We start from the raw sequence: 144,179 nt of genomic DNA, 5'->3' as shown, positions 1-144,179 counted from the left end.
AAAAAAAAATTAAGTAAAAGTAATATTATGTAAACTGAAGAGCCAAAAAACTGGTACAGGCATGCGTATGCAAATAAAGAGATATGGAACCAATCAGATTACGGCGCTGCGGTCGGCAACGCCTATATAACACAACAAGTGTCTGGCATTATTGTTAGATCGGTTACTGCTGCTACAATGGCAGGTTATCGAGATTTAAGTGAGTTTGAACGTGGTGTTATAGTCGGCGCACGAGAGATGGGACATAGCAACCCCGAGGTAGCGATGAAATTTGGATTTTCACTTACGACCATTTCATGAGTGAACCGTGAATATCGGGAATCCGGTAAAAAATTAAATCTACGACATCGCTGTGGCCGGAAAAAGATCATGCAAGAACGGGACCAACGAAGACTGACGAGAATCATTAAACGTGACAGACGTGCAACCCTTCCGCAAATTGCTGCAGATTTCAATGCTGGGCCATCAACAAGTGTCAGCGTGCGAACCATTCAACGGAACATCATCGATATGGGCTTTCGGAACCAAAGGCCCACTCGTGTACCCTTGATGACTGCACGACACAAAGCTTTACGCCTCGCCTGGGCACCGACATTGGACTGTTGAGGACTGGAAACACGTTGCCTGGTCTGACGAGTCTCAGTTCCAATTGCTTCGATCCGATGGACGTGTACGGGTATGGAGACAACCTCATGAATCCATGGACCCTACATGTCAACAGGGGACTGTTCAAGCTGGTGGAGGCTCTGTGATGGTATGGGGCGTGTGCAGTTGGCGTGATATGGGACCCCTGATACGTCTAGATACGACTCTGACAGGTACGTAAGTATCCTGTCTGATCACCTGCACCCATTCATGTCCATTGTGCATTCCGACGGACTTGGACAATTTCAGCAGGACAATGCGACACCCCACACGTCCAGAATTGCTTAAAAGTGGCTCCATGAACACTCTTCTGACTTTAGACACTTCCGCTGGCCACCTAAATCCCCAGACATGAACATTATTGAACATATCTGGAATGCCTTGCAACGTGCTGTTCAGAAGAGATCTCCACCCCCTCTTACTCCTACGGATTTATTGACAGCCCTGCAGGATTCATGGTGTCAATTACCTCCAGCACTACTTCGGACATTAGTCGAGTCCATGCCACGTCGTGTTGTGGCACTTCTGCATGCTCGCGGGGGCCCTACACGATATTAGGCAGGTTTATCAGTTTTTTTGGTTCTTCAGTGTATAATGTTTTTCACAATCTCAGAATCTATTTCTTTGGCTGATCTGAACCTTGGTTTTTTTCCCCCTAGATTTTAAGATCCTTTCTATTTCACCAAATACAATTGGTAAGTGTATATTATATTGTGTATTACGTATACTATAGACAAGTTTCACATAAAAAATTCCTCGAAAGACTGGTTATAATTGAAGATGATTACTTTAGGATGGAAATTCGATTCTGCCTCCACGAGGAATCGAACCCCGGTCTCGTGTTTGGCGGATGAGTGCTCTATCCCTAAGCTGTGGATACAAATGGGATAGTGCTCTATATTAAATGGCTCCGTACATGAACGGCGGCAGCAATTAATAGCTCGTGATTGGTGACAATGACAACCAGATGGCGATCATATAGAGAAATATGTCCTCTCCACTTGTAAATACAAATACAGGGTGGGAAAAAAGTTCGTAGAAACTTTAAAAAATCATAAAAACCGGAAAAATAACCGAATTACAACACGGTTTGCGGGGATAGCATCGATAGATCACGGGGAATTTTTTTAAGACAGGAAAGAAAAATAACTCAAAATCAGCCGATAGGCGGCGCTGACGTACACAAGTCAAAGGAAAGATACGCAAATGAACAGAATGCCTCCAAATCGCTTATTACAGCAGCATGTGTTTCACATGACCACCACAGGGGATAGCAGATTTCAGGCGAGTCACAAATCCAGCAACGGCAAAGTGCAGAAAGTCCACATACACGGTTCACAACAGTGAAGTGGTTGTGGATTAGGAGCGCAAATTCTTATAACCGTCTCATTTGCATATTTCCACCGAAGTCGCTCGTACCAGTGTCATCTATCGGCTGTTTCTTGAGGGGTTTTTTATTCCTGTCAAAAATATTCCCGTGACCTAGCGATGCTAACTTTTCAAACTGCTTTTTATTTCGGTTATTTCTCCGGTGTTTATTCATTTTTAAAGTTTCTACGGACTTTTTGCCCACCCCGTACAACCAGTCTTCTGAGGAATCTTATGTTAACAAGCGAAGAGGACATATTTCTCTGCATTGTCGCCATCTGGTGGCATATGTCAATTTGATTTTTTTCACGTAGATTAGAGGAGTTGAATGGAAACATTTGGGGACGGGAATATATAAGCATCGCAAAAATTAAAGAATTGCACACGGAAACATATGTTTTAATAGAAAAAGTGGCATTATATTTCTCCTATCTCTGAACATGCAGGAAAACGTACAAGATGGCATCCATATTTTCTATTAGGTTGCCGATAATTCTATGGTGTTTGGTCAGAACATGATAACTCCAAAATCCCATTTTTGAGTTATAAGCATTTTCATTGTCATTGAAAAATGAAAAATGGAGCATATACACAAACGGAAATATCAGCATGTTGTTTAGCCGTACGCAAGTATTTGTGCATTTATCTCGCTCATAATTTGTTAAAATTAGCAAGACTTACTTTTAGATCAATAAGCCATTTTTTAGAGATATCATGTTCTGACCAAACACCACAGAATTAATTAGAGCAAAAAACAAATGTCCAATTTTTACTATAGGTATCAAATTCCTGAACCAAACGCGTTTGCTTCGATGAATACTTATTATTTTGATAACATTTTATTCTCATTCGTTTATTTGTTCAGTTTGAGGCTTGTTGCAAACTGAGATACAAGCGAGTAACAAAAAAAACAGCATGAGCTATCATAAAACATTTTAGCAACCTTTAAATTTTGATATTGCAAATTCACAAAAAATAGTCCGTCTCTGAACGTCATAATCCTTTCAGATCGGTCCGCAACGAGTTCTTAATATAAATTAATATTGGCCTTTCGAATTTATCCTGTGTGCCTCGTAGAACCTCGCTTTTCCCGGCATGCCGAAAATGAGCCGTGACTCCAACATTCAAAAAAGTGGCATCCCCCCCTAATTTTTGCGGCATGCCGTTTAATGGGAATACGGTACTTTGATACATTTAAAGATGGGACCACGAGAGAACATTATCTTACAAATCCTGTAAAAGTCAGAAGAAAAATTGCGTTATCATAAAAGAAAAATCGTGTTCAAATATTTAAATATCAAACCGGAAACATATAAATTATTCAACGTAGTTAAGTAAAAAATAAGTTTGGAAAATATATTTTAAGGCTTGTAATTTATCATCTTTTCGGAGGGAGAGAAACCTCGTTCCCATTACCAAACACAGTCGAAACCAAAAACCAATATTAGTTTAATAATATTTTCACGCCATTTTTCTCTTATCTATCTTTTCCATAATCCTTGGGAAAAATATTTAAAATATTCCAAGAATATCTCCCGAATATACCTTTATCCGTGGAATAATCAAATAGCAATCAATCAAGCGGGTGATAACATTCGGCTCCGATAATATGGCGTATAGCAACACTCCCCCTCCCCACACACACATGAATATTTAATGAATATCTCTTCGTTCACCTTTTTAATATTCACGACATGAATAGCAAATAACTAACAACTTTTCACGAAAAACCAAAAAAAAAGGCACAATTTTTTTCCTCTAAGGCTTATAATATAATATAATATATCTGGTATAATTGGGAATGTACACGTATATGAGATGCATAATATATATTGTTTATATGCTGTTAAAATAATTAATTTATTATTTTTCTGTTTTACGACTACTAAAATTGTTGTGGGTTATTATTACTGCCATTAATTAGTGCTTGTTTACTACATTATTTCGAACAATTTTCTTTTGTTATTTCCACACAAATAGTAATATTTTTTCTAGTAATAATTAATCGTGTTTGTTAAGACTATTTTGACTCGTTATGATTTTATTATGCATCGCTATTCAATTATTTGCTGTGTTTTCTAACAAACTGTGAGAAAATCCGTTTATTATTTATGTTTTTATGTTCATATAAGATTATATGAAGAATTATAACGTGATTTTTTTTCTATTGTTACTCCGAAAATATTTTATAATGAAATATATTTTGCATACTTTGAAGATTTTGTTAACTTTTTCATATTTTTGTGAAAATGTTTGAAATTTTCTATAAAATCTAGAGCTTTTGGATGCTATGTGTAAAAAGGGCAGAAATAGAGATGGGTAATTAACATGAAATAAACCTTCATATTTTTTAGGTTTTTTTCCAAAATGCATTGTTTGACAACGTGAGATGCACGTGAACACTCTGAATGCTATTGTTGAAGTAAGAAGAAAGAAACGCTTGAAGTAAGAGTAAGGTTTTATTGTCGGGCCAATAAAAAGTACTTGTTGAAGTGGGGTAAGTAACTAGCGTTCTGGTTAGACGAACGGTATTATATATGATCAGCTCTGTTGAAGCAGGAATCAGCTACTGCTGAAGCAAGAATCAGCTACTGTTGAAGCGAATATCATCTACTGTTGAAGCGAAAATCATCTACTGGTGAAGTGAGAAGCATCTACTGTTGGAACACGAGAAGTGCCACTGTGTTCACGATATTGGCCTGTTTAAGCTAGAGATTAGCCTGTTGAACAAGAGAATAACCTGTTGAACAAGAGAATAACCTGTTGAACAAGAGAATAACCTGTTGAACAAAAGAATAACCTATTGAACAAGAGAATAACCTCTTGAAACAAGATACTACTGTTTAAGCGAGATATCAGCTTGTTGAAGCAAGAGATTATCTACTAGTGAAACAAGTTATTAACTACCGTTGAAGCAAGAGATTAGCTACTGTTGAAGCTGAAGAATAGTCCCCTGCAGCTTCCATAAGTCTGGAGCTTATGAAAGTACTTTTGCTTCAACAGTACCTAATCTAATGCTTCAATAGATTAGGTAATTAGGTACTGTTGAAGCAAGTGAAGGATCACTGTTGAAGCAAAAGATTATACAAATACTTGGCCACAACACTCCAAATGCCCAACAAGGTGGCTAAGAAAAATATGCCCATAACAAATATGGATGTCATATATTTCTATAAAATACAACAACCGAATTTAAAAATGCAATTACAAACAATACATGATGAAATATTATACAATGTCCATAAAGAATACTTATGGTTGTTTAATTCTAAGTATGGATAGCTTTTCGATTTACCCCAACATTCTTATCGTATTTCTTTTTAAACGTGTGAATTGTGTTAGAATTTACCACCCTCGTTTTTAAATTGAGAAGATAATTTCTGTAAAAAAAAAGGAAAAATAATTATTATACATAATAATTCTTCCCGACTTATACAATTCGCTTGAAAACGCTTGTTGAAATAAGATAAAAGCTACTTCAAACGCAAGAAACTAGCGCTGTTGAAGTAGGAAGAAAGCCACCGTAGAATCGGGAGTAATATCATATCTGAAGTAAGAGAATATATTTCTGAAACAGAATGTGATTTCTTTTGTTGACAGACCGTTTCCTCTGAAATCTCTGAAGAAGTTTATTAATTATTTCATTAGGACACAACTAATAAATTCTGAAAAATAATGAAAAGCGTGTTTTTTTTTTAAGTGAATAGCTTTTAATTGTTTTGAAGTTTCTACAAGAAAAGAAGTAGTAATGTCTATGCACGTGACGTTTTCAGTAGTGATCGGACGGAAAGCGTACCAGAACCTCTTTGAGAAAACACGGACGCCCACTCTGCAATGAAGAGCGCGCTGGACATCATGGCTCCTAGGGATACAAACACGAACGGTCTGGTGAAACGATAAACCTTAAACGCGCTGAAAGAAATGTCCTGGATTTCAATCTTCGACTTTAAAGCGTTTGATACTTTAGACGATTCGCCCTCGACTTCAAACCTGATGGACAAAGAAGCGGCGGTCGATTTCAATGACCTGCCTTCTTCATACACCATCGCCGATTTCCACGCAACTATCGCGTAGCCCAGTGCGTAAATCCCGAAATCGACTGCGTACATCGTGCATATATTACGAAATAAAGAGCAGTTGTAGAGCATGCCTATAAATCCCTGGATGGACAGTACCTGGTACACGAATGAATAAACGAGGTATGTGGCCGCGGGCACATTCATCGCACTTTCCAGGTCATCGATCAAACCGAATATACATTCGCATTCGTAGAAAAATGACCTTTCGTCATACATATGAACGGCATCGAGCATCTTCGAACGTAATGAGGATAATACCCTTCTTGTTTGGACGCACGTGGCCACGTAGCAAACAGCAAAAGCACTCGTCAAGAACATCCTCTTGATGGATTCCGCGAACGAAATTGTGATCGCGAGCCAGCAAATTGTCGAGCACTTTCTCAGAAGTACTGTACTTTTATCGGTGACAAAAAATGTCAGCATAATTCTCGTAATTATTTCCGCTAATGGCAATGCGACCAATAATAACAGCCAGAACACTTCCTTCACGTTTTCCACACGAGTGCTCGACTGACAGCAGTTGTCGAACTTTTCAAGGGACCTACGGATCTTGACGCTGTTCTTGATGACGCTGCACCAAAGAAGGAAATGTAAAATAGCTGGTAGTAAGTTTCCGAAACATTCTACCACTTTAAGTCCTTTGGGTTCTCGAAAGAATGTCTTCAATATCAATAGTGATGCATATTCGAAATTGTAAAGCAAGAAACTAAGGATTGCCAGAACTGTTTTCAACAACATTCTGTTATTAGGGATTCTGGAGATGCCGCAGTCAATCAGCATTAGACACCTGGATGGCAGGTTCCGTATGAATTCTCCAGTTAGTTCATCATTGTGTGATTTATCCGCCATGTCCAGCACCTCATCTGAAATTCTCGAAATCCTCATAATGACCAAATTAAAAAATCGAAACACAATACAACTTCTATTGCCTGAGTCACCTACGATGATTGTTCCTTTTGATTACTTCTACACACTTCAAACTATCAGTATCGAGTTCCCAGATGGCAGTTTGGACAACGGCAGGCAATTGGAACCGATTACCGTCGATCAGAAAAATTTATGACAACATAAATACTTCCGCTAGGACTCGTCGTCGATACTTAAAGTGTCAAGTTTTTAGAGTAACGCCGTTGGGTGGCAACAATTTCTATGGGCAGGAGCGTCAACAGATACCATTAAATTGCAAGTGAATCATTCCAGAAAATTCATTAAAGACTTTTTACGCCATCGCGTATACTCAACCCGTATTAAAGAAGAAAAAAAATTATTTTATGGATTGTTAATAATATTCATTTCATACATTCATTAGGTAGATTACAACCGCACGAAATTATTCCGATCATTATTTGTAGCACAAACCTTAACGCGTATCACGTGATGCAATTATAGCGTTGTACAATTGTACTGGTTATAGGGTGGTAATAAGTTTTTGCTATTGAATATACCCTTAATAGTAAAGAAAAATAAAAAGACAACAAAGCAATGTTTATTGACACGCACTTTAGTGCAAATCGGGACGGCAAATTTCTCAAACAATACAATAGTAATATGTAGCAAAAAGTATTCATTGGAGAAAAAGAAAGCGAACAAACAAAAAAGTTAATTGCAATACAAATCAATAAACGTGACATACATTCTGGGAATGTGACGTTTTTGAAGGGAGGGGGAATGGTTTGTCTTTCAGAGTAACAAGGTGAATAAAAATGAGTGCGTTCTCTCCACGAATCTTGAAATATAGGGGTGGATCAAAATGGAAATGAAACAGTTTTTACATAATTTGGTTTATTTTTGTTTGAGTGCGGCGAAACTTTGTGTAGAGGTAGAGCAGGATATATAAAAAAGGCAACCGCTACTGTGGAATGGACTTCCGTAGATAATCGTGCGGAATCATGTGATATGTGCTGGCGGTCGGCGCCGACAGTATACCGAATCCCGGTTCGGGCATGAATGTTTACTAATTCTTAACAAATTCCCTGAATGGATCGTGCCGATCCCTTAGGAATACGTGGGGATCACGACTTTTTGGGCTGATATTTATCTGGTCGACTTCTTCCACCAAAGCGTCCATGATAACGAGACGAGTTAAACCAGGACGCGTATCCTCATTCACAGATTCCCGTTTCCCGTCCCTCGCGGAAACGCTTGTGCCAGTCCTGCGCACGAGTGGACAGTACATCATCGTGCTCGACAATGCATGTCCTCCGTACAATGCCTTCGTTCGCCGATGCATTTCTCGAACTCAAACTCCTTGTGTCACTGAAAATCGAATGACACCACGTTGCTCTTCATTGTTCGCTCGCAAACATTCTGCAATTGCCTGTTGGAATACTATCAGCCGATCGCCAACAAATATCACGTGATTCCGCGCATCTACCTACGGCAAATCCATTCCGCAGTAGCGGTTGCCTTCCTTATATACAGCTCTAGCTCTACACAAAGTTTCGCCACACTAATACAAAAAGTGAACCAAATTATAAAAATTGTCCCGTTTTCATTTGATCCACCCGTATACAATAAAATTTTTCAGATGCAAGCACATTAAAAAAATATTTATAAGTAGTAGAGGACAAGTTGTCGCTGATATATACTTAGAAATATGAGCTGATCTGAGAGAGGTGTCAAAAACAGGTGATATAAATGAGTTCAAAATGTCATTTCAAGAAGTGCAGGGATTTTCTGGATTGAATTTATATACGATATGCCACTTCGAGAGACAATTTTAAATAGGTATAAGCGCAGTCTGGTGATCATTCTACTATGATACCCTAAAAGACTGCGCGCGCACATCGGTCACTACTAGACAAGACAACTTTAGACGGACATATTCATTTTTTTGTTCACATTGATTTGTGTCACGCAACGTTTCAATTTGTCTGATGTGCGTTGCGCCATGCAAATCGACGTGAACAACATTGACTATTTTATTTATTTATTTATTTATTTATCACGCAACCCAGTAGGCAGATTGCACTTACACTGGTAAGATTGAAATCTGGAAACATAAAAGAACATAAATCAAATAGAAAAACACTTCATAAAAGGACTATGCTGGTCTTTAGCTGTCTTTCCTAATCGTGTCTAACCGGTGTGCGCCCATCCTTATAAAGTGAAACAAAAACCTTCCCAAGTGACGTAAAACAATATACGTCGTGGAGGTCTTAATGTCTTGAATGAATATGTTCCCAACTGGGGACACTTTAGGACAGGCATCTTCAACCCGTTACAGGCGCAATATGATCGCAGCAGATGTACTCGGTATTTTTCCTCGCTCACCGTGTTTTATGGCATATTTAATGGTACAATTGTTGACACTCATACAAAAAAACGTGGTGTTTTATTGAAACCTTATTTAAAAAATAGTCATAAAATTTCCCAACAGATGACACTAAACAAATTTCTCATCTATTTTTACTTAATATACAGTAGAACCTCATTATAACGAACTAATAGAGACAAAAGGTTGACAGCTTTTCGGATATAGTTATCAATCGGTTACTGTTGTCAAACAACTAGTCTCGATATGATCACATAAGGCGGCGTCGACTGTAATGGAAAACATTTACTTTCGCTACTATACTGCGGTTTTCCATTATTTTATTAGACTGGCTTTACACTATAAAAGTTTTACATATAAGTTCCTTTATAAAACTTGAAAAATGCAACCAATATCGGCTACATTGGCTGCATTTTCAAGTTTATTATATTTTATTATTGTTTATTACATATCAAATAATAAAAGCAGCTTTCAACATAGGTTGAATTGAAAAGATGTGTACGGAACACTGCATTTATCTCAATTTTTCTGGTTGGCGAGTGGTATGTGTCATGCAGCGCATTCATGTTTAAGCAAAACAACACAACAATCGATGTTTCATCACTTGCTTGGAAATGTGTAAAACTCGTCAGATAAAAAATGAGTGCCCTTTGCTATTATTGCTATTTTTTAAACTGTCCATTGTAAGCGAAGTCCGTTTTAATAAGTTCCGTTATAATGAGGTTCTACTGTATTCAATAATCACCGCTGTGCGGTCATCGTGCTGGACTCTCATCCTGAGGAATCTGGGTTCGAACCCCGTTGATGGTGCAGTCGTGGTCGGATTTCCTTGAAGTCCAACTACAAGGCGCGAATGAGGACCCCTCTCCCACTTAAAAATTTTCTCCGCAGAGATCAGACCTACAACAAGATGTTACACAAGAAAATTCCAGCATTTACCATCTTTGTTTCAAAATATAGAATGCTGATGACAGCACCGGCAGAACTCCGGGTTCGAACCCCACCGTTGCCGCAGTGGTGGTCGGCTGAAGTTGGTTTCTTGTGGTTCCCAACTCCGAGGTGCAAATGCGAGCCGATCTTCCCATTGAAAAGTCTCACCACAGAAAGCAACACGCCTACAATGATTCAATCATTCAATCATTACACTTCACTCATAGTTAGCAAAGCTGGTGGCAGATGGCAAAACTATACATAACAAGCATTACACAGAAACAAACTTCACATCAGGGTTCGCTACACGTACACGCACATTCCAACATGTACCAGTTCGTTAGAGGTTCCGCAGAGGAATATGGACGAAGTAAATGTATGGTTTAGTAGTAGTAGTAGTAGTAGTAGCACCAGCAGAACGTGAAACAAGCACAATTCTGGCAACATAAATACGGTACGGCGCTCATACACTCAAATCGCAGATTCCGGCACGTACTAATTTGTTACAAGTTCAGCAGAGGAATGTGTAACGAAGTCACAAGCAGTAGTATATTAACTGTTCTTTGCTAACAGACGTATTTTAATGCTAATTCTTGCTTTTGTTATCAGATGAAACGCCGTTTGTTTGCCATTTTTGTAATTATTTTTTTAAGGTTTCAATAAAATACCCACGTCTTTTCCGGCTGTGTGTCAATTTTATCCCTCTACATACATTATTTCGTAAGTTATTGAGCTTGGAAATGTTAACTGACTTTTCAATCACCTTATATTTCGAAGCTTCACGTAATACACTATATCTGTGGTTCCCAAACGTTTTGTAGCGCGATCATCCCCATTGACAAAAAATTCATTGGTTACCCCACCCCCTACATCGATGAATATATGTCTAGGTTTTCCGGAACACCCTTGATTTCTTTGTTAATAAATGTGTCTTGGTTCAATGACGAATGAAATGGAATTATTTTTCAGTATTTAGTTGCAGAACTTTTTTTTTACGAAATTTTAAACTGCCCAACATGTTGTTTTTTTTAGATTAAAATCCTGCGGATGGTGTCATCAACGCAGCCGTGAGTTTGCATGCGTATCTCGGTGCAGAGTGAACAGTGGCGAATTTACGGGGGTGGTGGCTTAGCTGGCTAAGAGCGGCTAGTTCAGAGGGGTGGCAAATTTGAAGAATGAGAGGCCAAAAAAATTAGTAGAATGGAAAAAAAAGGGCGGAAAAATTTATATGTAACCCTCAATAAATCCGCCTCTGCCCAGACAGGTAGGAGCTAGGTCAGTGAGTGTTTTTTTTTTTTTTTTTTTTTTTTTTTGAAGACCACGGCTTGAACCCCACCGTCAACACAGTGATGGTCGGCAGAAGTTAGTTTTCTGTGGTTCCCAACTTCGAGGCGCGAATGCGAGCTGATCCCCACATTGAAAAGTCTCACCACAGAGAGCAACAGACCTACAAACGCTAAAAATATTCAATAATTACACTTCACTCACTTCTGAAATATAGATGACAGCATTGACAAATCAGACACAACACTAGATACGCACTCAGACTGTTAGGTACAGCGCTTACACTTCTGACACAACTCACTAGGTAGTAAATCGCCCATAGCGATAGACCATAGTTGTGCTCGGATGTGTAAAAGAAAGAAAGGTCAGTGAGTGAGCAAAAGAGTGACCTACAGAGTGAGGTACCGGATCAGTGAGTGAGCAAAAGAAGGACTTAGAGCTTGAACAAAAGAGTGACCTACAGAGTGAGGTACCAGGTCAGTGAGTGAAGTAGAACGTGTGCAAGCACGTGAATGACCAAAAGAGTGGCGTATAGCGCTTGCAAGCATGTGAATGACCAGAAGAAAAAAAGACGTAGATCATATGCAAACGTGTAAATGATCAAAACAGTGGCCTAAAACGCAAGGAACCATGTCAGTGATTGAGCAAAAGAGGGACCTATATCATTCGCAAGTATGTGAGTGACCCTGTGCACGCATGTGAATGACTAAAAAAGTGACTTAGGGAGTGACCAAAAGAGTGACTTGGAGACGCAGAGTACAAGTGTACTTACAGGAGTAGGGGAGGGAGGATAAGCGGGTTACAGCACAGGGTGACAAATTCGAGGAAATAGTGCTCAAGAACATTGGGCTAGTATGGGAGAGAAGGGTGGAAAAATTCATGCAGCCCACAGGCGGCAAAAATATAAATGAGCCTCTGAGAGTGGATAACTGGGTACCCAATTCAGGGTCACCATAACCAAAATCAAGGCTCAGTGCTAACATATTTTCGGGCTCCTTCGAATAAAAAGTACATTTTAGTTTATATTCGTTATATTATTTTTAAATATTCGTAAATTTCCATGCTTGTGGCACAGCCAATCCTTGCTTTATTATGCAAAATAGTTTTTCAATCACAGTAGTATTTTCTATTATAGCGAGTACTCAGTGTACTCTCCACAATATTTGAGTATTATCTACGTTTTTAAACTCTTTTTTTTTTTTTTTGAAAAATAGAATTGATTAATTAATCTTTGTTTTTCTTCAACGTAAAAATAATAATAATAATTCGAGATTCCATTGAAATTTGAGAAACCATTGTTTAAGAAAATATGAATAATAATAATAATAATAACATGCCATAAAGTATTATAATGCATTTGAATTGAGCTCAGGTTTCTCTCAATGTTTAACGAGAAAAAAAAATTTAAATAATGCTTTTCTCAGACTTCTAATTAAGGTCTAGGAGGAGGAAAAACTAATTAAGTTTCTTTGTGGAGACTAATTTAATACGGAATCACAGTGTTTTCTCTCTCTATCTCTATCTATCTATCTCTCTATTGGAATACATTGAGAGAGATGTTGCGAAACAAGCACACGCGCCACACCGATCGTCGCCGTGTGAACATTTAATAATTTTTCGGAATAGACATTAGTATTTAAAAGTTAGTTAGAGACGTTTCATTCAGTCCTGACTCGGGTTTGCGATTTTATCAATTCTGTAAAATGCTTATTGGCAACTCTCACATGTAAATCATATTTGTTTTACTGTTAGAACTGTATATAGTTAATAATTAGATGTTCTTCTCTCGCGAGTGTCTTTAATGTGTATACGCAGTAAAACCTCGATAAGTCGCCACTCATGTTATCTAGACATTTTCACGCTTTAAGCCGAGTGGCAACTTTGAGGAAGTGCCGTCAGTTTCAATATTTATAAATTTAAAATATTATTATAAACAAGCTATAATACCTGGCGCTGCCAGGGTTTTCTTCAATTACTGAGAGGATTGAAAAACTGATAAACCATTATGAAGGAATGAGCTATTATAATACATAAATACTTTGCAGCGGCAAACCATTGTAAAGGCACATGTACGTCGGAAACGCATTGCTGTGGAACCACGGTAACCAAAGTAAATATTCCGAAAGTGATTGTTGAGGCCCAGGAGCCATTGTTGCCTGGCAGTCAGTTTTTCACCCGTTTCGGGAATTTGCCCTGCTCTGCTAGTTTTAAAGTAGCCTATCGTTCAAATCGGGACCCATTTAGTATATATGCAAAATTTAGCGACGATTGATCTAAAATTGTAAATTGGTATATAGAACATATATATATATATACACACACACAGACAGACAAAATCAATTATGTATATATATATATATATATATGTAGATAATACTACACTGACCAAATTTCTTATTTATAGCTTCAGTGGTTTGTGCTCGTCGATGATTACCCCATATAGCCTTAGAACCATCTTATGACCCCCCTCCTTAGAGGTTGAAATTCGAAAAGTCCCTCCTTAATGAGTCTTTAGGTCATAAAATGCTGACTAAATTTCATATTTGTAGCTTCAGTGGTCTCGGCTCGGCGATGATGAATCAGTCAGTCAGTCAGTGAGGACATGTTATCGCTAATATGTATAGACATCTAATAATGTTAGCACTGACATTAATCCCATCTTCAATCAATAGAAAAATACAACTCGTAAACAAATTTGCGACCGTAAAACCCTTGCGATTCGCCTGTAAGAATGTAAAAAAAAAAAAAGAAGCAAAAGTAGGGGGGGGGGGTAAAGTGCTGAACCATGCCTAATTATGAATTGCCACATGTTTGTGCATTTCCACGTCCATGCGCACAGGTGAAAGCACCTTCACAGCATAACCAGGAGAAGACGAAATAATTAAAAGGCTTTTAAAACACCATCCATCTTCTTGCTTTAAGATGTTGTTGTTGTTCTTCAAAGAAGGTCTAGAAGGTCTCCTGAGGGTGGAAAAGCATCAGTTTCGACGCGATTAAAAACGCATTTACTCGCGGGGTCGAGAGAAAACACCAAATTAGAGACTGAAAGTGCTAATGAAAATTGACGCATGAGGAGAAGGTAAAGGGGAGAATAGCCTTATCCTTTCGAGCTTTTAATCAAATTTAAAGGCATGGATATCCCTGGTCTTGTTACTGAAGGATTGGCCTGGTGTGTGTGTGGTGGAGTTTGCACACAGCACGTGTTAAAATGCATCCCAGAGTTAATTTCGTTACTTGACACTTAACAAAGCCGGGTGTTAATTGAATCAATTATTTATAAATTAATCAGCTTGAAGCATTTTCGAAGAAAACACCAAATATGTTTTGTTTGTTTCTTCTCGTGTCAATAATGTCGCAGATGGCTTTCAACATGCGAGTGATTATTTTGAAATCTTTGGAAAATTCCGTCCAGATCGATTACTGAAACGTTATATTTAACGTTTGTTCTTTATAACGGAAAATTTTAAAAAGTTACCACCGTAATGCTCCCGCATTAGATGGCATGCAGGAAAACTCGACGAACACCAGCTTTTAGATTTTTTTTTGGGGGGGGGCAGTCCGTTAACTGGCATGCCGGGAAAAACGAGGTTTAATGAGGATGCATTCAACCAATTCAATGGATTTTTTATGAAAAAAGATCAAATTATTTCACAAAGATCTGCAACGAGGAAACTACAACAATTCTTGAGCTATCTGATAAATACATAATAAAGAAACTGTTTTGATAATAACTGGAAGCAGTGAACGAACTATTAGTGATTCGGAAGTAGAATCTGAAACAGATGCAGATTCAATATAGAGGGGCACACTTATATAGGCTCCTAAACCACAAAATTTAAGTAATACACACTGTATAAATTATGAATGTTTATATATATACACTGCTGGCCACCCAAATTGCAACACCAAGAAAGACAAGAGATATCGCAACAATATTTATTTTGTAGATAACATGTTGGCCAAGCATCAAATGATTAAATTTATAGACTTCTGTGAAGTGTGGTTCCTGCCAAAATCAGTAGCCAGAGTAGCCGCCATTGTTGGAGATCACCGTTGCCACACGCCTCGGCATTGATTCAAAGAGACTTTGGATGTGTTCTTGGGGGTACAGCAGACCAAGCAGCTTCCACGCGTTGCCAAAGTTGATCTGGTGTGGCAGCTGGGGATGTAATCTGTGTCAATCGTTGAGCAACCATGGACCACGTGTTTTCTATCGGCGAAAGATCCGGAGAGCGAGCTGGCCAGGGAAGCAATTCAATCTGGCGATTGACGAAGAACCTTTGGACAATGCGTGCCACGTGTGGTCGCGCATTATCCTGTTGAAATATGGCTGTGGCAAGCCCTGAAGGTAAGGAAGGACAACTGGCTCCAACACCTCGGAGATGTAGCGCTGGTTTTTTAAAGTACCGGCAATGCGTACTAGAGGAGTGCGAGAGTGATATCCAATACCGCCCCATACCATAATACCCGGTGCAGGACCAGTGTGGCGGTGCATAACGCAGCTGTTCAGCATCCTCTCTCCACGGTGTCTCCAGACTCGAATCCGACCATCGTGGTGTTGCAGACAGAAGCGTGACTCGTCAGTAAAGACAATTTCATTCCATTGTGCCGTCCACATCCTTCTTTCATCGCACCATTGGCGGCGGAGACGTCTGTGGTTCTGCGTCAAGGGTAGACGAAGCAATGGACGTCTTGCGGACAGACCACTCTGCTGTAAACGGCGTCGAATGGTACGCGCAGACACTGGATGATGCGGTACAGACTGAATGTGCTGTGCTATGGTTCGTGATGTGGCTGAGCGATCCGTCACTGCCATACGCACAATACGCTTGTCATCACGTGAAGTGGTGCACTGAGGTGGATGCGATCGAACACGTCGGTCCGTCGTACCCTCCTGCATCCAACGATCACATATCCGCATTACAGTTGTTTGGTTTCGTCCAACACGACTACAGATTTCCCTGAAAGATAATCCACAATCTCGGTAGGCCACTATCCTTCCTCTGTCGAACTCGGATACTTGATCAAAAGATGATCGCTGTTTTCTACGAGGCATAATTGATCGTTTTTTTGAAAAAACCACAAGAAAAACACAATTGCCGTACTTCAAATCGTCGAAATCTCCAAGCCTTAAATAGCGCTTTGAAGTGGCGCCACAGGCGTGCGTGATGTGCGTCTGCGCTGAAATTCTAATCATTTGCATATCTCACCTCCGCTAATGCATGTTGTAAATTTCATATTATTTGCATGCTTCCTTCAGGGTGTTGCATTTACGGTGGCCAGCAGTGTGTATATATATATATATATAAATATATTATGTAAATATGTGTGATCGCTGTCACCCAGCACTGTGAACGGGGGCTGTGTTTGATTATTCCCGCCGCACTTCTATAGTCTGATATTAATTTTGTAACCTTGAATATTGTATGAGCTCATGGTGATATTTGTTCCCCAATATGTATTATCTTCTTAGTAAGATTTATGTGCATTCTCAATAGTATAAAAAAGGGAAAATTTTTGTAATGTAAAATAATGTATGCGTGTAATTCAAATGTCCAGCACTGTCAACGGAGGCTCTGTTTGATTATTCCCGTCGCAGTGGAGGAGGCTCTGTGTGTTTTTTATGTGTGTAAGTTGCATATTCTGTAAAAGGAGCACATGAAGTGGCGTCGATTGCCGAAGTCTTTTTCAAAGAAAATGATCCAAAATATGATTGTTATGCAGATAAAGCAGAAACACTGGATTTGGTTTATGCGATTTTCCAAATTTGAGGGGCGAATGTGAGCACTGGTCTCCCATTCAAAAAAGTCTCTGCACAGAGAGCAGGCAGTCCTACAACGCGGCCGTGTTGGACTCTCATCGTGAGGATATAGTTTCGAACCCCGTTGACGCACAGTGGTGGTCGGCTGAAGTTGGTTTTCCATCGAATGCACGCGCGAGAGCCGGTCTCCCATTTGAAAAAGTCTCTCCGCAAAGAGCAGGCAGACCTACAATACGATACTGCCATAACATGAAAAATTCAAGCATTTCTTTACTTCAGAAAATGGAAGGCAGATGGCAGCATTAACATGAAACAACCATAACTCGACAACATAAATACGTTAGAGCCACACATACACTCAAAACACACATTGCGGCATGCACCGATTCGTTAGAAATTCCGTAGAGGAATGTGTACGAGGTGCATGCTCGGTTAAGCAGTAGTATTAGTCCTACAGACGATACTGACATAACATGAAAATTCAAGCATTTTACCATCTCTACTTCAAAATACGGAACACAGGTGGCAACACGTCCAACGACACCAAACATACAAAAGTCGGACAACATACATATGGGTTAGGGGCCATGTTGAATCCCGTTTTAACGAATTCCGTTATAGCGAAAATCTCGTTTTAACGAACACTTTTCTAATCCCCCAGATAAGTTTACATAGGAAAATACAAAAAACCTGGAATTCCTTTATAACGAAATTTCGTTATAACGAAGTGATTTCTCCGGTTTCTTGGAGTTCGTTGTAACGGGATTCGACTGTACATACGCTCACACAACACGTTCCGACATGTACCGATTCGCTAGAAATTTCGTAGAGGTGTATGTACGAGGCAGGATATTTTCAAAAATTTACAACTCAGCACACCAAAAAAAAAAATTTAATTCGTTCATAACGAGAAGTCCGTTATTTTCCGAAAATTTACTCCGTGATTGGAAGCTCTCGTTACAGCGGATTTCAACAGCATTTTCTTTCTTACACTACAGCGCAATCTGTTAACGAACTCTTAGAAACTAATTTTGAAATTTTTTCCGCAATTGCCAACTAAGATGTATGCATGAGTTTCTATGAATTTTATTTCTGAGACTACATCATTGTTATTGCTACCAATGTGGATATCCGTCCTGTAAATACACATCGTTATTCAGCTTCTTTTTTTAGGCTGCAGTGCTATCTGTAGCAGAAATTTGTAACTAATTTTGAAATGCTGTTTTTGACCCAAATTAATATTTTCTAAGCACAATGCATCAAAATGTACATTTTTAGGATGTTTTTAATTTTTTTTAAAAATCCAGTCAATTTAAACACACCCTGTAACTTTTACTACTATTTTGAAGAGTAGCAATATATAATTTGCAAACAAATTAAAATGTAATCAACCAAAAAACGGTAATACTGTTCAGACCAACCTCAATGGTCTAATGGGGTTTTTGCATGTGAAGAAATTCAAGTTTATAGTTACGAAGATCGCTAATGGTTTTATAATATTGGTATAAAATAATGATATTGATGAATGTTGTCTATTCGGGTTCGCAGACCGTCAGCTAGCTCACGGTTTTAAAAAATCTCGCATCTAGTTGTAGGGGCTCTGGTTGACAGGGTACCACAGGAAAACAAAATGAAAACGACCATAGACAAGACACACGCACCTCAAAGGCTATAACACACTGAGAAATTCTGCATCAACGCACTTAATTCGAGGAGTAAAACAATAGCAAAATTAATGACATTTTTTGCTAAAATATCTGTATTTTCCTCATAAAAAATTACTTAAAAAAAACTTCTAATCTCTTCCAATAAATACTAGTTATAAATACCACAAAAAAATTAGAGAAAATTCGCGGGTTTTTTTGTGATTATTTGACGCATAAAAACTCGAATTTATTGCTATTGTTCTCATGTAATATGCCTCTGAGGGGGAAATGATACACATTATAGAAATTTTTTTGTTTTTTCCTATAATAAAGAGAAATAACAGATGTACTTGAAGATAATTTTCTCTCATCTTCAGCAAGATTAAAGTCTTAAGACCCAAAAAAAATAAATAAGTAAATATTTAGGGAGGGAAGAAAAACCAGTAGAAAATTTGCAAATTCAGCTATAAATTAACACCAAGAAGCTTTAATGGGCTTCGTGATTGTAATTACGAGTCCGAGAAATCTTCCAAGACAAATTATTCTTGAAGTTTTTATGACTAATATCACAGGAAAAAGAAGAAAAGAATACGATTCGTTAAGTCTGCATGTAATTAATCAAATGCTATTTATTTTATAATTCAAGTGAAAAAAAAAAGTTAATGTTTTATATTCTAAAGCCCAATTGTGAATAATTTCTAAATGTAAATTTATATTCGTGGAGTTATCAATCAGAAATTTATTTTAAAAAATTTCGAAGTATTTCTTAAAGCGGTTTTAGACTAAAATTTATAATGTATCACACTTTAATATATGAAGAAATATTTATGAACTATATAAATAATTTTTAAACATTTAAGAATGCATTTCACTTGAAAATTCATGATTTACGAAATTAGGTATACGTGTGCGTTGCTCGCTGTTTTTCTGGACTTTAGATAAGGGTTTTTTTCGAGTAAGTAACTATTTTTTCATGAGAATTGTTGCCGTGAAGATTGTTTCAAAATGCACTGTATCATATGATTGTTTGAAAATGTAATATATGGGTGTTTGAAAATGTAATGTATGATAGTGTGAAAATGTAATATATGATTGTGTGAAAATATAATGTATGATTGTGTGAAAATATAATATATGATTGTTTCAAAATGCACTGTAGCATATGATTGTTTCAAAATGCACTGTAGCATACTGTTTCAAAATGCTCTGTAGCATACTGTTTCAAAATGCACTGTAGCATACTGTTTCAAAATGCACTGTAGCATACTGTTTCAAAATGCATTGTAACATAATAGTTTGAGAATGCACTGTAATGTATGATCATCCAAAAAAATTAGACTTCGATGAATCATGTTTTCATATGAAAGAGTTTTTTCCTTTGAAAAGTTAGGAGTTTTGACTGAAAAAATGTAGAAAACTATTATGTGAAATACTTGCTTTGGGAAACGTAGGACTAAGAAATACACATTGTTAAGTTCAGCATGCTTTGTTGGAAGAGTCGTGTTTGTTTTCGACATGCTCCCGTTTGAGAAATCATGTTTGCTTTCAGCGTACTTTACTTTAAGAATCGTGTTTACTGCTAGCATGTATTATTTGTAGGAACGTTATTAGGTTTGGAAGTCTTTCTTTGAAGAGTTATTGTTTGTTTCAGTATGATCTGGTAGCACAATCATGTTTGTTTTCAGCATACACTGCTTGAAGTACCTTGTTTTCAACATGCTCTATTTAAAAGATCGTGTTTGTTTTTTCAGCATATGTTTCTAGAAGAATCATATTTGTTTTTAGCATACATGGAGGAATATATGCTAAAAACAAATGTTTGTCTTTAGCATGCTTCTTCTAAAAAATTGTGTTTGTTTTCAGTATACATTGCTTGAAGAACTGTTTGTTTTGAAAGTACCTTGTGTGCTTGGAGAATGGTGTTTTGTTTTTAGTCAACCTTCTTAAGGAATCTTGTTTGTTTGCAGCATATCTTGTTGAATAAATCGTATTCACTTCCATCTTACTTTGCTTGACGAATCGTGTTTCTTTCCAGTATGAGTTAATTGAAACGTTTTTTGGTTTAGCGAGCTTTCTTTGAAGAGCCATCTCGTTGAGTGCAACATACTTTTTTTTTTGAAAACTTTTTCTTGTTTTCAGCATACATTGCTTGAAGAATCATGATTCTTTTCAGCATGCTCTGTTTAAGAAATGGTGTTTGTTTTCAGCCTATATTTTCATGAGGAATCGTGTTTGTTTGCAGCATACCTTGCTTAACGAAACCTTACTTTACGTTTACTTCCAGCAAGCGTTGTTTGTAGGAACGTTGTAGAGTTCAGCAAGTCTGTTTGAAGAATCCTGTTTGTTTCAAGCATGCATTGATTGAAGAATTGTGTTCGGTTTCTCCGGCTTACATTGCTTTGAGTATCGTATTTGTTTCCGGTATACAGTCGAATCCCGTTATAACGAACGCCGAGAGACCGGTGGAATCACTTCGTTAAAACAAAATTTCGTTATAAAAGAAAATTCCAGGTTACCTAGCATTATTCCTATGTAAACTTATTTGGGGGGATTAGAAAAGTGTTCGCTAAAACGAGATTTTCACTATAACGGTATTCGTTAAAACGAGATTCGACTGTATATTGCTTGAAGAATTGTGCATATTTTCAGTATGCCTCGTTCGAAACAATTGTTAAAATCAGCATGTATTGTTTGAAAAGCAATTTTTTTCATTTCATCTTGAGCATGTTTTGGTCAAAGAAAAACTTGTTCGCAAGTTATCTTCTAAATATATATTAATAGCTTCCTTGATTTTCTTCTTTGCTAAGAAAAGTTCATCAAAGGAAAACTATTTATATCAATTTAAATCAGAAAAAAAAAATAGGAATCATATTGGAATTTCAAAAAAAACTTCGATAATGCAATGCATATGCTTGAAAACACATACTGTGTTTTGGTGAATATCTTCGACTGGGAACTAGAAATATTTCCGTATCATTGGCTGTGAAGTGATAATACGAATCACAATCGGAAAAATGATCCATCATTGATTTGTGTGAGTTCATTTTCCAAAAGAGAGAGCGAAAACGGATGAAAGAAACCACACAATGGAGAGGTCCCCCCCCCCTCCATTTGAGATCAAGATACCGCAGAGGAGGATTCCAGCGGATATTCCGCATCATAAATCATCGAATAAATGAACGGGAATCGGGTTTAATCCATCTTTCGGATTGAGTTTGACAATCTTCGGAAGAATAACCACTGCTGCATTAGATATATAGAGGAAAGAAATTACCTATACTGTATATTTTGTTAGGTTTCGGGTTCAACTATGGATATTTTGGTTTTATGGGTTTGTTCAAAACTCCACGAGAAAACTTCAAACGGTGTTCAAAGCACACCAAAACCACTGTTCGCAGTGATGTTTGCACTGGTGAAACATTACTTGGATAAATTTCCTTCAGCGATTTTTAGGAGATTTCGAAAACCCCTATAACGATATTTTTAATCTCGCTCAAAATCGTCTATAGGCATTTTTCTGAGGTGACATTGGTTTTTCTAGGGCCTGACTTTAAAGGGGCCCCAGGCCAGAGCAGGCATTAAAGCCCCCCCCCCCCGAGCTGGTGCCAATGATACTTGGTTTGTTAGAAAATTTGTATTGTTTAACTTCTCGGAGCAATGAGCAAATGTCGAAAATCAGACTTGAATTTTTCATGGCCTCTACTCTCCGAAAGTGTTGCAATGAAGTTGCCGTGGTTGCCCTTTTCTAAGACATTTCTTGCCCTTTGAAGACATGAAAATGTGGTGCAATAAACGTCTTTAAGCCGCTGTGGTGGTCGAGTGGTTATAGTGCCGGACTCGTGATGCGAGGATCCGGGTTCGAACCCCACAGTGGTGGTCGGCTGAAGTTGGTTTTCTGTGGTTCCCAACTTCAAGGCGCAAATGCGAGCCGATCTCCCCGTTAAAAAGTCTCGCCACAGAGAGCAACAGTCCTACAACGGTAAATCATTCAACCATAACACTTCACTCATAGTTAGTAAAACTGGGGGCAGATGGCAGCACTACACATAACAAGCATTACACAGAAACAAACTATACGTCAGGTTGCACTACACGTACACGCACATTCCCGCATTTACCGATTCGTTGGGGGGGTTCCGCGGGGGGGTGGTGGTGGTGGTGTAGCAGTAGTAGGTAGGTAGGGGCTCGGGGATCCATGATGTTCTTAAGTCAGCCACCTCGTTGGGCGGTTTGCCTGTTGTGGCGTTGTATTTGTATTTGTATTTGGAGAGTGAAACACATGACTAAATTGCATAAATTAACAAATTAACCCAAGTCCCTATTTAGCCGGACGAGTGCCCTCACCGCTAAGCTACGGTGAGGAGATAGAAAAATGTTTCTTTGGGGCGTATATATGCTTAACGGGACCATGCAATGGACAGTCTGACCCAACCAGCTAATAATTACAATACCAGCTGTGACAGACTGTCCATTGCACGGTCCCATTCAGCATATATACGGACAAAGCAAAAACCTCTGTGGCTTCGTGGTGAGAACACTCGTCCGGCGAACTAGGGGCCCGGGTTCAGCAGAGGCGAATTTTTGTTTCCTAAAAAAATTGGGGCATCTTCTCAAAAAATAAGTATCTTCACACAACATCCAGTTTTCTGCTTATCTTGCGAATTTACTATGATTTTTTATATTGAATAAATTTTCATAACTAAATTTTCTGGTGGAACAATACTAAAACAACGTCAATATAGAAGAGATGTCAACAGGAGCATAAATTTGGGAGCACGTGTTGATGGTGCTTCCTCCCGATTACAACGATAATCCCTCTATTACCATACAGAATGATCCAAATTATTTGTCTATAAGACTATCTCTGCAACCGTTGACTTTGCTAATATACTTTGCCAAAAAGTTTTCGAATGGCATAGGGTTTCGTATTGTTAATTGTAATTTTAATTGGGTTGCTGTATTTTTGAAATATGACATCCATATTTTTATGGGCATCTTTTTCTCAGCCACCTCATTGGGCATTTTGCCTGTTGTGGCGTTGTATTTGTATTTATTTGAGGAACCGTATTCTTGAAAAATGAAGACAGTCCCCGTGTGCTAAAAACCCAATAATTGCTCTGTCCTTCCTCCTGCTAACCAGATCATGCCCCCCCCCCCGTCTGTCTCAATGAAGATATTTTAGCAGGTGGTCGAAGAAGGACCATGCTGGAAACTGTGCATGTATGTGTTGTGAACCTAACGTGAAGTCCGCTCTCATGTATTGCTTGTTATATGTAGTGCTGCCATCTGCCGTCAATGTTTCTAACTAGGAGTGGAATGTAATGATTTAATAATTGTATTATTGTAGAAGCCCTTTGTTATCTTTGATGAAACTTTTCATCGAGCTGTCTTTCCTGAAGCCACCAAACAAAAATTCCACGTTCGTAAATGGAATATTCGCTGAGATATTTGAATTCAAAATCGTGGAAATAGAAGGAAAGAGCGGCACAAACTAACCAACACTTCTTTTTCTTCATTTATGCGCAGTTCCTGTTCTTTCTAAACTTTTATCCGATTTTTGAATCCAAACATCTCAGCAAATATTGCACTTAAAAACGTGGAACTTTTTCGGTTGGAAATCGCGGAAAACGCATGCAGGTTTCGACGTTACGCTGTACACAAAAAGTACAATAATAGTAACTACAAAAAGATTTATTTGATTAATTATTACAAGAGTTGTTGGAAGTGGCTGCCACTGACGTCATTGCACAGTATACAACGATGTAAAAACAATTCCCGGACGCGCTAGAAACAGACAACTAACTGCTACACGTGCTTTTACTACCGCTATAGCGCTAATTCACGTCGTCCGCAGCGCATGATCCTACCCCAGCGCATGCGTTTCGAGACGCTTCTTACGTCAGATATGGTGAGCGAACCCACGAACGCATTCATCGATCAACTAATATCCATCTTTCGTCTCCTCTGGACTCAGCTTGCATGCGTTTTTCGCGTGGTTTGCGACACCATATTCCATTGCAATTTTTGTTCCTCTTGATGCCTACTAACAACCATCTGAGTTTGTCGGTCCACTAACAGAACACCCTACATAAAAATTTTACGATAAATAGGGGACGACCGAGGTGCGGCGAAAGCCCGAAATTTGGACATTGTCCGCGTCAACTGGGCCGGTTGGCCAGTTCGCGAACTGACCAATTTCGGACTTTGGCAGCAACATACGTGCAGAGTGTGCACTCTTACCGTTGTCCAATGACTATTTCCTGAACTGTTAGTTTAAGAGACAATTTTCAATTAGAAAAAAATGTTTCAAATGATATCGCCCATTATCTTAAATGCCGCTGAAATCAAAAAATATTAATAAAAAAGTTACAAAATTTAAATTTTTATATGGTACCCCCTGTCCTTTAAATTTCAATCCGAAAGCTGTTGCCCTGTCTCTAATGAAGCCAACAAAAAAAATCTATGTTTTTGAGCGTGTTATTCGCTGACATATTTAAATTCAAATAATCAGAGAAAAAAGAAGAAAGAACAGCATATGTAAATGAGGGAATGGACCGTTATTCGTTAGTTTAAGTTGTTCTTTCTCCTTTTTTTCTCTTATTATTTGAATTCGAATGTCAGCGAATAACACGCTTAAAAACATAGAAAGTTTTTTTGGCCTCAGACAGGGAAACAACTTTCGAATTAAAGGGTAAAGGACGGGGGATCTCATAAAAATTTAAATTTTGTAACTTTTTTATTAATTTTCTTTTGCATTTGAACGGCATTTAAGATTATGGGTGACATCTTTTGAAACATTTTTCCTAATTGAAAGTTGTCTCTTAAACCAACGGTAGAAGAAACCGCCATTGAACTACAATGATAAAAGTGGACAACCCCTGTATACATAATTGTTTATTAAAGTTTTCTCTAGTCCGCACTTTTAACAGGAGCATTGGCTAAAATTTACTAAAGTCGGTATATATAGAGTCTGGGCCGTGTCTGTTTGTAAGAACATAAAGTCCCAGACATTTTTTTCGCATAAGCATCTTAGCTTTTTTTTAAAAAAAAGCCCACACAGAAAGAGCCTCGAGTTTCAATGAACAACACCTCCTATTTTATTATGTTGGTGTTCCCAAGTCACGCTTTTTGACGTGAATGTTGTTCATTTTCAAACGGATGATTGTGCCCATAACTTGATACTTGGATCCAATTCAAAGCGTTATCTTCCACATTCATCCACCCCTCTAGCGGTCATTCCGTCCAAAAACAAAGAATGAACGCTAACTCGTAACTAAATGTCAGCATAAAATAAATAATCATATTTTATGGAACCGATTCAACCTTTTAAACGTGCATATTAAGATGGAAATAAAATTTTATTTCTCCCAAAAATACAATAAGTTAACACTGAAAAAAAAATCATGTAAAGGAAATAGAAGACGTTTCTTCAAGGAAAAAAGGAGGAGATAGGGATTTCTCTTCCTTTTTTTTTCAACTAAAATAGGGAAAATGGGTGGAAAAGTTATGGAACAACCACTACTACGTCATCAAATATTTCTTGCTTTCGGCATCGAATTCTTTCGCGCTTGATTACACCATTACCTGGAGAACGTCTTCCGGAGGGAACGGGGGTGGTGAGAGCAAAGGGAAAAGAAAGGCTCCCGAGATCTTAGGAATGCAAGAAAAGGAGGAATGAGAACAATAGTATGTATGGAAAGTCTTTTCTTTTACCATCTCCCCTCTCTCTCCCAAAAAAAAAAAAGAACGAACGGAGATAACAGTTGGAAACTGTGATAAATGAGATGGAAAAGGAAAAATCTGGAGAAAGGATACGGAGAAAGAGTACAGAGAGAGAGAGAGAAAGAGACAGAGTATAAGATGCTGTACCTCCCACCTCGGAAGGAATTCAATTTCACTTTGAATTGCCAAAGCTGAGATACGTCCCAGTATCGTTTTGGGAATGTTTTGTCTTTTACTTACTTGTTTAGATGTATGTGCAAAAATATAAATTATGCATGTACATGAAAAATTTTTGGTTGGTCATTTTGGTTCTAATTAAAGCCTAAAATCAAAAAAAAATTATATTTTTTTTAATTATTTAGTACACAACTAATTAATTAATCTGGTTCTTAAAAGTTTCGCCAGCATTATCAGGGCTGTTTTATGACGCACCGGAATGGTACCAGCTGACGTCATGCGTGACGTCATTGCCATGACAGCGCCGTGAGGGCATGCTTTACTACCTTGTTAATTTGGCTCCCAACTTCGAGGCGAGAATGCAACCTCTTATCTACGTTAAAAAGTATTGTCACAGAGAGCGACAGACCTGCAACACGGTGCAAATCTTCAATCACTACACATCTTTCATAGTTTAAAAAATATGTGGTAGATGGCAGCACTATAGCAAGCACTACACTGTAACAAACTTCACACTAGATTCATAGCAGGTACACGCACATTCCAACATGTACCAATTCGTTAGAAGTTCCGCAGAAGAATATGGACGAGGTGCGTGATACCTTTTCAATTACGATGGTTTGGAATCGCTATACCATCGTAATAACATGGTCGGTAGTTCATTTCACTAAATTATATCTAAAATTATCTTTTCGATTATTGTTATTAGTATTGTATATTTATTGGCTTGCTTAGTTCAACCATTTAAACGTTTAAAATAAGTAATTTCGCCTTGCTTATGAGGTAACTCCCACTAAGGATATTTTTCTCGGATCCATTTCAGTTTAATCATGAACGTTAGTTAATTTTTATTGGGTTAATTGAAAAGTCAATGCGAGAAAGATAATTTCAGTTATCTTTTGGACTTTTCTTTTTTTTTTGTAAACCTAGAATACTATTATCTAGGCCATCTTCATAATCGCTAGGTTTAAAATAATCGCTGTAAATATAAGCGTACTTACAGTTTACTCGATCGAGCCTCCTCTCATATTTGGACACCCATATTTTGCCAGTCTCTGAGTCTTTTGGAAATGTTTGATAAGTAACTTGAATCCCAATTTCTTTGTCTTCCGAAAATTGTTCTCGGTCGTTGCAATCGCATAACACCTCATATTTGTTTATCACTGATTCCCGCAGAGATCATAAAAAATGTTATAAAATACCACGCGCGAATTGTGCTGATGTCATCTGCTGACAAATAAATATCAGGAAATTTTTTACTGCACAAATTAAGGATAGAAGAGTTGATCAACTTTGCCCAAGAATATTAAGAAGACACCAACGAATAAGGCAAATACACGAAAATAAAAAACCTTACTAAATACACTTGTCAACGATAATAAATCTACACCCCCGATCGCAACACCATGGCTTAAATTCATTTCGATCGGGAATTATAAGAAAATTCGAATAGACCAATCGGATAGCACTATTCCGCAAGGTCCAATCAGGACGCTGCATTAGTATCTCACGCAGGCTCACAGCTTCATTCGAGCCACGACGTTTGAAGTGAACAGACGTATTTCTTCCGCTGAGCAACCGAGCGTTAAGGTTTGGTATTCAACCCAAGTGGGAAACTCGGTCAGCGTGACTAGTGGTTACATTTTCCTCTGAAGACGGCACCCATTGGTGTTGAAATGCATTAGGACTTTTTATTTTCGTGTATTTGCCTTATTCGTTGGTGTCTTCTTAATACAAATTAAGGAGCTTTAGATTATTTTTTTTGTTCAGACTATGACAATTCAAAGTCACAGAAATGGTAATTATGCCTCAAAATCCATTGCTGCAATTGGTGATAATGAAGAGATTAATGATTCAGTTACATGAAAAAGAAAGCAGAAAGTATTTGATTATTTACTTTCCGGTAAAATTGCAGGAACAACTGAAATCCTGAATGAAAATGATGAAAAAAAAACCACCAAGATGGGTAAAACCCAAACGAACACTGAAGTCTACATGTCCTGAAGCAATACAAAATATAATTGGATTCTATCCCTGAAAAATCTGCAATTGAACTTTCCGAAAAATTTGGAAATGTTTGAGCTGTCAGTGAAAGAATCAAACAAGTATGCCCAGCAAAATAATAATTATTCCTTTAATATTCCAAAATAACTAGTTTGATTACTTCAAACTGTTGGGGATATATGTTTCATAAACCTCGCATGTAGAAAACTAGGAGTAATGCAACGAAATGCTCTAACTTTATAAAACTTAAAAATGAGCTTAAGTACTATCACAAAAAAATCCTAATGGGCGTTAATAAAGATGCCAATTGACATGGGCGAAAAATTATTGGAAATATTGAAAAAACTCAATAACAGTTGGGGGAACTGCTCAAACACCCAATCTTTCTATAGGTATTACAGAAAATATGATAAATATTGGATAGGGCTCAGGCCCATGTGCCAGATACAAGTTTATGCCTATGCCAATTGGTGATTATTTTCAATGCAAAACCTACAACAATTTGCAAAAAATGCAACGTCGGCTTCTACTTACAATGTTTTTTCTACCCTTCCATCTAGGTGAGGGCACACCAGTAAGGTATTTTATCATCGTCTCCTATATTTAGGACAGCCTGTAAATAATTAGCTATTGAAGTTTTGTGAAGCTTTTTGATTTTGTTTGTTCTTAGACCTAAATATACATAAATGGAAAATTTCATGAAAATTTTTTTATTTACTATAGATTAATTTGCTAACTGTTCGGCTGCAATCATTAATTTATAAATCTTCCATAGTTCATAAAAGTATCAAAAGATGGCAATAACTTAGGAATCGTTTCTGTTTTAATACAGTAGACGCCACTTATTAGAATCACGGATAATGTCATTGTTAATGTCACACACCATATTATCCGGGTATCGTTATCACTTTTGCAAAGTATGGAACGGACCAATGTGATAAAATAGGAAAAAATTCGTTTATAGTCATCAGGACTTCTCGGTTTATGCTATCTATTTTTTTTTTCGTCGAATGTTTTTTCTTTTGACATATTTTGAAGCTAAGGTTGAACCAGTCTCATATTATACCCACCCTATATGTTATCTTTATCGATCTGCAAGATTGTGTAGGAGCTCAAAAGTTTCTTTGGTGACAAAAACTTCTGTACTCAGTTAATAATGCTCTCAATTAATGATAAATGTACTCATATTGCTGGTTTTGCAATGACTTCCCCATAATGAAATCATGTGCTAGGTCAAAAAACAAAATAAATTCTTTCTTCAGTTCATAGTCAGTTTCTTTCAACTGACCGCATTCACAGTTTCTCGGCCGGAAGACTTTCTTTCACAATACAAGGAAAATCTATGGTGTTTACGGAAACTTTGTTCTTGACGTTTCGCACGTTTCGTTCCAGGTACGTTTGGTCCTCGGAAATTTCACCCCTGGCATTTATTTCGCCTGCACTGACCGTATCAGTGACCAAGTGAGTGACCCTAAGAGGGATCAAGTAATCTGGACAATTACACCATGACATTTCGTCTGTCCTGACCATATGAGTGACCAAGTAAGTGACTTTATAAGTGACCAAGTAAGTGACTTTATAAGTGACCAAGTAAGTGACCCTATGAGTAATCAAGTGAGTTGGACATTTACACCCCGACTCATATGGTCACTCATGCGGGCGGTCACTCATACGGTCACTCATGCAGTCACTCACTTGGTCATTTATAGGGTCACTCACTCAAACAGTCCATCGCTCACACACGTGGTAGCTCAATCAGTCACTCACCCTCTTATATGGTCGCTCACTGAATCATTTGGTCACTCACATACTCAGTCACTCATATGGTCAGAACAGGAAAAATATCAAGTGTGAAATTCCTATAGACGTAACGTATCAGGGGCGAAATTTCCGGATCCCATCAATGTGAAACGTATGTACATTATAAAAAGTAACTCAGTTCATGATACACATTAGACAGTTCCCTTGTAACTCCTCACAATTTTGAATTTGAAAAAGATGATTTTAACACGGGGGGGGGGGGATATATCTGTTTTTGAGCAACTGAAGAAAAAATGCACGATTTAACATTTTGAAACCGTTATGTAAGAGAGAAAAGGAGCGGTACCTTTTTCTTCCATACGTACGTCACATTCGAACAAAGGGGCAAGTGGTCATCGTGCCTTACAACTGGGACTTTTTTCTGATACAGTTATCAATCGGTTATTTTCATCAGAAACTGCGAGTCTAGGTGTGATCGCAGCGTGTACTGTATATGTTTCAAGGCCGAGGGTGCACAGCCTTTTTCGTACACGTGCCAGATATGAGGCATTTCTGTCTCCCACGGACCAGAAACTAATATATAAGGTTACCATATGACCCGTATTTCACGGGAGGTTCCCGTAATTTCTCAACCGTTGTGACTTTCTTTTATAAAATGCACCGATTTTCAACAGATTTTAGCTGAGTTTTTATTTTTTTACTGTAATCAAAGATTGAAATTATAAGTTAATATGATTGTAATTACGGCTGTGATAATCATAATTATAGTCACATAAATACAGTATATTCGTTTCACATGTTCTGTCAAACGTATACTTTTTTTTTTTGGTTAACTGAATTTTAATCAATCGTGAGTTGCAATAGCCCTCTATTTTCCACCATTGACGATTTTTCAGAGATTTTAGCAATAGTTGGCAACTTTAACCTCCTCACGATCAGGAACGTAATATTGCGTCCAAACGCCTCAAGCTCTCTCTGTTTTCTTTCATCTCTCCTCATCATCGCGAGGCTTTGTTGTAACCCTAAGAAGTTGTTCTTTTAACCTCCCTTTCATTTCTATACAATTATTAGTGATTTTTTATCCCACACATGGGGTGTATCCTTCTACTATATTCATATAAGAGCAAAAGAGAGCAAGCAGAGTGTGAGGTGAAAAGCGAAATCTACTTCGTATACCTACTCTCATACGGTTTTCCTTTCATTTGTTTTTCTCCCCTCACTTCCTTCTACTTCTTTTTCCATTCAACTTCTCTCCCTTTTTCTAACGAGCGGTTAGGTTAGAACAAGGTTACCGTATTTATTGCCCATTCATGAAATAGAGATCATCCAAATTCCTCTTCAGTACCTTGTAAGCGAAAGGGTTAATTCAGCACCTCCTAGATATTAGAAGGCCTCCTCACGCTGCTTGTGACGTCAACACAAGTAGTCTATCCTCTCTCAAAATATTCAGAGAAAAAAATTCCGCTTTACGTGCCAGTATCATCGTTGTGCGGAAAAGAAACGATCGAGCTCAGAATTGGCAATTTCTATACCCTACATCTAACCACCATGCGGTATTTGTGAGCCCACGAGGAAGATTCTACGCCAAACTAAGAAGATAAGATTCTGTGGTTCAAAAAAGTGACAAACTTGCTAGGTAGTCTTAACGACGTTACAGATGAACTTGGCAACCCGTGCGGAGGCCTTCTATCTCTAGGAGGTGTTGGTTAATTCCCTTTCACAATATTTTTTTTTTTTGGCTATAATTTGTAACTTCACTTGATTTTGGCGAAGATTGATGATAGAGCGTACAGTACTCGATTTCCCATACTTTTCTACCGGGACATCTTCCGCGGTTCAGATGCATCAGATGCAACCCCTTGGCGTTCCGCATTTGACCCGCAGGCCTTAAGTTGTGCCCCCCCCGGTTTCAAGGATACATATACCTTGAAAATCACGTCACATAAGAAATTTATGCTTTTGTTAATTTCAAGTAAACTGGTCATCATTCATATATGTCCAAGTAATCTAAATTGAGAATTTTTTCTTCCAAAGGGGTCTTCAACCTTTCAGACACGGTGAGCCAAACTGAAACTTTCCACAAATCCCACGGGCCACAACTCATGTAATTTCGCGCTATTTTAATAGAAGGCACCAACGGGGCCCCCGAGTTAAACAGGGACAAAGAGCAATTGAAGAATTTTGTTTATTCTGTGATGGTATTTTTTTTATTAAATGTCAATTTTGTGTTTAGTTCTGAAAATATTTTTATCACTGATTCTGAAAAAGTTTTAAATTAATTACTGATTAAGTTAATTAATTCTAGGATCAATTTTAATCTGAAATTACCTGAAATAGTTCTTTGATTATTTATTTTAGGTAATTCTGAAATTATTTTACTTCCCGATATATTGTTTCTTGAAATAATTTTCAATGATTATGCAGTTATTCTTTTATTGATTTAATTAAATTTATATCAAAAATACGAAATTATTTCTCTCATTGATTTTTAAGTTATTTTTTTCACTAATTTTAAAATTAATAGTTCGAAAAATTCTAAAATTATTTCTTTCAAAAATTCTGAAATAATTTTTTTCACACACACAGATTTTTTAAGTTTCATCAATTCTAGAATTATTTTCATTCATTAATTCCGAAATTATTTATTTCATTACTTCCGAAATTATTTATTTCATTACTTCCGAAATTATTTATTTCATTACTTCCGAAATTATTTATTTCATTACTTCCGAAATTATTTATTTCATTACTTCCGAAATTATTTATTTCATTACTTCCGAAATTATTTATTTCATTAAATCTGGAATTCTTTCTTTAGTTCCAAAATTATTTCTTTCATTAAATATAGAATTCTTCAATTCCGAAATTATCTCTTCACTTTGTCACTTTGTTCTAGAACTATTGATTTAATTTGTTATAGAGTGAATTATTTCCTTTTTTTATTATTTAATTCTAATCAATTATTTCCTTTTTTATTATTTAATTATTATCAGTTATTTCCTTTTTTTATTATTTAATTATTATCAGTTATTTCCTTTTTTTATTATTTAATTATTATCAGTTATTTCCTTTTTTTATTATTATTTATTGTTAATTCATTCCTTCATTTGTTCTAGAACTATTGGTTTAAGTTGTTCTAGAGAGAGAATTATTTTCATTTATTCTTGAATTATTTTCATTTATTCTTGAATTATTTCCTTCATTTATTCTTGAATTATTTCCTTCATTTATTCTTGAATTATTTCCTTCATTTATTCTAGAATTATTTCCTTCATTTATTCTAGAATTATTTCTTCCATTAATGGTGAAATTATTTCTTTCATTAATGGTGCAATTATTTCTTTCATTAATTCCGAAATCATTTCTTTCATTAATTTTATAATTGATCGTTTGCAATGCTTTCAACCATTTTCCGAAAATGATCGACGGGGCATGACAAAAAGCTCCGAGGGCCATGATTTGAAGAACCCCGTCCTAAGACATATTAGACACACATTCAAGAAAAGACGCATTTTTCATAGTTATACTTGAATTGACAATCCGTAAATGGATTTTGAGTGATGACGAATCTTTGAATCGCTTTTTTTTTCTCTTGAGACAATCCACGTATCAGATTATGGTACAGTATACATAAGAGAGTAGTATATATCTCTCGACAGATATGTTTGTATAAGTACACCCAAAAGTGTATCGCTTTGTTGATGAAACGTCTTAGAAAGAAACGTTACGAATTCTCCCGGTAGAATCTAAGTTTTTGTTTCGTCTCGCTGAACACTTTTCTTGATTTTTTTCCCCTTCCATAAGGAAAGAAAAACTTTCCTGGAAGTCACTTTTTTTTTCTTTTCCCAGGCCGTAAATGACGTCCATCAATCACTGAACCAATGGCCCCTGAAATCGAAGGAAAGGATGTTAAAATATAAAACTTCATTTCTATCGCTTATTTCTATTCCTTCCTTTTTTTTTTCTTTTATATCTTTTCGTATAGAGAAATGTCTAGAGTTTTAGATAGAATAAGTTTGATATCGGAATGTATCGTGAATTATGTACTATATTTTACGTATATATGGAATAAGATATCGTAATATATCGCATGAGAGACGTAAGGTTCTAGTTTTTCTTGCATATCAATATAAATAAAATTGTTATATAAGACTATGATCTTACAATATATTGATTATCTATAGGCCCGCTATCTTAATATCTATAATTGACCAGATATAGACCTACTATTTTACTATCAACACTTGACTATCTATATATATAAGCCTATTCTCTTACGATATCTTGACCATCTATATATAGGCCTACGACCTTATTATATCTTGACTATCTATACATAGGCCTACGACCTTATTATATCTCTTGACTATCTAGACTTAACTATCGTACTATCTATACTTTTTTGACTATCTTACTATACATACTTGACTCTCTCACTACCTATACTTGACTATCTTACCAATCTATACTTGGCTATCTTACCAATCTATACTTGGCTATCTTACTATACATACTTGACTCTCTTACTATACATACTTGACTCTCTTACTATACATACTTGACTCTCTTACTATACATACTTGACTCTCTTACTACCTATACTTGACTCTCTTACCAATCTATACTTGGCTGACTTGACTATCTACACAATGTGATTTTTTTTGTCTTTTATATTCTTTTCGAGGAGAGAAATGTCTAGAGTTTAAATACAGAGTTTTATTACAGAACAAACACTTGCAATGCTATGATCTTATTTATAGATTCTCAGAATTATTATAGTTAATATAATTGTCGAAGAGGGCTCCTCTGGGTATCTCTCTCTCTCTCTCTCTCTCTCTCACACACACACACTCTCTCTCTCTCTCACACACACACTCTCTCTCTCACACACTCTCTCTCTCACACACTCTCTCTTTCACACACTCTTTTGGAGAGTTTCAGTAATCATCTATTCAAACTCTTAGATTCTTGGGTTTTTGCTTTTAATTTCATATTTTCTTGCATTATATTACCAATTTTTATTCGTTATTTATCAATTTTCAGTATTTTTTATATTCATTTGAAGTTTTGTCAATTTTTATTCGTTCATTTTATTCACTTTTAATATTTTTGTATTCATTTGAAGTAATCTATTTCTATTCGATTATTTTATTCATTCCATCGGATAAATTGCCATTTTTTATTCGTTTATTTAATTCATTTTTAATATTTTATATTCATCTGATGTGTGTGTGTATATCATCTAATTTTTTTTCGTTTATTTCATTCATTTCTAATATTTTCGCATTCATCTGACATTATGTCAGTTTTTAATCGTTTATTTTATTCTATTTCTACTCATTAATTTCATTCACTTTTGTACTATTTTTTACTCGTTTGTATGCAGTGTTTTTTTTTAAATTTCCTTTTTAGTTTTCCTTCTAAGGGCAACTGGAATATTTCTGCAGTTGATAACGAAATTCAACGATTAACCCTCAGGGTGCCTTCATCATCCAAGGGTGATCAACGTAGTAGCATACTCAATCATTCAGGGAAGATTACAGTGTTTAAGACGAAGTTCTTTAAATGAGGTATAGATAGCGTACGCACATATATACAGGGTGTTCTATTAATGGACCGAAAAACTCAGAAGGTTGTTAGTAGGCATCAAGAGGAATAAAAATTGCAATGGAACACGGTGTCGCAAACCACGTTGAGAGGGTGAAAATCGCGAAAAACGCATGCAGGCTCTGAGTCCAGAGGAGACGAAAGGTGGATGTTAGTTCAGATCGCTGACATATCTGATCTGACATAGCTGATCATATCTGACAAAAGCAGCGTCACCAAACGCATGCGCTGGGGCAGGATCACAAGCTGCTGACGACGTAAATTAGCACTATTGCGGTGTTAAGCACGTGTAGCAGTTAGTTGTCTGTTTCAATGAGTATCGTAATGGTTGACTACACGAACGAGGAATACGCGGATATGCATCTTATTTACGGTCGAGCAGATGGCAATGGGCGCTTAGCACAGCGAATGTACCAACAGGAATATCCGATGAGGTGTTGTCCGCACCATACTACCTTTGCCACGATCGATCGACTACTTCGCGAGACGGAGACCTTCCATCCAGCACGGCGTGACGCGGGGAGGCCGCGCAATTTGCGAACTCCTCAAATGGAAGAAACCGTGCTGCAACGGTTTGCCGATTCCCCGTCGACAAGTACGCGAGCGGTTGCAGCTGAACTCAATGTTCTGCACACGGCGGTCTGTAATCGCGTCCGAGGATCGTTTTTACGTCATTGTAGACTGTGCAATGACGTCAGCAGCCGTCATCTCCAATATCTCTTGTAATAATTAATCAAATAAATCTTTTTGTAGTTACTGTATTACTGTACTTTTTATCGTTCCAGCGTGACGTCGAAACCTGCATGCGTTTTTCGCGATTTTCACCCTCTCACCGTGGTTTGCGACACCATGTTCCATTGCAATTTTTGTTCCTCTTGATGTCTACCAACAACCCTTTGAGTTTGTCGATCCATTAACAGAACACCCTGTATATGTAATATATATACATACTAGGAAAAGAGTTAAACTCTAACATACAAAAACTATCGCATGTTAATTTCATAATACACCACGTGCTACTCGTTCTACAGAAAAGAAAAATCATCAAAATACACAGCAACAGAGAGAGAGAGATAAAAATGTTTTTATAGATCAACTCGGGACTTATAAAGTGACACACAGTTGCACAGTATAAATATAGTAGTTCTCGTTGTTAGGCCACCGTGCATGTCCATTCCCGATTTAGAATGGCTGACTATAGATATGATAACCAAATGAAAGGATGAGGAGAAAGAACAAGAAAGAAAAGTGTGAATGACAGTTTATGGCTGCGAAAGTTGCTAATGTCCTAATGTCCCGCAGTGCCCGATAAAGCAAGGATATTTACCTCCATAAAAATAATTCATTTTAGCCATGTTTGTTTTGTGTGTGTGTGTGTGTGTGTGTGTGTGTGTGTGTGTGTGTAAAAGAACAGGAAATGGTGGAAGGCCAAGTGTTGGACACCACGATCATATCTCTTAGTGCTTTTTTTCCACCTCATTACGCACTTCATACAACGTCCCAGATACGAAAAAAAAAGGATTTATTGCATGTTTTTAATATAAAATAACGGTCAGGGGAAGAATGAGGGTCTCATCGAAGACCACCAACAGGAAGAACATGAAAAGACAGGGATGAATGCCTGGGTCGTAACGGTCCATGAAATTTTTTTGGCCTTTTGTACCAAAAAGAAAATGCTTTTCGCTTCTTACTCTTATTTCTTTTCTTTTACTATTCTTTCCCCTTCCCCATACACAAACCGGCTCCGATCGCAGCGCCACACAGCTTTCAATATTTAAAATCAAAGAGATACAACACAGGTTGTTTTTATGAACCCATCGTCGGTGGATTCTCCCAAGTTTGGCGTTTGTCTAGTGCGCGTTGCTTAGCTTGCAATGAAATATTTCGTGACAGCCATACGCTCAGACGGGAAATTTCAGAGAACCACTCAAAGACAACGTATAGCGCACATGTAGACGTGCCTTTAAGCTACAACACATTCAAAAGACTCTCACACGTTTATTTCACACCATGTGCTACTCGTTCTATAAGAAAAAGTCATTAAAATACACGAGTGGAGAGAGCTAATTTAAAAAAAAAAGCATCACGTGACTTATAAAGCACAGCGTAAATGGTTCTTATTGTTACGCCACTGCACATGTCCGTTTCCGACTCGAAATGGCTGGCTATAGATATAATAGCCGAAGTGGAGGTCGAAGAGAAAGAACAAGAAAGAAAAGTGTGAATGACAGTATATTGCTACGAAAGTTGCTAATGTCCCGCCGTGCCTGATAAAGCAAGGACATTTGTCTCCATAAAAATAATTCATGGCAGCCATGTTTGTTTTGTATGTGTGTTAATGACTAAGAGTAGGGGGTCCAACGAAAAGAATAGAAATGGTGGACGAGTAAGGGCGGATACCATGGTCATGTCTCTCAGTGCTGTTTTTCCACCTCATTACTCTCCATATAACGTCCCGGATACGGAAAAAAACGGGATTTATTATACTTTTTTTTCATATAAAATAACGGTCCGGGAGAAGGAAGGTCTCATCGAAGACCATTAAGAGGGAAAACATAAAAAGACTGTAGATAAAATGTCTGGATCGGAACGGTCTTTACCGTTTTTTGTCCTTTTATACCGAAAAAAAAATTTTTTTTACTTCAAAAAGTCCTATAATGAAGTCCCGTTTTTTTCCAAAGATCAAAATCTACCTAATATTGTAGCAGTACAAAGCGCCATCTATCGATTGAAAACGTGTTATTATTTTTTTAGGAGAGGTATTTCCTAGTATCGATCACGTTTTCAGAAATCAGGAACGCCGGAAACAATTCCTAGTTGGGTTTTTTTTTCTATTCTTCCAAAAAATTATCATAATTTTTCTCATGTTATACATGAGAAAATAATCAAAATTCGTTAATAATCAAAAAAAAGAAGTATTAGGAAAAAAACATTTTTTCGTGGATAAAATTAATTCATGATTCGATGAATTCGGTTTGATAAAAAAAATTACATTAATTACACTAATTGCTTGTTAAATTACGTTACAAAAGCAATTTTTCTGTATAAATAAGTTAATTAGTTTTCAATTAGTAGCTTTTAAGCGGGGAAATAAACAATTTCATGTTATTATTAGCATCTATTATGAGCTAATTTTTGTCTTTCAAAATGAAGATTATCCGAACTTACAGAGCAATGGATTGAAATTTTTTTTGAATAATTATTAATGAATAAATCTATTCCGTTCAAATGATTTGAAGTGGTAATATGAAATAGCACAGTATTAGTTATTCTTTCCATTATGGAACTTTTGTTTTGAGTAATTCCTGGCAATTCGTTTTTCATTAATTCCGAGATTATTCCTTTCAATAATTCCGAAAATATTTTTTTTCATTAATTATGTGGAAAGGATTTTTCCCATAAATTCTGGAATTATTCATATTTTTATGAATATTTTATTCACTGCAACTGCTAAACATTTTTGGAATATTCTCTCATCAAACGAATAATTCCTTTTTATAATTCTGAAAAAACTTTTTTCATTGATTCTATATGGAAATTATTCACTCAATGGTTCTGAAATTATTGCTTTCGGTATAGTTCTGGAAATACATTTTCATTGTGTCTGGCATCTTCGTTCAATAATTCTGGAGAAATATGTTTTGCTCTAATTCTGAAATTATCTCTTTCAACAATTTTCGGAATAATTTTTCTATCAATTTTGGAAATAATTTTTACTTAATGCTTGAAACATGATTTTATCAATTTTTAAATTATTTCCTTCAATAATTCTGGATATTCTCGTTTTTCCTATATTCTGAAACTAATTCTTCCAACGATTCTGGTAATTTTTCATTAATTCTAAAATAATTTATGTCAATAATTAACTAATCATTTCTTTCTTAATATGATGCTTTCTCCATCAATTCTGAAATTAGTTCTTTCAATAATTCTGATGATAGTTTTTCAAATTATTCTGATGATAGTTTTTCAATAATTCTGATGATAGTTTTTCAAATTATTCTGAAATCATGGTTATTGATGAAAAAACCATGATTTCAGAATAATTTGAAAGTAAGTAATAATCTTGCAGTAATTCTGAAAATCATTTTTTCATTAATTCTGAAAAAAAAGCATCCATTGTGGAAATAATTTTTATATTAATTCTTAAAACACACGTTTGTATTCAATTCTTAAATTATTTTGTCCAATAATTCTGGAAATATCCGTTTTTCCTTTATTCTAGAAACTACTTTTTTAATTTAGAAATGTATCTAGAAATTTAATTTTTTATTCTTCGGGCCTATTTATAGGAATTATTTCTTCTAATCATTCTGCAAAAAAAAATTCTCTTCTGAAATAATTTTTCTCAATAATTCTGGAAATACCCTTTTCTATCAATTCTGAAATTAATTTTTCTAATAAGTCTAGAAATATATTTTTCGGTAATTCTAAAAATACTTCTTCCGTCAGTTCTGAAATTATTTCTCTTTCATTAAAATTCTGAAAAAACTTTTCCTCATTGATTCTGGAAAATGTAATTTTTATTTGCACTAAAACTATTTCTCTCAATGATTCTAAAATTATTTCTTTCAGTAATTCTGGAAAGGTTTTTTTCCAGTAATTCTAAAAACACGTTTTTCCATAATTCTGAAAAATTATTTCTTTCAATAACTCCGAAATTTTCTTTCAATAATTCTGGAGAAATACGTTTTTCAATAATTCTAAAAATAATTCTTGCATTAATTCTAAAAACACTTTTTTTTTTAATCTATTCTAAAGCAATTCTCTTTCTTCTCAGTAATTTTGAAAACACTTTTTTTCCCCTATTCTGGAACTATGTTTTTGTGTTTATTTTAAAAATATTTTTTTGCCATTTTTTTTTTTTTGAAAATATTTCTTTCAATAATTCTGAAAATGCCTTTTTTCATTTGTTATTATTTTTTTGTCAGGAGAAGGATTTTCTAGTATCGATCACGTTTTGAGAAATCCGGGACGCCGGAAACAATTCCCAGTTGAGTTTTTCGAATTCTTCCAAAAAAATTATTATCATAATAATTTTCCCATTATATTTTATAAAAATGGAATTATCTCGTTAATAATCAAAAAAATTATTCGGAAAAACGTATTTTCGTGGAAAATTAATTCATGGTTCGATGAATAAGTATTAGGTTCAAAAGAGAGAAGAAAAATTGCACTAATTACTAATTACTGGTTAAACTGCGTTAGAAAAACAATTTTTCGGTGAAAATAAGTTAATTAGCTTTCAATTAGCCGCTTTTAATCGGGAAAACAAACAATTTCATGTTATTATTAGCTTTTTATTAAACTGATTTTTATCTATCAAAATATACTTCAAATTTTAAGAAATACAAGTGATTGAAATTGTCTTACCTTAAAAAATTGAAATTTCTTTAATAATAATTAATAAATTAAAATAAATTTCGTCGAGATGATTTGAAGTGATAATATACAACAGTATTATTTATTCTTTCAATTATAATGGAAATAATTTTTAAATAATGCTGGAAATTCGTTTTCCATCAATTCTGAAATTATTCCGTTCAATATTTCTGGAATTTTTTTTTCATTGTGAGTCTGACATTATTTCTTTCAATTATTAGGGAAACACTTTTTCCATTAGTTCTAAAAAATATGTTTCTCATTAATTCTGGAAATAATTTTTATATTAATTCTGGAAATAATTTTTATATTAATTCTGGAAATAATTTTTATATTAATTCTGGAAATAATTTTTATATTAATTCTGGAAATAATTTTTATATTAATTCTGGAAATGATTCATTCATATATTCATTCTGGAAATGGTTCATTCATATATTCATTCTGGAAATGATTCATTCATATATTCATTCTGGAAATAATTCATTCATTATTAATTCTGGAAATGGTTCATTCATATATTAATTCTGGAAATGATTAATTCATATATTAATTCTGGAAATGGTTCATTCATATATTAATTCTGGAAATGATTCATTCATATATTAATTCTGGAAATGATTCATTCATATATTAATTCTGGAAATGATTCATTCATATATTAATTCTGCAAATGATTCATTCATATATTCATTCTGGAAATGGTTCATTCATATATTCATTCTGGAAATGGTTCATTCATATATTCATTCTGGAAATGATTCATTCATATATTCATTCTGGAAATGGTTCATTCATATATTCATTCTGGAAATGATTCATTCATATATTCATTCTGGAAAAGATTCATTCATATATTAATTCTTTAAATGATTCATTCATATATTAATTCTGGAAATAATTCATTCATTATTAATTCTGGAAATGGTTCATTCATATATTAATTCTGGAAATGATTAATTCATATATTAATTCTTTAAATGATTCATTCATATATCAATTCTGGAAATGATTCATTCATATATTAATTCTGGAAATGATTCATTCATATATTAATTCTAGAAAAGATTCATTCATATATTAATTCTGGAAATAATTCATTCATTATTAATTCTGGAAATGGTTCATTCATATATTAATTCTGGAAATGATTCATTCATATATCAATTCTGGAAATGATTCATTCATATATTAATTCTGGAAATGATTCATTCATATATTAATTCTGGAAATGATTCATTCATATATGCATTCTGGAAATGATTCATTCATATATTAATTCTGGAAATGATTCATTCATATATTCATTCTGGAAATGATTCATTCATATATTAATTCTGGAAATGATTCATTCATATATCAATTCTGGAAATGATTCATTCATATATTAATTCTGGAAATGATTCATTCATATACTAATTCTGGAAATGATTCATTCATATATTCATTCTGGAAATGGTCCATTCATATATTCATTCTGGAAATGATTCATTCATATATTAATTCTGGAAATGATTCATTCATATATTAATTCTGGAAATGATTCATTCATATATATTCTGGAAATAATTTTCATATTAATTCTGGAAATAATTTTCATATTAATTCTGGAAATAATTTTCATATTAATTCTGGAAATAGCATTTACAATAAATCTAAAAAAGCGTTTTTCATCAATTCTAAAGTTGTTTTTTCCAGTAATTCTGAAAACTTTTATTTCATTCATCCGGGAAAAATATTTTTCATTTTTTCTGAAATTATTTCTTTCAGTAATTCTGGAAACAAATTTTCCACTTATTTTAAAATACTTTTAACATCAATTGCGAAACTTTATTGATTTGGAAATTACGTATCTTCATCAATTACGTAATCATTTCAATTCTTTCAATTATCTCTATAATTCTAAAATTATTTATCTTTTGAATTCTGAAATTATTTCTAAAATTAACTATGAGAAATTATTTCTTTCATCAAAGTTGGATTTTTCGGTTAATTATGAGTATTTTATCATCCATAAAATTATTTTCTCCACTATTAGTTAATTCCAGTACTTGAAATTATATCTCTTTCATTAATTCAGAAATTATTTCTTTCATTAAAGCGTTTTTCAGCATTTCCGTAATTATTCATGCCTTCAGGTCATGTGTTGGAGATCCCCCCCCCCCCCAGGTTCAAAAGAAGAGATGTAGAAGATTTAATGGCCAAACACTATTTGTAGTATCAGCGGAGGGCTAATATACTAATTAATTAGCTGCGCATATAAGACTCGTGCAAAACAAGAAAAGTTGGACAAAGGGAATTAGATCGGATCCAATTACCCGGTAGGAATTAGTAAAAGACCCTGAAGGCTTTCCTCCCTTCAGGGGCCAATGAATGAATCAAACAACTGCCATGCTCAGCACTATCGCCATGTTGTAAAACTCCAACGTTGAATGGAAAACAAATACCAAGGATCTTGGCTAATGATTGCTTTTAACGCAGAACAGACAGATTACACACCTCGAGACCTAATACGAAAACAAATACGCCTCCTCATGCTTCTTCTTTTCATGCTTGTTATCGAGTTAATCCACAAATACAAATCAATTCCCCCTTACTTTTTGTACGCTTTTATTTGCATTTATATGTACGACCTGAGTGATGTGTAAAGAATTATTCCAATAAACTACATACGGAATTTATTTAGTTAGATAGAAACTTTTATATCAGTTTAATTGCCTTGGTTACGCGTAAACGAAATTTTCTGATACTAGTTTCTGATATTATTTGTTTTGTAAATGCTTTCGAAAGAGACTTTGATCAGGTTTTCAAAGATTAATGTGAATTTGAATATCTTCCAAGAGTTTTTTCTACTTCAATGGCTCTTACAATGAGGGGGGATTCCTGCAAGTCTTGTTGTTATTTGCAGGTTTTGCTATTATTATTATTATCGGGCGATATTTGCAAGTCCTGTTATTGTGTTCGTCAGAAAATATGCATGTTAGCAAGTCCTGTTTATTGCCTTCATCAGAACATGTTTACAAGTCCTGTTATTGTGTTCATCAGAAGATGCATGTTAACAAGTCCTGCTGTTGTCTTCATGATAAGATGCATGTTATCAAGTCTTACTTATTGTCTTCAGCAGAAGATGTTTGCAAGTCTTGTTATTATCCCTCTGTACAGTTCGGGTTCAAACCTCACCGCCGGCAGAGTCGGTGGTCGGTTGAAGTTTGTTTTCTGTGATTGCCAACTTCAAGGCACGATTGCGAGCCGATCTCCCCATTAAAAAGTCTCGCCGCAGAGAGCGAACAAACACACAATCAGACCTTCAAAATATCCACGCAAGAGCAAATCCACGCCAAGCAAAAATAAACCAAGCAGGTTTTCTGCTCCCGGATGATTCGGAAGAGACAGATGGCGGCACTATTTGAACACACAATATGCATTCATAAGAAACAAACTCCCCGTTAGGTTCACAACACGTGGATGCACATTCTAACTTGTACCAATTCGTTAGAAGTTCCTCAAAGGAATATGGACAAGGTTCATGTGTGGTTTAGTAGTAGCGGTATTGTTATTATTGAGAGAAGTTTGCAAGTCTTGTTATTTTCTTCATGAAGCGATGTTTGCTAGTCCTTTTATTGTCTTCATCAGATGATTTGTATCTTAGCAAGTCTTATTTATTGTCCGCATCAGAATATGGTTGCAAGTCTTGTTGTAATTATTGGGAGATGTTTGTAAGTACGGTTATCATCATTTGGAACAAATCGCAACTGTGAATGCGAACTTTTCATGTTAAGTAAGCCCCTGTTCTAAAGATGTTATGTTATCATTAGGAGACGGTATGCAAGCTACTTGTATCATCGGCAGATGATGTTTACAACTGGATTATATCCTCACGCGGATATGTTATTGTTGCTCTCTTATTCAGGCGATGTTTGCATGTCTTGTTATCAGCGGGATTTCTTTACAAATCATGTTGTTATCATCGGGATTTGTTTACAAGTCATGATTTGTATCATCGGGATAGTCTCTCTGCACAGAGCAGGCAGACCTGCAACACGATATTGATATAACATGAACATTCAATCATTTAACATCTTTACTTCAAAATATGGATGACAGATGGCAGCATCAGCAAAAACACAAAACAAGCTCAATTCTGACAACTAATACGTTAGGGCGACCTGTTAGAAATTTCCGTAGAGGGGCATGTGTGGTTAAGTAGTAATAGTATCAGCGGGATTTACTGTACATAATAAATCGCGATGTCATCATTTTAGAGATATGTCATTTATTTTTACCTGGTGCCATATATATATATATATATATATATATATATATATATATATATATATATATATATATATATATATATATCAGGGTTTGTTTACAAATCATGCTATCAATGATGATTGTTTACAAGTCATCAGGAGTTGTTTGCAGTGTATTTAAATGACTGGAAAATTTAAATCATAGCCTGATTTGTTGGTTTTCAACGGTTATTACTATTGTTAACTTGAAAATTCACATACAGCGTGATTCAGAAAAGGTGGGCGGAAAACTTAAGGAGGTGATAGTACACGCCAATATAGTCGTTTGTCATCAAAGAATGCATGGTCTAACATGAAACGCAATCGCGCTAGCGCATTTCGAAACGCCCGCTCCGCAAACGTTAAAACGGCATCCCTGTTGAAATTTATCGGGAGAAAAAGAACATTTCATGCATGCAAATGTTATCTGAGGAAGAAGAAGAAATCGTATGCAAATCTGCGTCGCAGTGAATAAAAGGCGCGGACGCCAGCCCTGTGAAGTTATCCCAGCGTGCAACCGCGTTCGAACAGTTGTAACGTATGGGATAATGGCACACTTTAGTAATACGGAGTGGGCAACCGCCTGCCTCTGTGGTACTTCCGTTTGCAGCTCCGTAAATAAAATGCATGTCTATTTGTTTTTTTTTTAGTATTACTAAAGTGCGCCATTATATCCCGTATGTTATAACTGTTCGAACGGTTTCACGCTGGAATAGCTTCACTAGGCTGGCGTCCGTGCCTTTTATTCACTGTGACGCAGATTTACATACGGATTTTTCTTCTTTACCAGGTAACAAACATTTGCATGCATGTGATGTTCTTTTTCTCCCGATAAATTTCGACAGGAATGACGTTTTAACGTTTGCGGAGAGGCCGTTTCGAAACGCGCTATTGCGTTTCATGTTAGAATCTTTTCGGAATCACCCTGTATAATTAAGGTTTATTATTTTGAAAAGTCCTCGATTTGCTAGGGAGAGATTTTCAGCCTCTTAACAAGGGTAATGGCTGAAACTGAAAATTATCAATGGAACCAGGACTGTGTACGATGTGAAAGAAAATTTCCGATATTGACCTGATCAGTAGCAAGCGTCTGTACCTTCCAGCCAATGGAAACGATCTATTCTAAAACATACATTTCCTCTTACCCACTAGCCAAATGTGGCCCTCGGAGTAATCTAATGTGGCCCGCAACCTCAAACCTAATTTTGCAAAAATTAACGGAACGGCACATTTACAAATCTCTTAGGTGACCAGCGGTGCATTTCCAGTTCACTCAAGTGACCTGCGACACGCTGTTCCAGATCATTTAAATGACCTGCAGTGCATTCCCAGATCACACTTAAGTGATCCCGCAAACTGTTTCTAGACCACTTAAAGAACCCACGACACATTTCCAGATCACATACCAGTAGAGAGACCCGCGGCCTAGTCCCAGATAACTTAAGCACCTTCAGTACATTTACAGATCAGTTAAGTGACTCGCATCCCACTCCAGATCACTTAAGTGACCCGCAGCTCTTTCCCAGATCATGTAAAAGATCTGCGGCACATTTACAAATCACTTAAGTAACCCGTGGTACAATTCCAGATAACTCAAGTGACCCGCGGCACATGTTCAGATCCAATAAGTGATCGGTGGCACATTTAAAGATCACTTAAGTGACCTGCGGCGCTGCATCAGATGACTTAAATGGTCCGCGACATCTTTTTAAGCCAATGAAGTGGCCCACGCTCTACTAAAGGTTGAACACCCTTGATATAAAACAACGCAAAACAACTCATCCAGCACCTCCTAGAGATAGAAGGCCTCCGCACGCGCTGATCGTGACGTCAGCAAGTAATTCATTTTCCCTCAGAGTATTCAGGGAAAAACATTCCCTGCTCGTGCCAGTATCATCGTTGTGAGGAAAAGAAATGATCGGGTTCAGAATTGGCGATTTCTATGCCTCACATCCAATCACATGCGGTATTGTGAACCAACCAGGAAGATTCTATGCCAAAATAAGAAGAAATGAAATGCATGCTGTGGTTCAAAATGTGGCAAACTTGCTAGGTAGTCTTAATGACGTCACAGATGAACTTGGCAACCCGTGCGGAAACCTCTTCTATCCCCGTATCACAAATCCAGTCAAACCTTACAATCCCAGTCTTTCAGACGTAAACATCACCAACACCACCTATATCACCTACAGGAATTGGAGAAAACATGGAAAAATTTATTACCTTATTCCTAAAAACTCTATTTGTTTTTTAACCAAAATTTCATGAAATTATATATATATTTTTTTTGCTGCAGTAAAAATGTGAATGTGAAAGAATTCTCTCTCACGTATTATTATCTTGTATACTTAAGCTTTTACATGTTGCGTGAATAGCGATGAAAACCCATTAATATAGGCTATTAAGGAAAACATTTTCGATAATATCGTACTTGGAAATATCGATATCTATACGTTATATTCAACGTTATACTTATTAAGAAAAGGAAAAATTTTTAATGGTCGTAAGCATGAGAATTTTTTCTCATTAACATCGGAATTCATTTTACATGTATTTTTGGACTCGAACGCTTGCCTACACTAATCCGATATTTGTACGATTAGAAAGAGCAATCATTTTCACTAGAGAATATTATCAAAGTACTAAATATAAAAAAATGTTCTCATCCAAACATTTGATGACATTTCAGTATTACATAGAAATTATGAATAACTTCTTTTTTTTTTTTGCTGTGAGGAAAACATTGGAATATTGGATACAAAAATTTCGGTCAGATGAGTTCAATAAAAACCCAATTTGTAAGGAAATAGTGTATGGAATCATCCTGAATAGCTTTCATAAATTTTAAGCATTTAAAAAAATGTGGAGAGATGTATATAATACAGGGGTTCTAGGCATCTAATAACAAAAAAAGATATGTTTAGCTCTCAAAAGCTAAAATATTCGATTAATTCAAGGGAAGGATCTTGTTTGAGTAGATCTCTACTTGTAAATAATGGACTAAAACCAAATGAAATGCAAAATCAGAAGCCACAACATGTAATTTACCGAACAAGGTGGTTGTAAAAAGAAAAGAAATATATATAAAGCAAAATGAATATAAAAAGGTAATTAAATATTGTAATATTTAATCCCCTTAATATAATCTATGAAAAAAAAATATGGTTACCATAGCCCAAATACAACAACCCAATCGCAATACAGGGTGTCCCGGAACTCCACATACGAACTTGAAGGGGAAAATAGAGAACATCGTTAGGAATCGTAATCACTAGAGCCCGGATGTTTAGGCACTAAAAATGCCTTAAATAGGCAGCCAAAAAGGCACTAAAAATGCCTAAAATAGGAACTAATAAAAGGCATTTATAATTTTTCAAAGGAAGAAAAAATAATTAAAAACAAAAGGTATTAAGGGTCCGAAAACACTAGCTGTAAAATTGGTTGCACTTATATATAAGCCGTCTATTGTTTTAATTTTAGTTTATAATAACTGTATTATCCAAGAGGAATTGATTTTAAGCCAAAATAAAATGTTAGTAGACCCTCAGAATTAGGCCAATTTCAGGGCCACCATTACCAGACGCGGAGCCCTTAGAGAAAATTATCTGTGGAGTTCATGTTCCCTTCAGTTACTAATAATTCATGTTCATTTGTTGTATTATTTGGAATAATCATTATCATTTCTATAGTTGAAGCATGGCTATCTCTTGTTAAATATTGCCACGTATGCGAGACTCCTTCAAGCACGTGGTCCTGTGTGGCCGTATCTGTCACACACCCTCGGGGCGACTCTGGCCAATTTAATCGAATACTAAATATGTATATTTAATAAAATAGTAAATAGTCATGGTTGTTTGCAGTGCATTTATGGTGCAAAAAATAGAATCAAAACAACATGGGTTCCAGAGCCCTGTGCTCTCCTACCCTGCATTGTTTGAGCCATGACGTCATTCATGACCCCCTTGGAACATTCATCGGTCCGCTATACACATACAACGCAGTCTAATGCCTGAGCGAGACATTATGTGAAGCATGTGGAGGAACCAACATTTTTTTATTTTCCTCTGCTTTTGTAACACGGGCTGCGTTTCTTTGAAACAAAATCATTCACGTCTAACACCATCCGGTTAAAACAAAGTTAATGGATGACAACACCAATCTCTCAGATCACTTATTCGAGATCAAATGGGGGCTCCGGGGAAGGGGGCTTTCTGATGATAATTAATACCGAGAGTTGGAAAATTTTTTAAAACGAGCAATTCTTTTGGAGGGGTGAATGCTCATAATATCCAAGTTTTATAGATTATGGCCTCGGAAATTCACTAATAAATTTAAAACTATGTTAAACTAGGCACACACACACATATTTGTGATACGAAAATTTCAAAAAAGGCATTTTTACTAAAAAAAAGTTTGAAAATAGAGAAAAAAAGGAATTTATGGAATTTTGCCTGAACTTCCGGGCTCTAATGATTACATAGGAAAGGATAGTCGGAAATGGATAGGTGGCGCTATAGGGACATTTGAAAGTAGATGGATTGGGTGTGGTGGTCCCGTCACATGCCCCGAGAGATCACCTGATTTATCTTCTCTTGATTTTTTTTTTCTTTTGCTGGAAAAATAAAAGGCTACTGTTTGAAAGGGGGTATATGTAATTAAATAATTTAAAACCCCTATTAAATTATTTAATTTCGGTGAGGGGGGTGTGTGTTCAAATTCGCCAGTAGAGTCAGACATGGGCTTAGTGGTACGAATCGCTATTGTTGCTGCTACGATCCGCGAAATGCCTGGTATCTTCCAAAATGTTCCGCAATCCATGCGGCATAGGGGTGCATCAATACCAATGGGCCTCCTGTGATGCTTGTAACTTTTTTTTTTTTTGTATAATAGAGCGCTTTACGCTGTTTTCTGTATATTGTGTCCTTACTGTGTCTTTATGTGTCTCTATCACTTGAGGGTGGCATTTCCGATCATGCTTTCGACTGTTTTATGATTCCTAACGATGTTCTCTACCCACCTCCCCCTATCACCTCAAGGTTTGTACGTGGAGTTCTGGGATACCCTGTATATCGAGGGGAAAAACTAAAGAGCTAAAATAGACTGCCCTCATAAAACTATGGTTGTCATTCATTTAAGTATGGATAGCTTCTCGATTACTCCTATACCTAGCTTATCCTATTTTCTCTTGAAGGCGTCTATCGTGGGGAAGTTCACGATAACCGAAGGAAAGCTATTCCGTGCATTTAAAACCCCTATTAGAAGAAAGTTGATTAAGAGATCTGGAACAGAGCCGTATGTCACTTAAATGTACTGAAATGCGCCGCGGTTCACTTAAATGAGCTGTAACTGTGCCACGAGCCATTAATAATCTGTAACTGTGCCACGAGCCATTAATGTACTGAAATGCGCCGCGGTTCACTTAAATGAGCTGTAACTGTGCCACGAGTCATTAATGATCTGTAACTGTGCCACGGGCCATTAATGATCTGCAAATGTGCCACGGTTTCTTAAATGCTCTAGAAGTGTGCTGCGGTGATACGTAAATATGCAGGAGGTCACTGAAGTGATCTGGGAATGTGCTGCAGGACACTAAAGTGCTCTGGAACTGCGCCACAGGTCACTCAAGTGATCTGTAAATGTGCTGCGGGTCACTTGAGTGATCCGAAATTGTACCGCGGACCACTTAGGTGATGTAGAACTACACCGCATGTCAGTTAAGTAATCTGAAAATGTGTCGAAAGGGGAAGGTCTCTTGAGTGATCTGAAAATGTGTCGAGGGATCGCTTGAGTGAACTGTAAACGTGCTGCAGGTCACTTAAGTGATCTGGGAATATCTGGGAATACGTCACGGGGGTGATGAAGTGATGCGGATCACTTTTGTGAGCTTGAAATGTGCCGCTTTGTTCAATGTCACACAATTAGGTTCGAAACCGTAGATCACACCAGATGACTCCAGAGGCTACATTCGGCCCGTGGGTCATGGGTTGAGCATGTATGCACATATACAGGGTGTTCTGTTAATGGATCGACAAACTCAGGGTTGTTAGTAGGCATCAAGAGGAACAAAAATTGCAAAGGAACATGGTGTCGCAAACCACGTTGGGAGGATGAAAATCGCGAAAAACGCATGCAGGTTCCGACGTCACGCTGGAGCGATAAAAAGTACAATAAAAACTACAAAAAAAATTTATTTGATTGATATAAATGCACAAGAATTGTTGGAAGTGGCGGCCGCTGACGTCATTTCACAGTCTACAACGAAGTAAAAGCGATTCTCGGACACTCTCGAAGATACCAGGTATGCTTTTGATACCTGCCGCACCGACGACAATCCGCTCTATGCGATCCTCCGGTGTGTCCACAGGCGTCGCATAAACGAGGGATTTAAGGTAACCCCATAGGAAAAAGTCACACGGATTGAGATTCGGCGAACGTGGAGGACAAGCAATGGGTCCCGCCCGTCCAATCCACCTCCTTGGGTATGTAACATCATGCGCTATCACTGCATGCGTTTTTCGCGATTTTCACCCCTCTCAACGTGGTTTGCGACACCATGTTCCATCGCAATTTTTGGTTCCTATTGATGCCTACCAACAACCCTCTGAGTTTGTCAGTCCATTAACAGAACACCCTGTATGCTTTTATAGATCTAAGAACACCCTCAAGGTCTCACGCGAAGAGCTAAATCCTCATTCCCGAACATGTGAATTTCCATTCATAAATTTCCAAACTATACGGCCATTTTCATTTTCAGTCGATGGTTTTCGAGCAGAAACATCACACATTGAAATAAATATAAGATAAATGTAATTATTCCGATGACCCAGGAAAAAGAAAGTTAACCGAGTTAATCCGTGTTTTTGGATGGCGAAAATTCAATTTAAATCAGAAAATGATACAAAACTTGAAACGAGAAAATTTGTTTTTTGTTGTTGTTTTTTTTCGTGTCTCTCTCTTGATCCAGAATTTTGGAATATTGGAAGATGAAAAATTGTAGCGTACGTATGAATGTGTGTGTGAGTGTCAATTGAAAATATTTGCTTCATTTTAGGAATTTAATCCCGAACATTTTCTGACACAAATTTCAGATAGAAGAATTGGATTGGAATATTTTTGACAGTTTATTTGACATTTCTCGAGACATTTTTCAATTTTAGGGACAGAATTGACGGTTCTTTGTGACGTATTTCGCGGCCAATAATTCTCCAAAAAGTTTTTTTTGTTAAAGAAAATGTTATGATAAGTAAATTTTTCAAGTTATTCAGTACTTTAAATATCTATAAGTATTTGTTAATTTATTTGATAGCAACATAAAAACGTGTTAACCAACCAAAAACATTCCATTCATCAATCAAATGATTGATCACATTTCACTATTTATATTTATCATTCTATGCCTGGTTAAAATTTTGATTAAATGTTTGATTTTGAATTTCCACATTTCGGTCAAAATGTCTAATTCGGAATTCAATTTTACATCTAATTTTGATTTTAATTTTATGTCCAATTCTCTGATTTTGATAAAATGTCTAATTCTGATTTTGATTAAATGTCTAATTCTGATTTTGATTAAATGTCTAATTCTGATTTTATGATTTTCACTAAATGTCTAATTCTGATTTTATGATTTTCACTAAATGTCTAATTCTGATTTTATGATTTTCACTAAATATCTAATTCTGATTTTATGATTTTCACTAAATGTCTAATTCCGATTTTCTGACTTTGATTAAATGTCTAATTTTGATTTAGATTAAATGCCTAATTCTGATTCAGATTAAATGCCTAATTCTGATTTAGATTAAATGCCTAATTCTGATTTAGAGATTAATTGTTTAATTCAGATTTTGAGTCAATGTCTAATTCGGATTTTAATTCTGGAGAGAAATTTTCATCCACAAAATTAATTATGAAAATTCTGGATCAATGCAAGCCATAAATTCAGAATCAATGAAAATTTTGAATCGATGAGTGAAATTCTCAAACATGTATAGAGCATGTTTTTTTCTCCCCATGTAAAAATTTCCTGCTTTTTTTACCACATCATATAAACCTTGATTTATAGGATATAAGATGTGTGATTACGTTTAGTCAGAGGAAACTAGTAAATAACACCCTACCGTAAGAAATAAAACAATTCGAACACAAATAAGAAAACAGCAGAAGAAAAAAGGTAGTAAATAAAGGCGCAGTTTCATTGAAGGCAAACTCTGGACACGATGGCTATCTCCTTTTCTTTTCTTTTTTTTCTCCTGCAGTTCCTGATCCCTTTTCCATCTCATTCATCTCCGTTTTCTTTTCTATATATCTCTCTACCATAGTCCATTTCTATTCTTCTGCAGACCTTTACCAAATGCATTTGTTGTTAGTCTTTTCTTCTTTTTTTCTGTGCCTTATTTTTACTCGGTATGAAGCAAAACATGGAGAAAAGTGGTTCTCCAGGTAATGGTGTAATCGAGAAAAGCGATTCGGATGCCGAAAGCAAAGAAATATTTGATTTTGGGGGAATTTTTAGTCTTTCTTTTTTTTTTTATCATTTCTTATGGATTCTGTTTTCTTTTGGTGGGCAAAAATATCCCCCCCCCCTTTTTTTTTCAATAAGAAATACTTTATTTCTCTTTGGCCAAGCTGATGACATTCCTTATTTCGAGTTTTCATTTTTTCTGTCTCGCTAACATCTTTCTAACGGAGCTTCTGGGAAATTTTCTAAGAAGGAAATTGAAATTGGGTTGCTTGCTTTTGTGTTGTAGTCTCGTGATTTAGGAAAAAGATGTATATGGGTTGCTTATATTATACATGCCTAACCCATGGCCCGCAGGACAAATGTGGCCCTCGGAGTCATTAGATGTCGCCAGCGACCTCAAACCTGATTTTGTAAAAATGAATTGAGTGGCATTTTCGAATAACTTGAACGACCTGCGGCACGTTAAAGGTCACTTAAACATTAGATCATTAGTGATGTGACCCGTATTACGGTTTAACATCACTAAAGTGACCAGCGGCGCTGTTTCACATCACTTACGTGCCTTTAGCACGTTCCCAGATCACTCAAGTGGTTTGTAGTGCATTCAAAGATCACTTAAGTGGCCCGTGGCACATTCCCAGATAACTTAAGAGACCCGCGATGCTGTTTCAGATTAGTTAACCGTAAGATCAGTAGTGATTTGGCTTGTATTGCAGTTTCACATCACTAAGTGACCCGCCGTGCAGTTTCACATCGAGAAAATCGATTAGGATGCCGAAAGCAAAGAAATATTTGACTTTGGGGAAATTTTTAGTCTTTTTTTTTAGCCCGTTGTACATTCCCAGATCACTAAAGAGACCCGCGATGCTGTTTCAAATCAGTTAACCGTTAGATCCATAGCCAAAAAAGTGGCCCGTGGTGCATTCCCAGATAACTTAAGTAACCCGTGACAGTTTCAGATAAGTTAGCCATTAGATCAGTCAGTAATGTGACCCGCATTGCAGTCTCATATCTCTGAAGTGGCCCGCAGCACATTCCCAGACAACTTAACTGACCCATGACGTGTTTACAGATCACGCTTGAATATACCGCGGCACATTCAGATCACTCAAGTGGCCCGCGGCACACATACTGATCACTTAAGTGACGTGCAGCGCTGTTCCAGATCACTTAAGTGACGTGCAGCGCTATTCCAGACCACTCAAATGGCCCGCGACACGTTTTCAAACCAATGAAGTGGCCCGCACTCTCTTAAAGATTGATCGTACATTTTCGATCGCTTTGAAAAACCACTGGAATATTTTTCTTCTAACGGTTCAATATTTTGACGTTAATATGTCTAAAAATCATAATGCCTTGAAGCCCGACTGAATAACGATTACGAAAAGTTCGTGCAGGGGCCTACGCACACTCAGCCAGGTTTTTCTAATTACAAAGGTGCTGTGCCTTCTCGAGAGTTCGGATCATTTCATTGGTTTAGAGACGCGTTGCAAGCGGTTTCAATGTTGGTTTGGAAACGTGCCGCAAGCGACTTCATTTGTTTTGAAATCTACAGTGGGCCACTTTTAACTGATCTGAAAATGTATTGGCAGCTGCTCCAGAGTGACCTCAAAATGTGTCGCGGTTCGATTAAGGCCGGTATTCACCGACATGATTTAAACTAGTCACAATTTTTTGATAAGAGATCCACACGGATTGGTTACATTCAGGTTTTTAACCAATCAATGTTGATCTCTTATCCAAAAATTGTGACTACAGTTTAAACCATATCGGTGAATACGGCCCTACGTGATCTAGAAATGTACCGTAGGTCACTGAAAAATCAAGAAATGTGACGCGGGTAGCATAATTAATCTGAATATGTGCCACGTGTCACTTAACTTATCTGGAAATTTGCTGCGTGTCACTCAACTGATATGGAAATGTTCCGCGTGTCACTTAACTGATCTGAAAATGCGCCGCAGGCCACTTGCGTGATTCGGAAGTGTGCCGTGCGTCGCTTAAGTGATCTAAAAATACGCTGTGGGTTACTGAAAAATCTGGAAATGTGCGGTGAACAGCTTAATTTATCTGGAAATGTGCCGCGGGTCACTTAACTGATGTAGAATTATGCTGCGTGATTCGGAAGAGCGTCATGCGTCATTTAAGGGATCCAGAAAAGCGCCGAAAATGTCTTAAAAATCTGGAAATGTGCCGCGTGTCACTGAAAAATCTGTAAATGTGCCCTGAACAGCTTAATGCAGATGGAAATTTGCCGTGGTTCATTTTCGGGAATCGGAAGTGTGCCGTGTTAAGTTATCTAGAAATGCTTCGGGAGTCACTGAAAAATCTGTAAATGTGTCGCAGGCCACTAGAGTGTTTCAATGTTCTTCCGTCGGCCATTCCAGCTGTTTGGTAATTAGTCGCGGGTCACAATCGATCAAAATGTTTCATTATATTCAATTTGTTATAAATTTTTACTCAGCAGTATATGGGGATAACTACTATTGAGCCAAACAATTACTCTTATGAACAATAATTTAGTTTATTTTCAAAAATCAGGTTTGAGGTCGCGGACCGTATCAAATGACTCCGAGAACCACATTCGGCCCGCTGGTCAATGGATTGAGCATGTTTTATCTAATATCTATCTCCTGATGATACCAACCACTGGTGTGGGAAAAACTCAATACTTACGTTCGGTACTCAATTTCCTTAGCTTGGGAGGAATCACATTCATTGGAAATTCTCTTCAGCATTTTCAAAAGTCAACATAATCGCGGTACATACGGTACTCGTACAGAGCAACCTTGTATACCCACAAAAAGATACACCGTTCTACAATCTATAGATTTTTGCAAGTTTTTGTTTTAGCGATTTCTTTTATAGAAAGGCGAAAAAAAAAACAATCGATAAAACCGAGAAATGTAGGAAACACCATTCGAGTTACGAGATAAGACGACGCCATAGTGTTTATCTCTCAGTTCGATCACATTAGAAGTCAATTCATCACTGCCCTTGTGCGATAAGCACTTCGAAGAAACTTAAAGAACAGCTTTTCCCACAGAGCCTGGCGATGTTGAATGCTTCTAGCCTTTAATCATGTTTAATATGATCATTGTAACAAAAACTTTGTAGAAAGGTCTACACACAAGTGGCCTAGAGCCTCTAAATTGCATTATCTACGTCAAGAGGGCTCAACATTTTGGAGAGTGTGTGAGCCACTTCATTGTTTTGAAAATATGTCGCGGGCGACTTAATTAAAGGATCTGCAGCAGTGTCGCCGTATACCGAGGGCAACTCCAGTGGCGTATTTACAGAGAAGGGGGCTTAATGGGCTATTGCCCAGGCCGACAAGACGATTTGAGAGAATGTGTGGCCAAGGAAATTAGTAGAATAGGAGAAGGGATGCAAAAAATTTGTATAATCCTAAATAAATCCGCCTCTGAGAGACTAGGCCAGGAAGTAACCTAGAAAGTTTGCAAGCATGTGAGTGAGTAAAACAGTGATTTAGAGTGTGGGCAAGCATCTGAATGACCAAAAGAGTGACCTAAGGAGCACGGGACTAGGTCAGTGAGTGACTTAAAGCGTGTGCAAACATGTGAATTACCAAAAGATTGGCCTACAGAGTGTGGGACGAGGTCAGTGAGTGACCTACAGAGCGAGGGACTAGGTCGATGGCCAGGTGAATGACCAAAAGCGTGATCTAGAGTGCGTGCGAGCATATTAATGGCCAAAAGAATGACCTAGAACATGTGTAAGCGTATAAATGATTAAAAGAGTGACCTATAAATCAAGGAACCGTGTCAGTGAGAGACCAAAAGAGTGACCTAGAGTGTGTTCAAGCATGTGAATTGCCAAAACCGTGTTCAAGCATGTGAGTTGCCAAAACCTTTTTCAAGCATGTGAGTGACCAAAAAAGTATACAATCACGCAGATGCATGAAAGTGTGATTCAAAGAGTGTGGGTATGGGAGTGACTTAGAGACACAGGTGAACTTGCAGGAGTGGGGAGGGAGCTAAGCGTATTATAGAGCACAGTGTGGCGAATTCGAGGGAACAGTAATCAAGAAAATTAAACTGGAGTGGGAGAAGAGCAGTAAAATCCATGTACCTACGTTTGGCAAAACCATAATTGCGCCTCTGAGCAACTCATGTGCTCTAAAATTGTGTTGCAGATAACTTAAGTGTTCTGGAACTGTGTCGTAAGTTACTCAAGTGATTGGGAAAGGTGCCACGGACAGCTTGAGTGATCTGGAAATGCAGGGGTGGCGCGAGAAAAAATCTCTACTCATATTGGACGTATTATTGGCACCTCTTGACCACGTTTTTTTGATCGGCAAAGTTTTTTTTCGCCGTTTAAACTCGGATTTTTCAAATATCAATGCTCCGCGCGCCCACACGGGTCACATAGGCCAAGAACCACCCCTGTGTAAATGTGCCGCAGGTCACTCAAGTGCTCTGGAACAGTGGCGAGGGTGAGTGATTTACAGATCACTCAAGTGATCTATGCTGTGCATAGATGCACCGAGTTGTGCTCGGTTTGAAAAAAAAAAAAAAATCTGTTAATGTGCTGCATAGTTCATTTTTACAAAGTTATTTTCGGGGGCTACATCAGATGACTCCGAGGGGACAGATTTGGCAAGTGGATCATGGTTTAAGCATGTATGATCTACATAATATGACAGCCGTGGAGAAATGGAATTAGTCGCATTCAAATCGAGCAGTAAAATAACATGAGGCCCGATTTAGCTGATAGTACTTGAGCCTTTCGGTTTTTAAAGTCCAATAATGTTTTTAAACAGAAATAAATTCCAAGATTCACAATCTCGGGGGATTATGGGAAATAGAAGCCATTTTTGAATGGCCGGCACATTCGAAATATGATTTTTATTCCGGAAAAATAACATAAAATTCTGTCTCTCCAACTGACAAATTCCATCGCCATGAATTTTCCTCGAGGAAGCCATAAATTCGCAATTTACTTTCGGAAAAAAAAGAATAAATTTCTTTTTCGCGCAACTTCTCGATGATGATAGTTAAAGGATAAGGAAAGACACCGTAAAAATAGTGGAAATATTTATTACATTAAGCTCCTTTCTTTTGATATATTTTATACGAAGAAATAAAGCGAGTGAAATATGTCTTCGTTCTCCAATCAAATTGCTCTACGTCTTCCATAATCTACTTAAAAAAAAGATAAAAAAGAGATATTAGAGAGAGAGAAGAGACTTTCTTTCTCCATCTCATAAACTGGAAATAATGGCCGAATCCACTTCGAGAGCCAACTTGTGGAACATTTCTCAACGTATAATCCACTTTAGTCGTCGAAAATTGCGCATTATTTTAGTTACATGTTTCCCCTCCCCCCCATGTTTCTCTAGGCTCAGAGACATGTATCTTGCATGTTTTTTATTTCTCGTGGACATATCTGAAAGAATTATGAAGTATTTGTAATTAATATATTTTGATTAAATTCCTAATTAATATCAATTAATTCTTTGGCAAAGAATTCACTAAAAATAATCTCTTCATTAGCGAATCGTGAAATGAATATCGCAACAAACTTTTTTTTAAAAGAGACACGTTGTTATGATTCAAAAATGGGTTTTTCTTCCTTGAATTTTTGTTGTGTTGACGATGGCATGATTTTGCTTGAAAGAGTTTTCGAATAAATGATATTAACCTCCGAATATAATCAACACCACCTATAGAACAAGGCCCCCCGCAGGAAGCTCGTGACGTCACTGAAGAAGGCCATTTCACCTATTGCCATTGGACATAGCAGGCCGACGCATGCGATATCTTTACCTTTTCTTGCAATATATCCAATGGCAATAAGAGAAATGGCCCTCTTCATGGTTCACTTCAAGCTTCTTTTTCTATAGGTGATGTTGATATAATGCAGGTATAGTGTGGTTTCAGAAAGGAACTACTCAAATTTTAAATGTCATAAGTAGGAAATGGTGATCGATTGAAAGATGGAACAAGTGGTACGGTTGATGGACAGATGGACAGGCCTGGAACTTTAAATACACAGGAAAAATTGAGTACAATTTGATAGACAGAAAGATGGCGCCTAACTAACAGATGGCGCCACATTTCGCATGACATGACTCTTCGCATGAGTCATGTCCTTGCAAGGAAAGCAACCATTTTGATTCACTATAGCCCCGTTCACAGGGGAAATAGAAAAAGCGTGCTTAAAACCCGCTTCAAGAATTTTACCAATGACTGCTTCACATTTCTTTCCTTACGAAGGAAAAAAGTCGTCAAGCGGGTGCCAGAACTCCCAGTGCTACCCCAATATTTGCACATATGAATGGGGCTAATGTGATTTGATCCATGTGTGTGAAGAACAATATCGCCCACTGTCACAAAGGACTGGCACCATCTATTAGCTAAAGTTTAATTAAGCTAAGTAAAAAATTAATAATTTCACAAGCCGGCGCATTTAAACTTTAAGGCTTACCTGTGCCTACGATCTATCTGTTGGCCTCAGTTAGGTCCGACCGTCCATGTACAGTCACGTTCAGTGCTCACGAACCCTAACGAAAGATTGAGATTCGTTGCCTTTGTAGTCTGGTGCGTTCACCCGGCAAATGAGAGGACGTGGGCGGTTCGATTCCCCGCAAGGGCACAGTTGAGTTTTCTTTCTTTTCTAAATTCACCTTCGCATTAGCCCCAGCCCTTCAAATCCTTCGTATGGATAGAAGAGAGAGACATCATCCTCAGACATCTGTTGGGGAGTCTGAAAATGCTAGAGTTTGAGTATAATTTTAAACGCATATTTTTCTCGACTCGGAGAGGTACTACGCATATCGTGCATATTTTTTATATCTCGCGGATATATGTATAAAAGAAGTATGTGTGAATTATTTGAAACTTAATTTATTTTTATCACATTTCTAAATAATCTCAATTAATTCTTCGACTAAAGTATTTGGGGAAAAACAATCTCCAAATCCCCAGTTAGGGAGCGCTCTCTTCATTAGCAAATCTCGAAATGAACACATTGCAAACAAACTTTTTAAAACAGACACGATGGGATATTTATTACGCAATGGGTTGCACCTTGAATTCGTGGTTCGTTTTGCGATGACATGATTTTTCTTCAAAGAGTGTTCAAATAAATTATAACTATTTGCCAAATACAATAAATATCAAAATTCTTGGAAAAATCTCAAATTACGTTGAAAAATAATAATGATAATGAAATAGCGTCTGTTCATTAGCGGGGCCGAAAACACTCGAGTTTAATTGATGGTGGTTATTAATTGAAAGCGAAAACTAGATTTGTGGCTCCAGAAACTTCTTCCTTAATTTGAAAATAAAATATAACAACAGGGAGTTATATTTAATGACCACGAGAGATGGCGATTATAGAAGATATGGAAAATGTGGCGGGCCACAGAAATCCCTCCAAGTGAACATGGAATTCTACTCCATGACGTTGATCACTTCTTCGAGAGAATGAATAATTGCAGAAAAGAACTCTCTCTCTCTCTGGTTCTTAATGTAGTTTTATATTTCTCTCAAAAACGCGCTCAATGTCTTCGGGAATGGAAAATATAAACTTTCTTTTGGACTCTTTTGCGAACTTGAATAATTAATCAAGTCCACATTGAATGTGATTAAAAATGCACTTTTCATATTATGTTTTCGCAAAGAAAAGAACCGGGACTTCGTCGAGTGAATGGGTTTTATTTGGACAAATAGATGCCGGGTTCGTTTCTAAGAGAAATCCGGGCACGTCTAAAAAAAAAGGATAGGAAAAAGAACTCTTTCTTTTGATGGTGCTGGAGGCGACGTACCAGTGATTGAAGAGCTTTTCTTTTCCTCCAGGACTAAAAGACCGATGGACTGATGACGTCCGGCCGATAAAAAAAAAATACTTCTCCTTCCGGACAGTTTGTTTTTCCGGGGTTTTTTTTCTTATTCTTTTACGTGCCTGTACGTCCCGGAACCGACTTAAAATGAATTGACTCATAGAATTTTTTTTTTTTCCTTTTTGGCAATGATTAGGGGCTGGGATTTTTATAATCTAAAAACCGACAGAATAAAAAATCCATAAAAAATGCATTTATGCTCCAAAAAAAAACTTTGAATATGCCTTTATGAATAGTCTCATCATATTTCCTCGAAGAAATTACGGGAAATCGCCCATTATTGTCCAAAATGATGCCAAAAACACACAAATAACATTACCAATTGTTGTTAATATCGTCAAAAAATTACGAATGTAAGAAATGTAGCTAGTGAAGAGTGTGAGCTTGGGGGGGGGGGGGAATCCTTCTTTATTATTCTGTTGAAATATGCAAAATAATGCTCAAAAATCCGAGCCCTAGTAAATTAAAAAAAAAAAATCTGTACATACAAAATGGGAGGGGGCAACTCATTATAATCCCATAGATCGGGGTGCACAAACCTTTTCAGTCCGTGGGCCGGCTCTATTCAATATTTCTGCCGCTCGCCGCAGTGCCGTTTTAACGTATGGGGCCCACCTGGGCACGGCCCGGGGCCTCACAAAAATGAGATCCAGTTGAAATTTTCCAGAATTTGCAAGGTAGGGCCTCAGAAAAACTACTTGGCCCGGGAGCCCATGATGCCCTAGCTCGCAGGCCAGAAACTGGCGTAGAAATATAGGATGACGTTATGGCCATGGGCGGAGATACGGGGAGAAGCATACTTTCCCCCCCCCCTTCGGCGTCAAAGGTGGAGCCGACGCAGCCTATATGTGAATTGGCATCTTCATGCCCCTCCAGCAATCAACATCGTGCCCCCACCCAGACTTTCAAGTCTATTTTCGCCTATGGTTATGACCCGTATTTTACGGACATTCTCTAATTTTGACCGTCCCGATCGTATAATGTCCCGTTATTTTCTTTCAAGTTTTATAAAATCTCCTGAATAAAATATCCGGTATTTTCAATGAAGTCAACTTTACTGAAATCAAAGATTGAGATTATTTTCATGAGTAGAGTATGATAATTGTGACTCTGATCGTCATAGTTAATTATAGTCATTTCACACATGTCCCAATTTGTCAAACATATGCATTTTTTTTAATGAACTACATTTTTTTTAATTAAATACACACACATCGCGGCTTTCAGTAGCACTCTATTTCTTGTCAGTGGCGATTTTTCAGCAATTATAGTGATAGTTGGCAACTTCACAACTTTTGACAATTTGTTTGATTATAATTTGCACTCGCGTTAATAATATTTTCTAGCTATAATTGGTAAATTTACTTCCTTAGACAATTTTTTACTATAACTGGCAACTTTACTTTCCTTGGACAATCGCTTTGGCTATAATTGGCAACTTGACTCGGCTTTGGTAACTTTTTAGTGATAATTGGCAATGTCCCATATGGATCCCGAATTATCGTTCTTTATTGAAGAAAATATGGTCAGTCTTTTACTGACATTTTTCTACTACTAAACTATGTATGTACCCGTACACCAGGGATTCTTGACCTATGAATTTGACCTATTCTCGACCCAAACTTGGGTCGCAGGTGTTTCCGAGACGGGTCGTATAAACCCACTTACAGCTATCCTTTAGCGGGGATATTAAGCTATTTTTCATGGGTCACGACGGAAACTTTATCCGCAATGTCTTTTCAAAATGAATAATACTAATCTACTTTCAGCCAAAGAATTCTTGAGATATGGGTCACGATCAAAACTTGATTCGCCATAGATTCCAAAACGGGTTGTACCATCACCACCTAGAGATAGGCCTTCGCACTCTGCTTGTAACGTCAAGTAAGTAGTCCATGCTCCCTCAGAATATTCAGGGGGAAAAAAATTCCCTGCTCGTGCCAGTATCATCGTTGCGAGGAAAAGAAATGATCGGGCTCAGAATTTTCGATTTCTATGCCCCACATCCAATCACTATACGGTATTTGTGAGTCAGTCAGGTAAATTCTACGCCAAAATAATAAGAAACGAAATTGGATGATGTGTTTCAAAATGTGGCAAACTTGCTAGGTAGTCTTAATGACGTTTATGGCAAACACTGCAGAGGCCTTCTATCTCTAGGTGGTGATGGTTGTACCAACTCCATCTATAGCTAGAGTTGTTATAGGTATCTGTAGTTATAGGAGGCATTGGTTGTACCCCTCCTAAAGCCAGGGATTCTTTAGTTCTGGGTCGCGACGAAAATTGATTTGCAATGGCTTCTTAAAAGGGTCGTACAAGCCCTCTTAAAAAACCAGGTATTCTTGAGCAATGGGTCACGACCCGAAATTGATTGACAGTGGCATCCGAGATGGGTAGTAAAAATACTCTTACAGCCGAGTATTCTTGAGCCATGGGTCACGATGAAAATTTTATTCAAATGGGCCGTAAAATCTACTTACAGTCAGGGATTCTTCAGCTATGTGGCCCGAACTTGATTCGCAGGAGCTTCCAAGATGGGCCGTAAAAATGCATTTATAGCCAGGAATTCTTTAGCTATAAGTCAAAAATAGGACTCAAAACTTGATTCGCAGGGGGGGGCTTACTAGATGAGTCATTCGAATCCGCTTACAGCCTGTTGTAAATGTACTTATTGCGTTACTGGTTTCAGCAGCCTGAAATCCAGGCAGCATGATAACGATAACTTGCAGGGGGAAAAATAACTTTGGTCTAAACCGTAGCTTCAGAATTCCCAAAAAAAAAATTTATAATATTGTTCAAAGTCCCGATAACCACAAATTTTTTCTCCATGTTATGATATTGGTGCGTTCTGTTCTTTGCAAAAGTGATAACAATACCTGGCGTCAATAAGTGGCGTCGACTGTACTTCAAGGGTTCTCAAAAAGGTTGAAAAACGTTACTCTGAATACCTTGTTATCGAAAATTCCAAGCAAGAAAAACAAATCATAAATTCGGGTCTCAGATGTGTCTCCTCATCAATAAATACAAATATAGAATTCAGTTTATTTATAGACATGAAGCATATTGACATAAGAAAGCGCAAAGCCTTATCCATCTAGTATCCCATTCGAGCTCCGACAAGAAAACTCAGCCTCATCCAAAAACATCTGCCACGTATAAAAATCCTGTGATTTCGCTTCTCTCAGAAAATCCCATTAAATGGATTATTTCCTCTCTCTCTTTTTTACACTTTGTAAGACGATAGAGGTAAAAGAACTCTTCATGACAACGTGATGCGAATGAGAGCCCTTTGAAGTCCGTTTCGGTTCCTTTTTTCCAACGTATATTGAGTCTTTGGAATCGCATCGAATGAAGAGAGAGGAAAACAGTTGTTTGCCAGCAGCAAAGAAAAGGCCGAATGTCGCTCTTCAGGATCTTCTTTTTTCTCTTATCACGCTTGAAAAGCTTTTTCCGTTTCCCTCTATCACTAGGAAGGATGAGATCGGTCCAGGAGCAATGACGGTGAATACTTTAGTGCAGTGTTTCTCAACCTTTCTGGAACAAAGGATGTCTGAAACAATTTGACGGACCACTTGTGTCCCGTATTACGGGACGTACCTGTAATTTTCGTTGTTCCGATTTTTTTTCCTAATTTGTCCTGTTTTTCCAACGCGCGATACTTATTTCAAAATAATTGCAAAAGTCGACAAATTGCAATTTTCTGCAAAATTTAGTGATATCTCGTTTTTAAGATCGCAATTTCCTGCATTATCCTCGATGATGTATGGTGAATTCGAGTATGAAGGTATAATGTTATCGGAATCCATATGGATAGTATTAATATAAATAACAAGGGATAATTAATTTTATCAAGTCTGCCTGTGGACCACAGGTTGAGAAACGCTGCTTTAGTGGGAAAAGGTACAGCTTTCGTCCGTCAGACTATCAGAATAAAATCAAGGGTAAAGAGTCGGTTTTGGATATTCATAAAGTGTACACGAATATTTTTTGGTGGTAAAAAAATTGCCCTCACCTTCAGTTAGTGTCCTAAAATATCGTCCCCTTTCAGTTTGCGCCATCTGCGGTCGCGTAGTTCGTAGGATTCAAGATTCGGCCCTATCAATTATCGTGAAGGGGGAGGGAGAAAAGATATGGGGAAGAAACTAGAAATAGCACGCTGGATTTTAACCAGTGACTCTTGAAGGGTACAAGTCCAAGGGTGCTCAACCTTTTGGGGAAAGCAGGCCACTTCATTGGTTAAGAAACGTGTCGCGGGTCATGAGTTATCTGGACATGTACCTCGAACCGCTCAGGGGATCTGGGAATGCTCTGCAGGCCACTTGAATCATCTGGAAAGGCGTCGGGCGCGCTCAGGCGATTTAAAAGTACGCCGCGGGCAGCTTGAGTATTGTGGAAATGTCCCGCGGGAAATTTAAATACAAACACAGACCGAAACAGGTAAATTGTCCAACGAGGTAGTTGAAAAAAGATGCCCACAAAAAATAATTATGTCAAATACGACTAAACTACAGCAACCCATGCATCTGGAAATGTGCCAAAAGCCACTGAGATTATCTGAAAGTCTGCCGCGAGCCGCTTGAGTGATGTGAAATATGTCTCGAGGGCAATTTGCGTGAAGTGGGAATGTCTCACAGGCTATTTTAGTGATCTGGAAACGTGCCAAGAGCCATTATCGTGACCTAAAAGTGTGCAGCGGGCCCACTTGATTGACATAGAAATGTGTCGTGGGCAGCTTAAGCAATCTGTAAACCACTCTAGTGATCTGAAAATGTGCTGATCAACCACTTAAGTAATTTGGCACATTGTACCACATCCAACTTGTGAACGCAAATTGTGGCGTGCGTTGCTCATGTGATTTTGAAATGTGCTTGGGGTCTCTTAAGTGATCTGGGACATTGCTGTACTTCATTTCCCCATAATTTCAGCTGTCCCAAAATTCACCTTTGGCATCATTTCTGACCTTAACTGGTGAGATGCCTCACATTTTCCGTATTTGGGATACCAAGTGTAGCTCCAGAGTTTGGATTTCAAGTGTCACAATTATCGAAGCTATAAGCAAACACAGAAATAACTTCTATCCAGAAATAAAGAAAGAGTTTTGTGTTTGTTAAATAGCATAATTTAACATAAAGTAGAAATTGCATTTGTGTTTGATGTTCAGTTCATTCAAATAGTTAAGAGTTTGTAGAATATGAAAAATATATTTTATTTAATTTTTTTCAAAGCAAACATTCTTTTGATAACAGTTTTACAAAATGAATGATAATAATTTTACAAAGAATATCAATCATTGTGTGTAAAACATTGTTGGCTTATAGCAACAGTATAAAAAAATTTAAAATCTTTTTATAAGAACAGTTTATAGAAAAATGTATATACATCTGAAACACTGAAATTCAAAGAAATTCTATTGAATTCTTAGATAACGTAAGTATAAAACCCAAGTACAAGCGAGATTTGAAAAAATAAAATGTAACATTCTCTTCAAATTTTCACGTAAAGAATAGTAAAGACTATCTATACCTGTGAACAAAGAACTGACTATTTGTTACCACTTCTGCACCTCCAATAAATCACTTTTTTTTAATGCAAAATATGGCACCAAAATTTATCAGAGTAAATATATTTCTAGACAATTTTCAAACTGTAAAAATTTATTTTAATAAAAAAAATGACTTGCAATCAAACAAAATACTGAGAAAATGCATCAGTGAGTCAAGATTCGTAGATTGCCGGAGACTATTTTATTTTCTAATATAGAACCAGCTGGAATATCTATCCTGTCTCCATGATTAGCGATGATTATAACTGTTCCCTGGAAACGAAAGTAAATTCTTAAAATTAAAAGCTTAAAAAATTGCATAAACGATTTGAAAATTTATCTGGCAATATGCATAAATAAAGATAGGGAAAGTTCCTGGTTAAGGGGACAAAAATTAGTAGAAATGTCGGGATCTGAGAGGTTCTATTACATAAAGTGTAATGCAGTAAACCTCTTTAACAAGGGCAAAACATCTAACTGAATTTAAATAATAAACTGTCATACTCCTGTATATGGCAATTTTGCATGTAGAATGAGGTATGAGTTTAGAGATCAAAATAAGGAAAACTAGATTCATTAACTAACTACTTATTTCATTTATTCTCACATAATATAATAAGATATTTGGGGCTAGACAATGTAAATGCAGGGTGATGCAAGTATTACTAAATAGGGGATTCCTGAATAAATTCTGAGGGGGGGTGGCACACAGAATGGTGTTACAACTACTGTGGGTTCTTGAGCTGATACCACTGTTAGGAATCCGTCTCAGGTCCCTGAATCAAATGGGGGGAAGAGGGGAGTAGGGAAAAAGTACTGGAAACTTTTACAAATTCAGAAATTATTTCTTTCATTATTTTTAAATATTTATTAATTATTGAACTATTTCTCTCTTAGTTTCCAACTGTTTTATTCATCAATTTTCAAATTTATTAATTAATTTTCAATTATGGTCCAAGTGGCAATATGCAATATATTTCTCTCCCCCGGAGATACATTGTGATTGTGTATCGTCAGCTCCTGACTTTTTTGTCAGCTATGTATCGGTCGAAGGGCACCTGGAATTCCTTTATCATTTTTGACTGCCTTCGTGGAAGTGCGCTTCTCAATTGATCAAGAGGTTACAGGATGGCGTGCCATCTCCCCAAAAAGGAAATTTTAGGGCAGGTGCCTTTATCAGAGAAAAGTTTTGAACTGGGAGAGAGAAGATGGAAAGTTGAGTTAGCTTGTTGGTGGGAGATCTAGTTTGATGGATCAGATTTATTTGTGTCATTATCTGTGCTTCAATCATTGATGTTGGCTCCGTGTTTATAATTCATTTTGCTTCCCATTTAATTACTAACATGTTTTGATATTTTAATAAAAAACTATAGTCATTCTCATTGGTCTCGGTAGTTTCACAACTGCATTGTATGTATGTAATGTTTTAACATAAATTGAAAAAGGTGCAATTAGCCACACAAGATATTGATGTAGTACAATATTTATAAATGAAATTACTAGAGAGATCTAATACATAATGCATATGTAATTAATTTTGTACATGTTTCCATATGTCCTTTAATTGGATTTACCCTAAACCGACTGAACCAGTTTTGCTGGCAAGGTAGGTTCTACAGTACATATTTCCTGTGCAATAATATGTATATAAAATATATATCAGAATAAAAAAAATTATACCTTTAATGAAACACCTTTACCGAAGGTGACATCTCCAGATACTGTCAAATGATCAAGCTCAAGCATATCTGGAATACTGGCAAACCTCCTCCAAAATTCAGAAACCTAAATTTAAAAAATGAAATGAAGATTTAGTTCATATAATTGGCAAATACAAGTCTTCACCATCCTTTAAAAATCTGACATATTTGTGTTCATTCATTGCAATTCAGAAGCTCTTGAACTACATACTGTGAGATATAAGCCACGGCTTGACAAATCGAAAAAATATTTAGGTGCCAGACAAATTTCTTAGGAGCCGAGCATGGTTTTTCAAGCTCAAGACCATCAGTCATTAATAATGTTTTTTCAGGACTTTATAACTCTTTCCCATGTTAAAAAATGTAATGTAATGAAATCAGAAAATTTTGCGTCATCCTTTGGCTCATATTCAGTAATCCCATATAGAAGTTTTAAGCACAAGTTCTCCAGTTTTTTAGTCGCAATGGCGATCTAGCATCTGAGATTTGTCAAGCCCTTATATAGGCTATTTGTTTTTGATTATTTTATAAAATAGGACCCGTTGAGTAGAAATAAACATGAGCGATTCTTTTTCAAATTTCAATAGGGGAAAAAATTTTGTCATATAAATGAAACCTTATATAGTGGAACAAGATTAAAGAGTTTCTTACTTTTAAGAAATGCAAATCACCAAGCTTAACCAGTGGTGTGGTTGTGAATGGTCTTTTAGGATTCATTATAAGTGATCCGTTCTTCATGCTGTATAAGTTACTCATCACCAAAAGCAAATCGGAAGACTTTTTCACAGGCAAGAAACGACTTCTGGGCACATTTACTCCTAAAGACAATGAGATGAAACCATGTTTTACTGATATACATAATCATGAAATTAATAAACAATTGTTAAGGGGCAAAATGCATAAAAAAATAAACTCCAACAAATTAAGCACCTATTTAAAGGTCAATTCACACACATCACTCATGTCTAAGTTCTGTACCGAGAACTGTCCGAAAAAATATATTCTTCCCTCTACTAGTATATTCAAAACTTTGGTTTCCCACGGTATAGGCTCGTCCCAATCATGCCAGATAATCAAAGTTCTACTTTATACATCCTATCGGTCAATAAGAATGTGAGAAATTTTGTGCTTACCAACTGCACCAGAAAAGTCTTTCATGGCAGCACCAGCAGCTGTTTCAAGTTGCAAGACATTTAATCCATTATCTAGAGTCTGTTTGAAACAAAAATAAAAAGGTTATAATTATAAGAAATGGAAGATTCATGCAACAGTTTCCCTCAAACATACAAATATAATATAAAATAAAGGCTCATAATGGGAAGAAGTAGAATCATTCAGCATCAAAAACTGACAGTTGAATCTCATTTAAACCAGTCACTCAAAACAAAGTTTAGCTGAATACAAATCCATGTTGGACATGATTAAATTATTGTTGTATCAGCTGATCTGAAATTTGGTTATTGCAAAGGACATCTTTTGTGGTTGTGTGTATGTGAATTTTTTTACTTTGTCTTAGTGAAGTTCAACTGTCTTTTCAAAACAATTGAAGCGAAATGAGGAGATTAGCTTAGAGTTCCAAGTTGTCAAAATCACACATAATGTTTATAACTCCTAGCGAATTATGATGAACATGATAAGCACTGAAATACATGCTATTTGAACTAAAATGTCATAGCTACAACCGATCTACAGATTTGTGATACCTTGGGGTTAACAATAAGCTCCATATTCAGTCTTTCTTCTTTGACAAGTTCAGCTACACTTTTCATCTTCATCCATAGATTGTTCGTGTTGAAAATCCTACAAAGCCATAAACAATTTTGAAATTAATAGACATTAAATAATTTGGTCATTTGCATTGCAACTAATGATTCTGGTTTACCTGCCCCTAAATATGTGTGGAATCAAACTAGTTTGCATCTAGTCCAGAACTTTAAGCTGCCTCTGTGGCAATATACCAGGGTTATGTATATTCAGTACAGTCCAGGACTTGGCAAAGATATGCAAGCGAACTATGTAAAAAAAATTCATACCTATGCTGAATTTCAGTATAATGATAAAATGACTATTAAAGTGATAGATATTTGGTAGTCCTTATTTAAAGAGTTTTCCACATTTTCATCTAAAGTCTAAAATTTTTCCTTATCTACTCCAAAATAAGATTCATTAATTACTACATTAAAAAACTTACTACATTAAACAATATTTCTCTATAATGAAATTTCTGATGGAACAATGAAATATTCTTAAATATGGGGACTAATGTATGTTTTTTTATGACGATGAAAGATGTTAAACTATTTGATTCCCACTGATGAAAGGAAAGTACCTTACATTTCAAAAAACCTTTAACACTTTTTTTGTTTGTTTGAGACTTCAACCCCTACCAGACTGAATTTATCTTAGGTAGAATTTTTTTTTTAATCTGGGGGTTTTTTTACACATAATCAGAGATTTTCACACACTATAGCACAATTAGCATGCAAATTTTTTACACAAATTATTTGAGAACATGTATTGAAGAATGAAATACAGATAAAAAATATTTTAAGAATGAGACAGAAAGGCATCTTGAACCATAAAAAATTTGTGTGTGCTCAACATAAATTTGAGATAAGCCAAAATAACAGATCACATGTTATGAAGCTCAGCTTTGATAAAGCCAGAAAGAGGTTAGTATGGTCTTTCTTTGCTTTACGTGATTAAACTGGTTCTACAGAATAATTGTGTAAAACAAAATTGTGTAAAGTAAATTAAATTTAACCTGGGTAAGATAGGGATTTTCTTCAGAACTATAAAAAAAATAAAAGTAAACTCAACTTCCAGCATCGCTATATATATATATATTTATTTATTTGTGAATGAATTTATTCAAAATTACAAACTAATCTCGTCAATTTGAGCTATATGAATAAATTTAATTAATACTTTTTATTTCTGTCTTTTCACTACTTCATATTGATTCTAGTGAGTGTGAACGTTTCTTTCCTGAAGAGCCTGATATGACGGGCTGATAAATTTTTTAATGAAAGCATTAGAGATTCAGCTGATAAGCAGCATTCTTTGTCTCTCCATTATGATTTTAGAAACAAAGCTAGAGAATTCTGAATATCCCTCAAGAATATGCAATTCTAGATTAATTAAAACAGTTTTTGATTAAAATTCTGATAGTGTTGATGTGGCATCAAAAGATGCTCATTAGTAAGATTCGGTGAGATGGAGTTGAGCATTTCTACCATATTTGTCTCATCTGCCTCAACAAATCCAATAGGTTCTGTCATTTAAATCATGCTTCTAATTTGAAATTCCATTTTCAGGATTAAAATCAAATGACAAACCCAATTTCGCGGGCTGCTAATTCTAAAATAAACTTTTCAATTATAGTGAAATCTCTTAAGTGAGGCAATGCCTGTATCCAAAATAAAGCTCACAAAATTTTTTGCACTTAAAAAAAAAAGTTACAATATAAAGTTGAAAGAAGCTTACTTGAATTTAGATACACTTTTGAATTCATCAACCTATAAAAAAACGATAATCAATACAATCAGAGGTGAAAAGCTATAATAAATTAGAAGTAGTAACAATGTGATAATAGCAAATATTTTTCTTTTCTTATCAGTAAAGGGCCTAATAACAACATGATTCAATTCATGTTTTGTATTTCATATGTGATAAGCATGATTAAAAATTCTTACATGATCTTTTGGCACTTGAGGTAATTCAAGCAAGCGCAGTCGGTCTTCATATTTTATCAAGGTTCCACCCTGGAATAATGGGAAGATAAGTGTTTCACACATCTGGTTTCTATATATATATATAATCTCTACATTTTTATTCTCATTTTATGAAAGAGATATTTTTTCTACATCATATACCCAATGTTCCCTCTTCACCAGTGCGCAGTTGTGCAAAAAAGAAATTTACTACACTGTAGGCCTATATTGATAGCAGAGCAGTTGGTTCTGTCATTCCGCACAGATGTCAAAATTCTGTTTGCAGAATAACAGGTCTGAGCAGATTCAAAAAATAATAATAAAGGGAATGTTGCCTATATCATATTAGAATAAAATATCAAATTTATCTTACATGCGTACAGATAATAATGAAGGAGATATCATTTGATCATTTTTGTCACACCACTGTCATCTTTTGGACACAAAGGCTAATTAGACCAGGACCTACAATTTATTGTCGATTCTTAATGGCAGACTTTTTTTTTATACTCACCGAGAGGATGGTGGACTAACCCCTCGATGTGGGACTTCCTGCAGTAGCAATCTTTTCCTTCTTTTTTTCTGTGGTTATGTCGACGTTATACCCCTGTGTCAGGAAAGTTTCTGACATGGACGAAGAGGGTATCAAACTCGCGACACCTCTAAACATCCTTTGGTACTTTAGGTGGGGTACTTTATCTTATCAACCTGGGACTACTGTGCCTTGAAGGAGATGTTGTACATAAAAACAGGGGTATTACACCTTTTAGTACAACCAGCCTAGGTCCTCCTTTCTACATCATGTATAATTCTTAACCATAAGATTTCCCATATTTAAATTATCTGTGTGCATTCTACCCACAAGAGAAACCTCAAATTTTATAAGTGATAGCAGTAAAAAAAGTCAGAGGGAAATTATAAACAATTACCTTCACATCAGCATTAGTTTTGTTTGTAACTTCCATGATATAGTCATGAGATATTCCATTTTTGGGATTCATGAGTAGATTCAGAATTTCTGACAGTCAAGAATAATATCAAATTAAAAATAGTGAAAAAAAATTCTCTCAATGTGTGCTTTAAAACCTCTCCATACCTGAAAAAAAAAATAATAACTTTTCAGATGCACATTTTTAAAAGTTTGTCTAAGATGAAAATGTTGGAGACCAAAGAAATGGCAGGTGATTTATAAGCAAATCTGGTTAAATTAATATACAGTTGTAGGAATAAACTTGTTTTATTAGCAAAATGTTCAACTGTTGGTATCTTTAGAAACTAAATATTTCAGGCATATTACAGCTCTACAGAGGTACTTGGTTTTACTCAAAAATTTCCACTTATTTTAGATATAGAATGCAACTTTATAACAGGGCTTGATTGCCATGGCAACAGAGAATTTAGTATCTGCCTAATTAATAGTATGCCTAATCAATCACTAAATTGGGTTTTCAAGAACAATACAAATTTTTCAGAATTTACGTCAGCATGTGTATTAACATGGAAAGGGTTCGCTAACTAGGGAAGTGCACAAGGTGCCAGTGACCGATTTTGACACAAGTAGTATTTGTGAAAAGGTCTTGTCATGCATAGTAAAAAAAGTCAAAGGAACTATCTAGAGTTGCACCATTTTTGAGATAGAGGCTAATTTATCTTGCCAGTATACAGAGTGCATAACTAACTCCTTGCACTGCAAACTACTGGCTAACCGTTGATCCTAAAAGCGTACTTCCAATTAAAAAAGTATCCAAATAATATGTGGACCTCAGATACATCATTCATATTGCATGGGTCATGTGATTATCAGAATAAAAAAATTAACTTTTTGTCTTCAAAAATCCAATTAGAAAGTTGTCTCCCCTAAGACCACAAAAAAACTCCATGTTTTTAAGTGTAATATTCAAATATTCAGATATTTGAATTCAAAATATTGCTATAAAGGTGGGAAAGAGCAGCATAAACAAATGGACGCTTCATTACTTCATTTACGCTGTTCTTTCCCACCTTTTGTAAAGATCAGTGACTGATACCTTGTACACTTCCCTGGAGAGTCCCAGGAAAAAATCACAAAGAAAGGTTATTTAGGGCAGCTTTTTCTAAAAAATAAATATGCTTACTTTTAATTGTTTTAAATTTGTCAAGTCCTGCTGTATAATATATATAATAATACATTGATGGAAAGATTTAAAGCAATTCCACCATCATGAATGAGTGAATAAACCTACAAGTTTTGCTTGCACAATTGATGAGCATCTTCAGGAGTCAATAATCAGGCATAGTCAAGGACAAAGCCTCTATGCAACTGTCCAGCTAGACTTGTAATGGTTGGCTGTGATTGGTCAGTAGCATTTGAATAATTTGATTGTCCGTTTAGTTTTGCCTACACTTTCCATATTTCTTGGCCATGGAAACCAAACGCTTGACCTTCATACTTTCGTCTTTGTATTGTGTATTTTTTCTACTCTTTTGAATCTCTCTGCTTCTATGAATATTTGATTATTATTTGTTGATAAAATCTGGGAACCACTGAATAACACCTAATGATCATAGCCTAAGGCATGTTCTCTGCAACAAATGGTTTTTTAGTTTACCCCAGTGTACGGATGTCCTCTCACGTTTTTGAATTTTAGTTGCCATCAATCATTACTCAAGTGAGTGATAAATTGAGTTTATTCACCCACTTCATGTCAGCCAAACAGTTCAAAACCTTTCAATCCATCATTAGTAGATGGGCATGAAAGCCCAATATGATTTATATCGACCACCTAGTTCAAAAAGGCAACAACTCAAAATTCAATGTTTTGAGATATCTGCATTTTAAAGATTCCCTTTGTATGGAGCTGAATGGGAATCAACTCAGATTCAATTACAATAAGGAGCATATAAGCAGAGTTGAGAGTTGTCACTGTTTTGCAATATACAGAAGCATTTTCCACCATTCTCATGGCATGCATAACTCAAAAATACAATTTTCTGAGTTTTTTTTTTTTTTTAACTGGGTCATCAATGTGTGTAATACATTTATAATTCCTTCAAATTATTAAATTGTAACATTTTTCTCTTATAACCCTTTCAGACCTGGTATGCACAAATGTGTGTTCTATCTGGGTCTGAAAGAGGTAGAGATAGCATGCAACAAAAGGTTAGAAAATAGTACATATACCTGTTTAGTTTTTTTATAAATTTCTGTCACACAATGTGGGTCTATAAAAAACAAAATGTCATCACAATCAAAAAGTCTTCATTAAAAATTTGAATACAACTTCAAGTGAATATCAGTCTCTATTGATCAAAACATGGGGGAAAAGGATACTGAGATCAACTGTGGCACCCAAGTTATCTATGTTTGATATGAAGATGTACTCTTTTCCTTGACTTATAAAATTTTCCATCAAACCAGAATTGTAAAAAGATTCATAGAAGTCACCATGGCCAGGAGGGAACCATCTGTAAATGAGTAAAAAATTCTCTGATCAGAATTCTGTTATTAATCAATTGAAGCATATAGCACACACACTTTCAAAAGCACAATGTGTAAATTACAAGCTCCGATGTTTATTTATGTTTATTTACTTCGGAGATCAAGAACTGGCTGGTGTGCTGCCATCTCTTTTTTAAAGGGATTTTTTTACATTTTACTGTTCAATATCAGTATAATAGTTCTTGAAAAATGAAACACTTTCATTTCTAGCTCTTTGCTGAGTATTTTATACATTCAAGGAAACAGTTATTTTCCGGATATTATGCTGAGGTGAGCTCGGAAAGAAAAGTCATCACGTCTCCGCCGGGACACGAACCCAGGCCCTCTTGCATACCGGGCAAGCATGCTACCATCTACACCACTGGAGACACATGAATCTGCCTTCCTAATTTCACGCACTGTGTCGTGAGGCGCTGAAGTACTTTTCTTTCCGAGCTCACCTCAGCATAATATCCGGAAAATAACTGTTTCCTTGATATCTCTGGCTGAGAAAAAAGTCATCTAAATTTTATACATTGTTTATGACTCTGCATGCACTAAAAATACAGAAAACAATGGAATGCTATTGGGTTGCATCAGAATCACCAAACCTAGAATAGGCCTATGTATCCAACTGCTTTGTAATGCAAACTGTTTCACCTACACACAAAATGTGAACCATAATTTTAAATGATGAATGCTAGTTACTGTCCAAGACCATGAAAAGTAAATACAAAATTATTTTTTTTCATCCAGACAGAAGTTTTTAATGACTACTCTATTTGTTCTCCCTCTCAAATTCAGCAAAAGAAAAATTAATAAACCAAATAGTCCACATACAACCCCTAAATAACCTTGAAAACAATACAATTTCCACTTTGGCAGAACCATTAATTGTAATCTACAACATCTGTACTATTTGGCAATATATCAATGATTCCCTACTCAATTAAAACCAATTACACAAATTTTGTAAATAGGATTTGGTAAAAAAAAAAATAGGAAAAGTAACAAAAACTAGAAAGTATGTAAAAGTATGACATTTTACCAAAAAGTAGGAAAAGTAAGACAAGTGGGAGCCCAGAGAGTGTAAAAATTTATATTAACCATACCCTAATATGCTGTCATTATAAATTTAAGCTTTACCTTGATATACCATCATTTGTGTAAAAGGTTATTCTCTTCCGCTGTTACACCATAGAACAATTCCTTCCGGTTAAAATATTTCGTCACCTATTATAAAACTGAATCAAAAGTTTGAAACTCACTCCCTCCCCCTTGCTTCGCATAAAGGCACAAATGTATCAATGGCATTCAATATCATTATGTTGTTAGTTCCTGATTTTTTGTCAAACATTTTTTTCAAAACCTTGTTTCGTTGAAAGATTTCCACTATCAGAGTGTCCGCACTTTTCTATCTCTGATACACAGTGTTTAAAAGAACGGGTGGCCCTGGGAAGATATGCCAAACATTAAAGAAGTGTGCAGGTGACCTATTATACAATTGTATGCATGTATTGACAACATCATGTGTCCTCCTACCCCGAACCTCTAGATATTCAAGTCACAAGATCAGATTGGGAATTGTGACAACAGAGAAAAAAATGTTTATTTGTCACAAATTATGAGCAACATAACAGAGCATCAAATGCATCGATTTCTAGAACCATCTTGAAAGGTGGTGGCCTTAGAAACAACTGCTAAGTTGTTTTGTCTTGAAAAAATATATATTTCTCTGTGTGTGTTGATTTCTATTTTTTCCACTTCAAGTAACCATGAAAGGAGAGAGAATCAATTGCCTGCAGATATAGGATAGAAGTCCTAACTGTGCATTGAATTACACAAACATTCTTTACACTTACACATCAGGATCTGGATCATCAACGGAGGTAGCCAGAGGAAGCAGACTTTCCTTATGAAGCCTCGGAAACCTAATAGGAACAACAAAATAATACTCATGAAACTTGAGATATTGAAAATTTCATTTGCTTAATGCCATATACAATCAAACTTCAGATAAAGAGAAACTTTGTTCATGAGTTTTTCACAAGACAATCAAAATTTTATTTATCAAATTGTGACTTGATAAACCAGCAATATTTCTCAATATGTTAAAAGTCTAAACAGATTTTGATTTGATATAAACTAGAGATTTCTCACATGATGGGTAGCAGGTACACCAAAATTTCCTAGATATGTACCTTTTGTATCATTCCAAAAATACACTTTAAATGTAAAATAAGTAAAAATTCCATAATGTGAAACAAATCAACCTGCACTTTTTATCTTTGAAAAGAGTCATCAGCTTGTGGAACAAATAATTTGAGTTCCTACTTTTTTATGGGAAAAATTGTTTTATATACTAATGTTTTGGATTGTAAGCACTTTTACGGAATGAATGAACTGATAAACCAAAAAGTTCCACTACATATACAGAGTGCATAGAAAAGTCTTTCCTGCCTAAAAGAACTACACAGCTATGCAAGTTTGATAGTAACATATCAAAATGATAACACCTGACTAGACGTAATAAAAAAAGCAGCACATTAAATCATAATTGGGAGAAATACAAAAATTTAAATTTTGTTATGGATATCAATCAGCAAATTTTTCACCAAATGTATAAAGGGATACATTTTTTTGTAGAATAAAAAAAACAAGATTTTAGTCAACATTTCTCAGGGTACCACATGACTAAGTTATTCTTCATAGCACAGATGTAACACTGCCACATAAAACGCCTTGACAGGATCTTTTCGATAAGTGATGATCTTTTGACACATACCATGTGCTACACTGCTGAGTTTTCTACACATGTGAATTTTTCAATAAAAATATGAGAATTTGAAAAAAACCTCATATCAAAATATTAGTGGTGAAGTACAATAACGGTAAGTTTAAAAAAAAATTTAAGGAGAACATAAAACTAATAGTTACACTGAAAAGTAAATAGAAGAAATTCAATAAAAAACATGTATTGCATGTGGTATACCCAGACATTACACCTTTTCTTATACTATACTTATCTCTTAAACTATACTTATAACACTTCAATAATTCACCTTTTTCAACAAGTGCTGTTTTCTCTGGTGCATTCGTTATAGCTTATAAGCAAAGCATCACAATGCTGCAACACTTAAAATCCAACCTAAAATATTGGACATAAAATTGCAAAGCAGGCACAAACACAGAAGCTGTGATAAAACAACATTTGTGAAGACAAAAAAAAATTAAAAGCATAAGCATATTTTAGATAGAAGAAAGCTGAAGAAATGCTCAAAAGCACATTTATGGTGCATAGTTTTAATTAACAGAATATCAAACATATAATTCCACTCATTGAACACAAACTCCAGCCTTAATTATGCTGGTGAATGTTTTTAGTAGATATTTGGTCATGGGCCAGTGAACATGTATTTGTCAGAAGCCCCGAGTGTTTTGCAAAAAAAGAACTCACTGGGACTTATCTGATGGCAGCATGCACTGATCATTGTATGCAGAATTTCAATACCATCTATAAAAAATTTAGCAGTACATAAACTCTCATTCACTGCCTCGCATGTAAAAAAGTTTCTCCTCCGAAAGCAGACAAACATATGACATGATACTTACATAACATGAAGATTCAAACATTTACCATCTTCATTTCAAAATATGGAAGGCAGCACAGCAAAAACAATTAAACAAGCTCAACTATGACGACATAGGGTCACACATTCCAGCATGTGTCGATTCTTTAGAAATTTTGCACAGGAATGTGTATGAGGTACATGTAAAGTTAATTAGTAGTAGTACATAAACTTAATGGCAAACAAGCCTCATACATTCTTCTGGAGAATTTCTAATAAAATTAGAGTATGTGGGAAAGTATTGTGTGCGAGATCTAATTGTCTCTAGTGGTGTAGAAGATAGCATGCTTGTCCAGTAGGCAAAAGGGCCTGGGTTAGAGTCCCAACGGAGACAAGATGACTTTCCTTTCTGAGTTTACCTCAGCATAATATCCAGAAATTATCTGTTTCCTTGCTATACTTAAATATTTTCAGTGCACTTTTTATTTGTGTGAGGCTCAGCATCAAAATGAACAGTCTGGTAAATGCAATCTTGGTATTTGAAATGAAACTGGAGAATACAACTCACCTACTCTGAGTAAAAGAATATACCTTGACCCGACATCCTCTGTATTTAGGTAATATTTTCTGAATGTCCTCATCGGTGTTGAATGAATTCATCAAAATAAGTGGAACGTCACAATCATGAGTTTTATTCAGGTACTATAATGGAGTAACAAAATATAAATAAATATAGGGAGTACGAGGAAAGGGGAGGATATGAAAACTTTGCTTGATAATAATAGACTAAAGAAATGAAATAGAAAACCCAACAATAATGTACCAGGTAGGAAAATTCATTCCAGTTGGTAACCAAATCTCAATTCCTGGTTACTCATCAGGAAAAATTATGTTCATACAATTAATTATCAGGGGTACATAATAATGTAATAATATGTAATTATTAATATATTAATTATTACAATTACTCTGTTATTCATGCACAGAATTAATTATTACAGACTGCGATCCGAATGAAGCTAAGTGCCCACATTTAAATCTCAAGTAACATTGTGATTGGTTGCTTGCAAAATCGATTTGATTAGCCTATTCAAATTTTCTTAGACACATTTTTGAGCAGGAATTTCAAGCTATTGTAATGCATTCAGTGGTGTAGATTTGCTACCATCAAGAAACAAGTCTTCAAAAAAAAAAACAAGATCAAGTGAAGCCAAAGATGTTAAGAATCAAAAATTGTGACAAATCATCCATTATTTTATACTGCTGGTAAAAATGCCATAAATTTTAACTCTGATAAAGTGAGAGTTTTGTGCAATGTTCCTTTCTCAGACTTTATTTCTAGGGCTTCACATATTAATTTTTTTTTAAAAAAAGCAACTGGGAGTTGAAATTTGATAACCAACCCAAGTGTGGGATCCCTGGTCAGCATGACATATCTTTTCTTTGAAGACAATCATAGTTTATCTAAAACACAGTATTAAATGGATTAGTCAAAAAAAAAAAAAAGATTTCAACACTAGTAACATATAGCTATATGTATAACTGAGAATTTAAAAGGGGAAAAAAAAATTTCTAACCTCAATTTGTTGTATATTCAGATCAAGGAAAGTCAACTCATTGCGAACTGGAATGACAGATTTTGGGCCAACGCAACCCATAGTGGTGCCAAGTCCTCCATTCAACTTTACGACCACCAGCTTGTCCAATATATTACGGATTTTGTCTGGAGAGGGATCATGAAGTTTATCATAGTCTATGACCTAAAAAGAATCAATTAGAGATATGAGGTGAGAATATTCTCCAGGATGTAAAAATTGCAGAATAATTGAGAATATTCATTTTTCTTTTAAATAATGAAATTTTTTTTACTAATTTTGTTTATAGTATGAAATATAAATCAGTTTTCATTGCCTGAAACATTCAAAGCAAAGCAATTTTTGGCATAATCACACCCCAATGACACATTTAGTTCGAGAACAGTCATGACGAGAGGTTTTAAAAGTTTGGTTATGAAGCTTTTAGAAACCTTAAGATTGAAACCTTGAAAAAGTATTTTAAAGTTTGACAAATTTTCAGAAATAAGCTCAAAACAAAAAATTAAATCAAAGTTGATTGATAAAGGAAGCTATTCTTATATAATCACCTTCATTCTAAGAAAATACACAACTGTTGTTTTCTTCAAATGTGCATACACTTAAATTCTGTATCACTCATATTTCTTTGCAAGCTGCACAATTCATCAATGTTGGTTAAATTTTTTTGCTTTCAAATTTTAATATTGTGGGCTACAAACTTTAATATTCCTGTCTTGTTGACGGGAAGAGAGCCGGGGGGCAGAGAATATTCTCTCAAAGGACTACTATTGTAAATTAATGGAGAGTATCTTTATTGAAAATAATAAGAATTATTCTCAAGCTATTTATAGAAATTATTTATAATAATACATGTTATTACAAATGTTCTTGAGAATATTCTCTGGAAGAACTTCTATAACTGAAGAATATTTTCATAGAGAAGAATATTCTCTGGAAGAACTTCTATAACTGAAGAATATTTTCATAGAGAAGAATATTCTCTGGAAGAACTATTATATTAATAATGAGAATTGTTATTATTTTCGATAAGAGAATATTCCCCAGTAATTTATAAACGTATTCCTTCCAGATAATATTCTCAAATATTCACCTCGATGAGAATATTCTCAAGAATATTTGCGAGAATTCTACATCACCAGAATCGATACAGAATTTATTTTTTTAAAAACTTGAATAAGAAAAAGTTTCATTATAATGATCATTTATCAAATCATTCATGATTACTATTTTCATTGGCAATGATTTGGTATTCTTAAAAAGAAAGCATTACTCTCAACACCATTTTAAATGTTGGACATCAGTCAGTGAAAAGACAGTCAAATGAAAAAAAAACAACATACAATTTAATTGACATACAACTGATGGGATTCACTTACAGCATCCGCTGGTAAAGGTTCGATCTTATCCCACTGGACAGCAGATTTTGAATCGCTGAGAAATTTCGAAAAAAGCCTCTCAAATCCTCTGAAATGTTCTGCTGCTTTCTGTGAAAATAATAATAATTAATCATTACTATTCATTTTGACCAGCCTGAAAATAGCATTACCATATGGTTAAGGGGAAGGGAGTTCGGAGAGAATTTCCAAAGCAAAAATGTCTTAGTAAGAAATTTATTTTCAGTTTTTGCAAAGTTAACAAATATGCATGAAACAAATTCACAAAACCTAGATTTCAATGTGATTCTAATCATGGCCCCCACAGCGTGGAGAAGAGCTCCTAGGCTGGGATTTTTTACGAGGCCCCCCCCCCCCTCCCCAACAAGCCAGATTTTTCTTGGGATCCTTCAATAGTGAATTTACGGCACAAAAAAAAATGATGGTAATTGTCCCGGGCCACAGGGCTACTACTTCACCATACACCAACTCTGGCCATATCACTATATCGCAATTTACTGCCATTAATGAGATGGGTTGGAAATGAAGGCGCTGTCTATTGGTGGTTGCCTCAAGTTCGTTAGGGAAAATATCTTATCTATATCCTCCCTTGGGTTCAAACCCAGGACCATGACAGCAACCTTCATGCTCCATGGTGATAGACGAGCATCTTACCACCACATCACTCAGGCATCAGAACCACCCTTATGGGAGCCATGAATAGGCCTATAATTCACCGACTATGCGTAACATTGAAACTTCTTGGTGCGGATGGTATACCAATTGTGCATTATCTGTAACTCCCCCCCCCCCCCCCAAAAGATTGGAATGAAAAAATACAGTAAAACATCACATCTCTTTCGCAGGCACCAGTGGGACAAAAAAATTGGTCAGTAAAAGAAGAGTGACCATTAGTCAGGGGTTTGAAAAGCATACTTCTATGACACACTGGAAAAATTATTATATATTTAGCCACATAAAAGATGGGTAACTGCATCTGAGGTGGTGTCTGTTGTGTGAAAAGGATTTTACTTCATTTTTTTAAAAAAGAGTGTAGTTAGTAATGATTATTAATGTCGATTTTGTCAATATCATTATTAAATTACATAAAATTGGAAACTCTAGACACTTTTTCCACTGTGATAAAGACCAAAATTATTACTTACCATTCGTGCATGGGTTGTTTGTGCAGTTTGAAGAAGTTTCTCGAGCTCCTTTGCTAGCTGGTTTTGTGCATCCTGTTTCGTCAACTGTTTGAACTGCGTGGAGTCACTGATTTTCCTCTGCTTGCCAAACATCTATTGAATATTTAAAATTATTTAATGTTATGAATATTCTATAACTTAGTGACATTCACCTTGATGTGAATGTATCAACAATAGAATAACAAGCATTAGAATAGACCGACAGCTGTAGCACGCTCATTTCTTTATCTTCACTTCCTTTCTTTCTAGTATAATTTATATATCTATAATAGCTTTCACATCAATATCAAATTGACAATTTAAAAAAAAAAACTTACTACAGTCAAATGATTTCCAGCAGTAGAAGTCATGTTGATTTTAAAAAAAAACAGACTGATTTACAAAAACCAATCAACAGCAAGAAAAATAGCCACAGAACATTTAAAGAGAACCAAGACCGAAGCTAAACTCAACAACTCTACTAGCAACGAGTGACTATCTCAAGTGCAAAGCATGGTATCATCAAACACAGACCTTGTAATGATACAAGGATAGCCCGGTGATAGGTGATAAGAACAAGTGGCATGATAACCTGAACTTGACCTTCGAGACTGGGTGAATGGATATTTCTGATCTAATCTTAGTTGTAACAGTCACTCTCAAAATATCTGATTGAATACAAAAAAAAAACCATTGATTAAAAAAAACGGAAATGAAAAGCACTGATGGATAAAAAAAGTTCCAGCCCAATTTATAGAGTGGGAGGGCAGATTTACACAACATTTATTTGCAAACTAACCAACCACTTTTAACCAGTCATCCGGCCAATTAATTCCTCCGTGTGCTACCCCCGGTGCTGGGTTCTTTTCATGAAGATGCACAATTTTTTCCTCTTTTTTCTCTTAATTTGGAAGTTTGAAGCTATTAAAAAATGTTTTTTGATTGAATTTTTTTACAAAAACATTGAAACTGGTTCTCTCTTTGCTGTAAATTTATAATCATAAAAAATAGTTGTAATGAAGTTAATTAGTGAAACTAATTAGTTTTATGAATACAAATGTTCAAGGTCAAAATGAATGCAGGAAAATATTTCTCAGTAATTCATGTTAAAAATGATGCATTGATGACATTTAAATCTTGTATTTCTTCCTTACTAATAACTCCTATACAGGGAGCATGGGTAACAGAGCGTATGACATTTTACTGGTGAACCGTTGGTCCTAGAGGCCTACTTCCAATTAGAAAAAGTATCCAAATAAGGTGTAGTACTCGGATATATAATTCACTTGTGCAAGCGGTTGTATATTGTTATCAAAAAATAAAAATTAAATTTTTTATACAGTCCCTGTGCGCCCGAAAACCGAATTAGAAGGTTGCTGCCCTGTTGATTCCAACTAAAAAAATTCCATGGTTATAAGTGCAATATTCATTGAGATATTTGAATTTAAAAAAACGGCATTAAATACATTTAAAACGGTTTTTCAGCATTTAATGTGGTTTTTTCCCCCAACTTTCCTCTATTTTTCAAATGTGAATATCTCAGTGAATACTGCACTTAGAGACATGGAAATTTTGTTTTTAATTGGCATCAAGAGAGACAGAGCAACAACTTCCTAATTTTGTTTTTGGGTACACTGAGACTGTATAAAAAGTTAATTTTTATATGTTGATACCTATACAACCTCTTGCTACACATCAGGCATCTTCAACCAATTGATTACGAGCACCACGGTGCTCCCTTAAATACACAGTGTGCTCAATGCTTGCGTCCGATTTCACGCTTGCAAGCACTTCATAAATGTTCCAATTAAACACCCTGATCACTTGATCATTTTTGTCGCACCACTGTCATTTTCTGTACACGAGGGCTAATTAGACCGGGACTTACAATTTATTGCCGATTCCAAACGGCAGGCTTGTTTTCTATACTCATCAAGAGGTTGGTGCGCTAACCCCTCGATGGGGACTCCCTGCGGTAGCAATTTTTTGCTGCAGTCAAGTCGCAGTTTTTTGTTGTACCCGTGTGTCAGGAAAGTTTTCTGACAAGGAAGAACCGGGTATCGAACTCGCGACACCTCTACACATCCTTTATACTGTAGGCGAGTATCTTATCGACCGAGCTACCGTGCCCATTTTTTATTAAACACTTTGTACAAACTGTATTCGCGGATTGTATCATCCTAATTGTATGCATTCATATGCCAAACTTGCTGTAAGGGTGCTCTTCTTTTGATAATGGGTGTAGGCAGTGTCCGCAACTGAAAAAATGTTGAAGACCTCTGTGCTACATGAATGACATATCTACACATTACAGTCGAATCCCGTTATAACGAACTCTAAGAGACCAGAGAAATCACTTTGTTATAAAGGATTTCGTATGTAATTGTTCCTATGTAAACTTATCTGGGGGATTCAAAAAGTGTTCGTTAAAATGAGATTTTTGCTATCACAGTGTTTGTTAAAATGAGATTTTCGCTATAACAGTATTCGTTAAAATGGGATTGTACTGTATTTGGACACTTTTTTTTAATTGGAAGTATGCCTCTATGATCAACAGCTCACCAGTAAAATGCCTTGTTACATATGCACACTGTATATATATTTAAAAGAAAATACAAAATACTTGAGAATACAGCCTTGCAAAGCATGGAGAAGATAAAAGCAATAATAACTCCAGACCTTGAAATATAATTGTTCAACTTCATCTACTGGATAAGTGCTGGATAACAGAATAGAATGATAGGATGCCTGTGCAGGTGGCAGCAGCTATTGAGCATTTTTTGTCGCATCACTGCCATTTTCTACACACAAGGATTAATTTTGACCGGAACCTACAATTTATTGCCGATTCTGAATGACAGTTTTTTAATACTCTCAGAGAGGTGCACTAACCCTATGGTGTGGGGTTCCTGCAGTAACAACCTTTTTTCCTGGTCACTTTGCCTTTTCCTTTGTACAATCACGTCAGGAAACTTTCTGACAAGGACGAACCGGGTGTTGAACTCGAGACACATATAAATATACTTTTGGTACTTTAGGCGATAATTGTCTCTACTGCATCCATTGTTTTTGGGAGTTTTTTTTCATACTCACCGAGAAGTTGGTTTGTTGGTGCACTAACCCCTCGATGGGGGAATTCCTGCGGAGGCAATCTTTTTCTGTGGTCCTGTCACCGTTTCTGTTGTACCCCTGCCCTGTGTCAGGACAGTTTATGACAAGTGGCGTTAATGTCAGTCGAGACCCCGGGCACAAAAGAAAATATTAGGCCTTTAAATTAGAAAAAAGTATGAAATTTTGGTTACTCAGGGCCCGGTGCGCATTCCATCAAATCCGCCTCTGACAAAGATGAACTGGTTATCAAACTCCCGACACCTCTAGTGCATGGGAAAGTGCACCTCCCGACACACGCAAGTGCCTTATAGACCTGGGCTAGCACGCCTGGCAGCAGCTTTATGACAAATTATTCCATCATATCCATGTGATAAAGACAGAAAATCTGCATATATATGCTGTCGTAGGCACCACCTTCATATATGGCTGTTACAAATGCCGTCCTAGCCAAATGACTTGCTAAACTAGTCAGGAAGTGGTTCAGGGGTGTAAACAAGGGGGGTAAGGGATCAAAAATCATATTTTTTTTTTTTTTAAAAACCAAAACATTCAAGAGTTTTTTTTTTTCTATTCTAATCAATTAATGCCTTGCCTTTCAAAGGCTAGTCACTCACAATTTCTCTGGAAGATTTAGCCTGTGTGAATGCTACCCTGTACAAAGGTGGGAAATCCTGTCTTAAAGTATATTATAAATCATAATGCTGACCAAATTTCATATTTATAGCTTTATCGGTTTCGGCTCGCAAATGATTGCTCCATATAACCTTTGAACCACCTGCCTTATGACCCCCCCCTCTTTTTTTTACAGGTTGAAATTTGAAGTCTCGCTTTAGTGAGTCTTTAGATCATAGTTTCCCAACCTTTTTTGTCCCATCGCCCCCTTCTTCAGAAATTTTTTCTCCCAACGCAATTTAACCCATAGGATCCGGATCCCATGTTATCCTCACAGCTTCTACTGCCCCCCCCCCCAGAACATTCCATCGCCCCCATGGGGTGTTAACGCTCACATTGGGAATCACTGCTTTAAATCATAAAATGAAACTACTGACTAAATTTCATACTTATAACTTTAGCAATTTCAGCTGAGCATGGACTTTTTTTTATCTTTAACCTCCCCCATGACCCTTTTAAGTGGGGGAAGAAGTTCGAAAAACCCCGTCTACTGACCAAATTTCACATTCATAACGTCAGTGGTTTTGGCTTGGCAATGATGAATCTGTCAGTCAAGACATATCATTTTATATATACAGATTTCATTGCATTATTAAATTTTCATTTCAGACAAGTCTCTATATTAATTCCCTTTGTTATAGCAACAGGCAATAGAACAATAAACTTGCATTTGCATAGAGAGCGAGGGACTAGGTCAGTGAGTGACCAAACAAGTGAGATAGGCCTAAAGACTTTGCAAGCATGTAAGTAAACACGTGACAGAGAAAGTGTGCAAGTACCAGGGTTTAAACTGGATAAAAAATTCCTTTCACAAAAAACGAAAAATCGAGGGTAAAGCTTTAGCAAAATTCTACAATGCTAATGTAATGATTGATGGTTGGATGTCTACTCGTTTCGCACCTCCTGTAAGCATTTTTGCAAAAGTAGCTACTACTTCTTTCGCATTCTATGATTTTCTTCAACCCTGGCAAGTATGAGTGATCAAAAGAGTGTCTTAGAGACAGAGGTGAGTGAAAAACCAGAGGTTAGGTGAGAATTTCTAACCATGGGAAGTACGGAAGAGAGCTCTGTGGGTGACCAAACAAGCGTGCAAGCATGTGAATGACTGAAGGAGTGGCTGTAAGGCAGAGAACAAAGTCAGTGAGCAGCCACGAAGTGACCAAGAAAGTCTGTGCGCTGAGAGAGACTCGAGACCAGGGTTTAAGCTACGAAAGAAAATCGTAGAATGCGAAAAAAGTAGTAGCCACTTTCGCGAAAATGCGTACAGGAGGAACGCAACGAGTAGACATCCAACCATTAATCATTACATTAGGGGTCATTCAAGTATTACGTCAGCATCGGGAGGGAGGGGCTTTCGGATTTGCTGACTTTTGATGAGAAAAGGGGGGGGGGAGGGTTTGAAGGTTACTTATGTCATCAACCACCCTTTTTGAAGATATGAAATATTCTAAGCTGCTGACTAAATTTTGCTCACAAGGGGTATAGGGGGTTAGGTAGATGACAAGGGGGAGGGGTCAAAAATGGCTAAAAATCTGCTGACTTGAGTGGCCCCTTAGCATTGTAGCATTTTGCTAAAGCTTTCCCCCCCCCCCCCCAATTTTCGCTTTTTTGCGAAAGGAATTTTTCATCCAGCTTAAGAGGTGTACTTAAGGAGGGGGGGGGGGGGTAAGCAGGCTATAGCCCGGGGCGGCAAATTTGAGGAATGAGTGGTCAAGAAAATTAGACTACAATGAGAGAAGGGTGACAAAACAATTTATCCACCTCAGGTTAATCATCAATAATATATTTATAATTCATTTAAATCATGATGATAACAATCATATTACCGCAAGCTTCTCAGCGTGGGATTTAATAGTACCCATATCGCAGCGTCGAGATTTCTTATCAGTGGTGAGATTACTTATTCAAAAGAAATGAAAAATTCATAGCGAAAGCTGTCAACAAGGACATCGCGGCGACCTCAATTCACGTCCTTGGACTTTATCTACGCACTTGTATAATAATGTTTATCTGAAATGTGTGCATTTTCAACTTTTTGGATATGCGCCAAAAAAAAGCATAACGGCTGCTCAATCAAATAAACATGTGAGAGTGAGACCAAATATATACGATTATAGTCGTAAGCCAGCATCTTCTATAGTACATGAGTACGGTATTATCGCAAGTGTGATGATAGAGGTCATGGTCTTGGATTTTCTGTCACTTCACCCATGATCTGTATTCCGAATTCCTCCTAAAAGCTCGTAGATAATCGTAGACTTACGATAAAAAAAAGTAAATACGTATAGTCAATGCCTAAGTACTGCAGCTATTGCTGTCATCTATCTATATAGAAATTTGAAAACTTCATTAACGAATCAGAAATGAAAAAAAAAAATAGGACACATGTTGCTATCTATAACTTCGAAAGCAAACGAGAAACTGTCAACTAGTATTATTTGCAAACTGTAGATGGCAGTAAAGTGATATGTAGGCTGACCATATTTCCTCGAGGGAAATACGGGACATCGGGATTCCAAATACGGGAAAATACGGGACTTCACAATTATCGCCAAAAACGACGCCAAAACCAAACAAAGTTGCCAAATATTGTTGAAATTACGGAAAAATCACAATGGCGGGAAATGATGCATTACTGCAAATTGCAGTGGATTAAAAATGTATTCCACGGAAAAAAAAAACACGTTTACCAAGGCAAATGTGGGAGATTAATATCCCATATATAGTTGTAACTATCATAAAATAATTCGAGTTGAAAAATAATTTCAATCTTCGACTTTAATAAAGAATAAAAATTCAAGTAGGCTTCGTGTGAAATACGGGAAAAACCGGGACACTTTTGCCAAAAAGTCGGGACGGCCAAAAAAAGAGAAAATACCGGGACTGTCCCGGGAAATACGGGACGTATGGTCACCCTAGTGATATGGGATATTCTTTCTGATACTAGTCAGAGGCGTGGAGGAAAGACTCCATGGGTCAGAGGCAAAGCGTCTTTCAAGCTTCAGTCCCACGAAAGTGGGATGGAGCACTCTTGATAAGATAATTAAAGTTAATAAATGTCTAAAGATAATTAAAGTTTTTGTTGAACATAACCGGCACAAACCACAGCCCGCGTGAAGCAATCCCTACTTGTTCGGTTATATATCTACTCTATAATATAAAATCACAAACTCGAAAAGGGCCTGTTGCTAAGCAACCGAGTGACGGAAATCTGTTACGTTTTTGTGTTACGGAAGTCGGTTGCGATTTTGGGTCAAGTATTCATTTAACTCGAGCACATATTGGGACCCATCGGGAATATGTTATGTGCATGTACCGAGAGGCTCCCATATCCTACAGCAGGACCCTTAGGCTGGAATTTAGATAACGAGCCCCCAAACCAGCTTTTCACAGCCCCTCTGTGGTTAATTTATAGTGTGAAAAATCAAAAAGTGATAAGAATCGTTCTGGTCCTGTCAGCCCTGCCCTTGTGGGGGGGGGGGGGGGGAGGAGGTCATGTCGAGAGGTATGTATATGTTTAATATACAGTGCTCCCAATTGTTAACAATTGTTAACACACAGGGTCGGGGTACCCGGGGGGGATTGTACGTATACCTTCATGGGAAAGTTAAAAGTTTTCATTTCCAGGGGCCCTTGATGGATCTCATTGTTTTCTTGCTGCTTTAACGTTGAAAAATTTGCGATAGTGGAAGCACAAGATATATCCAGTCTGGGGGCTCTAAAAAATTTGCGAATTCGGTCACGGGTAGTTGCGTGGATGGTCCTGGATTATATTCGTTGGTAAAACGAATACAAATGAAAATTTTTCATGGCATTCGCTCCGGGGGATGACCGACAAGCTGCCAAGTCGGGGGCCCTATGTTTACAGGTTTCATTTTGGGGGCCCTGGATGAATCTCATTCTTTTCTGTTGTAGAATTCGCAACAGCGGATGCCCGGGATCAAGCCAGTCTGGGGCCCCACTAAAAGTATGTGAATTGGTGTCCCGGGTAATTGGTTGGGCGCCCTGGATTTTATTCGTTGGTAAAACGAATACAAATGAAAATGTTTCATGGCAATCGCAGCGGGGGATGACCGACAAGCTTCCAAGTTGGGGGGCCCCATGTTTACAGGTTTCATTTTGGGGGCCCTGGATGAATCTCATTATTTTCTGTTGCAGAATTTGCAACAGCGGATGCCCGAGATAAAGACAGTCTGGGGCCCTACTAAAAGTATGCGAATACAACGGGCAACTAATTGGGGGCCCTAGCTTTTATTCATTGGTAAAACCAGTGGCGTCGGAGCCGGGGGTGCTGTGGGTGCTCGAGCACCCACGGAAGTTTGTAAAACGGGTCCGAGCACCCACAGAATTGATTTAAAAATCGAAATTTCCTACATGAATCTCAAGACCGGCACCCACAGGTTCAAAACACTTCCGACGCCCCTGGGTAAAACGAATACAAATGAAAAATTTTCATGGCACTCGCAGTGGGGGGATGACGGACAAGCTTCCAAGTTGGGGGCCCCACGTTTACAGGTTTCATTTTGGGGCTCTGGATGAATCTGATTCTTTTTGTTTTTTAACATTATACAATTTGCAACAGCGGAAGACCGAGATAAATCCAGTCTGGATTACCCACTAAAAATCTGTGTATTGTGTTCCCGCTACTGGATGTGGGGCCCTGGATTTTATTCGTTGCAAAATTGAAAAAAATGGGAAATTTTCGTGGCCCCTTACAGGGGTGTGTCCGACAAGCTTCCAGGTCAGTGCTCCATAGGAATGTTGATAGGTTCTATTTCGGGGCCCCTAGATGTATCTCATTGATTTTTGTTGTTTAACATTGTAAAATTTGCAGCACATCGGTAGCCCGAGATATATCTAGTGTGGGCCCCACTAAAATTCAGCGAATTGAATCTGGGGCCCCAGTTTCTGGGGGTGCTTGATGAATCTCATTTGTTTTTTTTTTTTTTTTGTTGCTTTATCATTATTTTTATTAAAATTCGCTTCTTCAGTAAGCTGGTGCTTTACAAGTCTCCATAGCACGCTGATGAAGTGGGACGAAATAAACAAGATATGTTGTGAAGAGAAGTGGGGGGGGGGGGTTGGCCGCCAAAGGCGGAAGGGCCCCCTAGTTATGTATGTATATATATATATATATATGTACATATACAAAAATACTATAAAAATTATTGCTTCCCCGAGGCGACCGCGAATCCTGACTAAGACTTTTATTTTACCAATAGTGCTCCAGCCCACTCTCGTGGGACCCCGCATAATACGCTTTGGTCAGAGGCGTCTACACTTTGACGCGTCAATAAATATGGTGGTCCACGTGTTGGATTTGCAATCGGGCCCAAGTGGAATGGGGCGCATTAGTGTGACGTCACGACCGGCAGCGTTGATTCCAAACAAACTCTGCTGCGCGAGATTATAAAGGAAAACGCCATAGGACGTAGGTGAGTCTCTGTTTAAATTATTTTTCTAAAAAAAATATGATCAAATAAGACTTGTGAGTTCTTGAAATGGAAACTTCAAACTCTCGTGAACATGTGATGTGAAAAATATAATAATGATTCGTCTTTAATTAGCTGTGACTTTTTATTTTTCGCGTGCTATCTGTTTACTCGCATTAGCCTAGTAGCCCTGCTTTCGCTTCCTGCAATGAATCCATCATTCAATCTCGAACATGTTTTATTTTCAGGTCTTTTTTTTTTCCTCTATCAAAAATGGTGATGTGTTTTGTTCCTGATTGTAAACACTACAGTGACAGGGACGATTGCAGTTTTTACAGATTTCCAAATGATGCAATGGTGAAGAAGCAGTGGGTTAAAAATATCAGGTTAGTTGGAGTTTCTTATTCATGATCCACAGTTTTTAGAAACGCACATTTTCTGTGAAAATATTTTATCATTTGGACATTTTGCAGTCATACAAAAAAAATGAAATAGTCTATAGTTAAACAGATATCAGACTTGTTTAGAGCTGAAAAGATTTAATAAGAAATCTGCTTTCAATGTATTCCGAGAAAAAATGCTTTAGATTAATCGTACAACTTCAACTTGTTGATGACAGCAGTGTGTACATTCCTCATTGCAATCACACCAGAACTTTGCCACTGGACTTATCCTGTTGCCAAGATTTCTTCCAGCCCAGCTTCGTGTCAGAGTCTGGAACACATTTTATTGTGACAGTAGTGGTGCAAGGGAAAAGCAAAGGGAGAGGAAGGTTCTCATCAGGTGTTGAAATAGAAACACTTTTTACAATGTTTTGCTAGTTTTTGCAACCCTTTATCAAACCACATTAACTAACCGCATGTTTTGTAAATATAATTTTTGTATAATACCCCTGTAGTTTTCCTCATTTCTCACATATTTCGATTTATTATTGCACATCACCACATATTAGTTTGATTTCATGTAAAAATTGAATATTTTTGTGCAATTGTATGGTTCTTAGTCAGCCATCTCAAATTGACCACTGCAAAAGCAGCGATTTGTTTGTGCGAAAAAAGTTGCCACGCTGGCCGTGACCACGCTTATGGAAAATTAACCAAACATGATTGTGAAGGTATATTTTAAAATTAACTTTGTTACCTCACCTTAGTTGCATTACTTTAAATATTAATTATTTTCAGACATAGTAGAACTACAGCATTGGTGTACGCAAGGGGGATTGGGATTCTAACCCCCCCCCCCCCCAAACCAAGATTATAGTGCTACTTTGCAGGAAAAAACGTAAAAAAAACCCTCATTGAGAAGAAAAAAAATTGAAACCCCCACCCTTTGAGAAAATTCTGTGTACGCCTATGGACTACAGTTACGCCATCTCTTAGCAATATTGAGAAATACAAAAAAAATCACACAGAATATAATGCAATGTGTAAGTAGCAACAAATTCATTTCCAATTATGTAATTTTTCTCTTTGCCACATGACATGCGACTCGGACTGTATGGGCATAAAAAAGCTGAATGTATGACATGTGACACAGACCAAGAAGGAGTTAATGCTTTCAGTCGCGGTATATATTCAGAGTATCCCGAAATCACTTTCGCTTTGGGAAGAATTGTGGCATCAAAAGGGAGCTGTGTGTGTGCGGCAGAAAAATATAGAAATTCTTTGCATATTTCATGTGTTCTCATTGACTTTTCTTTTTCCAGGAGACAAGACCGTTCACCATGCAAGAGTTCTGTTGTTTGTTCATGCCATTTTGTAAACAAAGAAAAGAAAAATGGACCTACTATTTTTAATAGAAATAAGAACAAGCACATGTCATTCGAATCTCCTGAAAAGCGGAAAAGGTGTGTATTTTTGTTTCTTAACAATTTTTTTTTATTCAAGCACCAAAATTTTAACTTTTGCATAGGAAAACCATATCTCCTGAATGCAGTGTGCATAATGCCATAATGTATGAAACGGTGTATGTGAGTTCAGCAATTGCCAGAAGCAAAATGGGTTTTCGCATTTTCCTTATTTATGTTCTAATTGTTTATTTAGGACTTCATAATTTTTTTCCCTTGTACTCCTGCTATTGTTTGTGGGTGACTGCAGAGTATATATAAATATCACAAGACTTATTATTTATCTTGTATGTGTATAAAAAATCATTCTAGTTGTCTTGAGTACACTATCACTTCATATTATTATGACCACTTCCTACTTTTCAGTATCGAAGAGCAGTGTTGCTGAAAAAATACTGTCTTTTTTCTGTGCATATGAGGTGTGATATAGGCATTTTGAAATCGTGTGGCTTGTTTCTGCCAGGGATAGAAGGACTGATTTCTGAAAGTTCTAGCTTTCGCACTAAGGGCACATTTTTGAACTGCTTCCAAACTATTGTGGACCGTAATTGCATCAGCACAATCAACAGTAACTGTGGAACACCAGGTACCATTCTTTGAGAAGGGGGCAATTTTCTCCGAGAAGTATATGAGGACACATAGACATTTTAAAAACTGGTGATCACACATTTAGCATCGTTAATAATAAATCTAATTAGTTAGATTTGAATAACAAACTTCATACAAGTTTTTGTATCTTTATACAGTACTCTTGCTAATCTGGCACATATCAGACCAGGGTGTGCCAAAGTACTGCAAGTCCTATTAAAATAATGTAAACTTCTGTGCTCAGACATAAAGACAGTTATTCCTCTTCTATGATCGAAGAAATAACGCCTAAAATATGCCGGATTACTAGATGGGCCAGATTATCGAGAATCTACTCTATTACTTTTTTCTTCAGTTTATCTAGATTTTAGCTTAATGTTTATAAATAAATTTAATCTACTTCAATGAAAAAAATTTTTCTTCTTAAACAGGTCACAGAGCGCAACGAGCAGATCTCAAAAGAAAGGAAAAGCTGCTAAGACACACCTTGAATCGGATGTAGATCAGCCTGGGCCATCAAACCAACAATTAAATGTGTCAGTTAGCTCTGCAGTTAGTGATGGGGAAATTTATTTCTTGCAACAAGAAGTCACTAACTTGCAAGCTGAACTTAAGAAACTGAAGACACAAGTTTTCAGATATGAATTCATCAAGAGTGATGAAAAACAATTACATTTCTATACAGGTGTAGTAACCAGTGAAATCTTTGATCTGATTCACAAATTATGTACCAGAAAACGTATTAATTACTATATTAGGTGGAATGTTGTGAATTTAGCTACAGAAGACCAAATGCTGATCACACTCATGAAATTAAGACTGAATTTGTGCCACGCAGACCTTGCAGCAAGGTTTTCAGTTAGTTCCAGCTCTGTGAGCAACATTTTTATAACATGGGTTCATTTGCTGCACACATATTTACATGAGGTACTTATGACAACTGTACCTTCCCAGAAGAAAAATCAAATATGCCTCCCGAAGTGCTTCAAACATTTCAAGAACTGTAGAATGGTTATTGATTGTACTGAGGTTTTTGTTACAGTGCCCAAAAAAATGGAGCATCAAAAACTATTTTACAGTAATTACAAGCATAGAAATACAATGAAAGGGTTAATTGGGGTTGCACCTAATGGTGTTGTCACTTTTGTCAGCGAGTTGTACCCAGGTTCAACATCTGACAAAGAAATCGTTCGGCATTGCGGAATACTCAATGTTTTTGAACCTGGGGACCTGATACTAGCAGATAAAGGGTTTTTGATTTCGGATTTGGTTCCTCCCGGTGTGTGTGTCAATGTACCCCCATTTCTTTTTCAGCAGCAGTTTTCTCCGAGCGAAATTGAAACTACTACAAATATCGCCAGGGCACGAATTCATGTAGAAAGAGCAATTGGAAAGATAAAAGTTTATAAGATTACCAGATTGATTGCCAAGCCCCTCTTCCCATTCGCCACTAAAATTTGGCAGGTTTGTGCAGTTTTGACAAACTTTCAGTCCCCTTTATTAAAAGAGGTTGCTGAATCATTTATTTGATTTTTTTATATATGCTCTGTTGCCTTAATCCTCATTGGTTCAGTATGATTGATCTAAAAATTTACTTTCCTTACCTCTCCAATTTAAAAATGTTTTACCCTCACTTTTTATAAACAGTGATTCTGAAATGAGACTGGGAAGGAAAGATTTTTATACCTGCGTCATTTGCAAAGTGCTTTATTGCTATGTTTATATAATGAATACTGAAATTATGACCATCAACGAGTGATGAATGAAACATTTTATTTACAACACATTAATCGTTTGCTGAGGATAGACAGGACAAAACATAAATTAACCCAAAATATGAAAACAGCTAGGTACATTTACAAGCCGTAACATCAAGTTCCTTTTTCAGTAGCTAAGAAAATATGGAAAGAGCAACCCTGCAGTTTCACCTTATCTTATATTTCTAATTTTTTCTTAGCTAATAAAGAAAAAAATACAATTCCAACTTTTGAGTTTATTTATGCATTTCTCATTTGTGTTACTGAGGATTTTCCAATATCCATGGAACAAAATGTTTTACATAAAAATCTTGCAATATGCTTATGTTTTTTGGCCATCCTGCATCTTTTTCTACAACAAAACTAATGCAATCCTTAGTCGTCCACACTACAACATAAGCCGTATTACGATTGGCTATGTACAGTTCTCCTTGAACTTGATGGAAGTATTCGTGCTCTTTATTGATCACAAATTCATCATTTTTTACTGAAAAGAAATACTTTTTGTCCTCTTTGAGGGCCTGCAAAAGCTTTTGATCTCTGAATTTATAAGGGCATTTAACTTCCACAATGTACTCTTGCCCATTGTTATCTGTTGCTATGCCATCAGGACTAGCACCCAAGAACCCACAACTGTGCAGCCAGATGCCAGTTGGTTTGACTGCCATATTAGTAGTTTCTTTGAATTTGTTGATGGCCATTTCTTCGTGTTGGTGACCCCATTGAATTGCCCTAACTCCATCTAATTTATATGACCCCATCAGTTTCTTGAAAAGAGAGGGTGGGTAACGCTGCCTCTTAGTTGCATTGAGGACAGCGCCGAAATTGCTGGCTGTCAACCTGAAATTTTTACAGGCTCCCCACTTCCAGTTTTCATGTTGTCCCACAGTTTCCTCTGCTATAAAATGTATCTGTTCATGTGTCAAAGAGCAGTGTTCTTTAAAAAATAATGTTTTGTCGACACAATGGCGAAACTCTTCAGAAAAAATTATGTCCCCCATTTGATGATTAAAGTTTTTCAAGTCATCATCTGGTTCTTGGCTCAAAATCCATGAAAAGCCAACACAGTAATTTCCCTTTGCAAGCTTTTCGCACAGCTCTTTCCGTATTTCATTTTTTTCGTCTGTATCCAAGTTAACCGGCTTGTATGCTCTTGTTGCAAACAAGTCCGAAACAGTTTTCACCTCAGATTTTTTCTTTGGAATTCTTTGATTCCACATACAAAGTCTATCCGTCACAGAAATATTGTGGTGGCAGTATATCAGCAAAGCAGCCATATGGTGACATATTCCTTGTCCCCTAGGGCAGGAACAGTCGGCCTGAGTGACTTTGCCGCTTCCATCTAGATAAGCCTGCGAAACAGTAAAACAAAATTTTATATATATATAGAAATATATTTGTTGTTAAAGTATCTCACAAATTCATTTAAATCATTATAATATTGTGATTACATCATCATGCCCAGTTGATTATTAGGAAAACAAATATTTACCACAGATAGAACGAGACGAATATCCCTATGCAAAAGAATTTAAATTATTGGATCATTTTTAATAGACCATTCAGGCTCAAAGAAATGACTGCATGACAGGCAGAGGGCTCCCACATGTCCTACTTTTTGGTAAAATGTCCTACTTTCTCGGTTGTGTCCTACTTTTTTACGAAATCCTATCGACAAAATTTGTGTAATTGATTTTAATTGAGCAGGAAATTATTGATATATTGCCAGGTATTACAAATGTTGGAGAATGCAATTAATGATTCTGCCAAAGCAGAAATTGTATCATTTTTAAGGTAATTTAGGGGGGGGGGGTGTATGCGGACCATTCGATTAATTTTTCATTTACTTAGTTTGAGGGTTCAACAAATATAGTAGTCATTAAAAACTTCTGGCTGGAAGGAAAAATAATTTTGTATTTATTACTTCGTGCTAGAAATAAAAGTGCTTCATTTGTCGAAAATGATTACACTGGCATTGAACAGTAAAATGTGAACAAAACAAAAATTTAGAAAATGATGAGCAACGCAGTAAAACTATCTGGTTCACCTTGCCCTGTATACGTCGGATCTTGTAATTTAAATATTTTGCATTGTGCTTTCGAAGGTGCTGGTCATTTTTGAAAAATGTATGTCTTCGAAATTTGCTGTGCCTTGTCGAAGAGAGTTGACAAGCAACAAAAAAGAATGTAATATATATGAGGAGAGACAGCAAAGAATTATCTGTGGTTGCTAGTGCATGGTTTTGGCCAAAAATTGGTTTTGTAACCAAGTCATTTCGTTTTAGCTTGAGTGAAATGGTGCTAGGGAAAAAATAGTTAAAAAAAAAAAAAAAAATTTTTTGGGATTTTTTTTCCATTATGCTATGATTATGTTGTCTAGGGGGGTTACCCTCCCCCATCCTACTTTTTAGTCCTGCCTACTTATTTCCTACTTTTTCTCATTTTTTGAGTAGGAGCCCTGCAGGGAATAAAACTAATCCTTTCTCACACACACACACTTCAGTCACATGGGTCCACTGGGCAATATACATTTGAGCAGGAAGCACAACAATTTATAAATTACCTCACAAATAAATTTATCTGCCAAAATATACTAGCTTCGAATTCTAAGTGCTAGTCACAGCTTTATTGCGAGTTTCATTTCAAAACTACATGCTTGTAATGAAGCTGCAAATTTCGGACCATTATGGAAAGAGGGGTGTGCAGGATTACTAAAGGTCAATTGTCAATCAAAAAAGTCCATATAAATAATATAAATTTCTGCGCATGTGTTTTTCTCTCAAATGTTCAAAGAAAGCCCCTAAAAATATTGCATTACTGAGTCTTTTGTAATTTGAAACTGAACAACTTTCCAGTCAGTCTCGTAGCCAAAAACCACCATATAAAAAATGATTAGAAAAAATACACAGCAGCTTTTGATTTTGGACTTCATACTGATTCAAATGGCCAGAGCAAAGGCATGTATACATTAACATGCAGATCATGCAATGTAAGTATTTACAAATTGGTTGTTCAGTAATTTTTAGTGCTGTGAACGATTCTTCAACTGTTTGAACAGACCACACCGGGAATAATTTTTTCAACAAATGCAAAAGAAGTTTGTGTACCTATGAAAGAATTAGAAAATTACAGCAGGGGGGGGGGGTAATAAGTTCAATATATACAAGACCTGCAGGCTATGTATATGCACCTAACTGGTGATTTTCTTTTTGTTTGCTGCAAATGATTGTAACGGGGAAATAGGACCAAATGTGTTCATGAGAATTATGATCGTTCAAAATAAATTAAATATTGCATCTATGATGTTATGGATGTTTGAAAAATATTGTTTGTATATTTTTTTCTCCTTTACCACAGACACATACATTTGCAAAAAACATACATATAACATCTTGTAAGAAAAGGTGGCATCATCCTATTCACACGGGAATCTCCAATCCGAAGGTGCATATGCACCTTCGGATTGGAGTTTGAATAGATTCCCATAATTCTGTGGCCATAAAAGAATAACCCACAATGAATATTCTTTTCAATGTGTGGACAATGGTGCGCAAATCATTTCTAAAGACACTTTTTTTTCCATTTCAAATTCTTATAGTAATTTTAACTGTCCATCATATGGTTTTTAATTTTTTTTTTAAATTATTGTTTGCAGCCAAACCTCAAAATCTTGCTGCCCCAGCTTGAAAAAAAAAAGTGCTCAAGAGACTTGGTGTAAATCTGAAATTTTTTTCTAAGAACTTAGAATCACATTTTTTTATGCATGCTATGGACGAATAAAACTGACACTAAAATTCAGAAGATAAAAATTTGTCCTATAATAAATCTTAAGGACTTAGTCTTAAACATTTCTGTGCACTCTGTAACAGGAAGCATTTTTACAGTTCATGAGCAAAAAAATCGAACACCTCAAACTAAGTTACCAACCCATTGCCTGTCAGAAATAAAACTTTCTGATTTTGAGTAGTTAAATATGTGTAAAAAAAAATAAACTTTTCTGTGTGCAATTTTGAAAAAAAAAAAGTGGACAAGATCCATGACTTTGTCATAATTATTTTGTCTGACGTGGGTTTTCATTCCTATAAGAGAAGAAAATTATGTTTCTCACATAAATTCTTAACAAGCCTATTAGTGTGCCTTCTTGGGGCCCTTGAAAATTATCATGCAAAATAAGTGTTAATTTTTGTGATTTCTCAGGGGTCCAGTTTGTTATGGTTCCTCGTGGGGGACTGGACTAATTCCAGATGAATGGCTGCAAAACGTGACTACAACTATCTATCTAGAAATATTTATACAATCAATTACCAATGATGTTGCACATGCAAAACAGAAAAATGTTAATTTAACAAATAAAATGAGTTTTGCTGAACACAGAGTTAAAAGAGTGCTGTTTTTTCTTAACCGATAAGACACATTTTAATCTCAACCTAATAATATAAAATGACATTTACACATACTCAACAACTTACCTTGACAGTGTAAGATCTATCCTTCATGCTTGCTTCTACAACTCCGGAGATAATTTCATCATCTCCATCATAGTAAATGGATCTGACATGATCCGATTCCACTGCATTTTCCCCTCTTTCTATCAGTTTAGGTTCTTTGATGAAGTCAAGTATGTGATGAAACTTTATCACGCTTTTCCGAGCCATATTTGAGAAGATACCTGAAAATAAAAAATGTAGATACAAAAATTAAAACAAATCAAACTTAGGCTAATGCGAGTAAACAGATAGCACGCGAAAAATAAAAAGTTTTCACAGCTAATTATAGACGAATCATTATTATATTTTTCACATCACATGTTCACGAGAGTTTGAAGTTTCCATTTCAAGAACTCACAAGTCTTATTTGATCATATTTTTTTTAGAAAAATAATTTAAACAAAGACTCACCTACGTCCTATGGCGTTTTCCCTTATAATCTCGCGCAGCAGAGTTTGTTTGGAATCAACGCTGCCGGTCGTGACGTCACCACTAATGCGCCCCATATGCCATTGTTATTTCAAACTTTTTTAAAACGTGACAGTTGTTTTAAAACTGAGTGAAAAGAAATTTGTGCAGGACCATTGAGGAGAAATATAAGCTGTGCAGAAGCCCATAATTTATTTATCTCAAATTCAAACAGCACCCATTTAAGGATGATTAACCATCTTGAACCCTACAGGGAGGGGTTTCATGTTTCCTCCCTGCCAGAAAGATTTTCATAAACCTTAAGGCCTACTCACTCGAGTCTGATCGGGCCTGGAAATTATGTAGATTTGACCTAATATATATATATATTTTGCCCCTTTCAATTATTCATGCTTTTTTTGGCAGAAACAGGATGTATGTGGGTGATCAGCAGCACTGAAATAAATCGAGCATTGAGGGAAGGACTGAAAATTTGCCAGTCTTGTATATACAAGGGATTCAAACCCTCTTGCACACTATCCTAAAGAAGTCACGCAATGATATACAGCAACGTAGTTTATATTTTAAATGGAACACTAGAAATTCCACAAGAAAAGATCAGTAGGTTATAAAATTGAAGGGTTTGGCCAAATAACGTCTATGCTATATTTTTGTGAAATTAGTTTTGTGACAAAAAATATTATAAAAAAAATAAATTCCATATAGCTTCCGTTACACTATGTCATTACTATGCCATTTTACATAGCTGTAATCGTGAGGTCTATAATTGGCACAGCAGCCTATGTCGCCCCCATGGTATTCTTTAGATATCTTCCCAGACGGAATAATGTGGTCTATATATTGCTTTCAGGAAGAAAAAATTTTCCTAATTCAGTGATAACTTTCATTGTCACCTCTTTAAAGTTTGAACAATACATCATAGACTGTTGTTCGGCTGAACCCATCAATTGTTCTCCTCCATTGACAAACCCGTTGTGACTAGTTTCATAAATATTCTGGTTAGGCAGAGGAAAAAGATTAAACTGAAAATTAATATACGATTCAGACTTGTGTAAAAAAACAAAACAAATGGTATTCAAAAACACGGAAAAAAGTCACGTAACAAATCTAAGCACTGGTTAAGAAATTGTAATAATTTATTAAAATACACATATTTACACTTTAGTTGCCCAATATCTTCTCAGCAATATGTTTGGCCATAATAGCAAAACGTATATATATTTCTTCTTTTATTTATATATATTATACGTATCTTACATTTCCTAGTGCTACGCATTTAAATACATGTGCAATTTGACAGAGTATTCATTCACTGGTACTCATACAAACTTTCTGAACTATGCTATTCACAAAGCGAAATCAACAATGTTAATATACTGATACCTTTAAGGGGTAAAATACATCTATAGACATGAAGGCTTAGCTGCAATAACAACCCTTGGTGCGAAAATTGTACAAGGCTTATCACGCATGCATTCACATTACAATTTGAACACTGAGATCTTCCATAGTCATAAATTATAAGTCAGTAAAACACATGTCCATTCACATAAATAATAAATTATCTCAATAATAAAAATATAAAATTTTCCCTGTGTATTGATAAAAATTTCTCAGTTGAATCAATGCACATAGGGAATAACGAAAAAAATTTCTTGGCCCTCATTTGAAATAGAAAGTTAATATATTCCAATTCATTATTGTATTATGTATTAATAAAAAGCCATAAGATTCCTTCAACTGCTCAAAATAAAATCTGGTGGAATTCTCTGGCGACATAATCTCATGAAGAAGTATACAAATGAAAACTGATCTCAACGTACGTGATTCTAGGCTAAAAATTAAACTAATCATAAGCATACCTTTGAAAGTTCAAGGAAGCCTATAATATACTGTTACAGTAGACTCTCGATTATCTAGCCACGTGCTAGTCCAGCTTATATTTTAGGCAGGTTTTCTTAGATCATGGAAGAGGAAAATATGTTGCTACATGTCTGTGAGCACAAGTGCATATTGTTTAAATGGGCTTTTTCAACTACCTCCCAGGAATCCGTCGCAACCCTGGTCTGATATGTGCCAAATTAGTGAAACTCACTTGCTACTTAACCTATATGCACCTCATTAACATTCTTTAATAAAATTTCTAGTGAATTGGTACATGCTGGAACTTGTTGGGTGCATCTGTATATATATATTTTGTCAGAGTTAGGATTGTTTCTTTTCCTGGTGGTGGTATGCCATCTGTCTTCCATATTTTTAAAGTGAAAATGTCAATGGCAATTTTCTTCTTTTCGTGAGCATAGTGTTGAAGGTCTGTCTGCTCTTTGCTGAGTGGCATTCTTTTCAAATAGAAGACAACTTGTGCCTAGAAGTCGGAAATAATATATTGATCCCTATAACATACTAGAATATGTATTAAAGTAAAAACAATAATCAAAATATTTTCCTCAATAGGATTAAAACTTGAGAAAAAAGGTAAACTTTGAACATGATCAACACCAGCTCAACTATAGAACGATTCAATCTGAACACAACAGATTTGAACTTTTAAGACCAAACACCCAGCTTCCTATCTTTCTTCCATATCAAACACAACTGCTACAGCACATTGACAGGGACCAAAAAAGAACTGTTGAACGCAACGAGAAGAATGTTCCAAGACCCATGCTCCCTCCAAGACAGCACACATATATTAAATAACCATATACAACCTGTACATTATGGGTCTTCTACGCATGGCCACCAAGCTCTTTAGTAACAGGTGTAGCAGAGATTTGTGGTTTCAATAAAATGTCAAATTCAGTATGCACTGTGCCAATGGTCCAAGACACCTCTCGACTACGCTATACTGTGCACAGAAACAGCAAAGTTCACTGCCATACAAAAAAAAAATTAAAATTAAAAATTAGAAAGAACATTGATCAAAATTGAAATGGGAAAGTACACAATCCTAAATATGCAGTGAACTGGACACACCGGAAGACAGGAAGAGTGAGTGGTAAAAAAATTGTAAAAAGGAAAAAACCTGAATAGAAAATAGAAAGAAAATGCAGTCACTGTATTATACAAAAAAATGAAGACCAAACAGAGCATGCTACAAATGCAGTCCTCTAACCTGGTGCATTTTCATTGCATTTCTGTTCACAAAAGAAAAAACAAAGGGGAATGTTGACAACTGATGTTCGCCTATTCAGCTCACACAGCAAATGTCACCAATACCCTTCTCATACACATTCAAGTGTTAAGTTTCGGACATTCACAGCACAATCTGAATCTTTTGCCTATAGAGACTTCTGCCTGTTTCTTTTTCTAGAGAGAAGTCTAGGGAGAAAAAGACATCCATGATAATGACACAATAAGAAATAAAGTTAAAATGTGGAAGGTTTCCACATGTGAAACTAGGAAAGGGTCCCGAGGTGATGTCTTCAAAAAAAGTTTTGAAAAAATTACCCCACTGATTCTACTCATTTAAAATATGCACAAAAATATTTTAAAAATCCAGCCGAATTATTAAAGGTCACTCCAAAAAAAAGTAAATACTAATATTTTGAACGTCAATAAAGGCCACGAATGAATTTAAAAATCTCATAACCCAAGAGTGACGTCATTCAAGTACAGCAAAGACAAAAGAAAAAGGGGGGAAAAAGAAAGACTATAGAGAGAGAGTTTCTAGCACAATGAGAAATAAAATGAAGTTTTTATAGATAGCGCAAGAGGCAATGAGTAGCCAACTGTTGCCATTTTTAATAATTTTTTGCCTTTAATAATTGCATTGGGCTGCTAATTTTTTTGTTTTTGTTTCTGGGAGAGATGAATGTACTTGAAATTTTTTCATAATTTTTTGAGGATAACACATTGGGACCCTTTCCTCGTCAGACTGCATAAATGTTAACATGCGTAAATGTAAATGCTAACAATTACAAAGAAAAATAATACATGGACTACAGAATCATTTGCAGTAGAAGTTTCGTCAAATAAAATATTTTAAATAAATACTAGCTGCTGTATCTTTACTTTCTGAACACTCCCCATATATGTTAAAAAAAATTCTTAAAAGCCAAGAAAATGCAATACATTTGTTTAATACATTCTCAAACAAAGCTTCTATGACCGTATTTGAAGCATTTACTTTCTCTGAACACAAAGAACATAAGAATATTGAGCGTAAAACATTCACAAAATAACACATGATGCATTAATAAATTATCATGTCTTAAACAAATTATAAACTCAGTTCTTGTTTGCAAGTTTGATGGGAATATAAAAGCATTCTGGAATATAAAAAATGCAAAACTCACAACACATCTATAAAACAAAAAATACACAAACAAGCACAAAATATTTGACTTCGTTGATCAGCATATTCCTGAAGATAAATCTGCTGATTAAAAAAAGGTCCATAACTTCTAAATACATTATATTCCACTGAATTAAACTTTTTCACCATGATTTCTTAGACTGATTATGAATTTTAATTTGCATGAACAAGTTTTACATATAGCCAGAGAGAGAATTGAATATTTAAATAATTCAGTAATACACTTCCAAACAAATGAAATCACAGACTCAAACATTTTCTTATTATCTTCACTCACAGAATACAGCAGGACCTCTACTAAAAAACTCCATATGTTGAAGAAAATTTCAATATATCCTTTTACTAAATTAATACATTTTCAACTCAGTGTCTAAGCAGTTTCATCAAAAATTTATCTTGAAGGACAAATTATGATAGTGAAATGAAATACTGAGAAAATATATAAATATATATATATATAAACTAAATTTTTTTTTTTATAACTTCGGAAAATTTAAAAAACTATATATGTTCACTTCATAACAGCAATATCCATCCAAAGTTCATAAATTTCGACAGTGTCATCAAATGTGACATCATGGCTCAATGCAGTACAGCACGTGCACAGGGCATTATCAAAGTCAGATATAACATTAACTGGTAGAATGACCTGTTAGGAATATCAATGAATAGAGAATGATTCACCCATTATTTCATTCAATGGCTTGTTCAGTGTGGCAAAAAAAAAATTCAGTCAACTACTACTTCTAATGAATTTGTGCATGCTGGAATGTGTTGCATGTGGGGTCCTAATGTATATATGACATCAAAGTTATTGACATCAGTGTTTTGTGTTTGAGAGAAGTGCTGCCATTCCATCTTTTGTTATTGGAAGTGAAAATGAGACGCACTTGAATTTCCTTACTTATATATTATATAAGAATGATGTTGACTTTTTGTCTGCTATCTGTGAAAAGGTCTCTCTGAAATAAGAGACAGAATGACATTTGCGCCTCAAAATAAAAAGCTACAGAAGGTGAATTTCAGCTGACCAGCTCTGTATGGGAGGTTCAAATCTAGACCCTTGTGATGCAAGTTCATCCTGATGACCATACGATCACACAGAGACAAAGTCAAGAGTCAGCTGACTGACAATTCAAAATATCCTTCCAGAATCTGAGTTTAGAATAGATCTCAGCAATAAAGAATCTGGTCTTATAGAAGACAGATTCTAACTATTTTTTCCAACTAAGACTTCAGAAAACTAGGTGATTATCAAAAATACACTTGAATATTAAAATTTTTTTCAGTTAATGAGACAGTTCATGACAAATTTGTATCACTTTGATCAATACCGAATACACAGCAGAGAAAGACTCTGGAGACAAAAATAAAGAAGATTCAGTAAAGTAAGGCTTAACATGTCAACATTAAACCCTGGCCCCTTTTCTAGACCTAATAGAGAAAATAGACCAGGCCCGTCATTTAGGGGTGGGGGCACTGGAGGGGGCCATCCCCCCCGGCTTTTGAAAATACATTAAAAATGGTATATATATATACACATACATTGAGTACATGTGCTTTGCCCCCCCCCCCTTCCTGGAAAAAGTTTAAATGACTGCCCTGAAATAGACCATGGATTATCAAAGGCTATCATAACTATGGTTGATGAAACAGAAAATAAATAATATATATATATATATATATATATATATATATAAATCAGTCTAAACTTATGTTTATTTCAACAGAATAAAATTTGGACTCTGAGCATTGTTTGTACAACATAAGAGATAACAGAAAGACAGATTTCAATTTCCTCATTCGAAATTTTTTTCATTCAATCATACTTGTTTCAAGGCAAAAACTTCCATTTTGAATTTTTGTGTGTATAATTTAAATATGTAAATACATTTTTTTGCTCTCAGCACTTTCAAGATGAGAGGTTCTACTGTATAAACAAAGTTCAGAAACATAGATTGGAAGATGCATCAATTCTTTTACAATTCATATGAATTGTGAATACTATAAAACTTCAACATACATGAACACCTTTTTTTTCAAAGCAAACTTATAAAAGAAGCAAATGCAGCAAAAGAAAATGCATAAATTAAAAACCAAACTTCAAACCCCGAAATCCTGCCAAAACCACCAGAATCTATAACAACTTGTAAAAAAATTCTGAGAATAAATTTTTCCACATAAATCTGTTAAAACTTGAAAGAATGATCATAATATACATACACACAGAAATATATATATATAATGCACAATTTCAACACCAAGTAATGTCATCAATAAAATCTCAAGCAGCCACAACGACTATAAGTTCTTATTTTTTTAATGTTGAAACACACCCTAATATTGGAAGCATGTGCTCAAGCTAGACTAGTGCATCTCGATGCCTAGTTTTCCACCACAGATACACTTTCATATATATGTTTATTTAAAAAAATTATGCTTATACCACAGTCGTATCTGCATTCCATTTGTACAAATATCTGACCTTAGATACATATATAATGCTTAGATGGGCTGTTCTCAGCACTGGCAATCCAAAGGGCGTTGTTGCCTTTGCTGGTGACGATTCAACCTTCGAAGAGAAGCATCACCATATTGAATACCAGACCCAATCCTTTCTGGGTCGAGCTCACCTGGAAATATTAAAAATTGTGAATTTTCATATAATTGTTAATGCATGCAAAGGATAAACAATTTCAATTCAGAATTACACTATGCATAAGTGAGACATGATATAATTCAACATCTTATCAATAAATTATTCAATTAAATATAAATTTTGAATCTGAGTTTAAAGTCAGGTAAGATCACTTAACAAATTGGGTACATTTCACTATGACCATAAATAATAGCATTTAAGTTCCCTTTTACCACACACAGGACAGGGTATCATACTTTTATTGGAAAACTTTTGATTTATGAATGAAAATTACCCAATTATTTTTACAAAAACACACACTGGAAAAGTCAAGGGGTTGATTAAATAATCCCTTTGTGATCACATCAAATATTTCGTCCAAACACCAGTGGAATAAATTCAATCCAATTCTGTTTTTTCTCCTCTCCCCCTCATCATGAAGCTTTATTGTATAACTATGAACTGATTACTTTTTTCAAAAATAGAAATCTACAGTATCAATTACAGAAATCTGCTACTCGTCAATGAGAATTCCCAAATCGGTGACCCTAGTTACATTCGGGATAGCGACACCATTCAATTCGTAAGAGAACTGTGGGTTGTTCGAACCAAAATGAGCGACTATGCACTTGTCAATGCTAAACATCATGCTCCATTCATTCACCCAGCTACAATCCTGTTTAAGTTGGTCTGAAGCAATCTCTATTGCTTTGATTCCTGATTACTCTCATTAGCTTCACGTCATCTGCAAATATGCTAGCAATCCCATCGATACCCTGATTGAGTTTATCAATAAAATGTGAAAAAGTATGGGGCCAAGGGCACTTCCTTGAGGAACTCCAATGGTGACGTCTGTCCAACCAGAGACTTCCCCGTTCACCATAACTCACTGTGACCTATCTCTTAACCTTGATTCTATCCAATTCAGCAAGTTGCCCCCAATCTCGTGTAAATGCTTCAACAGTTTACCATGTTGGACCTGATCGAATGCCTTCTGGAAATCAAGGTAAACAACATCTACATTTTTGCCCTTAACCAAAGCCCTTGCCACCTGATCATAGAAGCAAAGAAGGTTAGTCACACATGACTTTCCCTTCTTGAACCCATGCTGATTATGTAATAATTTCCAAAATTTTTGAGAGGGAACTCGAACTCACTGGACAATAATTGAATCGCTAAATGTAAAAAGGGGTCATGTCTCATTTTCTCAAGTTTTCAGGAGAGGCAAAAAACGTTTATCTTCTCCAATTTGTTTTGAGTAAAAAAATTGATTGTAGTGTCTGTGGAATGCATTTAATAAAGCCCTGAGAGAAGATTTTAAATTTTAATAGCTTAAGAATAGCCACGAGAGTGTAAAGTCTGATATGGACATGTGTGAAACACCCTTTTTACAATTACACATTTTAGAGCCCTAATTCCCCAATGAAGTCTCCTCCAGTTGTCTTTCTAATGAGATAATGGTTGGTACACTAAAAATCTGGTCCCAAAAATCTTTATACTCCATTGGGATGTACTTTTCTGTTTTATTCAAGTCGTCCATCATTTTTTTTTTTTTTTTGGTTGTTGGAAGTTTTGTCGATGAAAAAGACTTGTTTTGGGGTATTATTAGTGGTACACTAGGTTTTCTTAGTGGGAAGATTTGTGAGCTAATACCTTTGATGTATTGTGTACATTCCACTGTATGGGATGAATCTTTATGAAGAAAAAAGTGATGGTATTTGGCAATAAATAACCTTTTGTTCTTTTGGGACATTTTTTCCCCAACTTTCCAAACTTAAGACTTTCTTCTTGTACAGATTAGGCCACCACGTCTTGAAATCGATAATGTAATAGTAATTTCAAGTTTTACTACAGTAAACTTTGATGCATTCTGGTTGATCAAATCCACATTTGGTCCACTGTGTACAATCTCTCATTCTTCTTGATAAGTCTTTTTATCAGGGCGAAATTCTTATCACAGGGTAAACTTTTTCTGAGGTATTTCTCACTCCTCGTTTCCTTTGCTTAGTCGAGACGTTTGCCTCCTGACACAAAGAAGTGTCTTAACAGTCTGACGTTACTTCCATGGTTCACTAACGACTATGTTTTATTAATAATGTCAAATAACAACCACCCTTGGTCAACAAACAACGAAACAAATGCAATGTAAAAGAAGAAAACCTTATGAAGGTAACTCAATGGAAAACCCTGCTGCCACCTATTAGCATTTTTGAGAACTAAGTGTAAAAAGAGGTCATGTCCTGGACTAGACACCTTTTCTACTTTTAATATTCGTTTTTCCTCAACATCTAGTAGAGAGACTTTACCCATTTTACCAGAAAACAATGCATTGTCATTTCTATTACACGAATTCATCAAAACAAAAATTGAAAAAATGTTACATGACCCCTTTTTACATTTAGTGATTCAATTGGACACAACTTTTACACATCATATTATGACCTGGGACATTCACATTGCAATACTTCATTCACAAGTTATTTGCTATTACAAATTATAGGACTTTTTCCCTTTCAAAATAAATTGGATCTGGGAGACTTGGTGGAATACTAACAGAAAAAATTACAGTAATTTTAAATACTTATAGGTATGGAGAAACTAAACTCACCGGATTCAATTTTAGCCAAAATTGTTTTTGAACATTTCAGGAATGCTTCTTCTACATTCTCACCAGTCAATGCACTCGTCTCCAGGAACATTAGCTCTGACATTGGGGGAAAAAATATTTTTTTTAGAAATCATAATGAACCATCTTTAAGGCAAACATCAAACCATCTCCTATTTATCATTTGAAACAGTATGCTGGATTTTTTGCAAAAAGAATGAAAATTTTAGAGCTGCAAAACATGAAAGGAGGAAGTGGAATAAGAAAAATAAAATAAAAAGGGAATTTTAGCTGTAATACTTTCACTACATATTCAGGTGATTTCCTTCACTTAAAAAAAGTTACATGAGTTATGGTTACAGGACTCTGTAAAAAAAGTAGGACAAGTGGGTGCCCAGAGTAAAAAACAATTTTTACATATAGACTTTTGAATGGCCTGAAATCAAAAAACTTCACACACACACACACCATCTTCTTTTTTATATTTAAAAAATATTTACAGTGAAAACCTTGATAACTCCACCCCAAAAGTGTCGATAAACATGTCGACTTGAAAGGGTGTCATGTTAGCAAGGTTTCATTTGACCTCACCCACAGAAATTTTTTAAACATAATTCATGTCATGTGCATGCACTTATATATAGTTGAACAATTCTATTCCATCATCTATAAATTAACAAAAGAAAAAAAATCTATCTGCAATAATCTTGAATTACAGTGAAAAAACATAACTATATCGAAATATCTGTTATATGTTAATGAGCAGTGAAATTGCTGAATATTAGGAAAACTAATTTTTTTAACTTAAAAATTTCAATCTAGCTTTTTCAACCATCTTTCGCTCAAAAATTTCAGATATCATCCCCACTTATCTGTACTTTGGTTGTCCATAGGTCAAGTTTTCACTTCCACCAAAAAATGGAAAGTGACCCTACCCCTAAGGTATAAGGAAGTATTTTTGACCGACAAAAAACAATGAAACTAAGAATTTTTTAAATGTGCGAGAGAAATATCATGAAAATATATTAATGGGCCAAACCACAGACGATTTTGAAAAAATTTGTTGCAATAATACAGCACAAATTGCAGCCGCTGTGGTGGTCGAGTGCTCATAGTGACAGACTCGCATCGCGAGGATCCGGGTTCGAATCCCACCGGTGAAACAGTGGTGGTCGGCTGAAGTTGGTTTTCTGTGGTTCCCAACTTCAAGGCGCGAATGCGAGCCGATCTCCCCGTAAAAAAGTCTCGCCACAGAGAGCAACAGGCCTACAACGTTACAAATATTCAATCATTACACTTCATTCACAATTTGAAGTATAGATGGCAGCACTGAAATATCATACACACTCACTGTTAGGTGCACTCACTTTGTTCCAGACTCTGCCACGAAGCTGGACTGGAAGAGATCTCGGCAACGGGATAAGTCCGGTGGCAGAGACCCTGGCGTTCATTCATTTAATACAAATTGCAGTCAACTTAAACAGGGTTTAGCCATCTTGTGTCAAGTTATAGAGGTTTCTCCCTAGTGAATTTAGTATTACGCCAACCGTGAGAATCATAAATGTCGACTGTGAAGTTATCCACACGTTAAGTTGAGGTTCTACTGCACATTTTATAAATAGATTTCAAAAATTTATGTATTTTCTATAATTTTTATGGAAGTGAAACAACTATCACAGCCAAATGGCCCTCTTCTTGCTGATCAATATAGGCTATTTTCATGTTTAACCAACTATTCTCATCTATTTTTGTATCACATTAGTATCATGGAATTCTCATTCCTTTTGGACATTCTCCATGAAATACTTACACAGAGGTGGGGTGGAAATCTTCCAAGAGCAATCAATATTATATAACACCATGTGAAACAATGCTAAACAAGGAGAGGCTGCAATTATACAGTTGAATGCATATATATTCAGTTTTCAGACTCAAATTAGCTGGTTTTAACTTTTTTTTACCTTTTTCATAAACACTAATTGGCTGTATATCCCATTTTAGTTTCAATTAAATATGTATAACCTCGGGTATCCATGATTTTTCAAGTTGAATAACTCAATACTTTGGAGAAAAACTTTTATTTCTCGCATATTAATTTTGTGATACTTACAACTTATGTGATCCAACTATGTAGATATTTGACCTGGAAACTAACAAAAATTTGTTCTCCGATTTCAAAAGCAAAATTTAAAACACCAAATTCCTATTTTCTGCCTCAGGAATAAAAAAAATTGTGTCACAGTGTTATCAATGCACAAATGGAAAAACTCTTTCCACATCAACAGTTAACAATGAGTTTAAATTAAAAAAAAACACACATGAAATCCAAACTCATAAAACCCATTTGTTAAAAATTCAATTTCAGTAGTAAATACTGAGAGAGAAAAACTTTTATACGAAGTTAAAATCTTCACAAAGCAACATAAAAATCTCATTCACCATTTTCTTGTGCAAACCTGCTTGCTTCCAGGAATGTAACTTCTCTATCCTCCTCCAAATCTTTTTTGTTACCAACCAGTAATACAGCAATGTTGGGACTCGCCAAGGTTCGAGCATCGACAAGCCAGTTAGCTAGACAATTGTAGGACTCGCGGCTAAAAAAACATTTACGGAATAATTCATTCAACATCATATAATAGAAGATATCAATAAAAAAAATTAGTTTCAAGGCATTATTAAAAAATCATTCTTTCCCAATTCCATATAAATAATGATGAGATTCATGATACACATTACCTAGTAATATCGTATACTAGTAAGGCCCCAGCGGCTCCTCTATAGTAACTTCTAGTAACAGACCTGTAGAAGAATATTCTGATCATAATTTGAAAAGGAAACATCAAAATATTTCAATTTCAAAGAAAGTCTGGATAAACTGTAAATTTTTTACTATTAATCATTAAATTGTTATCATCAACAATATTCTTTCAAATTACTATAGTAGTGAAAATATCCATTCAAAAAAATACTTTTCTTGTGACAATGATTTTTTATGGCAGTAAATAACTTTTTAAACTAAATTTTTCTGTTTTCTGCAAGTCAAAACTTGGCATAGCATCTCGACAAACGAGCAACCTCTGCAATGTTTTTTTTTTTTGTTACTGAATGAATGAATACCAAAATTCTGCCACCGGACTTATCTCATTGCTGAGATCTCTTCCAGTCAGGGTTTAATTTTAGCCAATCAAAATTGATTTAGACCAGGCCATAGGCCAAAAGTGGTCAGAACTGGTCAAAACTATTGGATTGGTCTTGAACTGATGCATGGTAATAGTTTTCTGTTCTTTCATATTAAATTTAAAATTTATATCAGTTTTCACTCATAACCAGCATCAGATATATTTTTTTTAAAAACAGGGTTGCATTCACTTTGACCAATCGTGCTTCTAACCATGCAAAAAACCTGCTTTAACCATCCTGGTTGATATCAGTTTTCACCATTTTGAGTGGTTTCTATTGCTACAGACAACTCCAAACTAACCGATTTTTCCATTATTAGTTTTTAACAACTAGTTTTTCCTAGAGCTGCCATATTATCATATCATTCCACACTCTTCTCACAGCAGACAAAGCCACAACTAGTGGGGAGGGGGGTTCTTAATACCGGCACTGGACCAGGAAGGGCACAAAGTTTGTTCTTCCGTTCAAAATTATGGGGGTCATCAACATAAACTCTGGCCCATGGTGATAGAGCACATTTTTGCTTTTAGTTGCAGCTTTGACAGCAGGTTTTACAACTACTAGCCTATTCAAATTTACTTGATTATCATATAATACTAGTTATTGATTACTTTAATAAAATAAAAATAGAAACATTTAAAATTATTATTAAATCAGTTTCAAGATTTTCATAAATCTCAAGATCATAGACATCAAGATCAGTTACCAGGTTTGACTAGGCTATTAGACCAGTTTGACTGAACGGCTAAAATCACTTTCAGCAGTGTACTAGTCAAAATGTCAACCCTCACTGTTATAAATGTGTTAAATATCTCTAAACCATAATTGAAATATACATACTTCATTTCTTCAGTCATTAATTTAATTGAGTTACTAAGGCAGTAGCATGTAGCTACTTTTTAAGAATTAATGGGGAAAAGTTTTAAGTTTTGAGTTTCGACCACTTGAAGTGGCTGAAACAAATAACAAGCTAAAACAAAACAACCAGGCCAGTTTAAACCACCCCTGGTTAAAACTGATACGACCTGTTCCAGCCCAGCTTCGTGGCATAGTCTGTTGGGAATAGTACGAGCTTACGTTTGTAATCCCTCTGGTCACCTCCAGATGGCGAAACTGATCCGTTACATGACTTTTCGCTTGTCTTCTTTTCCCTTGTATGTATATGTTCGTTCGATGCCTACGTGTACGGATGTCTCGCTTGTGTATTACGTAAATAAAATCGTTTCTTCTACGCATTTGCTCCCCCAATGAAAAGCTATTTCGGCCCCGACATAGTCTAACACATTAAGCAAAATAAAAAATAAAAAGAATACAAACGAAATATATAACAATATATTTCCCTGGGCAATTGATACAGTAGCAATCAATAGATTTTGTGGTGACAACAGATGAGATAGGGTTGGAGAATGTTCCGGGATTTCATAGGCCCATGCCATACCATCTGTTCTCTAACGCAAATAATATTATATGCATAGAAACATAAGAATTCTCACTGTATAATATAAAATGTCTACCGGAGCAAGTATTCTCACTTAATATCTTGTACGTGAGCAAATGAGATTGTTGGCATTTTCATTTCTGAGCCCAAAGCCAACAACTGCTTTACTCGGTTGAGTCTACTCGCTCTGGTGGATTAAATGAAAATATAAATATTGTTTGGGGGAATATATAAAACCAAGGACCACTTGTGACATCTCAATTAGCCCCTTCATTTTGGTGAGCATTATACATGTGCACAACAATGTCTTTTGCTACTGAAGAAGAAACATTATATATTGGTCACATTTCACAATATTTTGGGTAGAGATGTAAATCTCTCGAAAATAATCTTTCGGAGAATATTCGAGAATATTCTCTGCTGGGACTACTATTATAAATAAGCTCACTCAGTTTTTTTTTATAATTTTCCAAATAAATTATGTTCATAATATTTTCATAACATCGATTTTTCCCCGCAGGTGAAATTTAGTGAATTAATACATATTTATAAAGTATTTTACGAATACTAATTGTTTTATTGTAAGGCTATTTCTAGAGATATGTCAAAGTGTTAATTTTTTTTTTAGAAATGGTGTCGAAACTCTTTTCCTACTTTTATTTTCATTATTGAGCAACTATTCAAATTTTGAAATTTTTTACTTTTTCAAGATTTCTGATGCGTATTCTGGTGTTTAATGTATATTTTGGAATTTTCAGTGCATATTTTAGCCTTTTAATTACACATTTTGTATTTTAAATGTTATTTTTGCTTTTATAAGTGCATATTTTTACATTTATAAGTGCATATTTTTACATTTATAAGTGCATATTTTTACATTTTAAAGTGCATATTTTTACATTTTAAAGTGCATATTTGCATATTTTTAGAGCATATTTTGCCACTTTTTTAGTGCATATAATCCGGGCTCTAGTCATTACCATCGCACACAGTACTTCTCCCGACACCAACAAGGGTGGCCGTTTTCATTACTGTGGCAATGGCAAAACGGGCTCCAACAATCATGCCTCTTTCGAAATCTGAGGTCAGCCATTATGTAAATTTAATGCCCTAATATACATCGCATCTGAACGCTATCACTGCTACGACTAGACTGATGTGTGCACATTATCGCCCACTACGTGGAACTCTTCCATACTAGAGGGCGGGCGTATACGACAGGTTGCCTCGAGTGTTGTTTTTTGCACAGGTGTTCACATTATTTTGTCCAAGCCCTGTATCTTTGAGGATTATATTCATACATGGGTCAAAATATCATTCCCCCACAACAGAAGCATGCATGTCCAAATTCTTTAAAAAAAAGACCTGGAGAAAATGACATTAGAATGTTTACTCTACCTCTATATAGAAATTATTTTCCTCTAATGTTTTGTAACGTGTTTCAATAGGGATACATATTCATGTTTCTAACAAAACTTAAGTAGCTATTAAGGGATTCGATCAGCTGATAAAAAAGTTAAAATTTGCACATTCACATTTCTAGCATGTATGTCTGTGTGTGTGTGTGGGGGGGGGGGAAGAAGAAGATATATATCTATATATATATATATATACTCACCTGAACCTTTCCTGACCAGCTGTGTCCCATATCTGTAACTTCACAGATTTCCCACCAATATTCACTATTTTCGATCCAAATTCAACTCCAATAGTGTGATTTGAATCTGCTTTAACTAAAAAAATATCAAATTATATATTATATCGTCTATGAAAATGTTGAAATATTTAGAAAAGGAGGAAGAACATTTTCTTAAACTAAATTTTTTTCTTTTAAAGTCACTGAAGAATTTACCAAAAATTTGAGTTTTATTTACAATAAATTTATTATGCAATAATTTTTGTTTTGAAATTCTATACCATATATTCCCCAACATTAGCTGGCATGCCATAAAACTCGGGGTGGAGGGCATTTGAATGTTGGAATCTGGTCAGTTTTTGGCATGGCACCCAAATCAAGAATTTACCTACCAATTTAATTCAATTATTGTCAACCAAATGTGAAATACACATACTGTATTTTGCACATTTTTCTGCATAGAGATTCTAAAGAATTATCTATCAAACCAGACAGGGCTGTGTCCCTTCCGGGATATAAGCCCTATACCTGTGTGTGCTGGGCCATGCTGGGAGTTAAGAATTATCTGGAATCCAGATATTAAAGTATTATAAGAAAGCTGCGATTTGAATTTACCAGCATGCCAGATAATGCCAAGAAATATGATGTATACACAAGAATTAGATATATTTCAGATCAGTGTTTCCCAACATTTTTGACTTTACGGATCCCTGTCGTGAAAGTCAATGCTCCAGGGACCACCTGCATCATGACTGTCAGAAAACCAATTTCAACACCACCCTCCCACGAAATCAAAAATACTTTTTTTTTATAATTTATGTATATATATAAAAAGACTAGAATAAATTATAACTTCCCAGCAAGAAATGTGTCATCCATGCAATGATAATGAATGGCAATGTTTCCGCTACTTTCTACCACATACCAACTCTGGTCATATATCTCCACATGGCAATTTCCGACCAGTGGAGTTAGGTGGGAAATGAAGGTGCCATCTATCAGTGGTCACCCAGACTCTGTAGGTAAAGAACTTGTTTCTGACGTTCTATGCCCGAATTCGAACACGGGAACTTGATGGTAACCTTCATAGTGAAAGATGAGCATCTTACCATTGCACCACTCAGGCACATGGAATGTTCCCACTGACCTCTTATGAAGTATTCATGTACCCTGTTGGGTCCGCTGACCACGGGTTGAAAAACACTGCTTCAGATAATAATAAAAACATCCAGCTAAGGGCAAATTAATTCAAGAACATTAGGACCATCTTTCAAATAACACTTTTCCTATGGCAAAAATATGTGCCTTTTTATTCTTAACCAGCTTCTTCAAATCCTTTCCATCTCTAAGCAAAGTTGCTCCCATAACGTAGCAGCTGCCATCTTGCAGTGTGTGTGGTCGAAACTGATAAAAAAAACTAAATTGTTATAAAAATCTCAGTCTATAAAAATAAAATAAATATTTTACACTTACACTTGTTTTCAATGAACTGGTGAAGAAGGCATGACTTCCCGGTACCTGCGCTCCCAATCACAAGAAACTTAAACAAGAAATCTACACGCAAAAAATGAAAGGAAAAAAAAATGTGAAAGGTACCATCTTAAAAGGTGTATTGATACGCATAAAATATTTTTTAATCATTAACTAATACAGGGCTCGACAAGTGCCAGCTCGCCATGGGAATTAAAAAATACATGAGAATCTCACACAATAGAAGTGAAGCGTATACGTTGTTTATGTCAGATTTTACATGAATAGATTTACATCACCCCTGACCTCTATATTTTACTTATCTTAAGATATCAAAGCGTAGGAGAACACACTCCTTCCCACTCCACCCTAACCCAGTTTTCTTTTCTTCCAAACTGTGTGCATCACCCATCTACCATCTCTAAAGGAGGACGCTCTACGATTCCAGCGCCATCACTGGAAAGGGGGGGGGGATAAGAGAGGAAATGTAATAAACTATCTTCATTCGCAAAATAGCTCAGACAACAGTTTTTACAGGAAAAAAGAAAAGCTTATGTTATTTCCATTTCTTCATTTAAATTTGGCATTGAGAAAAAGGCAAGGTTACTTCATTTTCATTCCTCCGTTTCACTTTTTCTGACGTCAATCTGAAAATTCACTATCCTGCCTAAGGAAGTTTCACATAAAGAAAATGAAAATTGGTACCTAAAATATTTTATGTGCAATGAAACTGGAACCTGAAGACAACACGAAATTTTTTAAATCTACATCAGTGTGGCTACTAGCCACAGTGATAGTCGAGAAGTCATAATGACAGACTCACATCACGAGGACCAGGAACCCCACTAACACCATAGTGGAGGTCAGCTGAAGTTTTTCTGTGGTTCCCAAATTCGAGTCGAGAATGCAAAAGACTATCTCTCTATTGAAACGTCTCGCTGCAGAGAGCAACAGGAGTACAACGATACAAATAATCAATCATTATGCTTTACTAATAGTTAGAAAAAAACTGATGACAGCACTACACATAACAAGCTTTACAAAGAAACAAACTTTGTGTTAGGTTCGCAACACATAAATACAGTTTCCAATATAGGCCCTAAGACTTCAACTCCACCTTCTTACATCTCTTCACTGAGAGAGCAGCAGGCCATGATTTGGTTAGGAGCTTCAAAGTAGAATATTTCGAATTGCTCTCAGCTGCCTGAAAATATTCTGCAGTAAATATTTCTTTACAGTAAGGGTGTCCAACCTTTGGGAGAAAGAGGGCCACTTCACCTATTTCAAAATAAGTTGCGAGCCACCCAAGTGCTCTGGAAATGCATTGTGGGCCACTTGCGTGGTGTGGAACAGTACCACAGGCCACCAATGGAACTGTGTGTGGGTCCATTAAGTTATCTGGAAATGTAACTTCCAGATGCACCACTCAAGTGACCGTAAGTGCTCTGGAACTAGCCAGAACACCATTTACTTGTGTAGGGTGGGGTTGAAACGAGTAGATGGCGTATTGTACACTGCAAGGAGATTTTTGGAAGCGCTTATTTTCACACTCTAATTGTCACAGACTGTTGGGCAGATGTGGATTCACAATCTATTTAATGTAAGTTAATTTGATTGTTCCATATTTTACAAGTTAATTTTTCTCATTCCGCTCTTGGGGAGGGACGATCGCACCCTTCTGGATCTGCCCCTGCTGTTGGAATCAGAAAACTTGCCTGCAATTTCAAAACAACCCAAACCACAAACTGGAATTGCCGCAAATGTGCAGGGATTTGGAGCACCTTGTAGCAAGAGAATATTGTTTCAGTGCAGTTTGATGCAATCCTTGGATCCTGACAAGGATTGGGCTGGTATTCAGCTTCAAATGGAGTGGAGGCAGGTATCTTCAGCTGTGAATGAAACTGAGGTCGTATACAGGATTGACCTTTGGAGACGCCACAAAAGGCTTGAGGAGCACAAAAATTTACAACCTTCAAAAAGCATTTAAAATTAACCAAAATTGCTTAAAATATTACATAAACTATATAAACTATTTTCTTTTGATATTTAAATTTTTCACCGAAACGTTTTCCCTCTAATTTTTTCAGCGTGGGGAAAGGGATCCCCTGAGCACTCACACATCTCCATGTACACCTCTGCCTCCAGCTCTAAATGAAACAGAGGCAGACATCCAGGGCTGCAAGTTGTGGTGCCCTGAGCGCTCAACTAATGGAGGCACAAATTTCCCCACTAAACCTTCCCTTCAACATAACTAGGAATGCCAAAATGTGTGCATGCATAGTGTGATCAAGGATTTAGTTGTGGCCCCTGCAGGCATCTCAAGCTGCAAATGAAGCTTAGGCGGACGTCTTCAGCTTCGAAGGCAGACATCGTCAGCTGCAAATGGAGTGGAGATAGGTATCTTCAGCTGAAGATGAAGCCAAAGCTGACATCTTCAGCTATGAATAAAGTCGAGGTTAGCATCTTCATCTATGAATAAAGCAGAGACAGCCATCCAGAGTGGCAACAATGGGAGAAGTAGACACGTCTGGGCACAAGACCAATGGAGACATGAATTTCAACCCTTAACATTACGGGGGAAGGGACCGCCAAAATTTAAGACCAGCTTGTCCTGGATGACCAAGCATTTACTTGTAGCTCTGCAGAAATCTTCAGCTACGAATGAAGTAAAGACAGACATCTTCAGCTGCAAATGCAACAAAGGCAGGCATCTTCAGCTTTGAATGGGCTTGAGGTAACCATCTTAAGTTGCAAATAAAGCCGAAGCAGACATCTTTAGCTGTGAATGAACCACAGGTAAGCATCTTTAGCCGTAAATGGACCACTAGTAGACATCTTTAGCTACGAATAGGCCGCAAGTAGGCAACTCCAACTGCAAATGGAACAGAGGCAGGTGGATCTATAGTGATTTGTCCAAAAATAAACTTATATGTAAATGCATTGGATCATCCGTGTTTCATGAGACGAACAAATTTGACCCATATTATTTGGCTCTTGGAAGCCAAATCGCCTTTCCCCTTCTGGATCTGCACTTGATACTATATAAATCTTTAATAGTTAATTTATTTTTAATGCTTACTTCATTGAAATCCTTTGTCTATGCAGTTCTTTGGGTAAAGTTTTTCATTATCATTTGCAAAAGTAAAAGGAGATACTATTACTTAGGTCTGTGAATTTAAATTATTCACCCTACCAGAAAAATATTTACAGTTTTACGTACTCACGTTTTTTAAAGAGCATTTTTTCGCGTCTTTACATCTTTTTAAAATATCATATAAAGGGAGGGGGAATAAACAGCAAAAAAATGTAAATAATGAAAACAGTATGGAGGAGAAAATGAGGTTTTAAACATTTGAGAGCTCTAAAGAAACGGAGCATTTTGTTGGCAAAATTGTTCGGCTTACCATAGGTTTCGGACATTTTCTTGCTTGATGTCATTAATCAAAAGGGAAAGCTACTAATTAGTTAAAATTACGATCAAACTGATCAACGAGAAGCGATGACGCAAAGCATCTCACCTACCAATCAATTAACGGTATACTGGTACATCTCTGACTTGTAATCATGATCCGTATCTCACTGTCTTTCTGGGGAATCTATTTACCAGTCTAAGTTCAAAATTTCTCTAAAATTGAATTTTCACTTAGAAAAAAATCACTTTCTTCGAAATTTGTAAATATACTTGTTAATAGAAAATTGTAAAATGGCTAGAAAATATCAATGACATCAGGATCATCAGTCTATCATGGTTATATAACAATGTGACCATATTTTGCTGGGATGAATACAGGACATAAAAACATTGTCATTGTGATAAAATACGTTTCATCATAAAAATGAGTTCGCTAATTGTTTCAGAAATTTTAAAATGCATTAGAAATTGTAAAAAAATCACGGAAAAATGACTAAACTTCTTGAAATCAAACTTTCTACAGCAGAATTGTTGCAAACGTTCAAAGAAAAAACGGGATATTTCATATTAGATTTTTATTGAAAAAGAATGTGCAAAATATATGAAAATACTTCGTATAGAATTTATATTCATTAGGCAAATTTTTCATGTATTTGTTGCTATTTTAGAAAAACTAAAAAAACTATTTCTGTAAAGATTGTTTGATCCCACACACGTGATCATGACAGGTTAGATAATGACGAATCAGCGACCGTTTTCTGGCTCTTTCAGTAGATGTACAATTTGTTAACTTCTTTTTTATTGGTTTTTGAATAGAGCGTCGAACACGTGCTCCGATCTTCATGGACAGCTTTATTAGCTGCCAGTGGCAATCGGTCTTTGGCAACGGTTGAAAAATGGCGGACTCCCTTGAAAATGAATATGCTGCGGCGCTACTAAGCATGAAAAGTCAGCCGCGGCACGTACTTTCCTCTCCGCCTCCATTGCCAGGAAGAAGAGAATATTCGAGTCGGATACGGAAACGAAACCGATTGATATACAACGATCATGAGGATACTTCTTACATATCTCGTGCTTCGCCTAGGAAAACAGCCCGTGTCGCATCGCCTCCACCTCAGGCACCACCTAAGCCTCAGCTCCCGGACCGACGTGTGGCCCACAAGATCGGCCTCAAGCTGCGGAATATGTTGAAGTTGCCCAAGGCCCACCGATGGGTGTGTTGCGAATGGTTCTATTCCAACATCGACCAGCCGCTGTTCCTCGGTGACAACGAGTTTTGCGTGTGTCTCAAGGAGACCTTCCGTTACCTCAAGGTGACGAAGCTCTCCAGAGTGGAGTGGTGCAAGATTAGGAGACTCATGGGTAAACCGAGGCGATGCTCCTCGCAGTTCTTCCAAGAGGAGAGGAAAGCTCTGGAGATTAGGAGGGCCAAGATCCGCCAATTGCAGCAGAGGAAGGCTGTTGATCTGACCCATTTCAAAGACCTTCCAACGGATATCCCGTTGCCCCTGGTGATAGGCACGAAAGCCACAGCGAGAGTGAGAAAACCTCAAGACGGACTGTTCCTGGGTTCGATAGATGCTGTGGACACGTCCAACGCAACATATCGGATAACATTCGATCGTCCAGGGCTGGGAACTTTTTCCATACCGGACTACGAAGTGTTGAGTTGTGATCCTCCCGAGATGATGCCAATATCAGCCTTCGCTCAGAAGTATAGGCCGCGTAATATGTTCTATGCTTCGCAGCGTTTTACCCCAGACTCGCAGTGGCCGCAATTGGACAATGATCCTCTCTTAGGTGAATCTTCGGTGAAACCTGATCTAAGCTTTCTGGACGATGGTACTCTAGGTGGATTCCCGAAGAAATTCTTAGCGTTGCTCGTCCGGTTGAATAAGGTCCTCACCGCCAAGAAACAGAACCTTGAAATCTTGAAGAAGATGCACACAGCTGCTGAGAGATCAATTTCTTATCAGCAGCCGATCACCTATGAGTTCCAGCGGACCTACGCCTCACTGATCCTCAATTTCGAAAAAGTTAACAAGGACTTGAGCGAGTACTTGCAGAGCGTTCAAGAGTACTGCCAGGAAATAGCTCCAGAACAAGGCGTCCAACCCATAATGCAACCCGGCACAATCAAGGGACAGTGCTTTAAGGACACCTATGACTGGGTGGAGGAACAAAATGTGGATTATGATGGCAGTACTCTCGTTCAGAACAGCAATACGCTGGAGTTCATAGCGACTGTTGCGTCGCTGATGACACAGCTGAAATACCTGTCGACTAGCGACTCAAACTCATTTGAATTCAAATCTGTGTCGGACACCTTGCATGAGATCCAAGGTCGCATCAAGCGCCAGAATATTCCGGTGTTCAAAAACGATGTTGAAATCCATATAAATCATATTACTCAGATGGGCAATCTATTTGCCTTCACGCAAAAGTAACATTTCGTTTTTAAAATTTGTACATTTATTTTTTAAATTTTTCGTGTACATAGGATTTATTGATGAGTGTGAATATTATACATATACAGCACGCAGATATATATATATACATATGAGGGATATTTTAATTTTCCACATGCCTATTTTAGAGTAAATTTGACTTTTTTTAATTCTAAAATTTTCTTGAATCTTCGCTTGTGCATGCCCAGTGAATGCTAAAAGCAATCAGTGTGTTTGTAGATAATAGTGGCAGAAAGCTATGCAATGTGTGTATAGCAGGGCTTGACTGATCAGGTGGCTCTTAAAAATTGTGATTTAAATATAAGCAGAGGAGATATGTACATTTATTCTGTGTATGGCAGAAGACGGTGTGACGTCGCTCACCTTGCCAGATCTTTTAGCCGTCACCAAACGTTTATTCAGTGTTTTAAGATTGTCATGTCACCAACTTGCTGTATCTTTTGAAAATAATGAAACAAATAATTATTGCATCTACATTATAATTAGCAAGATAACCTTTGAACTACTAGTCCTACGTACTACCGCCTGAGCTAACAGCAGATATTAGCTAGAGACATTTAGTTTATTAGTCCTTGAACATCCACTTGCCATTTATGCACATGTGCTCTCAGAATGGAGACACCAAAGTGTAGTCACTTTTTGTTCCGTCATTCACTGAATAAATGTCCAGCTTTGTATGCATATCCATAGCATAAAAAAATAATGTTTGAAGATGAACGTGGAGTTTTTCAAAATTGTGTTATGGTCTCTACCAACATTAAAAAAAAGGGGGGTGGAAATCATCAGGTTTCGTAGAAATAATATTAACATTATTTTCTAGGTAAAAATGTGATTAGTTCCTAAGAAGGTAGGTCAGTGTATGAATTTGTTTTGATTTGTCAAGCCCTGGTGTATAGAGTTCATTGGATGTAGGTCGAGAGAAATTGTTGGAATCTACATATTCACTGCCTTTTTATCGATCCTCTGATGTGAGGGAAATATTTATTTTAAAAAATCTGATGTTTTTATACCTGTCAAGTATTTTACAATGATTATTTTTTTCATTTTATTGTTCTGATTTGACTAGCTCGTACATTCAGACAGTGTTGAGGGTAAAAACATGGTGTGCCACTGATTGGAATGTGAAAATGCTCTGTATATAATATTTAAACTAGTGGGCGCTGTTGCACTCTGTACATGCATATGTAGATCTATAGAGCATTTTCACATGCCAATCGGCACCGACTGGTTTTTTGACTGGAATCGGGAAACCTTCCACATTATGTTTTTACCCTAACATCACCAACTCATAATGTCAGTTTTCAACACTGCGACATTAATTGATAAAAAAAAATACACTGTATATTAAAAATTAAACCTTAATTAGCCAAGTTCTTTTACTGTGGAGAAACAACAATATGTCACCTTCATTGTCAGCCCTTTATATAGATATTACAGAATATGCAAATAGACCAAGATCTGGTCTGGCAATAGAAAATTAGTCTCCCGAACAGCTATATATTGAAGGAAGATGTCGCTCTCTGCTATTCCTATGATGGTTTTGAGCAGCTGGCTGATGCAAAGATAAATTCAGGAAAGAAAGGAAATTGAACTGCCCTCGCAGGGAATCAACCCCACGTCCTCTAACTTGCCAGGTGATTTCACTAGACTACAAAGGAAAGAAATCTCAATCTTTGTTTGTGTGCTCTGAGCAGAACGATACATGAACGGTCGGACCTAACTCAGGCCAAAGCTCATAATTGCTGACACTAATCCAAGGATAAGTTACCATCTGCTGGCAACATCATAAATTATGAACTTTGGCCTGAATTAGGTCCGACTGTCCATATACAGTCCCATAGGTGCCAATACTTCCAATTTACCCAGAAGCCTTCTGATTTTTCAGCTTTATCTTTCTCTCGGAAATCTAATTCTTCATAGAAAAATCCCTAATGATCCTCAAATTACGTTTTGTTTGAATGGAAAATCCCTAATGATCCTCAAATTATGTTTTGTTTGAATGGAAAATCCCTAAAGAACGCTCTTCCAGTCTGCAATTTCAGACTGACCCTATTTTCTTAGGAAAAATATAGGGAATCAGGATTTCAAGAAAGAAAAACCTGTAATTGTGACCAAATATGATTAAAGCAAGCAAAGTGGGTAATTATTGCTAAAAAATCAGGACAGCGAAAAATGCGTCCTAGAAAAACAGTTTATATATGGTCACCTGTTTCAATTTCAAAAAAGTCCCCAGTTTTTCCCTTTTATTTGTTTGATTATGTTTTCTTTTATATGGAATGTTTCATCACAGGATAAACTATAGATTCATCAAGTCTGACACCTATGCGATCCAGTTCAGCACTAGAGCACTAAGAAAGATTGAGATTTCTTGTCTTTGTAGTATAGTGAGCTAGCAAATGAGAGTTATGTGGGTTCAATTCCCTGTGGGCAGTTGAGTTTTCTTTCTCTACTGTATATTGGGAATTTGCCCCAGTGTTTTGCTACTATTACTATTTTTTATCACCAGACCCAATTTGGTGCTTTTTGCTTGGGTTATAGGCGGGACAATAACACTGAAAAGAATCTGCATTTCAGTGACGGATAGTGATGTTGCTGACATATCACTGTTTCTACATATTCGAAAATTTTGGGGGACTAAAAGATATACTGTATAATGGGAATTTACCAAATTGGACTTGCTCATTATTAACCCCAAAGCAGAATGTTTCGCATTGCTCTACAAGGAGCCCTCGACTGACTGGAGATGTTCTGGGGTGAAAATTCCTATGATAGTGTTTTCTATACCTTTTTCTCAAAATTCTTGCAGATTGTTCTGCAGTAGCACTGATTGTTCTGTGACATACATCACAGATTTCGGCATCTTCTGCTTTGGGGATTATTGAGTCACTCCGCTTATTAGTGACATTCTACCGAGGTCTTGTATGAATAATCCAAGTGGCACAGAAAAGTAAATTCAATCATTTGAAATATTTAGTGATCAGAATTTCACAGAAAGACACTGGTTTTTTTTTTAGTAAAATCATTTATTGTCAAATACATTTTTAGTTATACAAGTTACATTTGCTACAGACAGGGCGTGCTTCGGTTTATGAATGTTCATGGTCTTTCACAGTGTGAGGAGCAGAAGCTACAGATCAGTTTAAATCAGGGTTGCCAAATTTGCTCCCGGGTAGGTACCTATTTCCCCCCCCCCCCCTTGTATAAAAACCTCCCGGGCTAGGTTTTTTAGGGGAAAATGGGTTTGTTTTCGAAGAAAATGTGTTGCTTTTAGGTTAAAATTTTATTTTAAGGTTAGTTTATGTATTCCAAAAATTGCTGTATAGTATGGGTTTTTTACAACCCTGGTTTAAATGGCTGCAGGAAATGGCACCAGTATTGTTACCTGTTGGTGCAAAATGCTATAGCAAAACTGACAGATCAGCAGCTGCTTTTCCTCAAACTGTGAGAGACCATGAATATTCATAACTATTCTGACAATATGTTTTTGTTATTTAAATAATCACATATCTGTCTGTCAGTACATTTGTGGGAGAAGTCAGGAGCCATTCAAGTATTACATCAGCATTTTGGGGGGGGGGGCAGGTTTTAGATTTGCTGGCAAAGGAAAAGTTCGTTTTACTGATGATTGTCATCGATCACCCTTTATAAATTTGTTAAATATTCGTCATGATATCTTTACTTTGTGTATTTTTGTTTGTATTTATTTACTATTGAACTGAAAAACTTGACCACTTGTGATGTGAGCAGCATCGCCCCCCCCCCTGATGGGCGATGAAATGATCTGATCTGAGGGAGTGATAGAAACTATAGATTCAACATAATATCCTATGGATTCATTTGAGTTCGGGGGGAATTCTCAGATGGGAGGAAAAAAGTGGGGCGATAGAATGAACAGTGTGGGATACTATGCACTACAGACACTCACAATAATTCCATATAATTGCATCGATAGCTAAACAGAAAGGAATTATCCCAAATTACTTGAATGGTTGTTTTAAGCAACCATCCATCTTGCCATTGACTGACCAACATCTCTGGAATTTAGAGAAATCATAAAGATTCATAGCGAAGTTCACTGCAGAGTGTCAGACAGTGGTGGTCAGACTCACTAAGTATTCTCGAAGGGCAATCCCAATCAGGGGTGTATGCAAAATCGACCTTTGGGGGGAGGGGCCCACAATGAATTTCAGGGCTAGACAAGTCCCAGGTGCTGGGTCGCCATGACTACTAAGAAATTTAGATCAGTGCCCAAAATTTTCTATATTGTTGCTGTTTGTGCAAATTGTCATGTGTCAAAATTCTCAATTTTTTTATGCTACTAAAAGCTCCTGAAGGTTTTTAACAGCTCTCTGATGCCAAGATATGTGAAAAAATAGAATCCAACTGCCCTTGTGGGGACTCGAACCCACATCCTCTCACTTTCCTGGTAAATACCCTAGAGCACAAAGGCAATGAATATCTCAATCTTTCCATGGAGTTCATGTGAACAGGACTGTACATGGACGATTGAACCAAGCCAAAGTTTGCAATTGCTGACAGTGGCACCAGATGGGTGGCTGATGCAAGAAGAATGTCACTCTCCACTATCCATACGAGGGTTTTTTACAGCGGGCTGATACAGAAAGAGAAAATTCAACTGCCTTTGCATCTAAATACATCTTTGCATCAGCCAGCTGTTAAAAACCTTTGTGTGGATAGCGGAGAGTGACATGGTCCGAGGATAAAAGCTCCTTCACCTGTGTTTCTATGTTCTGTAAAAATGTCATGTTTCTGACCAATAGAAAGACCAATATGATAGGTGGCATTAAAATTGAAGATTTTGACGTATGACATTTTGCATGACTAGCGACGATATGTGATTATCAAACTGGGGTCAGGACAACAATTCATATCAGCATATCTATCAGCACAAGGAAGGGGGCTGCCATGTTCTGGAGAAGTTGAAAGAAGTATTATTTTGAACCTGTTTTTCTTTGACAAAAAAAAAATTTGGCTCCTAAAAATTTTTTCTGCCACCTAGATTATATATGACATGAATGTCGCTCTCCACTTGTTAATACAAGATATACAGAAGACTGGATGTTGTGAAGATATTTATTATTTGAGATGTTAATTTTTTAAGGAAGGAAAAAACTCATCTCTGCCTCTACCGGGAGTCGAACCCGGGTCCCTCGATTGCCGGACGAGTGCTCTGACCACTAAGCTACAGAGGAGATAGAGATTTTGTGGAGAGCGACATTCATGTCATATATATAGCCCTCTGGTGGCTCGTCGTCCATGAGCTATTAGCTGATTGGTTTCACCTTCCATTGCACGGTTCCGTTCGGCATATATACGCTCTAGCGAAGGAAAATCTCTATCTCCTCTGTAGCTTAGTGGTCAGAGCACTCGTCCGGCAATCGAGGGACACGGGTTCGACTCCCGGTAGAGGCAGAGATGAGTTTTTTTCCTTCCTTAAAAAAATTAACATCTCAAATAATAAATATCTTCACAACATCCAGTCTTCTGTATATCTTGTACCTAGATTATATTTTTTGATTTATCATCCCTTCTGGTTATCAGCCTTCAAATAGCATTGAAATTCATTTAAATTTATTATAACAACAAATAAAGGTATTTTCTTTTGACGTTCACATTTTTTGAAAAAAAAATTTTGCACCAAAAAATAAATTTTTGATCATTTTAGGAGATATGAGCCCCTTACACTCCCCCCCCCCCTCTCGTACGCCTCTGAACCTGATATGCAGTTGGAGGGGGTCATAAATGGCTAAAAAAACTGCTGATGTAATACTTGAATTGCTTTCCCCCCCCCCCAGCATTGCACTACTGCTTACACCAGGGCTTGACAAATCCCTGCTTGTCATGGAAGAATTCTCATTGGTTCCTGAATTATTTCCCTTAATGTACAGGTATAATAACTGAATTGAAAACGTAGGACACAGCACAAATTTTCCTAAATTATATTAACCTGGAAAAGGATCATTAAGTTCTGGAGAAGTCACAGAATACAGTATTTTGGAAAAAATTTTTTTGTAAAAAAATACTTGTTCCTTCAACGACGAGCTCTAAGCTGACTAAATGTTCCACAGTAAAAATTCTTGTATTGTTTTCTATGCTTTCTTAAAAATTTTCCTGATTGTTCTGCATCTTATTTCCCTCTCCAATTTGTCAAACCCTATTGTCTAACACCAGGGCTTGATAAATCTAAAAATTATTTAGGCGAAAGCCAAACTTCTAACGAGCCAAGAAGTTTTCTTTTTTAAGAAAAGCAGCCCATAAGGAAGGGTACATATTCTCCTAGAAAAGTAAATTTGTCCTGTGGTGCCTAAAGTGTGTTCCGATTCATCAAGCCCTTTTATTATAGAAAGTATTCTTGGTGTAACCGCTCTTCATCCCCTAGGGGGACAGAGCGGCAGCCACTGTTGGTCTGGAAATATAACCGCTCAAAAGGCTTCAAAAACGGTTTTCAGTCACATTCGTGACAATCTTTTTACAATCTGGGTAACTATGAGAAGTAGACGAAAGAAAAATATTTATGTGTCAAAGTGGGCAATGACTTATAAAGTGCCTAAGAGATCACAGTGTGCAATATTCTTAAATAATTTTTTTTTATCTTCATCAATGGCTGAATTTATTGTAAATCGTCTAATCTACAAGTTGTATTGTGCATGCTGATAGTAAGATTGTAGCAGCGAGATTTGCTACACTGTTATGAAGTTGTGTATCATTAATTTTAATGGGTTTTTGGTTTTTAATCACTGCAATTTTGAATTGCTGTAATAATGTGGTTTTATTTTGTAAACTATTGATATGATTTCATTCGTTTTATCTCATTTTTGATCTTTTTTTTTTTAAGTTCCATATATTTTTTCCATGGTATATTGTCATGTGGTTGTAATATTTTTCCCCCCTTTCCATAATAAATCCATAAATCCGCCTGATTATTGGAATTTTTTCTCCCCTTCATTGTCAACTGTTGAATATTGAACCAGAGTGAAAAATCTCTTCACTCATCAAACATGAATGAATCTCAAAAAGTTGTCGTTAAAATCTGATTGATATTGTTCCTGATTTAGAGAACAAATAGAAACTCTGTAATGTGGTTTCTCAGATCCTGGATTTAAGATAATTCTGTCACTTCTGTCAGGGGTTTTCTTTTAGCATCTCATGACAATACGAATATAATGGAACTTTGTTAATTCAAACCTTTACGAGCTCTATATTTCATTTAATATTAAAATTCCTTGTTTAATTAGAATATTTTGGATAATTCGAAGTCGGAGGGGAAAAATCATGGTTTTTATATGAGCAAATTTGATTTGGAAAAATTCTGTGAGCAGTCAGACTTTGTTTCTGTCGACCGAGTTGTTATACAACAATTCCTTGAAGATCAATCTATATATACAGGGTGTACTGCAAGCCCTAATTCAGCCTTTATGTTATCAACCTTTCATTGTAGAGGTATAGTTGTTATTTGGAAAATGCTCAAAATGTATTCAAAAATCACTCTTTACCAGCTTTAAGAAAGTAAATAGTGTGTCAAAAAAATCAATTCTTTTACGGTCCCTGTGTCTTCTAACTTTCAATCAGAAAGTTGTTGCCCTGTCATTCGTGGGGCCAAAAAAATCACACTTCCAAGTGTGGTATTTGCCAATATATTTTATTTCAGAAATCCGGAAAACGTTATGAATTGACAACAGTTCTTTCCCAACTCTTCTCCAATTTTTGAATAAACATTTCAGTGAATATAGCTCTTACAAACATGAAATATTTTTTGTTGGCCTAAGGAGAGACCGGGCAACAAGTTTCTAATCGGAAGTTGGAGAACAAGAGAATCATATAAAGATTAGGATTTTTATTTTATGACACTGTATTTTCGCTCTTGAAACTGGTACAGAGTAATTTTTTACCACATTTTGAGAGCATTTTCTAAATTAAAACCACACCTCTACGATGAATGATTGAGATAAAAGCCGAATTAGGACTTACAAGACACCATGTATAACATAACACGCCCTGACTGATTCATCATCACCGAGCCAAACCGAAGCTATAATTTACAGACTGACTAAGAGAGAAGGGATTTGTTCAAACTTAAACTGCCAAAATGGGGTCTTATGAGGAGGAATTTTCTGATTGTCAAATACATAATTTGAAAATTCTGATAATTTCACCATACTATGGATGCTAATTTTTCGATCCTGACTTCTAGTTTGAACTGTCATGCTAACATTCTGTCTGCTGAGCAATTCCTGAAGATAAACACAGGTTTTTTTATGATAGACTTCCAATAAAAAAACAGGTACTTCTGTCTTGGGAAACGGCACCCTCTGTATGCTAAAATAAAGTCAGAATTTGATTTGATTTTTTGCATTAGATTTATGTTTTTAGCAATCAGTTTGACAAAAAAACAATTGTCATTGTTGATCGGAAACCGGCAAAATTCTGTGATCTAATTTCATAAAAAGCCTATCTGCTGATTGAATCCAACAAAAGTGCTTCGATGAGGAGTGAGCTATTTCAAATAAAATGAAATTGTCAGTATAGGAAAATACCAAAATGCTAATCTGTAAATTTTTTGTATTTTTTCAATGATAATTCAATGCCCATTGTAACATTGTTCAGCTGGAGTGCATCGAGAATGTTTACCACTTCATATACGAATTATATTGGGGGTGTACTGGATTTCATTCATCCAAATAAGTTAAATCTATCTGGTGAATTTCCATGTCAAATTCAATCAAGGTGTACCATTCGAAATCTGAAGCTTTTCATTTTTAAAGCAAGAAAAGTATCAGAAAGTGCAAATTACAGCTATCAATTACTAAAATTTGGGAAGCAGTTTTGTAACTAATGATCAAATTTTAATAATTGATAGTTATTATTCCTACGTGAATATTGATGCTTAATCCCTTCACGTACAAGCTGTTGGAGATAAATCAGAATAATCTGTATTAGACATGTATGCGATAAAAGTGGTAGCCTTGTTCCACATTGAAGAAGGGGAGAATATAAGGATGAGGGAGAAACAGAGGAGAGAGAGAGTACAGAGATAATATATTGGATAAAAAAGAGTATTAGTACAGTGTCTTGCTTTTTTGCCCTCACCTACAAACTTGTTCTGTAGTTGTTTTTTTTGTACTTGTTCTATTTCTCACTTCTGTGTACAGTATATAATAGAAGGATTAGTTCTCTGAGAAAGATATATTACGTGTGTTTTGGGGAGGATGATGTGGAGAAAGGGGAAAATCTGAGGTGAACCACCACCATTATTATGGTGTTGAGATATCACAATGGTGGTGGGAGAAGAGAAAGGAGGAAAACATTCACCTCCGTGGTGATGAAAAAAAAAAGATTGAAGAAAGTCAGCTGGATTAAATTTATTTCACTGGCATCCAAACGTCCTGGCCATAAAAGGGTTAAGTTGCAAATTGTAGTCATTTTACGAATCCGGACAGATAAATTGGATTTTTCGAATTTTTTTCGTGACTTTGAATTAAGCAGTAGGATTGTATATTGCAGTGTCATGAAATAAAAAAAAAAAAAAAAAAAGACAAAAATAAGAGAGGAGGTTGCATTTAGAGCCCTGTATAATTATTATTGTATTGTGAGGAGGTTGCATATTTTTTTAGTAACCAAGTTTTGGATTTTCCCGGCCAGTTATAGAAAATCATGGATTTTATTGTGCTACTAATCGTGAAAGTCCGAAAAATTCTCACAATTATGCACTGGTGATTGACTGAGATTAATTTGCTAATGTTGCTAAATAACGAGTGCTAATCACAGATGTCACCAAATAACAAGGGAGTTTAAAACTGCTAATATTGTAAAGAAAATAGTTGCATTGCAAATGTTGCCAAATAACGAGTGTTAAATGACCAATTATCAAGTCAAGTGCCAAAGCATTAAACATCTTGTCATATTTATTTCCGAGTAGCCAAATTGCAAAAAACGAACAAGAATCCTGCAGGAATCACACCCATAAAATTGAGGGAAAAAATTAATCGCACAAACATTCATCAGTCGCTCACTTCTGATTTGCCACTTAAATGGTAGCACCTTCTGAGTACATAATACCGATGTACCAGAGATGCCACTGTACTCTAATTTACGTGGGTCCCGGGACCCAGGTTATTCGAAAAATCTGGGTCCTTTTTGAGTGAAAGCGGGTCCCTGTCAAAAAAAAAAAAAATTTGTCTTGAAAAAAATTATGCCCTGTCCCCCCCATTATTCACTGGTATCTCTATGAATTTTCTTCCAGCATGTCCCAGGTCTTTGATCACCTGCTTCGTTGAGACTGAGCGGTGGGTCATGTTCTGGGTAAGAGAAGGTAGGCTATCTGTGAATTTACTTTCACTGTCTACTAGTAGGAAAAGCTTGCGAAGAAGCTCATTAGCGCTGAGAATTTAACGTATGTAATTCAGCACATGTAATAAATCTAAAACAAATATACAGTTGATCCCACTTATAATGTTTCTCCTCAGTGGCGGATCATGATTTTGGGAGGCCCCAGGCGCAACCTGATCTGGAGGCCCCCCTATCAGGGGCGGATTAAAGGCCGGGGCTGTCGTCACCCCCCCCCCCCCCCCCCGAGAGCAGAAAAATTAAATGGGAAAAAAAATGTTTTCTACGTTTTTGACTGAATAACAAACCAAGAAAATAAATTTGCTTAAAAAAGGCGGAAAATTCAGAATTTTTTCCAAAAAAAATCAGAACCGTCCTGAAAAATTGAACACATGGTCACAACCATCGCCCCCACCCACAAATTTGCGTTTATCCACCACTGCACCCTTTTGGCCCTAATAAGAACGAGATGATTCACTAAAATAAACAATATTATGAAAGTCATAACTTTTTTTTTATTTTTGCATCACTAAAACCATAAACACAAAAATAAGATAAGGAAATATAATGATATTCTCTGGTACTAGATGAGAAATAATCACACTCCCATTAAAAAAAAAAAATCACAGTAAAATTCTGCATCATATTTTTAGTAATCTAAGATGTCCGTCCTGGTGCCTTCAGCCACACGGCAAAAATGGAGATCCGTCATAGTTTTAGTAATTTAATATAACTGATTAATAAAGATTTGATAATATATCAAATATAATATATTTGATTTGATATAAAGATACTGATAATATTTAATAGAAAAACATTTCTTCAATAGAGGGAATAGAGGGAAGAAATTATATCAGAGTAAATATAAGAATTATATTTTTAATGGAAGAAATTAGTTCAGAATGAATTAAATTTAATGAAAGAAATTATTACAGAATGAATTAAATTTAATGAAAGAGATTATTACAGAATGAATTAAATTTAATGAAAGAAATTATTTCAGAATGAATAAAATTTAATGAAAGAAATTATTTCAGAATGAATTAAAATTATTGTCAATGAAAGAAATTATTTCAGAATGAATAAAATTTAATGAAAGAAATTATTTCAGAATGAATTAAAATTATTGTCAATGAAAGAAATTATTTCAGAATGAATTAAAATTATTGTCAATGAAAGAAATTATTTAAAAAATTTTTTTTAGAAATTATTATTTTTTATTTGTTTATTCTATTTTATTTTTACTATTATTATATTAATTATTATTATTTTCTCTTTCAGCCACCTCGTTGGGCACTCTGCCTGTTGTGGCCTTCGTATTATTTGTATTCAGAGTGAATAAAAATCTTCTATATTATGCCCCCCCCCCCCGTTTCGTTTAATAACGAAAAATGCCACAGTATAACATTGTGGCCCGCGTACTTTATAAAATGTTTCAATATGGCCTGCTATGCTTCAAAGGTTGAAGACCCCTGCAGTAGACTCTCGCTAATCCGGTACGTATTAGACCACGGTGTGCCAGATTTTATCGAAATTGCTGGATTAACTTTGAAGAAACCCATTGAAATAATATATGAAATTTCGTGCAAAGACATAGTCAGGACTTGATCAGCAATTAAGAAATATTAGAACGTGTTAAGGGGTTAGGGCATCAGGAGAAAAGTGACACCACACCACCTAAATATCCTGGACTACTGGACGTGCTGGATTAGAGCACGACCGAATTCTCGAGAGACTACTGTAGTTGAATTGAAATGCTCAAATAAAAATTTATCAGATAATTTATATATTTTTAGTTTTGCTTACCGTTATTTTTGGAGATTCTGCAATCTAAATCCTAAAGGAAATCTCGAGGATCGGCATGAAAATTTTTTTCATTACAATAACACACATTACAATTACATTAACAATAAACACTTTTCGGTCTGACACAAAGATGTTGTCTACCCAAGCCTCCTTGACCAATCCAAAAATGTAGCTCTTTTTTTTAGAAAAAAGGAAAAGAAACCCCCTTGATTTTTTTCAGCCGGGGAGGGAGTGTTAAAAGAGAAACAGAAAAATCACGTGATTCAGAATGCATGTCATTCAGCATTCATTTCAAACCCCACTTTTTTTTGTCATATGGTCGTATGGTTCCAGTCATAGATTGCAAATGTATATGTTGTTTGAACCAGCTTATAGTATTTCATTCAAACAAGTGGGAGACAAAATCACAATAAGAGCTCTACTACATTCATTTTAATTAGTACGAGTGTCTCTTCCTGTCGATGTTGCCGCTTGCCAATCTTGCCATCCATTATACTGTATCCATTACTGTATACAAAAGCTTACACCAAAGCTGTCGTATTATCGGCGCCCATAAAAGCATTTAATACTGTGGAATGAGACATCTGTTTATGCCTTCACTCCAATTTTCATTTCGGACAGACATTAGGACCTGCTGTTCTCACCCCTCCTCCTGCTTGTGCCCTTAGGGAAATACTGTTTGAAAATGACCCTCCCTGAATGATCGCTTTACAATGTCTCTTCTTTCTTTGTCGGGGAAGAACTGGCCCTTGAGAGCTGCGTCTTGTAAATTGTTCTTTTCTTTCAGTTCCCGTTTTTCTTCCATAACTCTTATACGTACAGTATACATAAAAAAAATAAAAAAATTGCGGTTAAAAAAAAAAAGGGAGAGCAGATACTGTACTTAGTTCAAGACATTTGTTGATGCGCATGTAAATTCATATGTAGGATGAAGCACACAACTATTTGGAGGCCCCCCGCTCTGCTGAGGCCCAAGGCGCGTGCCTCATGCGCCTGTGCGGTAATCCGCCACTGTTTCTCCTATTTAAAACTTTTTTTCCACTTAGTACAACTTATTTCCATATGGTCCTAACAATAAGTAATTCTCTTTAAGATTTCCTGTTTAAAGTTTCTTATGTACAACGTTTTTTGAAAAATGTTATAAGCGGGATCCACTTTAATTAACAGTTGAAGGCACGTATTAATATATTTACGCATAATCAATCTATAAATTCCCTTCTAATTTTACATTTCGTTAAAAAATTCTTAGCACTTTCAATAGCTTCTGATCAAATTTGAAGCAAATTAGAGATTCCCTCTCTCAGACACATCTCTTCTGATTCCCTATTCATACTTTTGGTTTTCCTAGTAAAATGATTTTATTTTCCCTCCCTGATGGTCCACCTTTCTGATCTGTCGCCATTTAACTGCCATATATTGTAACACCTGAATATGGGAGCTATGTCAGATTTGTGTTGGAGAAACAACAGTGTGTAGCCAGCATTTGGCGTGTTGTGAGTTGAGTAGGTGGTACCATCTATCTATCTAGCGCCGTAACTAGATACTTTCTCAAACATGATGAGGATGAATTTGGTGCTCACCTCTAGCCCAGACCCAGTACAATAGACCCGCCTGTCCTTCCCCCTCCCAGTTGCGGCCCTGCATCTATCCTGCTAACTGATGATGCGTGCATTTGAAGTATAAGGTATGCATAATTGTGTTGTAGGTCTGTGTGATCGCCGTGGCAACCAGAAGTTTTCCAAAGGAAACTCAAAATTTGAAATCTTTAGAAAATCACATTTTTAGCCGATTACCATTGCGCAATTGCAAGTTTCAAACCCGGATTTTCACCAAAAGCAAAATTTGGTTGGGGGGGGAGAGGTTATAAGGAGCCGCTTACCCCCCGCCCCCGGAGATAAAAAATTTGAAATATTTTTGTAGAGAATTAAAATATTAGTATAAACAATTATTTTATTCCATCTGTAAAGAATTAGATCCTGTGCCCCTCCAAAAGCCGATTATGCGTACACAACCGTGATTTTCGCAATGCGATTTACGAAACGGTGACTACCACATAGCAGCTACATGACAAAACTGTGGATATTCAAGGTCGAGTTTTTAGATTTGGTTTTTTTCCCCACGATATCGGGTTACAATTTGAACGGGCGTTCCAATCCCTTACGATTAAAAAAAAATGCGCATTCGCAATATTGTCGGAACAAGACGAATTTACGCCGTATATGCCGGCAGATAGTCGGGAAAGTACCGTAATTTCCGGTATATAACCAGAAGGGGGGAATAAAATCCGCAGGGGAATAAAAACTCCAAAATTTGACAACTACACAGCCCCTCATTCAGGGAAGCAACTAGATATCCCTTGTCTTATTCTTCAGCAACCCGCGTGTATATCAATAGAGTACAAAGTAGTAAAACCAGTTTTTCATAGTCACGCGATCATGATACAATGGTAAAAAAAGAAAAAAGTTGGGGAGATTTTTTCCTCTATTTTTTTTTTTCTTAGAACTAGGAAAAAAGTTTTATGTGTCTTTTTCCGAAATTTCGGGAATTGACGCGTTAATTGGCGCAGAGATGCCATTGACGCGTTATAACGCGTCAATGGCATCTCTGCCGATGTACCAAATAAAATTCAGATTTAATCGTTTCGAAATCGTGTGCCTCGCTCCTTCTCAAAATCTTTTACATATTTATGCACTTAGAAATGCATGCATATTTCTTTGTAAGGATGGTGGCCGCAAATGCCAAATTTTAACGTTTTCTAAATACTTTTATTTAATTAACTGTAACGTAGAGTTATTACTGATGTATAACAACTTATTTGTTGTTTCTGGAGACAATGGGTACTGCATTGGATATCACTCTAGTAACAAAAGAGCTCAGTAAAGTTCATTTGGTTGGACAAGTAAAGGTAAAAAAAAAGTCACTGAAGTTTCCTTTGGGTATGCAATAGATCTGGTCTTTTATTGAAATTGCAGTGAATTAGCGCTGAAATAATATTTTGTTTCAATGAGAAAAGCTTTTGTGAGGACTCGGATTTGATCTTTGCAGGCCCTAAAGCAGAATGTTTTGTGTTATTATGCAAGGAGCACTCAGTTGACTGAAAATGTTCTGCAGTGAATTATTCACAATAGGGTTTTCTACATAGAAGGTTTTTCTTAAAATTGTTCTGTGAGACACGTCAGTTTTCGTCTGACTTGGAGCTTGCAGGCAGCACATCTGATAGCTGGCAGAAGTTGGAGAACCAATAATATGAGCCAATATTCAATTAAAAATTTGAAAAGTCTTGCATACATGTAAAATTACCTGTTTTTGATTACTAATTTGGAAGTAAACTTTTCTGTAGATACTGTATACTTACTATTTCACTTTAGCAAAATTACTTGTAAATCGGCAAAAAATAAAATTGTTTGCAGACGCAAAAAAAAAAAGTGGTGCAAATAATTTGGGGACCTGAAAAAAAAATAGGAAAAAATTTGTGCACCAGCAAAAAAAAATAATAAATGGAGAAAAAATTACATGGGAAACAATTTGTAGACAAGGAAAAAATAAATGGGGAAAATAATTTGTGGATCAGCAAAAAATAGAAATAATTTTAGTATCAGCAAAAAATACAATGAAACTTTGGTTAACGAGCTTAATTCGTTCTGCAAACATGCTCTTTATTCAAATCAAACTCCCCCATAGGAAATAATGGAAACACTGATAATTTGTTCCACAATTATTCATTCACATAAAAATGACTAATAAGAACAGCATTTAAAGAAAAATACAATACAATAATAATTGTAATTAGCCGTCTGACAGTCAAGTGATTAAGGAGCTAGCTTCGACTGCGCAGGTCAGGGTTCGAATCCCCGGATGATACTAACACTAACCAATTCCCTGGACTAAAGATCCGTAAGATCTCCCTCCGTAAAGATCTCTTGGGAATATTTAATATATCTATTTATCTCTTTAGAAATATATTTAATATATCTATTTATCTCTTTAGAAATATATTTAATATATATCTTGGGAAAAAATTAAAAAATATATAATACAATAAAATATATATAATGTGTAATAACGCCATAAACAAGCATGCGATACGATCACGTATACAAATTAACTTACTCTAAACCAGCATTTCTTAACCTTTTTTTGCCCATGCGATACGATCATGTATACAAATTAACTTACTCTAAACCAGCATTTCTTAACCTTTTTTTGCCCGTGGCCCCCTTTGAACTATTTTTATACTTTGTTCTTTTTTTATACCCCTCATCTAGAAGCAAGATCCTTCATATGTATTGAATTGATTTTTTCAGTGAATTTGTACTGAATGAAAATTTTGCAAATAAGATTGGCTTCAAATTTATTGAGCTCCCCACTAATCTGAGTTTTATTCAGGACCGTCTCAACATCATGGGCCCCCTATGTAAAATGATGCTATGGTAGTCCCATACTTTAGCTGGAAATAAACAGCCTACATATTTCCAAAATTTGTTGTACTATACAAAATATAAGGTGGTCACTTATGAACATAACCCCTCATAAGAGTGGTACTGACAGAGCTGGGCCTAATATGGTTTTAAGTTTTTGTTTTTCACACTATAAACTTAATATAGAGGAGGGGGTATGTGAAAAACCCCATCCTAGGGAACCTGCTGTAAAATGTAGGTGGTGAAGCCCTGGTAGGTCCATGCCATAAAGACGGCCCTTGTTTTGTTGGATTCTGTAAGTGTATATAGTCACTAATATAAAAGATTTATTTCTTCACACCTTAATTTTTCTTCTCTGCAGCCCTCCAAACCAACTGTCATGGCCCCCTTGAAGTATCCCAGTATCACAATGGGGGCCATATGGCCCCGGTTGAGAACCACTGCTCTAAATAACAAGAGAAGAGGACTATCTCGTGTTAGACAATTTGCTGACTCACTGTTGTATTCTTATTCTTTTTTTTTTTTTTTGTGATTTTGAAAACATGCCCAATGACACTTGCTTATGCCTCCTTTTTAAGATTTCTCGAAGATAGGAAATTGCACTGTTGGAGGACAGATTTATTGCTTACTTTAGTGTACTTCTATTTCATTGGTACTTTCTGCCGAATTTTTCACAGATCCCCACATCTTTATCACATTTGAAAAGTGGGGGACTTTCTTAGAAAAAGATACTCTCAATATAAGCTCTTGCAATGGACGTCCATCAGTTCGTTCCTCTACGGTCAACTCCTGGCAAGCAGAATTTATATAAAAAAACAAGCACATGATTACGATGCGACATCTGGTTTCGTATCGCAAAGTCACGCTTAATTTTTTCAGTGAGGCACGCTGACTAAAGACACATACACTGCGGGGGAGAATATTACCTACAATTCCACAGTACGTATGTGCACAAAAGCAAAAAACCATCAGTTTAGTTGTGAAAATGTGTTAAATTTTAAAAAATTCAAAATTTTTGCTCATTATGTAAATTGCTAACTGAACCGCTCGTTAACCAAAGTTCTACTATAAATAGAAATTTAGGTACAGTAAAGTGAATAGGAGAAATAGTTTGCGGACTGACCAGCAGAAAAGTAAATGGGAGAAATAATTTGCAGAACAGCAAAAAAATAACTGGTAGAAATAATTTGAAGACTAGAAAAATGTGGTAAAAGTAATTTATGGACTGGCAAAAAATAAATAGAAATTATATACGAGGTCTGACAAAAAATCAATGGGAGAAATAATTTACAAACCAGCAAAAATAAATCATAAACGAAAAATAATTTGTGTACTGGCAAAAAATTTATAAAAGGGGGATTTAGGGACTACTAAATCTAAAATTAGGTAGTGTCTGTACGAGTTGGGATAAGTGTTTTGTATGAATTGTTGACCAGCAGGAAATTTCCACAAACTGGTACCAGTTCTGCAGTTAAAGAACACTGTTCTAGGAGTTTCTCTCCATGCAACTGCACAGATTTCAATCAAATTCAAACAAACAAATTACATAAATACACAACACTTTTTTTGTGCTATCACAGTGAATTCTTTTTATTTTCATACACCTGTACAACAAACTGCCACATATACAAGATCATCTTTCAGCAACATGTAAAGATATTATATGACATCAGATTACAAGGCAACAGCAACGACGACACCGAACAGCATTAATGTCTACACACATTAT

General features: G+C 36.1%; 7 protein-coding genes across 8 annotated transcripts in view; 2 read left to right on the top strand and 5 right to left on the bottom strand.

Annotated features, from left to right (window-relative positions):
- LOC149064454 (uncharacterized) overlaps positions 1-57,190 on the bottom strand; it is a 69,827-nt gene extending 12,637 nt beyond the window's left edge. The window contains exon 1 of the mRNA XM_089254847.1: positions 57,073-57,190. Coding sequence (XP_089110973.1) covers positions 57,073-57,134 — 62 coding nt within the window. The 5' untranslated portion in view covers positions 57,135-57,190. The remainder of the gene's footprint in view (positions 1-57,072) is intronic.
- Positions 57,191-67,444: 10,254 nt separating this feature from the next.
- On the bottom strand, positions 67,445-90,270 carry LOC149064453 (UTP--glucose-1-phosphate uridylyltransferase-like). Of its 2 annotated transcripts, none has more exons than XM_089255412.1 (15): positions 90,006-90,270; positions 84,379-84,510; positions 83,216-83,323; positions 81,822-82,004; positions 80,813-80,946; positions 78,538-78,606; positions 76,529-76,662; positions 74,148-74,236; positions 73,201-73,269; positions 72,992-73,023; positions 71,209-71,305; positions 70,639-70,717; positions 70,157-70,323; positions 69,486-69,590; positions 67,445-68,078 (listed from the first exon to the last, which is right to left on the bottom strand). In XM_089255412.1, the coding sequence occupies exons 1-15, from the start codon at positions 90,039-90,041 to the stop codon at positions 67,971-67,973; spliced, it is 1,542 nt and encodes a 513-aa protein (XP_089111538.1). In that variant the 5' UTR covers positions 90,042-90,270; the 3' UTR covers positions 67,445-67,970. The 2 variants fall into 2 exon arrangements, with proteins under 2 accessions (XP_089111538.1, XP_089111539.1); XM_089255413.1 differs by lacking the exon at positions 90,006-90,270 and adding an exon at positions 84,735-84,942.
- Positions 90,271-93,778: 3,508 nt separating this feature from the next.
- Positions 93,779-97,654, top strand: LOC149064452 (uncharacterized). Its single transcript, XM_089254903.1, has 3 exons — positions 93,779-93,997; positions 95,317-95,457; positions 96,477-97,654. The coding sequence occupies exons 1-3, from the start codon at positions 93,885-93,887 to the stop codon at positions 97,573-97,575; spliced, it is 1,353 nt and encodes a 450-aa protein (XP_089111029.1). The 5' UTR covers positions 93,779-93,884; the 3' UTR covers positions 97,576-97,654.
- Positions 97,655-98,062: 408 nt separating this feature from the next.
- Positions 98,063-98,545, bottom strand: LOC149064451 (uncharacterized). Its single transcript, XM_089254904.1, has one exon. The coding sequence runs from the start codon at positions 98,501-98,503 to the stop codon at positions 98,063-98,065; it is 441 nt and encodes a 146-aa protein (XP_089111030.1). The 5' UTR covers positions 98,504-98,545.
- Positions 98,546-98,675: 130 nt separating this feature from the next.
- On the bottom strand, positions 98,676-102,789 carry LOC149064450 (uncharacterized). The gene is made up of 4 exons (XM_089255326.1): positions 102,700-102,789; positions 102,271-102,470; positions 99,025-99,154; positions 98,676-98,713 (listed from the first exon to the last, which is right to left on the bottom strand). Exons 2-4 carry the CDS (start codon positions 102,454-102,456, stop codon positions 98,676-98,678), a joined length of 354 nt encoding a protein of 117 aa, XP_089111452.1. The 5' UTR covers positions 102,457-102,470; positions 102,700-102,789.
- Positions 102,790-109,075: 6,286 nt separating this feature from the next.
- Rab4 (RAS oncogene family member Rab4) lies at positions 109,076-123,561 on the bottom strand. The gene is made up of 7 exons (XM_089254984.1): positions 123,407-123,561; positions 120,006-120,086; positions 118,515-118,629; positions 115,015-115,077; positions 114,718-114,872; positions 112,282-112,377; positions 109,076-109,668 (listed from the first exon to the last, which is right to left on the bottom strand). Exons 1-7 carry the CDS (start codon positions 123,438-123,440, stop codon positions 109,556-109,558), a joined length of 657 nt encoding a protein of 218 aa, XP_089111110.1. The 5' UTR covers positions 123,441-123,561; the 3' UTR covers positions 109,076-109,555.
- Positions 123,562-124,297: 736 nt separating this feature from the next.
- LOC149064448 (protein lin-9 homolog) lies at positions 124,298-131,002 on the top strand. The gene has a single exon (XM_089254864.1). It carries the CDS (start codon positions 124,311-124,313, stop codon positions 125,859-125,861), a length of 1,551 nt encoding a protein of 516 aa, XP_089110990.1. The 5' UTR covers positions 124,298-124,310; the 3' UTR covers positions 125,862-131,002.
- The last annotated feature ends 13,177 nt before the right edge of the window (positions 131,003-144,179 follow it).

Source organism: Pholcus phalangioides, unplaced genomic scaffold (genome assembly GCF_987345545.1).
Source record: "Pholcus phalangioides strain wild (caught in Gottingen) unplaced genomic scaffold, Ppha-v1.0 ptg000042l_1, whole genome shotgun sequence".
In the NCBI taxonomy this organism is placed as follows: domain Eukaryota; kingdom Metazoa; phylum Arthropoda; class Arachnida; order Araneae; family Pholcidae; genus Pholcus; species Pholcus phalangioides.
This window is presented reverse-complemented; position numbering and strand designations above follow the sequence as displayed.

Coding starts and splice junctions, on each gene's coding strand:
- LOC149064450 (XM_089255326.1), bottom strand. CDS start 102,456: ATGGCTCGGAAAAGCGTGATAAAGTTTCATCACATACTTGACTTCATC. Junction 99,155..102,270: donor ATAGATCTTACACTGTCAAG/GTAAGTTGTTGA, acceptor ACTGTTTCGCAG/GCTTATCTAGATGGAAGCGG. Junction 98,714..99,024: donor TTCTGTGACGGATAGACTTT/GTATGTGGAATC, acceptor ACACATGAACAG/ATACATTTTATAGCAGAGGA.
- LOC149064453 (XM_089255412.1), bottom strand. CDS start 90,041: ATGGGTACTATTAAATCCCACGCTGAGAAGCTTGCG. Junction 84,511..90,005: donor CCCACGCTGAGAAGCTTGCG/GTAATATGATTG, acceptor AATATTCAATAG/ATGTTTGGCAAGCAGAGGAA. Junction 73,270..74,147: donor AAACTAATGCTGATGTGAAG/GTAATTGTTTAT, acceptor CCATTATTCCAG/GGTGGAACCTTGATAAAATA.
- LOC149064451 (XM_089254904.1), bottom strand. CDS start 98,503: ATGGCCATCAACAAATTCAAAGAAACTACTAATATGGCAGTCAAACCA.
- LOC149064448 (XM_089254864.1), top strand. CDS start 124,311: ATGGCGGACTCCCTTGAAAATGAATATGCTGCGGCGCTACTAAGCATG.
- Rab4 (XM_089254984.1), bottom strand. CDS start 123,440: ATGACATCAAGCAAGAAAATGTCCGAAACCTATG. Junction 120,087..123,406: donor GAAAATGTCCGAAACCTATG/GTAAGCCGAACA, acceptor TTTTGCGTGTAG/ATTTCTTGTTTAAGTTTCTT. Junction 109,669..112,281: donor TTTGGCTAAAATTGAATCCG/GTGAGTTTAGTT, acceptor TAATATTTCCAG/GTGAGCTCGACCCAGAAAGG.
- LOC149064452 (XM_089254903.1), top strand. CDS start 93,885: ATGGTGATGTGTTTTGTTCCTGATTGTAAACACTACAGTGACAGGGAC. Junction 93,998..95,316: donor CAGTGGGTTAAAAATATCAG/GTTAGTTGGAGT, acceptor TTCTTTTTCCAG/GAGACAAGACCGTTCACCAT. Junction 95,458..96,476: donor TCTCCTGAAAAGCGGAAAAG/GTGTGTATTTTT, acceptor CTTCTTAAACAG/GTCACAGAGCGCAACGAGCA.